The 135248-nt window shown below is 47.8% G+C and overlaps 5 protein-coding genes and 1 non-coding gene across 15 annotated transcripts; 5 read left to right on the top strand and 1 right to left on the bottom strand.

The window, feature by feature from the left end:
- Nucleotides 1-22774: 22774 nt before the first annotated feature.
- Nucleotides 22775-121663, top strand: FAM136A (family with sequence similarity 136 member A). Of its 2 annotated transcripts, XR_010068490.1 has the most exons (4): nucleotides 22775-22912; nucleotides 23655-23795; nucleotides 24667-25115; nucleotides 121650-121663. XR_010068490.1 is itself a non-coding variant. In XM_063311520.1 (3 exons), the coding sequence occupies exons 1-3, from the start codon at nucleotides 22826-22828 to the stop codon at nucleotides 24853-24855; spliced, it is 417 nt and encodes a 138-aa protein (XP_063167590.1). In that variant the 5' UTR covers nucleotides 22775-22825; the 3' UTR covers nucleotides 24856-25763. The 2 variants fall into 2 exon arrangements, 1 of the variants encoding a protein (XP_063167590.1); XM_063311520.1 differs by lacking the exon at nucleotides 121650-121663 and having other exon boundaries at nucleotides 24667-25763.
- Nucleotides 27825-32733, top strand: SNRPG (small nuclear ribonucleoprotein polypeptide G). Its single transcript, XM_063311521.1, has 4 exons — nucleotides 27825-27930; nucleotides 29691-29713; nucleotides 31770-31894; nucleotides 32572-32733. Exons 1-4 carry the CDS (start codon nucleotides 27899-27901, stop codon nucleotides 32620-32622), a joined length of 231 nt encoding a protein of 76 aa, XP_063167591.1. The 5' UTR covers nucleotides 27825-27898; the 3' UTR covers nucleotides 32623-32733.
- On the bottom strand, nucleotides 33591-49004 carry PCYOX1 (prenylcysteine oxidase 1). Its single transcript, XM_063310927.1, has 6 exons — nucleotides 48890-49004; nucleotides 48070-48276; nucleotides 41931-42105; nucleotides 40355-40566; nucleotides 38209-38364; nucleotides 33591-35626 (listed from the first exon to the last, which is right to left on the bottom strand). Exons 1-6 carry the CDS (start codon nucleotides 48987-48989, stop codon nucleotides 34995-34997), a joined length of 1482 nt encoding a protein of 493 aa, XP_063166997.1. The 5' UTR covers nucleotides 48990-49004; the 3' UTR covers nucleotides 33591-34994.
- Nucleotides 52456-52526, top strand: TRNAG-CCC (transfer RNA glycine (anticodon CCC)). The gene has a single exon. It is a non-coding gene; the product is annotated as a tRNA-Gly (tRNA).
- Nucleotides 52825-73258, top strand: TIA1 (TIA1 cytotoxic granule associated RNA binding protein). 7 transcript variants are annotated; one of them, XM_063311514.1, is made up of 13 exons: nucleotides 52835-53025; nucleotides 55997-56093; nucleotides 59344-59442; nucleotides 60205-60259; nucleotides 60433-60465; nucleotides 61658-61745; nucleotides 67301-67376; nucleotides 68928-69036; nucleotides 69418-69513; nucleotides 69599-69683; nucleotides 70920-71043; nucleotides 71325-71464; nucleotides 72066-73258. In XM_063311514.1, the coding sequence occupies exons 1-13, from the start codon at nucleotides 53000-53002 to the stop codon at nucleotides 72211-72213; spliced, it is 1176 nt and encodes a 391-aa protein (XP_063167584.1). In that variant the 5' UTR covers nucleotides 52835-52999; the 3' UTR covers nucleotides 72214-73258. The 7 variants fall into 7 exon arrangements, with proteins under 7 accessions (XP_063167589.1, XP_063167588.1, XP_063167584.1 ...); XM_063311513.1 differs by having other exon boundaries at nucleotides 52837-53025; nucleotides 71322-71464; XM_063311516.1 differs by lacking the exon at nucleotides 60433-60465.
- Nucleotides 75207-92645, top strand: C9H2orf42 (chromosome 9 C2orf42 homolog). Of its 3 annotated transcripts, none has more exons than XM_063311091.1 (9): nucleotides 75207-75292; nucleotides 79563-80397; nucleotides 80742-80852; nucleotides 82566-82667; nucleotides 83660-83764; nucleotides 89604-89711; nucleotides 91458-91558; nucleotides 91858-92020; nucleotides 92121-92645. In XM_063311091.1, the coding sequence occupies exons 2-9, from the start codon at nucleotides 79575-79577 to the stop codon at nucleotides 92327-92329; spliced, it is 1722 nt and encodes a 573-aa protein (XP_063167161.1). In that variant the 5' UTR covers nucleotides 75207-75292; nucleotides 79563-79574; the 3' UTR covers nucleotides 92330-92645. The 3 variants fall into 3 exon arrangements, with proteins under 3 accessions (XP_063167161.1, XP_063167159.1, XP_063167160.1); XM_063311089.1 differs by lacking the exon at nucleotides 75207-75292 and adding an exon at nucleotides 75691-76022; XM_063311090.1 differs by lacking the exon at nucleotides 75207-75292 and having other exon boundaries at nucleotides 78689-80397.
- Nucleotides 121664-135248: the final 13585 nt, after the last annotated feature.

Here is a 135248-nt window from a genome sequence, read left to right on the forward strand (position 1 = left end):
TCCCAAGTAAAAGTAATATGCAGGTTATCAACGCAGGGCACTATTCTCTGAAATGAAAGACTTCAGAGAAAGACATCCCATTTTCACATACTGTGACGATGTTAGGATCGTTTTTTTACTGGTCTTTTTGTTTCCTTCTCGCCTTTCTCTCTCCCCTTTTCTCTCTCTCTCTCTCTCTCTCTCCATAAATCGGCCTTTCTCAACCTTTTTACCTGGAAGAAGCCTTGAAATAATTCTCAAATCTCAGGGGAGCCCTGGATAAAAATTGTTATATCTGCAGCTGGCATTGCAAGGAGCATAAAGTTAAAAAATTATATACACCTGTACGCTCTCCCGTGAAAGCCCCAGCGACATCTTGCAGAGCCCCGTTTGAGAAAGGCTGCTCTGAATTACCTGCCGTGGGGCTCCAGCGGTGGATCCCCTGCACAGAGGGGACTAACGGTGTCCTCCACAGGACGTATTTACTGCAGGGAAGGGCTTCCTCTCGCAGCCAAGGGCCATCTGAGGGTGCCATTTCCATCCACCCTCCAGCACGGAAAAAGCAGGAGCCACGCTCCTTAAGTGTGGGGGCTCCAGTCCTGATTGGGCTCTTGAGTTTAGATCTAAATAGATTTTTTTTTCTGAAACTTCTTTCATGCAAACATTTGCTATGTCATCTCCCTTTCCAGGTTCCCCCTTGATGACCGCTCGCTACACGGAACTAGAAATAAACCTCTTTCCCTTTTGGCTCAATACGTAAGGAAGAGAGAGAGAAAACGTGAAGAATGACCCCCCCTTAACATGACTGGTCCCTTTATTTACGCTGGCGCTTCACACACCTCCTTTCCTCGCCAAAGGACTCCGCTGGATGCAGGCGGGGAGCGTCCTAGTCCGCTGCTCCCAGGAGATCTTCCACGGTCTTCCGGTAGGAGGCTCCTGGCAGGTGCCCCAGACGTGCCTCCCGTCGCCTCTCGCGCTGCTTCCTCCTGCAGAGCTCCCAAGGATGCTTCCAGCCACGCCTCCATGTCCAGGTAGGCGGTCCCGGGCCCTTCCTCCTGGAGGTGACTGATGGACGCCTGCAGCCCCTCACGCACGCCTTACCCGGATGCCCCAGCATGGTCCTTCCGAAGAGCCTTTGCGGAGTCCTTCAGCCACGCCCCCAGGCTCCTCCTGGGCTCTTTGAGGGATCCTCGTCTGAGCCTTCTCAGAGACCCTTGTAGCCACTCTTGCAGGTTCCTGGTGGCCGCTTCGGAGCCCCTCTTCCTGTGGCCGGCCAGAGATGTGCGAAGCCATCCGTTCCCTAGCCAGCTTTCGGAGCGAGTGAGTTCTGTAACACTCACTCTCCCCCTGCTCCTTCCCATGCTTATTGATGGCTTAACACAATCATCTTCGTCATCCAGGAGGCCTCTAATGGCTGCTTCCAGCTGTCTCCGAGTGCGGAGATGGGGAGCATCAGGTCCGCCCTTTTCACAGTTCCTCCTAGCTGTTTCAAGCCATTCTTTGACCTCTTCGCTGGAGGCTTCGGAACTCTCTTCTCCACGTTTTTTAAAGGGGGCTTTAAGCTCTTTTTGCAGAACTGGTCCGCGTTCTTCAGAAGCCTGTTTCCAGGAGGTATGGGCTCTTTGGATGAAAGCAGACGGGTGAGCCAGATTTACCATGTGGGGGACATTGTTGTTTCCCCACATTACTTCCACCAGTTAAACTGTCTCTTGAGGGTGCCACCCCCGGTCCCCCTCGCAACGGAAGCAGAGCTAAACCCTCCCGGATTCACCTGGGCTCTAAAGCCCTCCTGGATGCAGCTGGATGCAGCCACCAGTGGGGCATGGTGGTCTGGCCTGGGGCTGAGGAAAGAGGGAGCAGCTGCTTCCCATGCATGACCCTGTGTGAACCCCTTCACTAAGCAGGAGCCCCAACCCTGGACCTCTGAACGAGAGGTGACTGGCCGTGAACGCTCCCTGCAAGGCGACGCATGATCTCTGGCGCCCCTCTGGGGCCGACTCGGTTCTGCTCCGCTGCCTTCACCAAAGGCGATGTCTCTGGCAGCAAAATCTCTGAGGGAAGGAGGCCTGACTGGGATGCCTCCGGGAGACCAAGGGAGCAGGAGAGGCAAAAACAGGGAACCCCAAAACTCAGGACTGCTGCCTAGCAACGTCTCACCGGCTCAGCTCTTCCTTCAGCTGTGCGTTTTCCCTGCAGAGCTCCCGCTGCTGTCCCTCAAGCTGGTGATTCTGGCCATGGAGGGCCGCGTTCTCACGCTGCAGCTCTTCGTTCTCCGAGAGCAGAGCTGAGTTCATCGTCATTCTTTAAAAGAGGAAGACCAGCGTCTCTGGGGGCGAAAGTCTCTGAGGGAGTGTTCCCCGCGCTTCCAGGCTCAGCTGATGCTTGCTCGCTCACACGCTGTCAGCCCTCCCAGGTCGGCCAGTCAGGACACAGGACCGGAGGAACTGGTCCCACTTTGCAGGAAGGCTGCACAAACAGGACCTGGCGCGGCTGCAGGGACCAATCTCCCAGCTCCCCTGTTTATCGCTCGGGTCTTCCCTGAGTTTCTTCCTTGGACCGTCCCCCTCTCCCAGGCTCCCCTTCCTTTTATGTGATCGATCACAGACAGCAGCTCTTCCCTCTGCCCCCCGAGGTCGCCCTCGTCCACCACACACGCTCACAGCCGTGTTCCGCAGCCGGGGAATAGCCAGGGACACGCTCAGGTCGCTTCCGACCGAGCGTGAGGCACGGTGGGTTCTCTGGAATCCATGGCGGCCCAGTGAATGTAAAGGAGCAACAAGGGACATTTGCTCTTCCTCATGCGCACACACGCTCAGCCACACGCACCCAGTCCGTCTCAACCGCGTGGCCAGGCGCTAGCCAGAGGGATGGAAGCCACCAAGTCTGGATCCAGAGAGGACTCAACGAGGGGGCGGGCTTTGGGACCCCTTCTACCCCCCTAAGTCCTCGCCTTCCTGATCCCCAAGACGGGCAGCTGCTCTCCCTTGTCGGTTGACAGGCTGGTTGCTGCTGACGGGACATGGAGAGGGGCTTCCCTGTGCTCAGGCCCGACTCCCTCTGTCTGGCTCACAGGACAGTTTTTCCTCTGTTTCCGTAACGACTTGGTTCCTTCCCAGCCAGCTGCCCGGAAGGATCTTTCAGACAAGGTGCCTTCATCTCCCACCCCCCGTCCAGCCTCATCTTTAGCCGTGGCAGCCTCAATCCCGTCTGGCGTTCCAGGCGTCGAGGGAACCGGACAGGCTTGGAGAGCCGGAATTTTTTGACCAGGCACCTCTTATTTTCCCCAGCTTTCTTCCAGGCAATGGACTTAAACCCGGAACACTGCATGACGTATGTCCAGGGGAGGGAGCGAGAGAGAATTTAGTATGACATTCCGAAAGAGACAGTCAGGGTTGCTGTCCGAACGTTCCTCACCTCCTCAGTTCCTCTCGGAGCTTCTGCTCCTGTCTCTCTAGCTGCCAATTCTGGCCAAAACGGGACAAGTCATGTCGGAGCATTTCCTTCTCCCGGAGCAGAGCTGAGTTCATCATCGCCCTTCTGTTAAATATGAAGACCATAGCCCCTTAATTTTTTTACCTGGATCATCAAAACTTTTCTAAAATCAAAAAAAAATTAAAAATACTTTCCATTTTGAGTGTTATACGTGACAACCGAAATGCAAAGTGCGCTAAACTCCATAAAGTCACGTAGGCCCTATGCGTGCACTCTAATCAATGCGGTTTTGCCATTTCTATTCGCACAGCCAGGCATCGCTCATTCCACCCCTGTGACCCGTGCAGCGCCTCTCGGGCCCCCTCGCGCACCCCCTGGCCTCCCCTGCGCCCGCAGGCACCCCCTGGCTCCCTCCCCTGCCTGGCAGTAGCCCCTTTGCCCGCCTGGGACTGGCAACTTCCCTCCGGCTTCCCCGCTGACACGTGGCCTTGCCTAAGGACCCTGGGAGCAAGCAGTGCCATCCCGCTCTGTGACCGCCCTGCCGAGCAGCGGGCATTCCAGTCCCCGTTGCCGTGTAAGTCGAGGGCGGCCTGTCCGCTCACCTCAACTGCATTGCCCATTTCTGTGCCCATTCCTCTGGCCTGAACAACCCTTTAGGACAACTGTGTGGCTGACCGGTTGGATGGCTACGCTGCTTTTCTCTTGAAGAGCTGTGGCAACGTATAATTCAAAGTAGCAGAAAAACAGGAGGAAATAAAGAGTCTCCCTGCCCTAAAGGATCACTCAAACTAGCGGAATAGCCAGAATAAGCAACAGCGGGATGGGCAAACTGGAACCGAAAGGACAGAACCCGCGGCCCCGACCACAGATCGGCGTTCTTGTGCGTGTTACAAAGGCGGAGGGAGGAGCAGCCAGACGCAGCCACCGAAGGGGGACCCTCTGTCATCTGGGAGTTTGTTTGTTTTTTAATTGTATGGCATAGCAGTTCGGTGTCCATGCTGCTTTTTCTTGCTGGGAAATCCTTGTGAGGTCCAGCAGCCAGATGTGTAGACTATTTAGCCGTGACAAGTCACGTTGCCCGGGCTGCACCACGAGGGGCTAGTCTCCATTGCACCCAGGTGGGCTGAGAGAGCGCGACTGGCCCAAGGTCACCCAGCCGGCTTCCCTTCCTCAGGCGAGACTAGAACTCACGGCCTCCTGGTTTCTAGCCCGTTGCCTGAACCACCAGAACCTGAACCACTCGACCAAGCTGGCTGGAGATGGCTGGGGAGCAGCATCGTTTTGAGCTGTCTGAAGGGAGCCCCCCGCCTTTTTCCCAGGCGCTGTAACTAAACCTGGAATGTGGTATGACGCGGGTCCAGAGAGGCAGCTAAAGAGAGTTTGGTAGGAAATGCTGAAAGGGGAAGTCAGGGTGGCTGGCTGAACGTTCCTCACCTCCTCAGGTCCTCCTTCACCACCGGGTTTTCCCTACGGAGGAGAGAGTTCTCCCCGCGTAGTTCTTCCACCAGACCTCCACAACTGGAAGCAGCCATCTCTCTGCGAAAGATCAAGAGCAGGCTGAAATTAGGCCCTTTAGGTTTTTTCTTTTTACTTGAATCACCAAAACATTTTTTTAATTAAGAACACTTTGTATTTTGATCGCTGAACAAGGCAGTCGAAATGCAAAATGAATCACGCTCTGTAAAGCCACTTGGAAGAGATCCGTGCATTTCAGTGAAACCCCGTTGCCGTCTCTACTACAACGGCCAGCGATCTCTCCTGGCGGGAACCAAGCCTCTGGTGATTTAATCGGGCACTCCAGAAACGCTCGCCAGGACTGACCAGTTGGTCAGTCTCCCGGACTGCAGCTGTCGCTCCATCCTGCGCTTCGGGGACCGGATCAGCTGCTTCAGCGCCAGGGCCAGCGTCATTGCAGCGGTTAGAGGGGATTCCCTCCAGCATTCAGCAGGCCATAAGGCATTAGCACCAGCAAGGAGTCTTTAGCCCTAAACGCCTTCTTTCCTCCTTCTCTTACATACCACGACAGGCGCAAAGCCACCTCCCAGCAGTTCCCAGAAGCGTTCTGGACGCGCCGTGTGGGGACAGCGCTTGCTCTGCTCCGAAGGGCAGAGGTCACTCCCCCCAAGTGGCTTTCACAACAGTGGAGGCAGGACCTTGCCTGTGAGCGAGTGTGAAGTCACAGCTGCTCCCACAAACCTGCCCCCCCCATCAGGGGCTCCCTTGGAAACCAAAACTCAGCTGTTGCTATGCCCGGCTTTTCTCCCAAAGCTTCACCAGAACGGCACAATTTTCTCACCCCTCTTCCGATGTGAAGGGACAGAGGGAGGCGTCTGAGTCCGGCTGGGTGGAAACAGGCCCGGGCGGAGCAGGGGGCTGGGGTCCAGGACCAGTGGGGGTCTGCTGAGCGTCCTCCACTCATCATCTGGCTTCACAATGGGGATTGGCCCCCAGAGCCCTGTAGAGGTCCACCGTTTTGTCTGACCCCCTGATTCTGATGGAGAAAAACCCAAAAATGAAAGCAAAAGTTCAACAGGAACCTGGTGAGCTACAAAGCAGAGTGCCAGCCTCTGCCGCCTTTATTTACACAAACGTTTCCAGGGCCTACATCAGCATTTTCAGAAAACAAAATGAGGCGATTGCATCTCGGTGCTTCATCTGGAACTGAGATTTCCTGCTGCCTTCCCCCTACCCCCCCACAAGAAAAGACAGGGGACAGATGGTGTTGCAGAAGATGTTCTGAGCAGCGAAAGCAACAGTGGAGTTGGGTGTCTGCTGCTGTGAAGCTTACTTTTGAATGGGCAACAGACACCCCGTGGCCCCTTTCAGAGATCGTTCTTCACCAGATTCCTCAAAGCCTCCTAACGTACTGCCTTCGCTGGGAACGTTGGGGATCCCTTCAGAGACGTGTTTGCCTTGAAAACAGCCCATGTCGAAAACAGTCTTGACGGACAAACAGGGCAGAGGAGGGAGAGCAGGAACTGGACAGTGCCCCCCTTCCCCTCCCCAGAGGGGGAGACAATTACAACCACCTCAACCAACAACTAATACAAAGCCCCGAACTCTGCCAAACCCACCCACCCACCCGGCCCCTGGTTCACAGCGCATCCGCTGGACATCCAAGCGACACGCCTCAGGTCGCCCTTCGAACCTGGAACGAGGCTGGGCGGTTTGCACCTGCCAGAGACCTCGCTTCACTGACTGCCTCTCCCGAAGCGACGGCATTTCGATCCGGGAAACGTGGGCTGCAGACGAACTGGTATTGAATGGATTTTACTCACTCTCATTTGGGGTTTCTCTCCATGGGTCTGTTGAGGGCCGATTTGTTTGGCTGCCAAGCTTCCGGGAATTCCCTAGCATGTCTGGATTTGGCTTGGTCCAGGATGCCTTCCCAGCTGAAACTGTGGTTGACTCTATCCACGTGTGGTGCGACTGAGGTGCTTTCACCATGTCCCCGACTGCTCGCGGGTGCTGGTGGGTGCCCTGTGCTGGTCTTCTGCCCGCCTGTCCGGCACGGGGGCTGCAACAATCCCTGCACTGTTTGTGGCGGATGGCTCCTCTTTTTGCTTCTTTGGCCTCGGGGTCATTTGGGTCCTTTTGCTCTTCTGGGTCTTCCGGTTCTGGGTGGTTTACAAAATCCATAAAAAAGCAAAGCCATTAAAACAGTTATAACCCCTTTCTCCGTGTTTCCCCATTTCTGAGAAGTTCCCCAGTTTGTAAGCCACCAAAAGAGGGCTGGGCTCTGCTGATGGCTTCTCACTTGAGTGCACGCTCCAAGCTGCTCAAGGTGACCGGCTGGTCTCAGCGGCCCATGGACAGAGGAGGAGTTGGGCGATGCTTGCCAAGGGCTTAAGGACCTGCAGCCTGGGAGGCCGATGCATCTCCAAGGTAAATGTGACCAGCTGCTACTCAGGGGCTCCGATGAAGGAAGACAGCTCAGAGGAACTCCCTGCCCTTGCTCCTCAGGGCCCCGTTGCTGAGGGGAAGGCAACTCATGATCTCCACTGAAGTTCTGGCCTTCCATCGCAGCAGGGAAAGCCTAGAATGGTCCTTGCAGATCATTTAGTTCAACTCCCTGATCGGCGCGCAGATGAAGCGCACAGGAGAAGGCCGAGAACGCCAAGGTGCTGGGATTAGCTGGCTGCCATTACAAGGGACCCACGTAACCCAAGCCAGCCTCAATAAGGATGGGATTTGGAATTGCTGAACCCTCGGCCCCCGCTTGGCACAGCGAGGCGCAGAGTATCGGCCTTGGCCTCAATAAACCCGTAAAGGATCAACGGTTCTTGGCCACACAGTGCCTCAAGAGGGACCCGCTACTCCCAGCTGCAAATGCACTGGCCATTGTCATGTTACCCCTTCCTGTTGCACTTGGGTACCGCGTCCCTTATCCCCCCCCCATCTGTAAGGAGCCCAGTTGGAACAACATGGCCTCTGACTCAGACTCTCCCTGGTAGATGGAGCCGGTTGCACAGATTGTGGGTTGGGGTCTCATGGAACTGAGGTTGAGGGGAGGGGATGACGTCAGGGAACTCCCACCCTGTTTCAGCCCACAATTTTGTGGAGTGCACCACAGTGAGGCTGGGGCTGGGTCACCCTTCTTGGGGGGGGACAACTTCCCCAAAAGTTTGCACCAAGGGCCCTTTGAAGGACTTCTAGGAACTCTGTGGTGCCCTGCTTTGAACTGGCAGAGCAAAGTTGCCACAACTTAACCAAAGTGGTTTGGGGGCACTGTATGATCAGGATGCAGCGGCTGAGGGAGTAACGTCACCCTGGCCGTGATACTTCCCGGGGGGACGTGTTCAGACACATCAAGGCACAGCACATTGAAACCACCAGTCTTTGCAGGCCATTTCCCCACCTTGACTTTGTGCTGAATCCACTCCTTGTATCGGCCCAAAACACCATCGTAAAATTGGATGTCCCCCTTGCCAATCCCAGTCCTGCCTCTTCTGTCTGTTGTGATTCCCTGCCGAATCGTGCCGTCTGGCCATTGTGGCATGCGAAAGGATGACCTTTGCTGCTGTCCCTCTTCAGCACGTCACAAGCCAGCAGGAACAGGTGGGGTCACAGCACCAAGTAGTCACTTGGCATCACTGTGCAGTTCCACCACCTGGGGGCTCCACCATGGCTTTCCTAGGATGGCTGATCTGCTCCTCCTCCAGCTCCCCATTTGGACACCTCACAAATTAAAAACAAGGTGAAAATAAAGACACATATGGGAAGATGGCTCCCAATCTTAAGCATGCATCTGCAGATGTTTTTCAATTCCGCGAGAAGCAACTAATTCTAATGCTACAGTTGTATGCGCAGAGGAAGACACTAGGGCAGAGGGGAAGGAGGCAAATCTTACTCTGACTGTGAAACTAGTTATATCCTCTAGAGTGGGGTAACCGAAATGGAGTAGCTGCTCTCTTGCCAGCTCTCTTGACCCCACAAGGAAGGGTGGAGCAGGTTGAAACTGACAAATAAAGGGAAATTGACAAATAGGCAACAAACCCCGAGCTCAATAACTCTTGTTATTTTCAGGATATGGTAGTCCTTGACTTACGATCATTTGTTTAGCGACCGCTCAAGGTTACGATGGCACTGGAAAGAGCGACTTACAACCGGTCCTCGCACTTATGACCGCCGCACCATCCCTGCGGTCACATGATCAAAATTCAGGCGCTTGGCAACCGGCTCACCCTTACGACAGTTCCAGCATTCTGGGGTCACACGATCACCATTTGCAACCCTGCAGCTGGCTTCCGACAAGCAAAGTCCATGAGGGAAGCCAGATTCGCTTAACGACCACAGCAAAAAAGGCTGTAAAATTGGGTGTGACTCACTTCACAACTGCCTTGCTTAGCAACAGAAGTTCCTGTCCCAGTTGTGATTGTAAGTCGAGGACTACCTGTAGTGCAACAAGGAAAAACAGAGCAGCTGCATCTGAAGGTGAAGACTCCGCATTGACGCTATTTTGGTGTCGCAAAAACATGGAGTTGCAGAAAAAGTTGCCCCTTCCTCCCCCATAACTGACTGAAAGCCACAGGGACATGATGGATCTCAGGGAACGGTGGAAACGGGTGAGGAACAGCTGCATCGGAGGCTGGCTGATGACCAGGGAGGAGCGAGCGTCTGTTTCGCACACCTCCTGTCATCCATGCACAGGTTACCTGACTCCCCCACCTCTGAAGAAGGAGGGGGAAAGTGTCACCAACGGTACCTGCCTTGAAGCTGTGGTGGGACAGTGTTCAGGGGTCCACCGTTAACATTGCTACAGGAGGGGCAGGAAGCCAAGCCGAGCCAACCGGTGGCCGGCTCCCTTGGGCCCACCCTCCCTGCTCCTTCTGCCTTTTAAGCCAGCTCTGTGTAATGGTTGCCTATCCTAAAGCACACTCAGACTCACAAGCAATAGCTTGAATCAAATCTGGTTTATTTAAGAATAATGTGCAAATACAAAGAAAACTAAGAATGAGCAGAAGCCTGCCAAATACAAAGTAAAAACCCTTGGTGGGAATGTAAGCCCTCCCCCTGTACAACCGATTCAAGTTCCCCATCCCAGGTGCCCCTAACGAGTTCAGCTAATTAACAGGTAAAAAGACCTTGAACGCCAACGATAACCCAAACACATTCCATCCCCAAGAAAACAGACATACAGCCTGGTACAAGGTCTCCCAGCAGTTCCCTCCCAACTGGAACGCGTATCGGCACCATGGCATGCGAAATGTTACGATGTAAATCAAACATTGCAACGGTAAACATGGCATACCGCCCCCCCCAAAAGAAAGCAAAGCAACGCAAAATGAACAATGGTGAAAGGCAGCGTCAAGCCGCAGGCTTGAAAGGATAAGCGAGTTGAAAGCGGCGAACTAAATCAGGAGCATTGACGTGTCGAGCAGGCACCCACTCAGGGTGGGGGAAGTGTTTCCAGCGAACTAGGTACTGCAGGGAGTTGCGAAGCTTGCGGGAGTCGATGACCTCTTTGATTTCAAAATGTTGCTGGCCATCAGTCATGATCAGTGGAGGAGGAGGGGGTTGGGGATGCCAGTGAGTGGAGGAGCGAGCTGCAATGGAAAACGGTGCAAACGTCTTAAATTGTGAGGCAACTCAAGTTTGACAGTAACAGGATTGATAAGAGCCACAATGGGGAACAGCCCGATGAATTTAGGGGCAAGTTTCCTGGAAGGCTGAGGGGATTTGATGAACTTTGTGGAGAGGTAAACCAAATCCCCAACCTTAAAGGTGTGTTGGGGAGAACGGCGTTTGTCAGCGTGACATTTGTAGGCCTGGGCATCGTCCAGAGCTTGCCGAATGATCTGCCAGGAGTCAGCCAGCTGCGCAGCCCAATCATAAGCTGAGCAGGGGTTAGGTGGGGGTTGAGGCAACTCAGGAATGGGAACAAAGTCCTGGCCGAAAACAACCCGGAAGGGGGTCTGCCCGGTGCTCTGGTGGATGGCGTTGTTGTATGCAACTTCTGCAAAGGGCAGAAGTTCGACCCAATTGTCCTGATGGTAGTTGGTGTAGGAGTGAAGAAACTGCTCCAGGGTGGAGTTAAGAATCTCAGATCCGTCCGTCTCTGGATGCAACGCCATTGACAACGCCTGTTCTGTGCCAATGAGTTTTTAAAAAGCCTGCCAAAATTGGGAGGTAAATTGTGTCCCGCGGTCGGTCACCAAACGGGAGGGGCAGCCGTGGAGACGGTAGATGTGGCATAGAAAGAGGCGAGCCAGCTGCTGAGCAGACGGCAAGGAGGCGCATGGAATAAAATGGGCTTGTTTGGAGAAAAAGTCTTTGACCACCCAAATGACAGTTTTCTTTTGACTGGGTGGGAGGTCAACAATAAAGTCCATAGAGATCTCAGCCCAGGGACGAGATGGGTTAGCAACAGGTTGGAGAAGACCTTGTGGTTTTCCTACTTTTCGTTTGGACATGGCACAGACAGGGCAAGAGGCAACATAGTCTTTGACATCCCGCCGTAGCGAGGGCCACCAAAATTGGCGGCGCACCAAATGCAGGGTTTTGACGAACCCAAAATGGCCTGCCACTTTATCATCATGGGATCGTTGTAACACAGAAGCTCGAAAAGTTTCAGGCACATAAAGGAGATGGCCGACCCATGCGAGATCATCCTTAAAGGATACTTTGTCTCGATTAGCCAGCAACCAAGTGTCAGATTTCACTGCTTGCAGAAAGTTTGATTGTAATTGACAAGGGAGTGGCTGCTTGCAAGGCAGGGGTCGTGCGGTGCTCTGCGCAGGCGGAGCACGGGTTTGGCTTCGGGTGACAGCAGCCAGTCCCAATTGTGGTGAAGAGAGGACAGTACCAATTACTTGAGGGGTGTGGTCAAAATCTTGCGGCAAGTGGGACAAAGTGTCCACGAGAAAGTTTTTCTTGCCGGGTATGAACTTCAGTTGGAAGTCAAACCGACTGAAAAATTGAGCCCAGTGAATTTGTTTGGGGCTCAGGCGGCGGGGGGTGCGGACAGCGTCCAAATTTCTGTGGTCCGTCCAAACTTCGAACAGGTAGGCAGTGTCATGAGTAAGGATGGCGAGCAGGGGGCTCCCACCCAGACTGTCAAGCGCATGCGTAGCACTGAGGAACTGTTCAGCCATTCAAAGAGACACAGATCGGGACCGCCTTAACCTTTGGGGTTTATATGGCTGGGTTTTTCCCACGCTTCCTCAGTTTGTTAGGATTCTTGTTAAGTACTAGTAATAAATATTAGAGACCAAGTCATTGTCTCAGTGTGTTTCCTGGTAGTTAGGACATCAATCCTAACAAACTCCTACTCCCATCGAAAGAGGGAGGAACAAGCAATTAAGCAGATACGTTTAGAAATGTCTTCAGAAAACCAAGAAATGCGGCTCGCCATCCAGCAATTGGCAGCAGCCCTACAACAACACCAGCAACAAGTAGATCTCCAGATCAACACATTACAAGCTGCCATGCTACAGCAGTTACAACAACCAGCTCCGATTAACCCACAACCGGCACCACCAGCAGCAGCAGCAGCAGCCCCACCAGTAATGTTGAGATCCCAGGGCAGTCTACCAGAGAAATTTGGAGGGGAAGCAGGACAGCTGAGAATCTTTCTCACACAGTGTACTATGTTCTTTGACAGCAGACCCGCAGAGTTTCCCACAGACAGAACCAGAGTCACCTTCATCCTAGGCCTGCTGAAGGGACCAGCTGCCAAATGGGCTATTCCCATGGTGGAGAACAACGACCCGATTCTCAACAACTACCAGAACTTTTTGGCAGGGTTCCGAGCACACTTTGACGACCCCATCAGAGAGGCCACGGCCAGCCGGGAGATTCGGAGGCTCAAGCAAGGTAACAAGAGGGTGGGAATCTACATTGCTGATTTCAAGTTGTTAGCAGGAGATCTGGACTGGAATGAGAGTGCATTAAAAGACCAATTCAAACAGGGGCTGGATGAGGAGATTAAGAATGAATTGGTGCGCCAGGGAACACCAGCTATGTTAGAAGCCCTATATCAGCTATCGGTGGTCATAGATGCCAGGCTAGAGGAGCTTAGGCAGATGCAAGACCCTCCGAGCGTTTTCAGGATTTCCAGCTCCCTCTGTAGCAGCCTCTCACTCAGCACGAGAGGAGCCAATGCAGATTGGGGCAAGCAGGAGACTGATTTCCGAGACTGAGAGGCAGAGAAGGAGAGAGAGAGCCCTCTGTTTCTACTGCGGAGCCCAGGGGCACATGGTGAGAGCTTGCCCAGCGAGAGGCCAAGCAGCTCCAGTAAGACCCCCAGGGCAAGCAGCTGAAACAAGACCCATCCCCGCCTCTGTTTCCAATCAGGGAAACTCCGTTGGTCTCCCTCCCAAGAGCTCAGCAGGGAGACCGTAAATCAATTAAGGAGGGCTCATTCCGAAGATTCCAGGCAAGACTTTTACTACTTACCCGTAAAAGTCTATGTCAACCCAGAGCACCAGGTCAAGCTAGAGGCCCTCGTGGATTCTGGAGCGTCAACTAATTTTATTGATGCGCAGACCGTACAAGACTGCAACATCCCAACCAGAGAATTACCATGCCCCATAGAAGTGGAGACCATTGACGGCCAGCCCCTCAAGGCAGGGCCGATTAGAAGGCTCACAGAACCGGTGCAGCTGACAGTGGGAGACCACACTGAGTGGATCCAGCTTTATGTTACTGCAGCGCTAAATGTGCCGGTAATCCTAGGCACGCCTTGGCTGAGGATCCACAACCCGTTGATGAACTGGACTACAGGAGCAATCTCCTTCCCAGCTAAGGAATGCCAGCACCACAAGAGTCAAGCCACTCTACACTCTCCAGCAACCAACGCAGTCACAGTAGCAGGGGGGGTCCACTTGCCAGCCAAGTATGCAGATTTTGCAGTCGTTTTCAGCGAGCAAGAGGCCACAGCACTACCCCCCCATAGGGACTGTGATTGCACCATTGAGTTGTTACCAGGAGCCAAGATTCCAGCAAGGAAACAATATCCCATGTCCCCCAAGGAGTTAGCCACCTTAAAGGATTACTTGGACTCTAATCTCCAAAAGGGGTTCATCCGACCATCTACGTCCCCAGCGTCTGCTCCTACCTTCTTTGTACCAAAGAAGCCCGACCCGTTGGCACCTGCAACCCAGGAGACACCCATGAGAGTGGTCCACGACTTCAGTTTTTTAAATAAACAGAGAATCCTATCCTCTGCCCTTAATCTCGGAGCTGCTAGATCGCTTACAGAAGGCACGCATGTTTACCAGGTTGGATCTCAGGAGTGTGTACAATCTGATCCGGGTGAAAGAGGGGCACGAATACCTGACTGCCTTCGACACCAGGTTTGGAAAATTTGAGTACCTTGTTATGCCCTTTGGCTTGTCTAATGCAGGAGCCATATTTTCCAGATTTATGAATCACGTTTTTGCTGATTTACTAGACAAGTACATGGTCATTTATCTAGATGACATATTAATTTTCTCTGAGGATGCCACAACTCACGTAACCCATGTACGTAATGTTTTGCAAAGACTGAGAGAGAACAGGCTGTTCACCAAGCTAGAGAAGTGTGCCTTTGATTTAACTGAAGTACATTTCCTGGGCTATATAGTATCCACAGAAGGCATATCCATGGATCCTGCAATTGCAGTCCAGGCAATTCTCTCTTGGCCACCCCCCCCGAAATGTTAAAGATATACAAAAATGGTTAGGATTCTCCAATTTTTATCGGCTTTTCATAAAAAATTACAGTGAACGTACCAGACCATTTACACAGCTCTTGAAGAAAGGCTCAAAATTCGTATGGGGGGAGAGGGAGCAAGCAGCGTTCCAGGAATTGAAGCAGCTTTTTGCTTCCCAACCGCTCTTAAGGCACCCTGACCCCACGAAGCCATTCATAATGTATTCAGATGCTTCAGATGTTGCCATTGGGGCAGTGTTATTGCAATATACAAACAAGGCAGAGAATACATTGCTTCCTTGTGCCTTTTTTTCACGCCTGCTCTCACCAGCAGAGAGAAACTATGATGTTTTTAACAGAGAGTTGCTGGCAATTAAAGCAGCATTCCAAGAGTGGAGGCACTGGCTAGAAGGGGCGACCTTTCCTGTGAAAGTTTGCACCGATCACAAGAATTTACAGCTTCTATAGAACACCAGATCCCTCACCCCACGCCAGATCAGATGGAGCCAGTTTTTCTCCCGTTTCAATTTTGTTATTTCTTATGTGCCCAGGGCGCAAAACTGCTTGGCAGACGCCCTGTCTCGATCCTTTCAGGCAAAACCCCCCACTCACCAGGAAGTACAGGCTGCTATATTACAACCTCACAACTTTGATCAGCCGATGAGGGGGAGCCAAACAGATTAGCAGCAGGCAGCCAAGCAGAGGACCTATTTTCAAGAGCCAGAGCTCAGCAGCAACAGGACCCGTATGCCAGGGCCAGGATGGATGACCTCCAGAGGGCCCCGCAAGACACTGCCTCCCCATTCAATGTGGAGGCAGGAATCCTCTGGCATAGTGGGCGATTGTATATTCCCCCTTCATTGAGGGAAGAAGTACTGAGACTGTGTCATGACCACCAAATGGCAGGCCACGGAGGCGTTTTCAAAACTCTCCATAGAGCTCTGAGAGACTACTGGTGGCCTAAGATGGTTGCAGACATTAAGGGGTACGTTGCTTCTTGTCACACCTGCAGACGAGCCAAGCCTCTCCCAGGGAAGCCCACAGGACTCTTGCAGCCCCTACCCACCCCCAGTAGGCCTTGGGATACGATCTCCATGGATTTCATCACTGATTTACCCCCGGTCCAGGGCCTGACTTCCATACTGGTGGTGGTGGACCTTTTCACAAAGATGGCACATTTTATTCCTTGCAAGGGCCTCCCATCTGCACCAGCCACAGCGCAGTTGTTCATAGACCACGTTTTTAGGTATAGAGGCATGGTGAATCACTTAGTGAGTGACAGAGGCCCACAGTTCACTTCCAGGTTCTGGAGGGCCCTTTTCCAGTCATTAGGGGTCCAGATCCACCTGTCATCAGCGCATCATCCTGCCAGTAATGGGCAAGCCGAAAAAATTAACCAGTGGTTACAGCAGTATCTCAGGTGTTACACCACTTATCGGCAAGACAATTGGCCAGCCCTGTTGCCCATGGCAGAATTTACTTATAACAACTCTGTGCAGTCATCTACCCAGATGTCTCCGTTCCAAGCGCTCTACGGGGTTAACCCTCAGGTGTTGCCCACCTCCTCCCAGCAGGGAACTGTTCCAGCCGCAGCTGATTTTCTTAAAGAGCAACAAGCCGCTCAGGAGTTGTTAAAGGAGCAGCTGAACAGGGCAAAGAGTGCTTACAAAAGGGCGGCAGACGCTCACAGGCAGGAGGGGCCAGCGATTGCAGTAGGAGACAAAGTGTGGCTCTCTACCAAGTTTTTGAACTCTACCAGACCCTCCAAGAAATTGGACTCTAAGTTTGTCGGCCCTTTCACTGTGGTGCAGCAGATAAATCCAGTAGCTTATCGTTTACAGCTCCCACCATCCATGAAGGTCCATCCAGTGTTTCACAGAGCCTTGCTAGCCAAAGACCCTCCCCCAAGTAACTTGCGATCGCAACTACCCCCCCCCCACACCTCCAGTAATTGTGGAGGGAGAGGAAGAGTATGAAGTGGAAGAGATTCTGGACTCTAGGAGGAGGGGAAGGGGCATCCAATATTTCATACACTGGAAAAGGTACCCTGAGGAGGAGCGCACGTGGGAGAATGCCAGAGATGTACATGCTCCAGCACTGGTTCATCAATTCCATCAGCTTTTCCCTCACAAACCCAAGCCTCGCATTTTACCCGAGATTCCTCTTTCGCCTGAGCAGGCCGAAGAAGCCCAAGCTGAGGAGTTTGTGAGTGTGTATTTCCCCCCGCCCCCGCCTGAAGCCTCGACTCCAGTTACAGAGGAGCCGGGTGAACCACAGCCCTCAACCTCGGGCTTGCATTTCCCAGGGGGGAGGGGGGCTGACCCTGCTAACTCTCTAGATGTTTTTCAGCAGCAGCCACCTGGCTTGGAGGCGTTATCGGATTGGGAGGGCAGCACTGCTTCGTCCGTGGAGGAGTTGTCCTTTGAAGAATTGCCTTCTTTGCCCAGTTCCCATGGGACTTTGCAAGCAGACAACATATCTTATCAAGACTCTGGAGGGGAGGGGGCTGAAATGGAATATCAATCTGGAGGGGAGGGTGATGTCATGAGTAAGGATGGCGAGCAGGGGGCTCCCACCCAGACTGTCAAGCGCATGCGTAGCACTGAGGAACTGTTCAGCCATTCAAAGAGACACAGATCGGGACCGCCTTAACCTTTGGGGTTTATATGGCTGGGTTTTTCCCACGCTTCCTCAGTTTGTTAGGATTCTTGTTAAGTACTAGTAATAAATATTAGAGACCAAGTCATTGTCTCAGTGTGTTTCCTGGTAGTTAGGACAGGCAGCCCCCTCAAGGAAGTGGCGCCAAGTTTCTAAAGCAGCTTTAACAGCAAAAGCCTCCTTTTCCCAAACATGCCACCGGCGCTCAGTCTCAGAAAATTTCCTGGACAGATAAGCGCAGGGTTTCAGGATGTCGTCAGAGTCCTTCTGCAGCAATATAACCCCAGTAGAAAAGTCAGAGGCATCTACTTGGACAACAAAGGGGCGTTCAGGATCAGGGTCCCGCAGAATTGGTTCCACAGTAAAGAAAGTCTTTAGTTTCTCGAATGCAGCCTGGCATTCTGGAGTCCAATTCAACACTGCCCCGGGGTGTTTTACCTCACGTGTTTCCCCCAACCCTTTCGTGCAAAGTAGGTCGGTAAGGGGCAAGGCAATCTCAGCGAACCCCTGGATGAACTGGTGGTAATAGTTGCTGAACCCCAGAAAACTTTGTAGTTGGCATCGGGTGCAAGGGCATTCCCAATTTAAGATGGCCCTAATTTTCTCAGGGTCCATCTCAATCCCCTTGTCAGAGATCCGATAGCCCAAATAGTCTAGTTGGGTTTTGTGAAATTCACATTTGGACAGTTTGGCATACAGCTTGGCTGCCCTCAGTTTTTCTAACACCTGCCTAAGAAGGCGTTCATGCTCCTCCTCAGTTTCAGTGTAGATCAGTACATCGTCTAAATAGACCAAGATCCCCTTAAATAAGTGATCATGTAACACTTCATTAATGAATTGCATGAAAACTCCAGGCGCACCGGCTAAGCCGAACAGGAGGACCTTGTACTGGAAGGAGCCCAATGGGCAATTGAAAGCGGTTTTCCACTCGTCTCCAGCCCGTATGCATATGCGAAAGTAGGCTTCCCGGAGGTCGAGTTTAGAGAAAATTTTCCCTTTTGACAGATGGGCTAACATGTCTTTCATTAGAGGCAAAGGATATTTATTACATAGGGAGACTGAATTTAACCTCCAATAGTCCGTACAGAGTCTGAGGGTGCCGTCTTTCTTTTCCCGGAAGAGCACAGGCGCGCCCACTGGGGAATTGGTAGTTTCAATGAAGCCTTGTGCAAGGTTTTTGTCAATGAACTCACGCAATGCCTCTAGTTCCTTTTTGGTCATTGGGTAAATTTTCGGTTTAGGCAGCTGCATGTTGGGGAGCAACTCGATTGCAGAGTCAGTTTTACAATGGGGTGGTAGCTGGTCTGCCTCCATTTCCCCAAAAACATCTGCAAAGTCTCGGTAGCAGTCTGGAAGCCCTTCAAGCTGCGGTAAGGTAGGGCGTGGCGTTGCAATTACAGCCCTCGCTCCCCCCCCCTTAAAGGTCTCCCCACTGGAGGGGCTTGGTAAAACCCATCGCTAAAGGTAAGGGTTTGGTGCTGCCAGTTTATGTAGGGGTTTCACCAAGTTAGCCAAGGGATCCCTAGAATTACCATGGGATCGCCCACAGGAGCAATGATGAATTTTAAGGCCTCTTTGTGGCTGCCCATTTGCATTGCTACAGTCCCAGTGAAATGAGTTGCTGGACCCCCTCCCGCTGTTGACCCGTCTAGCTGGGTAAAGATTAGAGACTGCTGGAGAGGGAAACTGGGCAGGTCTAGGGCAGTCACTAGATCCGTGTGGATGAGGCATCTCGAACACCCAGAGTCAACCAGAGCCCAAACTTCTGTGGCTCGGGTGCGGGAGCCCAGCTTCACTTTCACTGCCAGGGTGGGGCAATCAGCACTCACCATAGTGTCCTCATGCCCATCTTCCTCCGCCTGCCCCAGGGTGCCGTTCAGGGCAGGTGGCTGGCATTTCCCGCCGGCTCTTTTGCATCTTCTTCAACTTCTGCATAGAGATACAGGGCTTCCTCCAGATCAGTGGCACCTTTGGCTGCGGTCGTTCGGCGTGACGGCTGGGGCGATTTAGCCGGGGCTTTCGTTCGCTCTCTGGGCTTGAGCTTCGGGCACTCAGCGGCTTGATGGCCTCCTTTCCCACAATGGAGGCACTGCCCTCACGCATAGCGGCGATCCCTCTCCTCATCTCCAGCTCGGTGGCTCGGTGGGGCAGCTGTTGCTCCGCTCCGGGGTCCCCATGATAGGGTTGTTGTCTTCTCGGTTCAACGGGTCTGCATGTAGGTGCGCTGGGCATGCTCAGCCTTTCCGGCCAGGCAGATCCACTCATACAGTGACTCCGGATCATCTCTGCCCAGCGCCCACCTGAGGACGTCTCAGTTGAGCCCTTCTTTGAATCTCTTGATGAGTGTTGATTGGGACCAGTTGGGAACCTTGCCCACCAAAGCTTTGAATTCAAGGGCGTAATCAGCTACCGACCTGGGTCCTTGGGTTAGTGCCTTGAGTGCCTCCTTAGCCCTGGCTTTGGCTAGGGGGTCTTCAAAGAACAGCTTCAAGGCGAACATGAAGTTGTCGAACGACCCGAGCTCAGGAGACCTAAGGGATGTGGCCTTTTGAATAGGCCATGGCCAGAATGGGATCTGTATCGTTTGCCAGCTCTGTTATCACTGCATTTTACTGTCATGCATGTTCACAGTGTCAATTATATAAATCATTTCTAATTTAAACTAATCATTATAAATGTTTTACAATGGAAGTTGGTCACGTGTGTAATTATTAGCACACTGACACAGAGATATGTTGTGGATTGCTCATGAAATGTGTTTGCAGGCGGAAGGTATCACATGTTCTCTTTGAGATGGGGCTGTGCTCCATCCATATCTTTGTTAGTAGGTTGGGATTTTGCTTGCGCAATAAATACCATATATACTTGTGAATGAGCCGAGAATTTTAGGTGCCAAAATACACCCCAAAATGAGTTTAGCTTACAGGTAGTCCTTGCTTAATGACCATTTGTTTAGCAATGGTTTGGACTTACCACAGCTCTAAAACCCAACTTGCAACCAATCCTCGCATTTATGACCGTTGCAGTGTCCCCACAGTCACATGATTGTGATTCAGGTGCTTGGCAACCAGTTCACATTTATGACCATTGCAGTCATGTGATCACCGTTTTGAACCTTTCCAGCCAGCTTCCAGCAAGCAAAATCAATGGGGAACTGTGTGATTCGCTTAACAACTGCTGCAAAAATGGTCATAAAATCGGGTTGGATTCGCTTAACAACTGCATTGCTTAGCAACCAAACTTTCAGTCCCAATTGTGATCATTAAGCAAGGACTACCTGTATCTGCAGATGGGCTTATCTGTGAGTATATACAGGAATAAAAAAGTATTAAAAAAGGATTTTTTAAAAATATTATTTAAAAAGTACCTGTATATCCCATATATATTCCCATATAAGCTCATCTACAGATAGCTGATCCTTGAAGTTTTAACCAAAATACCATGAAAAATGAATCAAACCCTTTGTTTTGCTTTATATAGCTAACTATGGAAAGGCAGCCAGTGTTTGCTGGGGTGAGGTTCTTAGGCTACTGTGTCAGCCTTGCGAGGTAGTCCAGACAGGAAGCATACCCCGAAGTATTAGCTCTAACTTTATCGTAAGGTTACTGTACATTAGCAAAATCTTGCAGGTCTGAAAGTACATCTCTCCCCCCTGACCTTTACTGCCCAAGAAACTAGGGAGGGTCCCTTCTGAGACATTTGCCATGTCCCTATTCCTTCTGTGGGCTCAGCTGCCTCTTATCTGACCATTTCCTTGGCTCTTCCCCCTGTCTTCCAAGGTCATTCCCCCAGACCATTGCAGGCTGCCACAAAATATTTTGCAGTTTTACCGCCCAAGCACAGCCAAAGCTCAGAAAATCCAGCTGCTTCTGCCTCCTGGTCGGAAACTGGCCTTGGCCCTTTCACATTGTCTGATGGAGACACTGCTTTGGGCAGAGAAAGAACGTGTCCCAGTCCCCCCACTCCAAGAGCAGCTTCTTGGGTAAAGGCAGCTCTTGACGTCAGCCACACCCCTGCTGGGCTCCGTTTGTGCTAACCGAGCTCAAACCATGTTAAGCTGTTAAACAATTAGTCTGTTGATTTCCTCAAGCAGACTACTAAAGTTCTCAGGGAGACCACTGAAGATCTCCAGTCCAGGTCTCTATCAGCCCAATGGCCAAGCCTATGATGGAGCCAGACCAGTGCCTTGCCTGACACTGTAAAGCAAAGAGCCTGGCCACAAACAAGAGGGGCTGCGCAGGGGTGAAACTGCACAGACAGATACGCAGCAGTGTGCACATTTTGCTAAGAAGGCGCCGTTTGTTATAGCCACAGTGTGTCTCGTTCATTTGTTTGAGACCTATTAGATTTAGAAGGCTGCCCTCCTCGATAAGCCTCTGGATGGCACACAACTGGCTAGATTAGCACACTGCATTAAGCCGTAATGCGATTTGTTAGCTTGTACCTTCATATGATCTACTGTGGCTTCTAAAACATAGTGTTTGGTTCAATGGTCATGCAACATGGCTAACTCAAGTCCTGAGCCAACTCATCTGGGGGCTAATTGCATCACAAAAGGGCCAGAGGAGCTGCTGTTCATGCCAAAGCCCAGTAGCAGTGGGCCACAGGTGGGGTCAAAACGTCAAGATGCCACCATGCAATCAAAGCCCTTCCTTTTATTACACTTATTGGTTGCACAGTTGTGGCAGCCACCTTTTTTCACACACACCCCCCCCCAGTGGCTGTGAAATGAGTGGTTACAGCCACTAACACAAGCAGGGCAATCAATAGGGAACAGGATAAAGAGAGAATCTGAAGTAACCTAGCAGGCATTGTCATGGAGAATCTGTGCGGTCGGTGGGAGTCAGAAACGACCTGGTGGCACATACTCGATCAGTCCATGGGCTTTGGGGCAGGCCAGGCCCGGCTCACGGAGCCAGGGGAGGCGTCCCACGGATCTCTCGAGACGACTTTCTGTCCATACAGTTCGTAGGAAAGGGGGGGAAGCGGTTTGCTACTGTCCCCTCCCGTTGTTAATAATTAAAAAGGAGCTGAATGAACTGAATGCATCACGCCGGGTTCGGTGTCCGGGCAAGGTTGGCTCCCGGTGACTTCACAGACAACTTGAAGGAGCTTTCTGGACATCTGCTAAAAAGCGCCTTCAACGACGCCTCCTTTCAGGATGAAGCTGCTTCCACATTCCCGACCAAGCACAAGCCAGGTCCGGGCCTGCTCAGCTGTGGGGGATCATCCGAGGGGCCTGGCCCTCTTCGGCCCGATTCGCTGCCAAAGGCCGCTCTCTTGCGCCAAATCCACCGAGCCCCGCGATTAGGGGCGCGCTGGGCGCAAGAAAGCCAAGGCCGGGCCTGCTGGGAGCCGCCTCGGTTACGGCGCCGCGGGGCTCTCCGGCCCAGCCCCCCAGGGGGGCAGCCGCCGCGGACGGAGGGAGCGGGGAGGGGCGTGGGCGGGCGGCAGCCGCCCCCCCACGCCCGCGCGCTCTGCAGTGCCGGGCGCCGGACGCGCGGGGCTGCTGTGGCGCCCTCGGAGGCGCCGGAGGCCACCCGGGAAGGGAGCGCCGCGCAGCCCCGCCCCGCCCCGCCCCACCGCCCGCCCGAGCCCTCCCGCCCCGCGCCCGGGTCAGGCATGGCCGAGGCGCAGCAGCTCCGCGTGCAGGAGGCCATCGACTGCATGGTGCAGGGGCTGGAGCGGGAGCACATCCGCAAGATGCAGGTTAGCCGGCGCGCGCGGAGGGCAGGCCTGGCGCGCGCGCGGGGCGGGAGCGCGCCGGGCCGCCCGAGCCCCGCGGGGCGCCTCTCGGACTTGGGGGGCGCCGGGCCGGGCTGGGGGTGCTCCGGCCGCGCCTCCCGCCCGCCAGGCTTCGGGCGCCGCACGCGGCTGGGTTCGCGCAGCGCGCCCCGGTCGGTCTTCTCCGCCTTCGCGCTGCTGCGGCTGGGCGGGTCGCGCGAAGGAGCCCGCGGGGTGGCGTTTTGCGCCAGGGCATCGCGCAGAGCCAGAAGACGGTGAATTCCGTGGCCGACCCTCGCCGGCTACCCTCGGTTGGGGAACAACGGAGTTCGCGCGGCGCCGGGACATTAAAGGTCATTGGTTCGGGCCTGCTTGGGCTGAATGAGCGCGTGCACCCAGCCCAATGTGATGTGTAAACCGTGGTTTACGGCCTGGTGCGCAGTGCCATTCCAGCCAATTGTGGTTGATTCTGTGACCCATAAACCATGGCTGGTATGCACCACAGCCCCAGGGACAGTGGCTCCTCTCCTGCCCTGATTCTGAGGGTTCTGAATGTTCTGGGAGGGGGTTGTTTCCAGCCTTCCTGGCACCAAGGGCATCTTTCAGTGCCATGCACAGGCAGAGACTGGCAGGCACCAAGAGCCATTTCCTAGCCAGTTGCACCAGGCCACCTGCTCCAAGGGCGTCCCCAGCTGGCTCCCTTCCTGACCGCCCCTTCTCCTTGCAGGGAATCATGTTTCGGTGCAGCGCAGCGTGCTGCGAGAATGACAGGGCATCCATGCAGCAGGTGCACCAGTGCATTGAGCGCTGCCATGCTCCCCTGGCCCAGGCCCAGGCGGTGGTCACCCAAGAGCTGGAAAGATTTCAGGTGAGGAGGGCAAAGAGGGGCATGTCGGTGGGACGCTGAACTTGAACCTTGCTAGAACTGCTGGGCTCCTGCGGCTCTTCTTCTGGGGGGGCACGAAGGGAGAGGGCGTAGGGAACTGTGGCCCCAGGGAGACACTCTTCCCACAGGGGGAGAGCACCTTGTCAGGATACGATCTTAAGCAATTGCATCCCAAGTAATTAAGTTCTAAGTTATATTTCCTTTAATACCTTGGAAAGGGATCTCTGGTCAATGTTTTAATAACGCTTAAGTCTCGCTGTTCAATCCGTGATCGTGGAGAGGAGAAATCCCGCGAGCACTCCCTTTCTGGCACTTGGGAGTCTCACCTGGTCACTTGTGCTGAAAATCAGTGCTCCGCTTCTCCACATTTGTGACGGGAGGCATGCAAAGTAGGCTTCCCTTGGAGTGTCCGCACGATACGGTAAAGAAATCGTAGTCCTGCTGATGTGGTGTAATGAAAGCCCTGTCTGCTTTTTGCACACATCACATATAAAAACAGGCAGAGATTTGATTGCACCTTCCCAGCTGCCATCTCGACTTTGATTGCCATCCTTTGTGGGCACCCCTGGCTTCAGCAGTTTAAAAAACTGAGCACCACCCCTCCTGAATTAAGGGGGGGTAAAAACCAGCCAAACCAGTTTTGCATCGTCCCACTCAGCATGGCCCTTGGGGCTGCACCCCAGAGGTTCCCCAACCCTGAATTCCAAGCAAGCCCACCCCTTTACGAATCTGGAATCAGCTGATCATTTCATGAGGGGGACTGCGCCGTAGCATCTCTTCTCCAGTTGCCGCCATGCGCTGTGGTTCTTGGCCATGCCCAGCCCTAACCACGTCTCCGGTCCCCCCCCCGCAGGACCGCCTCTCCCGCTGCACGATGCACTGTAACGACAAAGCAAAGGACGCCTTGGATTCAGGGAGCAAAGAGTCGCAGGTCAAGCTACAGCTGGAAAACTGTGTGATGAAGTGTGTGGATGACCACGTTCACCTCATCCCCAGCATGACCAAAAAGATGAAGGAGTCCTTGGCTGGCATCGCTCAGTAGAATCCCTTCCCCTGAGCACAGACCTGAGTCAAGCTAGGAAGGGTGTGATGAACTTGGGAACAATGTGGGAAAGGGTCGGGCGCCTTCTTGCGCTTATGACGGCCCCAGGGCACTCCCGGTCTTGAGGAAGAACCTGGAAGGAAGGCTGCCAGTTGTCAGAACGGAAAACTGGTGACTGGGTTTTTCCCTAGCTCATGGATACGTTCACAAGCCCAGGCAATTTCTCTGCCTTTTTTGGAACCATCCCCCTGACCCTTGTGGTGACAGTGGGGCAGAAGAATTGAGAAGGTGCTTTCAAGTTTGTTCGCCTGTTGTCTTAGCAGGGCAGATACGCCTAAGCCGGTTAAAATTATGCCTCTGGTGCTCCATAAAGGCACAAAATGACTATTTCCACGAACCTGCTCAAGGAGATGGTTGATTTGGGGCCTTTATCTTTCCCTGTTTGCTCTCTACCTTGTGATGTAATTTAGTGGCAGAAGATGCAGTATTTAAAACGTTTTGAATTCTCCAAAGCTGGCCAAAGTTCGTGCTTTCATCCAAATCAGGCAGGGATCTTTTTGTTCAGGCAGCTGCTCCAGGCAGCAGACACGGGTGTTGTGCCTTAATGCTGCCTCAGGAGGGGAGAAACGCACTTGTGTCTGTATCCAAGTCTGGGCAAAACCTAAGCAGAAGGGCTGTCACTGGCAGCTGGCATATTTTGCCACCCACTGGTGAGGAGGGATTCAAACATGAAGGGACCCATCTGAACCTGGAAAGTTGTGCTGCTTAAGTTTGCTGAGCGAGTCAGAAGTGAAGATTTTAAGGGGGTTTTAAAAATGCAACATCAAAATGTGAATTTTGCTACTGGAATATGTGACGTCTTTTTAGTCACTCCCAAACCAAATGTTTATTAAATTCTTAAATCAAAATCTTGTACCGTTTCTCAATCACTTTTAAATTATTTGTGTTAGGACTGTGTTCTGAGTTCATTTCAGTATGGAGAATTTCCTTATTGGCCCATTTTTACTGTTATTCCCAAGACGTTGGTCTGTTACGGTTTTTACTTTGAAAAGTGGGCTGAAAAGAATTGTTCCCTTTTTTCACTGCTGGCTGTGAGGGCAGAATAAATAAACCACTTACTATAGGAGTAGTGCATAGATAAGAGTAGTAGGGAAGGAAATGCCTGTGGGTGATCGACAAAAACCAATTTTGGATGGAGGAAACTGTCATGCTGCTTAAGGTCTTGTGAACTGGAATAGTTTCACAGATAGTGAAGTGGTAAGATTCCAAGGTAAAGCAAAGTAGAGTAGAGTGTGGAATACAGCTGCAATACCAAGACAGCAGCAGCATTTTCTGATTGACTTCTCTCAGCGAAGGCAACTTGCTGACGCAGTGATGCCGTGGCACGTTCCTTCAGGGCCAGCTGTGGCTCCGTCTGTTGCAACTTTGCATGTAGCTGTTTGCTGCTGGCTGTGTGGAGATGGTAGCTCAGCTGTGGTTGAATGGAAAAGATACTTGGCTGGATTTGGGGGAGACATTTAATTTTCTCCCCTGAGGCTTCAAAACACAAAGGACTGTGCTGATGGCTCCACTAAACTTCTGGTCATCCATGTTTCAGAAAGGAAAAGATACACTTAAATGCTTCACACACAAACACAAATTTCTTCATAGACTTCTTTAATAACAGGCCTGAGATACACTCTTCTGTGAAAGCACTGATTGTTTATTCTGGTAGCAGAGGCTAACCTAAAGAAGGGAGGGGTGTATGCCTGTTTATCTAGTTAGGCTAATTACAAAAGGGTTAGTACAGCAAATAATTAAATGCATATAGCAGCATAACCTGATTGGGTATGTTAATGAAGTAAGGATAGTGAGGGTGGCACTACGCAGACAAAAGCACTTTGCATTAGACAACTGCTGTGTTCTCTGAATAAGTTACAGGTAGTCCTTGTTTAGCGACCACAATTGGGACCAGCAACTTGGCCGTAAAGTGAGGTGGTCACTAAGTGAAGCCGCAACTGCTTAGTCTTGTTTTCCTTTGCTTTACAGACTTGCAAAGGTTGTAAATGTGAGGTTTGATCGCAGTGACTTTCTCATCACTGTCATAATTGCAAATGGTTGCTAAACTAGGCAGTCATTAAACAAGGACTACCTGTACTGAATAAGGTGCTGTCTCCCAGTGCTGTTCTTGTCTCTTAATACCCTAACCAACTTTCTTTTTGTCTATATCTGTTGTCGCCGAGAGTTTATTTTCCCTGAGAGAAATTTGGGGAGGGGGCAATTGACTTGCCTTAACTGATGCTATTTTCCTACTACAATACCTAACCTATTTTTAGCTTAGTTTAGCATGAGTGAAGCCAGCCAGTGCTTTTTCCTTATTTTTTATTATTTCTTAACGGGACACCAGCCCTGCTCCGCTTTCCCATTCAGTGTATCCTGAATTCTCTGCTGGAGACCAAAAGGTGGCATTTGCTTCTCAGGAATGACTGGTGGAGGTTATTCCTGACCCTTCCAGGAGGAGGAAGAATCAAAATGAGGCCTTCCAGGGAGACACTGATTTGTGAAAGCCTCTGTGGGGGCTGCCTCTGCTCGCCCTTCCCCAAAAGGAGTCCAACTGATTCCCATTCCAGGGAGGAGATAACCGGGTGAGCTCACAACGCTTTGGATTACAACTCCCATCATGCCTTGTTCCGGTCATGCTAGTGACGGAAGCCCAAAATGCCGGGGGGCGCGCCTTGCTGGCGCAAAAGGCCGCTGGCTCTCGCCGGGCTCCGCAGCAGCACGTGGCGCGAGAAGCGCGGGAGGCGCCGATCGCACGACTTTCAAAGATGGCGTTGCTAGGTCGTGGACGGGCGGGGCGCCCGGTGATTGGTTGCCAGGGCTGGGTGGCCCTTCCCTCCGGGAGCTCTCGAGCGGGCTCGAGGGTGGTTGGCTTGGGCGTCCCTTGCGCCTGCGCCTGCGCCGCCTCGTGATTGGGCAGAGAGGGGCGCGCCGCGGTGACGTCCCACCGGAGCAGAGACGGGCGGCAGGCGCTTCGCGAGGCGGCCGGGCTTGGGGAGGCAGGATGAGCAAAGCGCACCCGCCGGAGCTGAAGAAGTGAGTGGGCGCCGCGGAGGAGCGTCGGGGCGCTCCGCTCCGAGGCACTGCGGGGCGGGGGCGCGCGGCGAGGGAAGCGAGCGGGAGGCCGGGGCGGGCGGCGGGCGGCCTCGCGAAGGCCGCCTTTTTGCCCGTCAGGCACTGCGCGGCGTGTCGCCACGGAGCTCTGGAGGGAGAGGCGCCTTCCTCGGCCGTCGCGCCCAGCGCCTTCCCGGGTGCGCCCGTCGCTCTGGGCGCCCGGCGGGGAGGCTTGGCTCCCACTCCCCCCAGCCCCGCAAGCGTTTTGAGCCTCCCTTCCTGGGCAAAAGGAGGAAGAAGTGGGCACCCCCCTTCTTCGTAGTGCAGAAAGGATTTCCCCCCCACACACACACACACATGACTGACGGATCATTCAAATTTATAGAGCCGCCCATCTCACGTATGTGACTCTGGGCAGCTTGACTCGTTTTCGACTCCTGGCGACCACATCGGAAGCTTTCCTTCATGTCTGGACAGCTTACAAAGCATTAAAACAAACATGAAAATAACAAAAAATAACAATACAATTATAAACAAGGGGAAAAAAGTATAAAAAAAACTAATAAAAATAATCTCGAAGTGGTAAATTAGTGAGGTGGCTGCTCTGCCTCTAATATTAACTCTCTCTGCTATTCTGTCACTAGTAGTCCTGATTGGCGTTCTTGTAGAATGTTTTTAATTGTTAGTTTTTAATGTTTTTTTAAATCGTACACCTCCCAGAGTCACACTCTGCATAAATATGACATTAATTAATAAAAAGCATATAAAATACTAGCATAAAATACATAAAAATTCACAGCTGTGGCAACCCCATTCCTCAAAACAAATCAGTCTCCATGCCTGTTGGTGAAACGGCATCTTCAGGGCCTTGCAACTAAAAAGAGAACTACAGTTTTTTTCCTGCTCTTGGAAAGGGGCGAACTTCCCTGAGAGCAACATGCTGGTGTGTCTCCACATTGATCATTGTTGAACCATCTTATGCTCAAAGCGTTGGAATTTTCCATTCCTCAATCAAAAAAATGGTTAAGAAGTACACAAGGCCAGATTATGAAGAGAAATGATGGAAGCTTTGTAAGACTGCTTAAGACCGTGTTTCTTAAAGTGTGGTCCTAGGACCCCTGGGTGTCCCCCAAGACCCTCTTAGGAGTTTGCGAAATCAAAATTATTTGCTAGCCTATGTTAAAAAATAGTACAATAATAAAATCCCATCAAACAGTTGTGAGCAGTGGTAGCAGCAGTGAATGCATCGATTTTAATTTTTAATACAGTAAATATTGATAAATATAACCCATAGAAATGTAATTTTTAAAAGTGGGAAGGGGTTCTGAGAGAAAAAAGTTTAAGAAACAACTACTTAAGAAAATGGTGCACTGGGATGAAAACTAAATTTCTGTGAACATGCATCCTTCCCATTGCTAATGAACCTGTTGATTTCTTGCTCATTGCTGGGGTATTGTTTCATTGCAAACTTGTATATCCTGCCCCAAACATAGAGAGGCTTACAAGTACAGAATTAAAGCAGCATGGAAGTGAAAGAGAAGTCATAGCCTCAAACTAAATAGCAGTTCAAACAGCATCCCTAAAAACAGTCTTGCAGCAGTTGTCAGGCCAACAGATGCGTTACCTTTTTTAAAGGCTGTGAATCCACAAATTCCCTATATTGTGATCAAACCTGTTGAATTAATTTTGTTTTACTATGAACTTGACTTTGGTGAGGCTTATTTCCTGTTTTGAATTTTCAGGTTCATGGACAAGAAGCTATCATGTAAGTGAACTGATTGTTTTTAAGATTCTGTTTTGCAAGTGAAGAACTATACAATTTACTTATTAAATAAGTAAATGAGTATTGTACTTATTGTCTGTTTACCGTGTGCAGATAGTTCTCCTAGGATGTCCTGTGCTCACTTCCCCTTTTCTTTTTTCTTTGCATCTGTTTCAGTACTTTTCCAAATATTGGTATTTTAAACTCTAAATGAGGGACGCGGTGGCGCTGCGGGTTAAACCGCTGAGCTGTCGATCGGAAGGTCGGCGGTTCGAAACCGCGCGGCGGGGTGAGCTCCCGTTGCTCGTCCCAGCTTCTGCACACCAAGCAGTTCGAAAACATGCAAATGTGAGTAGATTAATTGGTACCGCTTCGGCGGGAAGGTAACAGCGTTCCGTGAGTCATGCTGGCCACATGACCCGGAAGTGTCCTATGGACAACGCCGGCTCCAAGGCTTTGAAACGGAGATGAGCACCGCCCCCTAGAGTCGGACACGACTGGACTTTACGTCAAGGGAAACCTTTACCTTTACCTTTACTAAACTCTAAATAAAGCCAACGTATATGAGATGCAGATGAGCATTACTTTTGATTTACATAATTCATTAATTGTTTAGTCTCCCTGTATCTGCTTAAGCACCCATTTTTTCAGTCTTCATATCATTAATAATTTATTGCCCACTTAACTTTACTGTTGGTCACAAAGCCAGACCACATTAAAAAAAATACAATATGTAATATAAAATACAATATCGCATTCATAATAAAAGGCCTTTATTGTGCTCAGTCTCCTTTGCTGTCAATAGTGCGTAAGTTCTACAGGCTACAAATACAAACCTTGTGAGAGTTATTTTGGGATCTGTTTCTGTCAGAAGCTGACATACAGTAGAAGTAAAGATGTTTAGAAATTCCTTTCATTCTCTCCTTCATGCACAGAATTGTAATGTTCTTCCTTCATCACTGATACATAAGCAGCAAAAACAGGAAAGCTGGGGTGAACCCAGTGATTGTAGTAGAAAGGAAATAATGGATACAGGTTTTGGGGGAAAAGAAACACGTGAATTTCATGTGGTACCTTAAATATTTCTTTCTCCAAATATTGTGTATATATTTAGCAGCTGGCTGTTCTTAGTCCTGAAGCTACTGATTTCTCATTCTATCCAGATGAGTAAATAGAGGTTTGGAGGTTCTTATTTCTCATTAGTTTTCTAATTCAGTAGAAGAATAATGATTACTAGTAACATTAGCTCTTGATTGGGGAAGTGGTAACTCATACTACTTTCCCAGTCTTCCTAGTGCACTGTAGGAAGAAATCCGTTCACCAACAGATTTTCTTACAGTGGTGATAGGTCATCCTACAGGAAGTATTTTCCCCCATCTGCAAACCCCACTACAAGTAGAGTAACAAGTAGGCAGCATACAAATTACTACAAGTACAGAACAAATTGCAGCGGTATGATATTGATGCTCCCCGGATTGGGAGAGGCTGTAACATAGCCTCTGTTCTTGGACTCGGGCTGCAGATTAATTGCATAGGTAGTTGCTGCTGCTTCCTATCTTGTCTATGGAAAAGTTACAATTACAATTCTTTGTCCTTTGTATTGACCGTGTTAATGCTTCTGGAGAGGTGTTCTTAGAATAAATGCTTCAATTCACCAAATAATGGAGGGAAATTTCCATTTAAAAAACAGAGTGGGAAGAAGTCGGTGCATATTTGCACAGTCTCACTTAATATGGCCCATCTTGTGAGGAATGTATCATCTTGCTGTTGAACTTCTCCTGCATGAAAGAGCAAATGCCATTCGACTACTAGTGATGTCTCACACTTGCCTTTAGCTTGTTCGAAGTATACATGTAGCAGTTAATAGTGAAGCAAATGCTGAGAGCCATCATGTCTACTGAGGCTTATTTGTTCACTGAATACAACTTTGTTTAAAAGAATTGTGATTTAATGAAAACTGTTGGAAGACTTAACTGCTAATTTCTTGCCTTAGTTCTAGCAGAGGCTGTCCTAGCAAAATATATTGAGGGCAATCTAACCTGCTGTCTATTCTTTGCAGTAAAACTAAATGGAGGTCGGCACGTTCAAGGCATATTAAGAGGTTTTGATCCATTCATGAATTTGGTGATAGATGAGTGTGTGGAAATGGCACCTGGTGGACAGCAGAACAACATAGGGATGGTGGTAAGTAAAAATGAATTGGGTTGTAAGAATTGTTCAAGCTGTTTTACCAGGGAAGTGAGTGCTAAGCTATTGCATTCTGTTGTGGCACAGCACAACATGGTACGTAATTTTTCGTATTCAAGAACTGTATAAATAGAGTTGTAATGTAAATTAACTTGTGTGATTCTAACAGTAAGGGAGGAATTGTCATTTGCATTTCTGATTTAGCCCACAACTTTCAAATTCTCCTTCAGGTACTTTTGGCACTAAGAACTCTGTAGTATCTTTGTCAACATCCTTAGATTTGGGGACACTAAAAACACCTAACAAGTGCTATACAGTGAAGCAAAAACACTTCTAGGAAGGACTAAGTAATCTGTCAAGGATCTCTGGATTGTAATTGTAGACAACTCTGTGCTAAAAACCCAAAATAAAAAGGTAGTAAATCACATCTGAAGGGCTTGAAAAGAAAATGACCAATCATGAGAACTCCCCATTTAAAAGCCTTTGTATGGTTGGGATCAGACTGACCTTAAGGACTAGTTACTCCCACGTGGGTATTTGTATCAGCTGCTTTTCAGCCAGAGCAGGATTTAAAAAGAAACAACCCTCTATGTCAGCTCTTTGGCCATCTTGAAACTCGCTTAAATATTTTTCTTCAAATTTGTCTTCAGGTAATTATTTGTTTTGACTTCTAGGTCATACGAGGAAACAGCATCATCATGTTAGAAGCCTTGGAACGAGTGTAAATGAAGTACTGGCTCTTACTACAGTGTGGACATTTTCTATTACTATTTTAGGTTGTATAGGAGCATTCCATGTTCACTTTTTTAAAAAATAAATGGTTAAAATTGGTATAACTTGCTTCACGGCCTTTGAAAAATTCAGGATTATGCAAAATTTGAAAAATGGACTTAAATTTTACCTACAGGAATGGAGCTGTGATACTATTAGTGTCCCACATATTTTGCCTAATAACCAAGTGAGCCAATCAGTTCTTAACAAGTTGAATGAAACATGAACTTGCTGGCAATGGTGACGAGTCAGCATTTGTGAGGTTATTGGTCCTTCTGATCCTAATAGCAGTAACTCAATACACGCCATAAAGGATATATGGAAAGTTATTTGTTAGGGTGTGACTACAAGCTCTTTCAAAGCCACGAATGAGTTTTGGCGCCCAAAACTTTTCTTAAAAGCATTTCAGTTACTCTCCTGCTTCCCCCTCCTTTTTTCTGTAATTGTCTGGTGAGATCTTCTTTCATTTTCAGGCGTTCCAAACAGTACCAGGCCCGACCTTGAGATGCAGTCTTCCTCTGAACATTTTCTAACAGCAGGGAATGGAATGCACGCCTCCTCCCCACTTTGTTCGCTAATGCTCAAAATACAAGCATTAATCTATACACGTGTCTAAGCTCTACGTCTCTCATACTACTTAACCCATATTCCGATGTGGCATCCAGATGCCATTAACTATGGCTTCTGGATTGCTTCAACCTGGCAGCATTCTTTATGGCATATTGGTCTAACTGCCCACAACGTAACCCTCTTTAGTTGTGTTGGTGAGACACCCTTCTAGGATTCCCAGCTGCAGATCCTTAATTGTGCATTTGCAGAAAGGCACAACAGCACCACCAGAACGTTTTTTCCCCCCACTTTAATAACAAAAAGTTAGAAAGTGCACCTGATCTGCTACCTGCAAATTGCTACAGTCTTATGCCTAACACACGGTCATGGATGGACAGAATGAACAAAGCCCTCGTGTATCAGTTCAAAGAATCAATACCTTTTGTATTCAAAATACTTTTCCTACTGCTTTTAGGTGGCTTAAATCTTTATTACTTAATTGCTTCTGGAATAGCATTATTTATCAATCAAATTTCATCACTGCGCATCTCCCTCAAGAGTTGTCCCCTGTAGCAAGTGTGCCTCAAGTAAGTAGAACCCTGTTGTAAATTGTGTTTTTCTAAACCCTAATACGTGGCTCTAAATACACATGCTCCCCTTGGATGTTGAAGTGATTACCTAAACAAAATGCACATAAAGTAATGTGAGACATAGTTCATGTTAGGCTGTATTACAGTCCAGTAATAATCTGTGGGCTTAAGGCATCAGTTTACTTTTTCAAGAGTAATAAAAGGAAAGCTGCCTGCTAGTATAATTTTCCTGGCTGCCTGATAAAGACACAGGGATAATTTTTATTAACGCTGCCCAAGTCTCCCTTTCACAGATACTTGTTTTTATTTTTCCCCTTCAAGCTATTTTCTTTTAATGCAGTTTTTGGTAGGTGCTACTCTACATGTGCTGAAAGAGCTTGTCAAAAGCCATTCTGAATGCCCTATATCTTCTCCCCTCCAAAAAAGGAGTGACTTACTCAGAGCTAGTGCCCCATAGTAAATGCAGCCAGAACAGCTGAACTGACTTTTTTTAAAATTTGATTTCTATAGCTGCCCATCTCAGCAAGTGACTTTTCCTCTTAGAAGTCCTACTCATTTGTGTAACTACACACAAAAAACTTTAAAAATATGAATTTGAAAGAGTATCACTTCAATTATTTGAACAGCCCAATTAAAAGAAGTTCAAATCAAGCATATTCATTTTTTTTCTGTACCATTCTCCAAACGAGTGACCTCCAGATTTGTAAAAATAACAACTTCCATACAAAACTAACAAGTTGTTGGAGTTACTGTCTGGGAGACCACCACATACATGAAGTCTGTTGGTAACTCTATTCGGTGGTTTTAAGAAACACTATGTAAAATACCTGAGTTGGCAGCCGGAAGGCTTTTCTTGTGCCCAAAAGAATTACTTAAATAAGTGATTTGCAAAAGAAATCCAGAAGATACAGTATTTTTAAAAGGCTCCTATTTCAAGCTTGAAACATCATTTTGAGTTGAAGATGGTTGTTTCAAGTTTCTTACCTCATCAGAAGTATTTTGACCCTTCCAGGAATGTTCTGAGCTTAAAACAGCCCTAGTTACTGCCAAATGGAGACATTTTAAGCTCAGAGCATTTCTGGCTTGAAATGGAGCATTTCAAATTTCAGACATTTTGCACACTTGTACTCAACATCCAAGATTTGTTGCCAGTTTCACGCACGCTCCACCCATCACCGGATGCCAATTCAAAGTTCTGTCTTGAGTCTCTCATGCAAATCCTCTTGATTGATCATATTCATCTTACTGTACCAGCGATGGTGGGCCAAGAGCGCCGCATTTTTGGCAGAGATTGCACTCATCTCCATGGCACTGGCTGCCCACTCTATAGCACTGGTGTAATACATCTGGTCATGGAGAATGAAAGGTGGGCACTTCTCGGGGGGGCTGTAGTGTGGGTAGGCCAGCCACTTCTGTACCTCCACCGAATCGTAGGAGGAGAAGAGCAGCTTCATCTGCTCTTTGGTGAGCAGCTGGCGAGAGAACACTTTCCAGACTGGAGGGCTCAGGTTGATCGGGGAAACTATGCCAACATTGTTGATGAACAGATGGGGGTCTTCCATGGTGAAAATGGCTGCCAAGTTGAACTGAGAAGGATCCTGGTAGCCAAAGAAAGAAGCATTAATGTGTCCATGGACAAACGTTGCCACTGTCTGGTGGTAGGGAGCAGAGAACTTGGGAATCGGGGGGTTGAAGTTGCGGAAAGTTATGTTGGCGATTTCCCGTTGCAAGGGAGTAGTGATGAGAAGGATGTCGTAGACATCTGATGTTACTCCAGATGTAGAATTGTAGGTAATCTCATACAGCTTCATTGGACCACCTTTAAAACAAAAACAAAGCTGCAGTTCTGATGTTACTATACTGTTTACTGCCTGAGATAGAGCACAGCCAGAGTTTTTTAGGGTATGTTTTCCGAACATGTCGCCCAGGAAGAGAGAACAGGCCAGGCGTTTTTGTGCTGGCAAATTAGTTTTTTCAGAGAGCAACAGAATGCCAGCATTGCACGATTTCCATAACCACTCTTTTTTCCCCCTACATCCACACACACACACCTCGTAATAACCTCCTCCTTGTTGTGGCCAACTTTAGTAGAACTGGCCACAGGGGTAATTTCACTCAGCTGTAGCTTCATTCCAAGGCAGTGATCCGATCAGGTATCCTGCTTCTCAAGTTTCATCGTATCCAAAATTGGCAGATATTTACAGCAGGAGAGAGGTTTTGCTGTTCAACCACCTAATCTGTGATCTGAAAATTCTTCTGAACGATCCAGGATGGTTTGAAAGGAAGGGGTGGAACCCCTCCAATGTGTTTGGGGGACTGCAATATACGCACTGAGGCTGCCCCGTCTCAGTCATCACAGAACTTCCTCTTCCCTGCAGTCTCTCCCAATCTAGGGCTGCTTATTCTGCTCTTTGGATCTGGGAAGGAACTTCCTGTGACCACTGTGTTCCTGGGATCCCTGTTGCTGCCCACTAGCTGTCACACTGAACTTATGCTTCATTAAAAACTGTTTAATTAAAAAAATGGGAAGCTCGCCTGCTGCAAAGCAGTACCATCTCTTTTCCCAGTTATGGACCCCAATAGCTATGGAGCAGTTGCAGTTTGGTGCCTGCCTGCAGAGGAGAAAGGTATATAAGGCTATTTGAGAACATGGAAGGAGAGGGCAGGAGTGGAAAACAGGGATGGCAGCTACAATTTGGGGAATTTGAGTATAGCTTATGTCTCCCACAGAAGCCATTTTGTGAGAGCACCTACAGTATGATCTCAAAATCACAAATGTGCCCATCAGTCCAAAAAGGTTAGGACAGAACCTCTGGACATATGAAGATCTGCAAATGTCCAGGCCTTCCCCAGATCTTCATAAGTCCAGAGGGCAGTGGACATTTGCATTTGCTAGAATGGAAGCCAAACACTCCTTTCCAGTTGATTTATGTTTAAGAAAACATAAACCACTCCCATGCAGATGTTTCTGCTCAAATTCAGAAGATCCAGGGCTGAAGGAAGAGTGATTAGTATACCCAAAGGCCACAGGAGCAAAACCCCTTCCCCTGAATTTCTTTTCAGCCTCATGGATTCTCCTGCAGATGGCTACGATAGATCTCTTGCATCCATCAAAATTAAAGGAAGCTGCTGAAGTTCTAAGTCAGTATTAGACTGGACTGAGTAGCAGATTCAACCTGTCCAGGACTGAGATGTGCTACCACCCCAAATCAGCTTTGCAGTTTGGGGTGCCTCCTGGAATCAGCCTTGAACTGGCTGCCCAAGTTTAGGCCATGGCCGGGGCGGGGTGGGCATTTGCAGACCTAAAGCGACAGCACTTGGCTGGTTAGCATCCTGTTTGGATTACTGCTGTCTCCTGTATACAGTCTGCCTTTGGGGAGGGTGCAGGGACTTAGAGGACACTGAACACCACAGCAGGACTACTGACTGAGGGAGCAAAAGGAGTAAGGGCCTCCTTGCTGCAGCTGTTTAAAAGCTGAGCCATTCCAGCCACAATCCTGACAATGATGAAAAAGCTTCACATAACTTGGGAGCAGATTGTTAAAAAGACCACCATCTCCTGCCTAACCCAGCCTGGGTTTAAGACCTTCCCAAGGGGTTTTCCTCAGTCCAGCTGCCATCAGAGGCACATCTGGCAAGAATGTGGGAGAAGGGATGACTGCCTAAACACCTAACGTTACTGCTTGAATTGTAATTACCAGAGATGCCACTATCATCCTGCCACTGAAAATTGTTACTGTATGTTACTACAGAATTTCAGCATGGTAATGCTGCAAACTTTGGAGGTTACAAAAATTGAGCTGATGGCCACATGGAGTTGAGTACTTCAGTTTGGGGCAGGAATGGGAGCGGTTTGCCTTCCACTCCTATTGCCTATCCTTGACATTTATTTAATTACAATCAACAACCAGCCAGTATTCCTTTCCTTAACCCATCCCAAACCTTGAAAAAATGGACAAAAACCTGCTCAGCCCTGACCCATCCAGTGACATCATGTACCTAGAAGGCCTCCTGTGGTTCTCCAGGAGGCCAGAAGACAGTCTTGTGGACCGCATGCCTTTACTGGTTGCCTGTTGCTGATCTACCTTGGCAGAAGGCAGTCCGTGCACGCTCTTAATGTTGCAGACCTTGACTCCCATCAGCTCCGGCATTTGTCACGAAAGGCAAGAAATTGGGCAAGTGGTAGTCCCAAACTTGTGGAGGGCAGCAGATTGCCTGCCTGCTTTTAAATCTTACACAAGCTTCAGACTTGACAGAATTGCCTTGTATTTTGCACCTGACATTTTGCAAACGTGAAATGAATATTAGCCGCCCAAAGTCATCATATGCAAGAAGGGCGGTAGAGGAATACGATTAAATAAATAAATGCATAAATAAATACAAAAAATTAGGCAACCTCACCTGCACGTCCATTTGGCCTTGTTTTTGCTTCTACAGAAATAACACGGCCAGAAATCAGCTGCGCTTTGGAAGCATCCAGAAGGCCTGTGCACACCAATTTATTGCCACCTTCCACCGACCAAAGTCCTGCATTTACTCCAGCCAAAGATACAGCCCCTGCAGAGAAACAAAGTCCAAAAAAAAATGGTCACACAAACCTAAACAAGGCTGCAACTGAGGCCAAAGTGATTCAGTAACAGGATCAGACATAAAACTAAGCCAAACATTAACAAACTGCATTATGGCCTTTGAAAATATGTGATCCCAGCCACTGTAGTCTGCACATTTGTGTTTATGACTTACTCTTCTGAACAAATCAAACTGCTACAGCTTACTGAGCAATGTTTAAAACCAACCATCATGTAATGTAGTATGTGAAGCAGCTACTATTCTCCGTTTTCAACTGGCTCTGTAGTTTGTTAACTTCCAAGGAAGGGTGCAGGGTCCAGTCCGTTTTGGGGAGAATTCACTTCCCCCATTCATTTCTGTGCACAGGGAATTCCAGAAACAGAAGTGTCTGAGAAGGTTTAATTCCCCAAAGGTATGTCTGAGGGTCTTGATACATATTAAGAACTTACAAGTGTCCCTTCAAGTAAACAAAACACACAGAAATCATCTGCTTCCTAAACGTATAGCATAACACATTCGTTAACAGTCCTGAGATTCTTTTTAAAAATTTATATATAAAACACATGTTGGGCCTTCCTCCCAGTTATAAACTTCAACAACATAGGAGCTTTGGACTCTTTCAGCTGGAAAAGTTCGGGAGCTGAATTCTCAATCCTATTGGCACCCACAAGGCAACAATGGGCCAGTAACATCACACACGTCATCCCAGAAATTACAAAATCTGTGTTATTTACAAGATGTCCCAGCTGATGTAACATGACGGTGGTATCTACCAAATCCCTGCCGCCTCAATACATTCCGAAACATTAGGTTCTGGGTGGCTGATGTACTTTGTGTTAGCAAGAAAAGAAAAAGCCAATACACCCAATGCTGGCAAAATGAAACAGTGAGCGTGCCGTGTTTCAAGGCTAAAATGATCCAATTTCAACAGGGCCGCCCTGAGGGACCAAGTGCACACAGTTCTCCTAATGGCCTTGTTTCAAAGAGTCCCCTACAAAGAGGGCAGGGTGAAGTTCACCTGCTGTTTCAACAGCCCAGAGCCCAACAGCCCATCTCACTTCTGGGGTAGAAAGCGTCTCAGCCCCCACCCTAGGAAAGAAACAGACACGATCTGTTTTAGCATCCCTTGCTGCCTGCTAGCCTGTCCCCTCTTTGGGGGACCTTCTAGGAGCTGAGTTTTACTGAAGGGGACGGGCAGTGCCCATGGAAGTCTACTGAACGTGAGGGCAAAAGTGACCCATGTCCTAGTTAGTGATGTCAGGGGCATCTATTTCCTGGAGAATAAAAGAAAGGCAAACTCAGAGGATTGAATAAGGGCTGGAGTGCGCAGCCACTGAGAAGAGGAAGGACCAACAAGGCTTGATCCTACTTCTAGTAGGAGTTACCATACTTTATTTAGTTCTATACATAACTACATATACTAAGTTATGTATACTACACTGTACCATATACAATTATCAAGGAGCCACAAAGAATTGGCTGGCCTGCTTACTTGTTTGTAAGTCTCAGATTGGCCATTCCAATTTCTTGTGTACTTTGGGCAAGCTGCACATCTCTGGACAACTTTGCTCCAGATTCAGAGGCACTGAAAGTGAACTCTGCAGTTAAGAGTTTATTTTAAAACTGTATTTCTCTCTTGCCTCTGTGACGTAACGCATGTTGTAGGTGCTGGATAGAAAGAGGCATATGGGCAGTATAATCTGCGGTAATTTTTTATTAAAAATACTGCAAAAGAGGCCAGTGAGGATCGGCTGGCAATCTGGTCATTCGCATGTCTCTAAACCACCAAGTCCTCAGGATAGGACAAAACTAAACAAAATTCCTCCATTCTCTACAGACTTCTCCTGTCCTCAAAACGTTTATAGGTAAAATCCTTGGCGCAAATTCTGCAGGAAGCACAAGGGGAAATTCTCACGCACCAGGTGTCCAGCGGTGCAACGCTAAGTTCGCCACTTAGGAACAAACAAGCACCAGTTACCTACAAAGCCGTTGACGCTGGCACTTTGCCCATAGTTGACTCGCATGACAGCGGTTACCATCTCATTGATGAACTTCTGAGAGAATCTGGCCTTTTGCAGGGACTCATCAATGGTCTGGTTCAGCAGGTGAAGGAAATTTGCCCCTCCGACGGCATGGAGCAAATTCTCAGGGCTGCTGAAGGCATAGTCGTGCGACTGGTACCGATAGATCCTGGACCCAAAAAAAGGGGGGAAACAGACTTAAGACAGGAGGATTTTGTAGCTGTGCAAAGTACATCAAGAAGTGGGGCAATATACACTTCTAACGATGAATGCTTGAACTATTTTGAGCTGATGTTCCTGCCTTGTTTTTGAGGAAAACGAAACTGGTGGTGCCATTTATCATCCTTGTCATAAATAGCAAATAGCATCCCCAAGCTGGTGCAGAAAGCTGGGCTTAAACTGCCATTATTCCCCAGTTGATGAAGACAGTTGAAATCCACCAGACTGGAGATTTTATATCATTTCATCCCAATGTACTGAAAAGCATAGGAAGATAAATGAGAAACACACATACAGTTCCTCACATTACCTTGTTAATCCTGCTGAGCATGTAGGATAGTTTTTTTTCTCCCTTGTTTCTGAAGGTAAACAGCAAGGAAATCCCCAGATGAAGCCTCTTATTATACATGTTTTAACGCATCATTTTTCAACCATGCGTGGGGTGGCTAGGGAATTCTGGGAGTTGAAATCCACGCATCTTAAAGTTGCTGAGGTTGAAAACCACTGCATTGATGGTCTTAGGAAGTGGTAATTGGCTTTTATATAATTGCTGGTTGCCAAACAAACTGGTTTCATTTGTTGGCCATCTCCTGTTTCATCTCCTGTTGGTCTTTCACTTAACTGCAGAGCTGATTTTGTACCATAAAATGAGTATTTTATTGAACGATCAGGGTGTTAGTTATTTTGGATTTTATCTATTTGCTCCTAGAACCTGCTAAGGGTGACCACAGGCTGTTTTGAGATCAAAAAGGTGAAGAAGCCCTTGAGTTGAGTTCAGCTGTTGGGGACTTCATAGCCCTGAAGCTACAAGGGGGTGGTCAAGGCCTTCTGTGGGATGTTCTTCCTACTGCCCGCACCAGCCTATTGTCTCGGCCTCCCATCCAAGTATGAACCAGGCTTGACTGTGCTTAATTTCCAGATCTGGAGACACTCAGTGAGACAAGCTTTAATCTATTAATTATTTTGTTTTAAAACTAAGCCACCCTGTGGTCCTCTTCACAATTAAGGTATGATAGAGGAACACAGCAATTTTAGAGCCAAGCAATTTCCTAGTCTCTTTCTTTCCATGGCAGGCCAAGGCCTTGCTTCAAAAAAATAGAAGGAGCAGGGGAAAAGCAAAATGCATTTCATTGGAATGTAATAAGCATTAAATTAAATCCTTATAAAGTGATTAACTACCCAGAGTCCCCTTTTTGGGGGGAGATGGGCGGTGATAGAAACTTGAACTATAAACAAACAAACAAACCTCACGCATCGTGCCCCATTGATAACCCCCAGTCCCCCTGCAGCCCTTTGCTTTGTGCCTCTCCTTACCTCATAAATTTTTCTAAGACTTCCTCCACCCACATGTAGATTCGCAGGGGGTTCAGCCCATAACGCCAGAAGAGTTTCAAAAGATTCCAGATGTACCAGCTGCTCTCCACATAGGCAAATTCCTCCCCACTGTAAATGCCCATGAGCCCATCTTGAACCTGGTGTTCAGAAAGCCCTGTGAATTTAAACGCAGAGCCCGCAGCTTGAGGAGGAGGAGAAAAAAACACGATGCCCCAAACTTCCGAGGTCCTCCCTGCAGCCCCTGGCCCTGAAGAGCAACACGCCCGGGTCACTGTTTGTCTTTAAATGGAGGGGGAAGGAAAGACCAAGATGAATTGTATGTTATTTCAAACCAATTATGTTAAGACAGGGAACAAAATTAAGGAGGACATGTTAAGATGGGGGAAATTAAAATTGTGACTGTTGGGGAGAATTTCTATGATAAAAATGAATGTCTTGCCTAGAATGATGTTTGTTTCAGACAATACCTGTTTTGACAACTGATGCACCATTTAAACTGTGGCAGAAGGATATAATTGGCTTTGTGTGGCAGAGGAAAAAACCACAATTTAAATATAAGGTGCTACAAGACGCAAAGGAAAGAGGAGGACTGGGTTTACCGGATTTGAAGTTGTATTTTGCAGCTTGTTGGTTTGTTTGGATGAAAGAACGGGTGTTGCTGAGAAACAAAAGACTTTTAGAGTTAGAAGAGCATGGCCGAGGGTCTGGATGGCATGGATATTTATGGTACAATGAAGTTAATGTGGATTTTAAAAACCACTTTATTAGACATGCCACACTGAAAATCTTCAGCAAAGGATCGTTACCTTGTCGTGGTGCTGGAGCTTGAGCACCTCAGTGATGCCATGAGCTAAACCGTGAAGGGCCACCCAAGACGGGAAGGTCATGACAGAGAGGTCAGACTAAATGAGATCCCTGGGGAAGACAATGGCAACCCACCCCAGTATTCTTGCCGTGAAAACTAAATGGATCAGTACAACCAAAGATATGTCAGTATACCATCGGAAGATGAGACCCCCAGGTCGGAAGACGGTCAAAATGCTACTGGGGAGGAACAGAGGATGAGTTCAACTAGCCCCAGACGTGATGACGCAGCTAGCTCAAAGCCGAAAGGACGGCTAGTGGCCGACGGTGCTGGTGGTGAGCGGTGAATCCGATGTTCTAAGGATCAACACACCACTGGAACCTGGAATGTAAGATCTACGAGCCAGGGCAAATTGGATGTGGTTATTGGTGAGATGTCAGGTTAAAGATAGACATTTTGGGCGTCAGTGAACTGAAATGGACTGGAATGGGCCACTTCACATCAAATGACCACCAGATCTACTACTGTGGACAAGAGGACCACAGAAGAAATGGAGTAGCCTTCATAATTAATAGCAAAGTGGCTAAAGCAGTGCTTGGATACAATCCAAAAAACGATAGAATGATCTCAATTCGAATTCAGGGCAAGCCATCTAACATCACAGTGATCCAAATATACGCCCCAACCACAGATGCTGAAGAAGCTGAAGTAGAGCAGTTCTATGAGGATCTGCAGCACCTACTGGACAACACGCCTAAAAGAGATGTTATTTTCATCACGGGAGACTGGAATGCTAAGGTGGGCAGTCAAATGACACTTGGAATTACAGGTAAGCATGGCCTGGGAGAACAAAACGAAGCAGGACATAGGCTGATAGAATTTTGCCAAGTCAACTCACTCTGCATAACAAACATTCTCTTCCAACAACCTAAGAGATGGCTTTATACATGGACTTCACCAGATGGACAACAACGAAATCAGATTGACTACATCCTTTGCAGCCAAAGGTGGCGGACATCTGTACAGTCGGTAAAAACAAGGCCTGGAGCTGACTGTAGTTCAGATCACGAACTTCTTCTTGCACAATTTAGGATCAGACTAAAGAGATTAGGGAAGACCCACAGATCAGCTAGATATGAGCTCACTAATATTCCTAAGGAATATGCAGTGGAGGTGAAGAATAGATTTAAGGGACTGGACTTAGTAGACAGGGTCCCAGAAGAACTATGGACAGAAGTTCGCAACATTGTTCAGGAGGTGGCAACAAAATACATCCCAAAGAAAGAGAAAACCAAGAAGGCAAAATGGCTGCCTGCTGAGACACTAAAAGTAGCCCAGGAAAGAAGGAAAGCAAAAGGCAACAGTGATAGGGGGAGATATGCCCAATTAAATGCAAAATTCCAGAGGTTAGCCAGAAGAGATAAGGAATTATTTTTAAACAAGCAATGCGTGGAAGTGGAAGACAATAGAATAGGAAGGACAAGAGACCTCTTCCAGAAAATTAGAAACATTGGAGGTAAATTCCAGGCCAAAATGGGTATGATCAAAAACAAAGATGGCAAGGACCTAACAGAAGAAGAAGAGATCAAGAAAAGGTGGCAAGAATATATGGAAGACCTGTATAGGAAGGATAACAATATCGGGGATAGCTTTGACGGTGTGGTCAGTGAGCTAGAGCCAGACATCCTGAAGAGTGAGGTTGAGTGGGCCTTAAGAAGCATTGCTAATAACAAGGCAGCAGGAGATGACGGCATCCCAGCTGAACTGTTCAAAATCTTGCAAGACGATGCTGTCAAGGTAATGCATGCTATATGACAGCAAATTTGGAAAACACAAGAATGGCCATCAGATTGGAAAAAATCAACTTATATCCCCATACCAAAAAAGGGAAACACTAAAGAATGTTCAAACTATTGAACAGTGGCACTCATTTCACATGCCAGTAAGGTAATGCTCAAGATCCTGCAAGGTAGGCTTCAGCAATTCATGGAGCGAGAATTGCCAGATGTACAAGCTGGGTTTAGAAAAGGCAGAGGAACTAGAGACCAAATTGCCAATATCCGCTGGATAATGGAAAAAGCCAGGGAGTTTCAGAAAAACATCTATTTCTGTTTTCTTGACTATTCTAAAGCCTTTGACTGTGTGGACCATAACAAATTGTGGCAAGTTCTTAGTGGTATGGGGATACCAAGTCATCTTGTCTGCCTCCTGAAGAATCTGTATAACGACCAAGTAGCAACAGTAAGAACAGACCACGGAACAACAGACTGGTTTAAGATTGGGAAAGGAGTACGGCAGGGCTGTATACTCTCACCCCTGCCTTTTGGAACATTCTTCCCCCAGAGTTGAGACAGCCCCTTTGCTCCTGGACTCCCGCATGCAATTGAAAACCTGGTTTTGCCATCTTGCCTGGGGCAGGAAGGAGAGCAGTCACTCTTGGGGATGGCTAGCTCCCTAGAAGGATCCTGTTTTACTTGCAGATTTATAGAGAACTTTTAGCCATCAGGCTTTTATATTTATTTTACTGTGTATCTATATTTATTGTAAAGTTTTATATTGTACTGCTTTAATTCTGTTTTATTGTAAACCGCCCAGAGTCCCTGCTCGGGGGGAGATGGGCGGTCATAAATCTGATAGATAGATAGATAGATAGATAGATAGATAGATAGATAGATAGATAGATAGATAGATAGATAGATAGATAGTCAGAAGTCACATCCTTCTGTAATGTTGAAAAAAAATTTCTCTTGTGTTTTCACATCTTTTTAGTTCTTTTTTCTTTTCTTCTTTTTGTAGTTTTTGTAGCTTTTATCTTTGTCTTAAAACTTAATAAAAATTCTTAAAAAGGAAAAAAAAAAGGAACTGGGTGAGTCGTTCTTCTGCCCCTTCTCTCCCATTCCAAGGGGGGCAGCTTCCTTCCCATTTCCTCCGGGCCCAAATAGGGAATTCCTCTTGGAGGGAATAAAAGGGTGTATTTGGGGCGCGTGGTGGCACACTGCTTCTGACTGGGCCTCTTCCTCCTTCACGCTCAGAGGAAGGGTGTGTTTGTTTCGCCCAATGTGTACGGGTGGCGCTGCGTGCAGCCTCCACGGCGGCCAGGTCATGGAGTGATACAGGCTCAGAACACCACAGCATCTGCACTAAGATGCAGAGGCTGGAGCATGACAGCTCCTGCGCCTGACACCTTTCCGCACGATCATCACAAAAACTGAACATTTCAAGATAATCTCCCTGGCCTCATCTACCAGTGATACATCATTTTATAAAAATTGTCTTTAAGATCATAACAATGTAAACTTCAACCCTTTTGACCACATATTTTCCCACCTGTATATTATAACCAAAATACTTAGCCCACTTTATCATACATTCTTTAATCTGTTCTTCTTTCATTTCAAATTTCAACAAAAGTTTATAAATTTTAGCAATATCACAATTACATTTAAATTCTCTCTTTCTTTGCTCCCTACCATAAGTCTTTTTATCCATTTAAAATCTTTCTGATAACTGTAAATGGGAAACAGGTGTTTTCGGGCATAGCCTGGATTTATATCTATGCCATATTTTCTTTTTTTTTTAATAGTAAATTTTATTAGGATTCAAGAAAAGAATAAAAACTACCAAAAAAAACTACAAAGAAAGAAAAAAAACTAAAAAAGTGCAGAAACACAAGATAATTTTTTAAAAAAAAAATTTGCAGAAAGATGTGGCTTCCAACTTTTAACAGCAAGGATATACAAAATTTCCATAATCTCTTACTCTATATTAAACCAAAACACATTATTTTTATAAGTCATTCTACTTTAACACATAATAAAAATCACTAAGTACAGTTACTCCTCCCTCTTGTATTAATTAACATAAAGAAATCATAGAAACCTCCTAAACATCTATCTCCCCTTCAAAAGATAAAACATGTTTAATTATTCCCTTCCTACCACTATTCTATATATTTCTGTCTACTATAATAAGAATCAAATTAAAAAGCACATAAGTTGTCTGCTATTATACTTAATAGTACAACAATTTTAATAAGCCCAATCTTAATAAACCCAAAAGACAAAGACAATTCAAAACAGTAATTCCATATCTTTAAAAGGGAGTAACATCAATCAAATCCTTAAAACAAACCACATAAACGTTCTTTAACCCTAATACAACAGTTTTAGTAATTTCAATCTTAATAAACTCAATAAACAAAGCCAATTCAAAACAGTAAATCCAAATCTTTAAAGGCGAATAGCATCAGTCAAATCCTTAAAGCAAACCAGATGAACATTCTTCGACCGTTATCCCACTTCAGAATAAACCAGAGCAGTTACATATCTTCACAATGTACACAGAGCTTTCCTCTTGAAAGAATCAAATAGCCCAACTGCCCTCCACAAAAATTCCAGGTCCTTTTCATGGCATTCCACCAGGAGATGGATTTTACTTATGGCTTGCAGATCACTCTCTCCCTTAGATTTCTCCAACTCCCTTATCCAATCTTCATCCAGCATCTCAATAAGAATCCCAATCTCAGTCTTAAAAAAAAAACTTCCTATCGCTCTTAAATTCCTCAGTTTCATCCACTACATCTCCAACCAGATGACACATTTTAGACCTCATATTTTCCACAATGTCCTGAATGTCTTGTATAAAAGTTTGATAAAAGCCAGAAGAAATCTGTTTAAAATCCTGGTGAAGATCAGAAAGAATCTGTTTGAAATTCCGCATGTCTCACGCAGTAGATTATGGCGCCCCCAGGAGCTTAACCAGAAAAGGGAAGATATGGAAGAGTTCCCAAGTGTGTTTACAGAAAGTGAGAGTCAGATAGCAGACAGTTCTCAAGGGAAAGCGAAAACAGAAAGCCGAAAGTTCAAATCAGCCCGCTCAAAATGTAGGAAAATGCTAATATCTTCAAATGTAGTATAAAAATAATAACAGGAAGACAATGGTTTACTCTCAATCCTCCTTTATATTTGGAAGGAAAACAAATTCCAAAACTTAAAAAAGATTTTTTAAAAAGTAATCCCACAAATAATGATAAGTCTGAGTGTCACTTCAAGGCTTGGAAAGTGGTGACGTCCCAGCCTGCCGGTTAGCTCTTACCAGTCAAACACGAAACACTGTTTGTGATCTTCTGGCTACAAGCACCCATCCGGAGGACAGATGGGGTCTTTCCAGGAGTTCTCCTTGATCCGGAGAATGTTTCTGGGTGTCAGAAAAATCTCCCTGAGCCCCCCAAAAATTGCCGCATTGTCGGTTCCGCCCGCTAAGCCCACAGCCACAGCTGCCCAGTCCGCCACATCCACACCAGAAGTCACTCACCCAGTTCCTTGACAAAATGCTTCATGTGCAGGTTAAGGGGGTGGATGATGGACCCTCCAGCCTCGTAATCCTTTCCTTCCAGCCTGACGGTGGCCAGACGGCCCCCCACCGCTCCTCTCTCGAAGACATGGATCTGAACGTCTTTACCAAACTTCTGGCGAAGGAAATAAGCTGCAGAGGTGCCCCCGATGCCAGCTCCAATCACACCTACAAGGGAGGAGGGCACCCTGCATTACTCCCTTCTCTCGGACTGGCAATCCCCAACCGGGCACCCTCCTAATGCACCACCCCCGTCGCTCTTAAAGTGGGGAGGGCTGCCATCCGAGCACATCTGTGTGTGGATGCATCCATTCGTGCTGGGGTAACACCCACCTTTATGGCTCAGCGGGTTGCACAGCCCCCCCTCCTTGTCCCCCCCACTCATTTGATGCCAGGCAGCAATGGCGGTGTCGGCCTGTTCCCTCCTCCCTCGCCAGGCCCAAGCTTAGGGGGCCCGTCCCAAGCCTCCCTTGCTCAACCTGGATATCAGCGGGCTCAAGGCCCCGGGAAAGGCCCCGGGGACGGCCTGCCAACGCAGCGGGCCGAGGGGAGACAAGGCGGGCCTCGCCCGGCCTGCCAGCCGGCCCTCAGCCGGCCGCCCCAGAGCGGGCCAACCCCGGCGCGTGCCGCGGGGCGAGCGGGAGTCCCACGGGAGAAGCGGAAAGGCCTCGGCCCGGCCCGGCCCGGAGAGGGGGCCGCTGCCCGCGCGGGCGCTTCGGGCGAGCCCAGGCCGGCGCCCCCGCCCCCGCCCCGGAAGCAGCCCCCCCGCGCGCCCCGGTACCGATGCGGGCGGGCGGGCGGCGCAGCTCCGAGGCGCCCCCGCAGCAGAGCAGCAGCCCCGGGAGCAGCAGCGGCAGCGGCAGCGGCAGCGACCGAGCCATGGCGGCGAGGAAGGCAGCGGGAGGCGCGGCCGGCCTGTCTCTGGCTCCGACCCCGGACGCGAACCCGCCCCGTCGCCGCTCCCTCCCGCGGGGAAGCGCCCGGCGCGCGCCCAGCCAGACCGCCCGCCCGGCCGCCCCGCGGGACGGGGGGATCCCTCGCCCGGACGCCCGCCCGCCCGGCGCCCCGCCGGTTCTCCCGGCCCGGCCTTGGGGGGACCAGAGCCGGGGAGGAAGCGCAACGCCGGGGCTCAGGCGCTCCTGGAAGGGTCGTCCCGGGCTGCGGCCAGGGAGGCAGGGGGTCCGCTGCCGCCGCCGCCTTGAACGAGCTCGGGAGGGGCTGGCAATTCCTCCCCATTTTGGGGCGGGGGGTGGGAATGGATCGCTCGGCTTGGGTGATTGATCCATCCTCGATGCAAACCAACCCCAACCCCGAAACCCTACTTGGAAATGTTTCTAAATTCTGTTTTTTCCCCCAGGAATACAAGGTGGAAAAAATGCCCGATACAACAGTGTTTCTCAACGTTGGCCACTTTAAGAGGGGTGGACTTCAACTCCTAGAATTCCCCAGCCAACAAAGCTCTCTGGAGAATTCTGGGAGTTGAAGTCCACCCCTCTTAAAGTGGCCAACGTTGAGAAACACTGTGATAGAGTATGTAGGAAAAGTAGTTTGAATTTTTTTCTTCTTGTTGCCTAGATGCTGAGTGCCTTTTCCTCTTTTCCCCTCCAAGCCTCTTTTGCTAGGCGGGGGTTCCAAACAGTAATCTCTTCCCACCCCTGCCATCTCCAGAGGGTGCCCCTTTCCCCTTTTGCTGCACCACCTGGCCAATGAGCCATCCCAGTTCTCCCGCCAAAGGTTAAAGTGAGTCCTCTGTACCTAACCCAAAATACACCCCCCCACATTCCAATCTCCAGGACTCCCTCTCTGCCACCTTATTAAATGCCAGCTTGTTGGCCTCCCTTGCTAGGTCAGCAGGAAAGCTGCCTGTCTGCCTCGAATGGAGTCAGGAATTGATATTTCTTCTGCAACACCATTCCCCAATTCCCCCATCTTCTGGTTCAACCCACACAATCCATCACAGATCTCAGAGCTCACCCCAGTCTTGCATGGCCTGCCTTTCTTCCACAGAACACACTGAAGGGCAGCCTAACAACCCATTGTCCCAGCAGCAAATTTGGAAGGCCCCATGGAAAACAGAAGGCTCTCCTTGGTAGGATGTCTATGGTAGATTGCCCCTGCTGATGGAGGTTCTATCTTGCAGACCTTTGCAAGGGAAAAGAAAGGCCTGCTGGATCCGTCCTGTCAGATGCCTGTAGAATAAAGGAGGGAGGCTTGGCTTGGCTTTGGCGTTCCCATTGCCCCCTGCATGCTCAGAAGAAGAAGAAGAGGGGCTGGTCAGTGAAATAGAGTTGCTCCATTTCTAGACTGGACGACCAGGAGGCAGAACCAATCACAGGTGAGCACACCTTCCAGGTGTGAGGTTTCAGCCGGCTTCTGACTCAGAAAATGAAATTCTTTCTGGGTCAGAAAGGGAACCAGAAACTTACCAGGCAGAAACCGGGAAAGCAAAACCCAGAAGTGACTCAGCAGCGCGGGAGAAGTTACAGACGCTGATTGGCCAGTCTTCGGAGGAGGATTTGAATCCTCCAATCAGCGCACAGGAGACATGCAGAAAAGCGCATGAAGGAGAAGGCAGCCCGATTGGCTGCAGAGGGAAACAGGTGCGCAAGGGATCAGCATAAAAGGCAGACGCACAAAGAGCAAGCTGCCGGAGACAACTGATCCTTCAAGCTCGCAGCCCCAGCAGAAGAGTCCCTACCTGTGTCAGAAACCTTGTCTGTAGCCAGAAGAGAATCAGAGCCTGCGTTTCCTATCATTGAGGACCTTCCCGCTGTGCAAGCTGCCATAGAGGAACTTCTTCCTGCGAATCTGGCAATCTCAGCCTCGCGTCCAGTTCCGGACCTCGCCACCACCATTCCGCGCATTCTAAGAGCGTTCCCAGCCTTGTTCCTACCTCTCAGACTAATCCAGGATCTCCAGTCCAGCCTAGTTGTACCCCAAGCTTCCAGCCTTGTCCAGGAACTCCAGTCCAGTCTTATCATGCTCTGGGTTCTCAGGCTTGCCCAGGATCTCCAGTCCAGTCCAGTCATGCTCCAAGCTCTCAGCCTAGTCCAGAATTTCCAGTCCAGTCCGGTTGTGCTCCTAGTTCTCCATCTTGTTTCGAATCTCTAGCCCAGACAATTCTGGTTTCAGGTTCCCAGCCTTGCCTTGAGTCTTCAGTTCAGTCCAGCCCAGCCTAGCCTCCAGAACTAAGCCTTGTCTAGAGGTTCCAGTTCGGTCCCACCTAGCCTTCATGTGCTAGTCCAGTTCGGTCGGTGCTCCAGATTGCGGACTCTCACCTTCAGTTCCAGTCTTGCCACACTTCCTAGAATCATCCAGTCCCACAGCTTCAGTCAGCGAATCCTGCCCTGCGGTTCTGCCACAGTGTGATCCTGCAACCTTGCCTGTTCTTCAGTTGTTGCCTGGGTGGTCTTGATCAGAAACAGTCTTACCTCATTTATCACATGGACTTATTGTTGTAAATAGTTGTCTTAATAAAGAGTAGTTTTGATGATAATCCTGTCTGGCCGCCTGATAGTCTGAACAGGACACCAGGTTCAGGGGCTGTGCAAGCTAAAAATAAATCCTGGATAAAAATTGGTCTAGTGGTTAAGGCACCAGGCTAGAAACCAGGAGACTGTGAGCATGAGGGCTGGGTGACCTCAGGCCTATCATTCTCTCTCAGCCCAACTTACCTCACAGGGTGGTGGTTGTAGGGAAAGGAGGAGGAGGAAGGAGTATGGGGTACGTTTGCCGCCTTGAGTTATTTATAAAAAAAAATAAAGGGATAGAAAATAAATAAATTATCCACTGAATGCATACTCTGGATATAAGCCTAGCACCATGCTCTGGCATGTCCATGAGGGTGAGAAAAAGGTGGGCGTCGTGCCACTTCATTCCAAGCCTCTGAACAAGAATCTGCTCTCTGCTAATCTCCAAGATGCCTCAGAACTTTTTTTTACATGCGCCTACCTTACAGGGTTGTTACAAGATTAAAACAGATTGTGGGGGGAACCTGAGGGTCACTAGAGGAAAGGTGGGTTATAATAAGTGTAATCCATGTTAATGAGGCCTGTGTAGAAAAAAGGCCCAGGAGGGGAGGTAGTCTGATAAAAATTAATAGGCACTCCGAAAAGGGGTTGTAATTTTTTAGGGCAATTGGGTTCATGTGTGCTTCGAAGTAATTCCTGTTGAATTTAACACACTCAATTCAAAAGTTTTCCCATCTATCGATTAATTGTCGCTTGTAAGGTTTGGAAGGACCCATTTGCAAATGGTATCCAAGTGCCCATCTCCAAACTACGTTTATGGATGGGCTGCTCTTTTGTCTCTGGTTCCTAAACGATTTTTTCGAAATATTCCTCAAGCGCGCCGCTGGTGTAGTGGTATCATGCAAGATTCCCATTCTTGCGACCCGGGTTCGATTCCCGGGCGGCGCAGCCCGTTTTTTCTCCTCACTCCGCACCTCCTTTTTTAGCGCGCATTACAAAATCCGCATACTTCCCCCAAACACTGACTTAATTCCATTATTTTCTTTTACAAGAAACAAACGAAGCCGTGCCGGGTTGCGAGCTGTACAAAGCACCACTGCGCACGCGCTCCAGAGAGGTCCCGCGAGAACCGCCGCCCGAAAGGGGGCCTCGAGGGGAGGTAGGATTGGGGGAGCCTCATGGGAGGCGGGGCTTCCTCTCGCGCGAGTGCGCTGGCGGGAGACGTGGCGCATGCGCGGAGGCGCCTTTCCGTCGGCCGGCCGGGCCTCTCCGCCCAGCAGCGCCATCTTGGGAGCACGGGCGGCGGGTTCGTTGTCCGTCGGGCCTACGTGTGGGCAGCCCCCCTGCCACGCGAGTCGGCCCGCAGGTCGCCCACGCCTGACCGGAGCGGCCGAGGCGCTGCCGCCGCCTCCCCCGCCGCCATGGAGGACGAGATGCCGAAGACGCTGTGAGTCGGCCGGGAGCCCCGCGCGCGCAGGGGGAGGGCCCGGCCACGTTGTTCCCGCTCCTTCCGGTCGCCAGGCCAGCGCGGGCTCCCAGGAGAGGCCTCGGCTCCCCGCCGCGCGTTGCGGCCTTCCTCAGCCGACCACCCGTCGCCCCGGGCCCGTCCGGGAGGCCCGTCGGGCTTGGGCCGCGGCCTCCCGGGCTGCGTCTGCCGCCCCGTGATGCTGCGGCGGCGCGCCGCTCCCCGCCGCGAAGGGCTGTTTTGGAGCGGGGTCCCTGCGCGGGGAGCTAAACGAGAGGAACCCCAGCCCACCTCGCAGGGTTGTTGTTGCTCGTATATATGTGGAAAAAGCTGGGGTAAAATAATAGTAATAGTAGTAGTAATAATAATGGCGGCGGCGCGCTTTTCTGCAGGGGCGACCTTCCTGGTCGTGCTTCGCCTACAGTTTTAAACCTCTGCACCGGGGAAAATTCTGAATTTAGAGCCCCGCTCGCAGGTTCCCCCCCCCCCGGTCGTTTCCAACTTTCCCCCCCTCTCCCTTCTCTTTCCTGGCCCGACCCTCCCTTGTAGCCGGTTCTGCCCGTGGAAAAGGGTCCCGGGCGACTGCTCGGTTGCCCTCCCTGACAAGGGAATGTCCTGCTTGTCTGCCCTCGTCCAACCCTTTTATTACGAATTCGGGACGTTCTAGATACGGATCTGTCTCGGATGAATCGCATTCACCCAGGCTGGGTTATACTGCGTTTTCTTCGTGGCTTTGCAGAACCTGCGGGGACCCCAGCCCACTTTTTTGTAAGGAGATGCGAGCCCCTAAAACAAAAAGCACCCCCCCCCTTTCTGCCTGCTGTCTCTTTCTTCGGGCTGCTGCTTATTTTGCCGAGTTGGGTACATCTTGCAGGCCGTTAACCCGCGGCTTCCTTCTGCATGAACCATAGTTGAGGGGATGTTCACCTGTCCTTCTCTGGGTGCTTCCCACCTTCTGAAGTAAGAAAGGTTACCCACCAAAAGGCTTCATCAAAGGCTCACCTAAACTTTTTTTTTTTTTAATTCTTCCAGGGCTGTTAAACTACCAAATGCCTTGGTTTTATTCTGTTGGTGATTCCTTGCTTAACTGTTTCCTAACTGAGGTTTTAAAGTATTTTTCTTTGCTTATACTGCCTTCTGTTCTGCTGTTTTTTTCTATGCTAATTCTGTGTATATTCATATTTTGTTTTTAAGATTATGAATTTTCAGCATTTTTTACAATATTTTGGTAAACATGGAAGCATATGGCATCCATTAATGTGAAAGTGCTCCTCATAGACTCTCCGACAGAAAATATGTTTCAATCCTGAACTCTCTCATGTTAAAGATATTGTACACAAATGATCTTATTGACCATTTACTTTCTTGTTGCTTATGCTTACTAGTTTTCTCAATTACTTTGGGCTACTTCATTTAAGCATCATTTGCAGAGTTGTTAATAATTTTGTATTAATTAGTCACAGTATCTGGAAATAATTAAATAGATAACACATTAATCAGGATTCAACAATTAATATTTCATTTATTGTCTGAAAATTTAAAATATCTCACACATTGTATGAGTTCTGGTCTCTCTTGGACAGCCTTTGCTAACCTAATACTCTCTAGCAGTATTGGACTTCTGCCCCACATCTGGAATAACTCTGGGTTCATGTAGATTGCTGTAGCTAGAAGATGAGGTGTTATACACAAATACTACTAGTCAAACTTATTAACAATTTAACATATTTTTTTGCTTCAGGAATAACTTACAAATTAAAGTTATAATGTACATTAGTTTAAAACAAACTACCAAATATAAACTATGGTGTTTAATCAATTACTGGACATAGAGCTTAGAACAACAACTAAAAAAATCGACCTGTCTTTGAAAGGACTTTCTAAGTTCTTCATAAAGCTTGAGACCTGTGAGCATAGCTTTTACATATTATTATCCCTTCTTCTTTTGGCATAGCCTCAGTGTTTCTTTTTACCAGGCAAAGGCTCATTTGAGAAGGAGGTATTACAATCCAGCCACAGGGCATTAAATCAACTGGGTATGGAATCATATCTGTAACCTGTGGAGCAGCTTTTAAAATAGTCAGTACATTGTGAACTGAGTAGCTTTTCAAATCTTATGTTGAATATATTTCAGCAGAGTTATCTGAAGGCCACAAAGCCTAAACAACAATAACCAATTCCCTGTCTTTGAACAGGAGATGCCAGTATTGTAGCAATGAAAGCTTGTAAGGGAAAGCTTGGAAAATATACTCTAAGTTGCAATTGTAGCCTGGTCCTGTAGGACCAAAGCTGTGCCCAGCAGTACCAGTGGATTGTTGATCTAGAAATGAGCAGCCTACATACTTGGAATAATTTCATATTTTTCAGTTCATATATAAGTACTAACTAAGGTGGAATCGTTTCTGAAGAGTATTAAAAGTAAGGCAAACATATTAATAAACTTGTGAGAAGTAATTGTGCAACTAAAATTTAAATTCACAGAGGCCATCAAGGACAATTTTTCCATTGTTCTCTTTTATTTGAAGAGTGCAACTTAGGGAAGTGACAAAGCTTTGATAAAGGAAGGAGTTAATGGTTACCAGTTGGCAACTATATACATACAGAGCAAAAGAAATTCAAATTTAAAAACTGAAACTAATATCTTAAAGATAAATACTCATAATGTAAGATACTTTGTGGGAAAATACTACTGAATTTCCTAATATGTGTATAATATAAGGATTTATTTGCACAGCCTTCGCTCTGCTGTTTTTAATTTTGCTGTCTTTGCTCAATACAGATTTTCAAATCAGAAGCCAGAGAGTTCTTTGGTTTCCTTCTCACTGTCTTCTAAACACCCCATTCCTATAAATAGATGTTTTATTTATTAGTAAGCTGTGGTTACTACCAGTTGCTCCCTCTACTTCCTTTTTGTTATGGAAGACTTACAAGCTTTAATGCGTTTGTTTTACAGGTATGTGGGGAATCTGTCAAGAGATGTTACTGAAGCCCTAATTCTCCAGCTGTTCAGTCAGATTGGACCATGCAAAAATTGCAAAATGATAATGGATGTAAGTTGATAATAGATAAGGGTTTTCCATATGCATAGAATTTGGTTATTGGTCAGTCTAAAAGTATAGAAAACACGCGCATGCGCGTCCGCGCACCCCCCCCAATGGAGCTGTTCCCTTCAGAATGAGCAACAGTTTGTAAATACAGAATATGCTTAAGAAATAGTAAGAAAAATAAATGTAACACATAAGATAAAATAAATATAGCTAAGCCTAGTTTACATTAAACCATTCGTTATACTACTTGATACCTTTATTCTTTCAAACCCCCCATTCCAACACATACATTGCTGTTTGCTTTTTAAATTTGTCTCTCTCTTTTTTCAGAATCTCATTAAGTGTTTTGGACTTCCACTTACTCTCGTTCATTTTTCACGGATAGATGGTTTTTAATGATTTTATCATTCTTTCTATATGACAAAACCACCTCCACACACTACTTTCATATGGCTCCTGTTTTGTATTTCATCCATATTCATTCAGCATCCATTCATTCTTGACCTTGTCTGTTCTTGTTAGGTGAGTGTTAGTTAAAATTACTTAACGCGTCTTAAGTAATCTATTCCTACTACATTCAACAATATTATGTTTCTCCTGTCATACCCAACTCTCACTTCCGTGTAATAAGCAGACAGAAACACATACTATACGTAGCTGTTTTCCTGCATTTGGACAAACCTTTTCACTCCAGATCACATTCATTATCTTTCTACCTACACTTGCACAATATAAATGCTTCTCTAGCCCTTTCCCCATCTTTAGCAAACATTCTACTCTTATACATAAACTTACCTATTTATGGTAGTTTTTATAATTTGCCGCTATTCTTTACGTTTTCCGTTTCAAATGCAATCGCTTTGGTTCTCAGAACATTAATTTTCGGATCCATACTCCTTACATTGTACATTCTAATACTTGCTGCAAACCATTCAGGTTCTCAGCCTGTAATATGGCATCATCTGCATAAAAAGGTAAGCACATTTATGCCTGTGATCAATGTACTTCTAATGTCACCATAAACATTCCTCATACATTTGTCTATATGTGCATTAAAAAGCCAAGGGGACTTCATGCCGTTTCCAAAACAGTATTATATTCCTGTTGAGACTGTTCTGCATTTTGCCTTGGTTTCTTTCACTACGTTCTTTGCAACTATATTTTTCTCTTTTTTTGCAGTAATATTCTCTTACGTGCGTTTTTGTTATTCGCAGCTGCTGCTATTCCTGCATTCCATTCAGTGGCCTTTTTTACACTTCCCATCAGCGTAGCTCCAAACACTTCTATGGCAATTTGTAATACAAGTTTCACTCTGTTCCAAGCAGCTTCCACATCCTCTTTCCTTACATTCATTTTCAATCAATTCTTCAGTATTACTTTATCTTCCAGTACCTTTTCACTGAGGCCTTGTAGTTTCTCTTCCTGCAGTTGTTCTACTTTCAGTGTCATTTCTTTCAAGTCCATTTTTCACCCAAGGCACGCTTGAGACTAGCGAAACATCACCTCGCATTCAGAAGATCTCATCGTGTCATTAGTCTTTCAGTCCTTCGTCATCAGCAAGCACATCAATCATACTTTCGGATTTATGTCCATTCCTTTGCAGTGTGTACCAGCAAATAAACAAATGCTTAAATGAGCGGGCCTTTTTCTAAGCAGGCACTGACTGCGCGCTCACCGTTCTCATTGACCCTCGGGTCTCTGAATAGCTTGGTTGCTTTTCCTGCGCGCGCTCATCGTTTCCCGCCCATCCGTCCGTGTCGCCTAGCAGAATACTTTTTCCCTTGGATGGCATTCATTCAGAATGTGGCACATTTCCCCTCCAAATTCATCCCGGGTTTGTCCGTTGTCTCTCTCCGCTGGAGTGTGAGGTGCAATACTGGCAAATCTCTGGATTCCTACTTTCATATGCACAAAGAGCAATCTAATTGACACTAATAATAGTTTCTGACGTTGCGGTCTTTTCCTTTATAATTAAATCCAGGCCTTTACTTCACCCTACATCTATTTTCCAACTCCATGAGATCAGAACTTTTTCATTCAGAGCTTTTACATCCTTCCCCTTCCACTCAGTTTCACAAACAGACAACCTACCTGTTTTTCTTTTTTTGTTTGTTAATTCATGCTCTTAAGTTGCAATCTTCCATTGCCATGGTCAATACCAGAATTCACATATTAGGATAGAAAATAAGTAGACCAAATAAATGGCTTCAGTTACTGTGCCACCTAGACCTGATGGTGATAAGGCTGGTGCTCGTCAGTAAACGTTAGCAAGTATGCCGCAAAAAGCCCCATTTTACCTCAAGCATGTTCACACATTTAGCAAATGAGCACTAGTATCTCTGATTTAGAGAGGCCCTCGCGAGCCAAGTTACTACATTCCACTAACCAGCCGGCACATGTAGGGTGCCGAATCACCTTCAGAACAGTAAAAAATAATTGATAGGTTTACTGCTTTTATATCATAAAGGTTATTTTAATATTAAAGATATTTAACATTTATTCATTTAATTTTTATCCCGCCTTTATTATTTTTATAAATAACCCAAGGCAGCAAACATACCGCATACTCCTTCCTCCTCCTATTTTCCCCACAACAGCAACCCTGTGAGGTGGGTTGGGCTGAGAGAGAGGGACTGGCCCAAGGTCACCCAGCTGGCTTTCATGCCTCAGGCGGGACTAGAACTCTCCTACCACGCCTGATTGGCTCTTGGGCTGAGAGAGAGGGACTGGCCCAAGGTCACCCAGCTGGCTGTCATGCCTAAGGCGGGACTAGAATTCACTGACTCCTGGTTTCTAGCCCAGCACCTTAACCACTAGACCAAACTGGCTCTCTAAATATTAGTTTAATATTCTAACTCTAAAAATTAATTTCAAAGGTTTGTGGGATCATTTGGAAATACTGTAGCCCTGTTGAAGGAAAGGATAAAATAAATGAGATTAACAAAGAACTTAGTAGAAAATGTAAAAGGAATGTGTGTTTGTTAAAAAATATCCATCAAATTTAATGATTCAGGTAGAGATGTATAGGATTGCACTTTTAGCTTACCTTGGCCCTTAAAAAATAATACATCTATAATTTAAGAGGTCTAAAACAGTTACTCTTGAATATTTTCCTTTGGGATTAAATTTTACTTTCTATGTTGATATTTTAGTGTGGTTAGACTGTACCTTTAATATCCTTCGTCCAAAACCAAAACCATCACAGAAGTTAAGAGGGACAGCCATGACCATCTTTTCTCCTCTGTTTAAGCAGACGGCTGGAAATGATCCGTACTGTTTTGTGGAATTCTATGAGCATCGTCACGCAGCCGCAGCTTTAGCGGCAATGAATGGACGGAAGATAATGGGTAAGGTAAGCTCTCAGGTCTAAAGGGGACATGGAGCAGAACTGTGGCTTTAAATAGATGGATGAAAACATATTTTAAAAAAGAAGAAAATCTAAAGGTAAACTTTTATACTGTTTGAACCTTGTATATTGTAGAATTGAACTATGAGTTCTTAAAGAACATTTTGAAATAAAGCTGCATGATGACTTTACAAATGAAAACTTGGAGAAAGGCTATAAAATCCTTTAATTGTGCTGCATTTGGAAGGACAGTAGCTTGGCAAAATAAAACATAAGGTTAAAAAAGAGACGACAATTTAAGAACTAACCAAAGTTTGTGCCATAATAAATGTGCTTCATTTGTGTGAAAGTCTTGTTTCTGATAAACCAAGTAAATGCTAAATACAGCAAAGTAATGTTTTAATTACTGCGAAACCTCAGTGTAATGGACACCTTTTAGCAGCTTTTGGATGCCGTGGATGAAATGTTTGCCTGGACTTTTCCCTGAAGTAGTGGATAAGTCTGTTGCCTCTGAAGTAGTCCAGATGAGTCAGTTAAATTTATGTTAATGTAATATTTGCAGTGACTTATGTCATTTGTATAATGGTGTAACACAGATGACATAAATTGCCATGAATGACATGATCGCAGTTCCCTGGACATCCCCCCCCCCCCGTTCATCTATTAAATCACAGTTTCACTATGTAATAAGTCAAATCACTGAAAAGATTGCAGATTAATCTTTGTTCTAACGTTCCTGCGTATAATTCTAGTAAATATTATTTCTAGGAGGTCAAAGTGAACTGGGCAACAACCCCCAGCAGCCAGAAGAAAGATACCAGCAGTAAGTCCCTTCCTATTCTGAGTCATTACTCTTTATTTGCACAAAAGTGTTTTTAATGTTAAGCAATAAGCATCATGCAAATATTTGCCCTATTATTTTGATCATTATCCTAAGATATTATTTAATGTGTTTGTGTTAATAAACTTAAGAACAAATCTAATCTTTGTCATCAGGTAGTACCGTTGTCAACACACTGCGTTCACAAGGTAATTGTATCTTCTTAAACATAAAATGAAATCTCTCAGGGGTATCTATTCACTAACCGCCTGAAGCTGTTGGGGGGGTGATTATGTTGTCGCAAGCTCTCTGCCGCCTCCTCCTCCTCCTCCTCCTCCTCCTCCTCTCTCAGATGGATCAGGATGTGGACTGTGCCGACCTGTAAGCCCCGTGGCCCCCTCAGGCTCCGGTCGTCCCCGCTGCTGCGAGGGGAAGGCTGCCGCCTGCGCTGCACCACCACACTTCTTGTGGCCGGTCAGGTGCTCCTCCAATTGGATCTTCCTTCCCTCCTGTTGCCCGGCAACCCAGGGGCTGCCTCTCTGCTTACCTGGCCTGAGAACTCTGAGACCTTTGGGGAGGATGTCAAGGGAGTCTCGCTAAGGTGGTGCTGTTGCAGCGCCAGGTGTGCCTCGAGACCCGTTAGAGGTGCGGCTAATTGAAGTGGGCTTTGTGTGACTATGAAGAACCTCCTTAGATAGGACGCCTGTGTTTCGCCAGTTCTTATGTAAATGGCTCTAACCTAAATTGTGAAGGGATTACTCTTTCCGTTCTGTTGCCTTCAGTCTTAGTTCACTTGCTCATGGATTTCACATACTTTGAATTCACATGGATTCACATGGTGTAAAGGCTGGGCAACCAAAACTGTTGGCTTTTCAGAAAACTGTCAAATACTTTAACATCAAACTGTTGCAATGCAAGGTATCTTTTTGACTGTTCTTCACAAAATATGACTAAGATTGAGCTATGTGTAACTTAGGTTCTCCATAACTGGTTTGTGTAAATCTTACTCTCTCTTGCTCACAGAACCAGTAGATGCAGTAGCTTTTTTAAATCATAAGTAAGATAATGCTAGTACTACCAAATAAAGCTACAATGTATTTTTGTTCTGGCTCCTAGCTAGATGAGCATAGTTCTCATGGTATTTTCTATTATGAATAATTACAGATAACATAAAACGATAAATGTTAGTTTTATGTAACTTTCTATGCTTGTGTACTGCCATGTCTGCTGATGGATATATAATAAACAATGTTGTGTTTTGTTATCCGATAGGTAAAAAAAATCTAGTTTTCATGTAGTTTCCACTTGTCTCGAAATCAGTACAAGATTTTTTAAATTACCATCACCTGTACTTCTATGAACACTCTGCAAACTTGTACATTTTTTTCTTTTCTTAATAAGACCACTTCCATGTCTTTGTTGGAGACCTCAGCCCAGAAATTACAACTGAAGATATAAAAGCAGCTTTTGCCCCATTTGGAAGAATATCGTAAGTAATGTCTTATGTCAGATACTGGGGGCAATCAAGTGGTCAATTGAAGGTAGTGAATAGAGTGTTGGCATATTAATTTATATTCTCTAAAGGGGAATATCTTTTTGTACTTACTCAGATTGTCATATAATCCAGTTAGTTTTATTAATGGTTTATATATCTAGTATTTTAGAAGATGTGTACGTTTTTCAAGACATACTATTTTAAAATCTTTGTTCAATTATAATTTAGTACGTGTTCTGGGATGGATTCTCATGATAAGTATGGTCTCTGAGTGTCTTCTGAGGCATTGTATAGTCTCATTGAAGCAGCTTTAAAATTGATAGGTTTCATAGAAGATATGGCCTGCAAGATTTTGGCTTTTTGTGAAATGGGTGCTCTATTAAATAAAATAAACTAGAAATTGGTCCTCAGCGTAGTGCATTTCCGTTGCCCTTGTAGTTTGGAAAGTGGATCAGAGAACCACTTGTTGTTTCTACAGAGAAACACTTATTTTATTTAAGATTTTACTGCTGCTGTTGGCAAGGATGTCCAGTTAAGCTAGAGTGACATGAGAACAGTGTATTAGTTGTTTAGTCAGTCTGATTTGAGTACACCCACCAATGGTTGAATAAAAATCATAGTAGCTTGAAAACCTGATTTCTGCATAGAGGTTAATGTAGAATGTTAAGAACTGATTCCTTAGTTTGGTAACTTGTGCAGACCTGCTGAGACACGAGGAAGATGAGTGTGTCTCTTGCTTATTCCTATGTAAGAGTGTCCTTCCATTTATTTGTTACTGTTGCAAACCTTGTATCATCCACACTCAAATTAACTATTTTGAGGACTGAGAAAGCCAAGGACAACTTGTCTTGTATGCTAATCTGATTGCCTGTGTCTGCGCGGCATAGTTGATCAGGGAAATGGTCAATCCCTCCGCGGTAGCAGCATGCAATCACATAGCTCCTGGTGAGGTTGGGAGAAATCACCTCCCCACTGCTACACAGTTGGCTCAGAATCTTTCATTTCTTGCAGCTTTTTTTAAAAAAGTTTTAAAATAAAAATTTAAAAATCCTGATGGCCCAGTGCAGGATTAGCAGTAGTACAGATGAAGGTAGGAGGCACATCCGCTCTTTTTGGCCCTGTTTCATCATATGTGGCCTGAGCAGTAATGAGCAAAGTGGAAAATGGGAGGAGATGGAGTTCCTCGAGCAGCTTGTCTCTGCTGGCAGCAGGGTGAGAGAATGCATTCTCTTGTCCCTGTTTGCATGGGACAGCATACTTGAAGAGACTGCTGAGCTCAAATAACTTAGAGGCTGTTTTGAGCAAAAACTAACACTCTCTAAGCCTGCTGCTGAGTTGAGTTGAGTTCCCAAGAAGTACAACCCCCCCCAGCCTAGTTAACGCAGGGTTCAGCCATCCATTTTGTATGGGTGGTGAAAAGAGGCTGTCTGTCCTTGCCCACAAAGCAGTGAGGAAGATCAATGAATGCTTCCCTTCCCAGGGCCTGTGTTCTAGCATTACGTGTTCGTGAAGGTCCCATCAAACAAAAGTAGGATCTGTGACCTCGCCTAGGCCAGCGAAAGGAAGAATGAGGCTGTTTTTCCCTGTCCATGGAAATGCCTTTCTCTTGCCGCTGTTAGGCTCTGTGACGGCCCCCTCTTGTCTTGGGCCTAACAAAGTAGAGAGCTGCAAGATGTTTTTGCTGCTGCGGGACTGCTTGGTCTTAAAGGTCCCCAACCACCTGCGGCTTTGGGAATGTTGGAAGTTTCCTGCTGGCGCCCTTAAAATAGCTGTTGTGGTGAACATGGCTACCTTTTCTTCAGAAAGCAGATGGGTGACATTCTTCCTTCCACCCCTCTAAGATTTGCAAGATGTTCCCCTTCCATCTTTGCCTCTCCGTCTCTCCGCCCCCTGCCCCAGCCAAGAATTGCTCCAAACAAGGCACTAAGCTGCAGCCATCTTAGAGGTAGTTCCTGAGGCTTGTGTTCCTTTTCTTTGCATCGTCACCCTAACCCTTTCTGTCTTCAGTGCTTATTTAGCCACGTGTATATGGATGCCTATCTTAAACTACTCTGGGCAACCAACAAACAATACATGAAAAGCCACATTAATGAAAAACAAATAAAAAACAATACAGAATCCAGTTAAGAATAACCATAGTACTCCTACAGTACAACAATATAGTAAATATTCTGAAAAAAAAGAGTGTTGTTATTTTTTAATTAAGTAGCAGTAATCCTGGAGCATGCCAAGGGGTACCATGCCAAAAATTAAAAGACTTGACTGCAGGCTCTGATTTGAGAAAAATTATTGCTTCTGGGGGGAAAAGGAAACTTGTATCATTTTCTAAAGAAACTTTTGGCCAGAGGTTATTTTTAGTAGTCTTTTTCCTAAAGAAGAACTTTTGCTCAAAATATTTTGGCTGCTAAGGTTCAGAGGCAAAACGTTTAAGGGTAGGCGTTCTTCTGAAATTTATAAGCTAAAAATCACTTCAGTTTTTGTTTAAGAACTTTTTAACATTTATTCTATAATGTGTTGAATACACAGTTTAAAATTTGTTATTTGTTTTATCAGCTGCAGCTGAAGTATTAGATTCATGACCCCTTTCAGTGATCTACCATTAATGCAAATGAAGAGACATGAGGGGCACGCGTGCTCCAATCCCACCCACGCCTCCCTGAACGTGGTACGGAAATAACCACAGATGACTGAGCTGCACCGGACTGCCATGCTCATGAACACTAGCCACGTTCAGTTGCATGTGGTTAGGGTTCCTCTTCAGATCTTCCACATTAACATGGGGAACCTATGGGGTGGAGGAGGGGAGTGCATTCCCCCCCCCCTTATGTTTGTAGGCCTTTAAAGAGTACTTTTGCTGAAGTCCCCATAGCCCTTAGTACCGAAAAGGATGGTCTGTTCTTGTTTCGGAAATAGTTGTAAATTTGATTTTGATTCTGCCTACAAGACAGAAAGAAGATGAATAAGTGAATCTACAGTTGCTGCCCTTAAGTTCCTCCTCATCAGGTGTCTGGCCTATTTCTGTTCTAGCATCTGCTGGACATGCATTTTATTCTCTTTTGAGACCTGAGATTTTCAGGGTGGCAATTGCCTTTTGCTGTAAGTGGTGCAAAATGTTTCTAGAGATTGCTTCACGCAGCATGCTAAGACAGAAACCAGTGTTCACAAACCACAGTGGCTGGATTTGCACAGCAGGCTAAAAAAAATACAAGGATATTTAGAACCTGATAATGGCTTGGTTCGTGGACTTGCCAGTTGAGGGCCTAAAACACTTTCCAGAACAAGTTAAGTTTAGCATTTAAGTTTCAATTTCCACAATTGTAGCAGCTCTGTTTTTAACTTGATAAAATTGCAATCTACTGACAAGAGTTAACTTAAAGTTCTGCTAATGCTGCGGTGTCAGTCTGCACTCAGGTTCTTGCAGGTGAAGGCCCGTCTGCTACCCAGCCCAGTGGGCTTCATTCTAAGTGATTCTGAACAACTGCGTTGAGAGTTGACTGGTTTATGCCTTAGAATGAGTGTGTCGGCTTAGAGGTAGGAAGGGCAGAATACACATTGGGAGCTGAAGAGTCTCCACACGGACCTTCTCAAAATCCACTCCTCGAAATCCACAGCCTCTCTTGCCCCACTAGCTTGTGGCCCAGGATTACCCTGGCAGCGTGCCGGTGCTAACCCTAACCAGGATAGTAGGGTGTGTATTGGTGTGCTTGTATTAGGTTAACAGCCCAAACGCTTGATCCTTCCCAAGCCACCGAAGGAGACGTGAAGAGAAAGAAGGAACATCAGAATATATTTAGGAATAAAACCTTCAAGCATAGCCAGCATGCAATCTTTCAAGTTTCCTTTATTTAATTCAGAAAGTAGAAGAAAATGTACTTCACCTGTTATTTTTAATAGCTGAATTATAATGCTACATATTTAGTATGCTGAAAACGTTAGAGTATTTTATTCTCATGAGGGGTGGCTTTCAATTTCTGGGTGAAAATAATTTCTGATAGTCTACTGGTTGTTCCAGAAAGAAGTATTAATTTGAATAATTTAGTATTTGTATGAAGGTTAATGTATAATTAGAACAAATCAGTAATTATATACTTCTGTGTAAATGCATTTATCCCATTAGGGTTTGACTGGCATGTCCATGTGTTCGTGGTTTGGGTTCTTATTTTTAAAAATGATAGTTAAGAGTTAAGTACAGAGAATCATCCATGTCATTATGAAATTAATTGTTCCCCACTCTGATTTAGATGACTAAAAGTTCTGAGGCAAAGATCCATTTCTTTGGTATTCTTCTGTTATTTTCTTTCTTATAGAGTAATATATTTAATGATCTTGACATCTAGTTGGCTGTTTCAGTGATTTTCCAATTCCTTAGCTCCTTCCCTGTATCTTAAGTGCCTTAAGGTAGATACTGAAAGTCTCTAGAAATTCTTTTGAGGACTATTTGGCATCACATGAAGCCTCTTCTAGTGTTATTGTATGGGACTGTGTCTTTCGGGTACCCTGCATGGCCTTCTCCCTGGCTTTATTCTGTGATTGTGTGTCTGTGCGTGTCAAGTGCCTAAATCATGGGGGTTGGGGAGGGTGAAGTTGGCCTGCGTGTCTAAGCATTCTCAGTAGTGCACCCTTAATGCATAAATTATCTGAGATGCCTTTGATTAATAAAAATGGCATTTCCACCATTGGGGTTTAGCTATTGTAGCTGGGTCTTTGTCTTTTTTAACTCAATCTCAAATAATAGGGCTCTGGTTATTTTGCAGAATGTCTCTGAAGAATGGACAGCATTGCCATGGCTAACTGCAAGCTACAGTTCACAGTGGACAAACGTTGTAGTTTTTCTATTTACTTTTATAAATTTTTACTTTATATACTTTGTAGTTTTCAATCAGTCCTGTATGATTGTTAATTACGAATGCAGTTTTTAAAAGATTATTTAATAGTGTATAGTTTAAAAAAAACATGTTAGTGTTTATTTTCTTCCATAATGCAACCATTTCTGAAAATGTCAATTTCTCAAAATTTACAGCTGCCCAAGTCCAAAAAGGGGGTAACGAATTGACCTGAGAAAATTAAAGAATTCAGTTAACAGGCGACGTATGCCTTTTAATTCCTATTTTTTCATTTTTTCTATTTTCTATTTCTAATAAGTAGGTAGAATGTGTTGGCCAATAGTAAGTTTATAAATTGCATGGTTCAAGAGAGCCTGTTGCTAATATGCTAGTCAGCTACATGCCCTCAGTTATTCCTTTGAATAGCTGCTTTGACCATGCGTAGTGTTTTTAACAGTATATAAGAGCATTGAACTGTGAACCAACGACTGTAAAATAGTTGTTTTTAAAGCTATTGATTTTGCATGTTTACAGAATTAAGTTTAATTTTTGCTATCATGTGATAAGACTTTAGTAAAGGGGAGAATTGCTTTGACTGTATATTGCTGGTGCATTTAAGAAGTTCATTTTATTAAAGGAGAAACATGAGAAATGAGCTGCGTGTGAGACATTTTTACTTGGATTCTGTTCAGTTGATGCTTAACTGGCTTTCTCTTTCCTTTTTAGGGATGCCCGAGTTGTTAAGGACATGGCAACAGGAAAATCAAAAGGATATGGCTTCGTTTCTTTCTTCAATAAATGGGTGAGTTACTGCATTTTGATCTGATGTTTTTACTCCAACGCACAACTAGTCAAATCTATCCAGCAACTACTACCAAAGGCATCACAGTGAGGCTGATTGTGATGAAATGCTAAAATAGTTAGATCTGGTTTATTTCAGAGGTTTTACGGTAGTAAACTGTACTGTGTTACTAATAATCCAGAACCTGAAAAGATGATTAACAACTCTAGATATAACTAAGTGATTTTTCAGCAGTACAGTTCCGGCATTGTAGCTTTCCAGTTGCTCCAATTTCACAAGACTATAACATTTTGTTGTGACCATCCTAATTCATTCACCACCACCACTCCCCCCTGAAGTATATGAAGAGCAGGCTTTCTTCTGGTCTCACTCTGGTACAAACCTGAACAAGATGTCAACTTAGCGTTTATGCCAGTTTGGGGATGGTGTTCTCAGTGAAGCTGCGAGGTTGAGAGACTGAAATGAACTCTGCATGTTGAGTGGTCTGCTTCACAGACAGATGATACCTAGGGCATGTGTAAGTAGAACCTTGCACCATTTGTTAAAGAAAATGTGGGCAGGGCACTCTTCAGGCAGAAGGGTGTTTGCTTAAATTGTTGTATTTGGCTCTTCTTAGGCAGTTTCAGTTCTTGAACTGAGCTATCCAAGGGAGAATAATGGATTGAAACTGGGGTGCAGTGAAATAAGGCAGGGAAGGGACTGAATATCATTTGCCCCATACCCGGTTTTATTTATTTATTTATGTGAAAGATACCCTCCCCCCCATCTGCTTACCACCATTCTGATTGATGGATTGTTAGCTATGTGGCTTGAGTAAAGCACTCCCTCAAAGCTGCTTTGTGAAGCAACGTGGCCCCTTCACTTTGCAGCACCTCCTCTGTTGCCCAAAATCAGCTTTGCCAAGTGCTACTGGAGAATGTAAGGAAGAGCCACTTCATTGGAGCAAATCAAAGTCATCTCATACCGGCCTAACATACATTACCCCACATTATTTGTTTAGGTTATAAATTATTGTGGAAAAACGGGATGGATGGATGGATGGATGGATGGATGGATGGATGGATGGATGGATTTCAGTCAGTCAGTCAGTCAGTCCAGGCACAAAACAATATGGCAACTGCAACACTTATCTTTGTTTGGTTTTGGAAGTAGTGAGCAATCTTATCTTCATCTTCTACAATTTAACACCAAATTGCCTGCAGTTCATAGAATTTCACTTCTGAATGCTTGTACATTCAGATTGTTTTTTAAATAGATACTGCTCTTTTCAGAAAAGAGGCATAATCTTAAATCAGTCTTCATCTGTTAACGAATTATTTTTGTGATAAAGTTCATAAAGTATCTGGGAAATGTTGCAGAGAATGGTTAGCCACAAATAAGCCCTTTGTAAATCAAAGTGATATAATTTGATTCCTCTTTGTAAATTTAAAGAAGAGGCTTTAATTCTTTAGATGTGATACTTCAATAAAAGTTTATGACAGGCAAAGATTGTACTATGATTTAGTATTATCTGAAGGGTTTTTTTAACATTTTTTTTCTGGACTTGGGTAGGATGCAGAAAATGCAATTCAGCAAATGGGGGGACAGTGGCTTGGTGGAAGACAAATCAGGACTAATTGGGCAACACGCAAACCTCCAGCTCCAAAGAGTACATATGAATGTGAGTATTTTGGCTTTCAAAATACACTAGGTATTTCTAGCTATAAGAAACAAGAATTTCTGAGTCCAGACGGGCTGTCCTGAGCTAAGGACAAGTATATCCAATTAATGGGCTATTTCTAGTGGGTGGTAGATTTGATTCTCTAAATAGAATTTCAGAATAGGCTTCAAATTACTATCAGGCTTAGATTGTAAACCAGATATTTCAGAGACTGAAATTTATGCCGCTTACAGATAATTGTAAATCCTTAGGAGGGAGTGTGATTATAAAATAGTCTTCTAAGTGTCATTTCTTGCATTTCATTACTATTCAGTATTTTTAGACATCCTTGCTTTATTGTGAATAAATCAGAGACTGGTAAAAGCTTTGTTTTTTATATAGCAAATGCCAAACAACTCTCCTATGATGATGTTGTAAATCAGTCCAGTCCAAGCAACTGCACTGTGTATTGTGGTGGTGTAACTTCAGGGCTGACAGGTAGGATATGTCATCAATTTAGAGGGACCTTGTGAAGGACAATTCAGGTGCACATTCTGAAGTCATTTCAATCTTCTTTTTGCAGAACAGCTGATGCGCCAGACATTTTCTCCATTTGGGCAGATAATGGAAATTCGAGTCTTCCCAGATAAAGGGTATTCCTTTGTGCGGTATGAAAATATTTCTCTTTACACGCCTGTTAGTGTTTTAAGAAGTTCCATGAATCCTTCTCCACACAATTACGTTAATGTGCTACTTCAATAAATGACAATACATAAATAAATGACCCACAGAGACACAGATGTATATTTTAGAGGTGTGCAAAATGCTTTGAATGCAAACTCTTTCTTTCAAATTTGAAAAACACGGAGACTCTGGCAAGTGCTACAAGCACATGGGCCAGTGTGAGGAAGTAGGCTGAAGGGAGCCTTCCCTTGCAGCACTGGGCCAGAGCGAGGCCCCTCAGATGGTTTCATCTGGGCAAATCACGTGGCTGCCTTGTTTCAGCAAAAGGAGTGATGTTACCTCTGCAACCTAAATCACTTTGTAAAAGCAAATCTCTCTTCACCCTGCCCTAGAAGCGACTAACTGTATTATTGTTACACAGAATCAAGTCACTTAGTCGCCCAGTGAAGCTTCGTCTAGCATCTGCTTATTCTAGATCAGTGATTCTCCACCTCAGCAATTTTGAGATTTGTGGGCATCAGCTCCCAGAATTCCCCAGCCAGCATGTTGGGGAGTTAGGGTTAGGATTAACCCTTTAACCTGCACATCTTAAAGCTGCTGGGGTTGAGAAACACTGTTGTAGATATACGTATAGAACTAGGAAGAGGAAAGGGGAGGTAAGAAAGTGAAGACTGAAAATGGAGGAAGAAAATGGGATTTAGAGGACAATTGGAAACAGTAGAAAGGAAAGAGAAGTACAGACATTTCCTTCTTTCAGATAAAACGGGGGTTTCCCAAATGTTCATGGTAATCTAAGAGCTCATTAAGTGAGACCAGATACTGTTACAATCTTGCAGTCGTTAAAATAAGGCCTTTATATTTTGTACTACTCAGTATTTTGCATTTGATCTGGACATTTTAGCTATTAAAATCATAGCATCGGAAGAGTAGGACAGTCTATTCCCGTGATGCTGCGTGGTCGACGGTTCGTCAGACTTACTGTGTGCGTGTGTTGTTTATGATGGCCACCCGATTTCTAGTGTAGGGCCAGGGCAGAGGATGTGGCTTTAGATTCCGTCTTTCAGCTGGTCCTCAAAAATTACTTTCCCTGCTGTGTCTCTTCCTTGTGGACAACTTATGCATATTCATATTATATGAAGGATTGTTGCGTCATCTTTAAATCTACTGGCTCGCTAATGAGAGTCTGTTTTGCTGATCTACTCCCCTTGCATGCCTTGCAGGTTCAATTCTCATGAAAGTGCTGCACATGCAATTGTTTCAGTCAACGGCACAACAATAGAAGGACATGTTGTGAAATGCTATTGGGGCAAAGAAACTCCAGATATGATAAATCCAGTTCAGCAGGTAGGAGTCCTTTGCTATTCCCCGTTCCCCAAAAATTCTGAAAACTACCACGTGGATATTTCTTCCAGAAAGATGGACCACAAATTCCTTTTCCTTGTTACTCATTTGTAGCCTGGTGACGGTAGTAGGAAGTTGGGTAGAAGTTGGCCATCGTTATCAGCTGTAGTGAAATACCCAACATGCACTAAAATGATTTTGCTGTGCTTTACTAGGCCTGGATTGCAAGGCAGCTTTGCCTGTGTTACATGCTAACCTTGGATAATAATTAACCTTCTCAGCAGAATCAAGTGGGATATCCACCACCTTACGGGCAGTGGGGCCAGTGGTATGGAAATGCCCAGCAGATTGGCCAGTACATGCCTAATGGTTGGCAAGTCCCTGCCTATGGAATGTATGGACAAGCATGGAACCAGGGATTTAAGTAAGTATTGGTTGAATACAGGTTTTCTGCCCGTGATGAAAATGGAAGCACACGTGTTACAGCGCTGTTTGTCCTTAACATGCTCAGAGAGTATCATTACATGCTTGTTTGAAAGACAGCATTGGTGTCTTCGCCAGTTAAATTATTCTTATATATTGGTAGGTTGCATACATAAAAGGGATAAAACACTAATTAAACCAGCATTAAAATAAGCATACTACAAAATTAGATTGTCCTTCCAAAATAGTAAAATGAATCTCAGTTCTACCTGGATTACCAGACAGCAGTAAGTTTTATTCACTGCAAAGGTTGATTCAATAAACAGCTCTTAGAAGCTAACAGCAATGGAACATTTTGATGAACTGAGTGTGCCGTGTAGAATTAAAGACATATCAGCCAGCAAACACACACACGGTTCATAGTTACTACTACTTTAGTCTGAAAGTGTGAAGGGACTACTTAAGGCGTTCAGGTTGATAGAACGTCGTGGTCCTGGGCTACCGGTGTTGGGGAAAATATACCAGAAGTGCTCAGCCTGATTGCTCGCTGTTGTCTTACCATAATGCAAGCTTTGTCTAACCTCATTTCCTCTTCCGTTCAGTCAGACACAGTCATCTGCAGCATGGATGGGTGCAAATTATGGTGTGCCACCCCCTCCACCGCCCCCACCACCACCACCCCAGGGGCAAAATGGAAGTGTTCTAACTAGTCAAACTGGATACCGGATGGCAGGTTTTGAAACACAGTGAGAGGCAGAGAAGGACTCTGGAATAGAACAACTGTGGCTTTGAGGCTGTACGGAGCATTGTAAAAATCCTTTGTTTACTTAAAAAAAATCTATCCAATCAAGTCAGTGCAAAAGTCAAACAGTATTTATTTTTAATCATGAAACTTTGTTGTTGTCCACACTTTTTTTTAAAAGACACAGGAAATACTAGATGCTGGATATCTGCCAACTTTTGCCTTCTTTTCCTCTTTTGAGATGTGTTTCTTAAGATCCATGTTTGAAACACAACTAATGCAGGGATTTCTGCCACTTTTAGTACAGTGGCAGGAGATTGCACAATATCAAACCTTTTTTTTTTCCACTGAAGTAGTATGCAGTCTAGTTTGCATTCCTAGTATGACTTAAATGTACATGAAAGAAGTTATACAAGAGAAAAAAGACACGCCAAAACTGTGTGAATTCTGGGGGTTTATTGAAATCTTCAGCTTGTGCACAATTCTGTTTTAAAGAGAGCCTGTTGTATAAAGTGTCCATCTCGCTTTTGTTATACTGGGATTTCAAATATAACTTATTCGTTTACATTATTTTGTATCTAAACATTTTTCGGAAAGTGGTTTTTGCCTTACTGTCACTATTAAATTATTAAGTAGGAGTGGCGGTGGGGGAGTCTGAATGCGTGCAGGCACCTGGTGCTCAGAGAATCCAGCTCTGTTGCTAGGCGCAAGGATGTGCCTGGGGAGGGTCCCTGTTCGTTGACTCAGAGACCTCTGTCTTCACTGATGAACTTCAGCCCAGTTCAGATCTTACTAAAATGTGACATGTTCTTAGGAGCCAGCTTTTTTAAATCTGTCCGTTTTTACATTTACATGTATCCTTTATCATGTAAACTATTTTAGCAAATTAATATTTTCACAAAAGTCGCTCAGCTTTTGTATGTCTCCTTTGAAAGAGTAAGAGACAGAAAGACCTATATGACTTATGACTACAATTTAAGCTTTGACTTTTGCATGTGAATATCTAATACACTGTTAGACTTTGAATAAACAGTCATGCTCTCATTTTTCAGAGATGTAGAGAATACATTGGTCTTAACTGTTAGCAACTTTTTACTCACGTGGAGTAAGTCTGACTTGATTTAGCATGTACAGATAGAGCTATTAAACTATATAGCGTGTGTATCAGGCCAGGAGTAAAAAGAATGCTCCAACTGAAGCCTGAAGGACCATTTCTGAATTGTTCAGAGGCCAAATAATAATAATAATAATAATAATGTTATCCTACCTCCCTGGCTAGCTTCCAGAAAACACAGAGAGAACACTGCCCTGGTGTAGTGTTCATGTATCCGGTTAACGTCTGGGCACGTGGGGGTGTTGGCCGCCTTCTCCATTGGTTGCAGTGAGCAGCCTATTGAGACATTGCTGGACGCGCAGTACGGCGGCCAGTCACCCTCTTCTCACAGAACACAAGGAGCCAGAACCAAAGTAGGGGGTTGGCTGTGAGGAAGACAAATCGTCCTGTAGACAGGTCCTGGCCCTAATGTATTTTTAAAATAAAGCATCTCGGAAAGATGCCATTAAATTCCATAGGTTAATTTCGCTCATGTCTCCGTGCTACCTTTGAAATTTGCATAAACGTATATTCTTTCTGCTTACTATCTCTGCCTGCACGATCCTTTTAAAAGAGGGTGCGGGTAGGTCTGAGGTGAGCGGGGTGCCATTTGGGGAATTTTCTTTATATATATTTTCAGTCAGAATTGCCAGGATGAGGTTGCTTAAGTACAGATTTCTTGCACGGAAGCCGGCGAAGTTCCCACAGCCAGCAAACCCAGAAGGCTTTCGACGTCAGTATTTGTTGCTGTCCCTGGAGTGGTTTTTTTTTTATACATATATATATATATATACCTATATTGGGAAGCCAGGAAAGCAATGAATTTGAGTTGACCATAACTCAAGCTTTAATGCATTTCAACCATATGTAAATATTTGAAAGGGTAAGGCAAAAAGGAGAAAATAAAAGATTTTCAGTATTTTTAAAAAACTCTATTTCTGCTTCAGTCTGAAAGTACCACGAAAACAGATTGTCCTGTGGGTTTCCTCAGAGGAGACCCTCCCGACGTCTGCTGTGTGAGCCACAGCCAGTTGTGTGTGCCGTTGGTGGATGCCCTCCAAGGGCCACTGTGGGGGGGCTCCTTGCTGCGGCCTGGCCTCTGGGCCCCAAAGAAAGGGGGTGGGACCCATTGCTTCTCACTGCTGCCCTTTCCCCTAGCTGCTCATTTAAGCATCAGCTTTCTTACTCTCAGATGGGTGAACAGATTAATAGCCTGGTCAGGCAACAAAAAGTGCTGCCTGGGGTGGGGTGGGGGGCTTGGATATTTTTTTTTTTAAGTAGCAACCCATTTTTTTTGTTACTGTATGAACTTTGGAAGCTTCATTTAAAGGAATGTGTTTTGATACCTGTGTACAGAAGTTGAAGAACTTCAGAAGCCGTGACTTTTGAAAGCCGTTAAGATGTTAATAAAAGATGTGAGCTCGCATTTACCTTTGTATATTTTAAGTGCTTATTTACTTCTAGCGGTTTCAACCTTGGTTTGGGGGAAGAGGTTGGCGGCAGAATGTTACCCAGGTGTGGTTCGAAACTGCCAGTTCAGCGCGAGGGGCTTTTCTTGGCCGCCTCCAAAGACTCGAGCAGGCCGGTAAACTTGCTGGAGCGATCCCTTTTCCTCGAGGACCCCCGTCCCTCGTCCAGATCCATCGAGGGGACTTTGGGAGAAGAAACGGGGAGGCGGCGGACCGGAGGAGCTGCCCCGCACGGTCCTCCCCGGGGCTGGAGAGCCTCGGCCTCCGCGGCTGCGCCCAGCTGCCCACCAGCGCCGAGTTCCCGTGGGCCAGATGCGACTGCCGGAACGCCACGTGCCTCTTCCGAGCGGACCCCGAACTCGGTCTCCCGTAGTGCTTCGCGCGACCCGTGCTCCAGCTCGGCCAATGAGAGCCTTCGTTACAGACGGCTTTCGCGAGCCGTTTGTAAGGAGCCATCACGGAGGCCGCTCGCCGCCTTTCCTCGCCGGCCGCCGGGTTGGGACGCGGGGCGGGGGGGCCCGCCAGGTAAAGGCGACGCGGCGGGGGCAGGGGCGGGGCGGGGGCAGGAAATGACGATGCGCAGGCCGGAGGCCCCAGGTTGCCAGGGCGACGGGGTGGGCCAGCGGCCGCACGTGACGTCAAAGGCGAGCGGGGCAGCGCGGGGGCGTCCGAGCACGTCTCAACCTGAGCAACTTCCGGGTGTGGGGACTCCACTTCCCAGAATTCTCAGTAGGGGCTATGTTGGCTAGGGGATTCTGGGAGTTGAAGTCCACCCATCTTAACGTAGCCAAGCTTGAGGAACGCCGAGCTCGGGGGAGATTCAACCCGGGACGCGCGCCTCGACCCTGCCCCAACAACGAAGCACGGAGCTCATCGTCCCTCCAAAGCGCCCTTCTCCGCCAGCACAACGGAGGCCTGTCGGTCTGAAGGGCTGTTTGGGGCTGAGCGAGGCCTCCTGGAGTTTCTGGTCAACACGCCTTCCCGCTGCCCAGGTCTGGATTTCCCAACCCTGGCCGCTTCCAGGCGTGGGGACTCCACCTCCCAGAATGCTCATCCTTGGCCGCGCCGGCTGCGGAATTGTGGGAGTTGAAGTCCGCCCAGCTGGAAATGGCTGTGGTTGGGACTCGGGCCTGGACAAGCGAGGAGCACCCCCCCACCCCCGGTCTCGGTTCAGCCCTTGAAATTTGCCTCTGGAATGGATCCCTCACTAGCAGAATTCCGTAATGAATGTATTGGAAGTTAGAGATTTCCAATGGTAGGCTTTTTTCTGCATTTCTCTCTATCTGAATATATGTCCTTTGATGGTTTTATTTCTTGGGGAAGTATTCATTTATTTCCTTCTTTACAACTAAGTGTATTATATATTTATATACATCATTTCTGTTTTCTGTTGTATTAATAAAAGGAAAGAGAAAGAATTGTCAAACGTAAGACTTGAGGTACATCGAATTATGCAGGCTTCTTTTCGACATCATTCTCCCCAGCTAGTTTTGCTGTCATATAGACAAAGTGAAAAGCAAGAGCACAAAAGCAAAATATCATTTAAAACAAAGTGATTTAAAGCATTAGCAGAAGCAAGCACAGACGTTTTGCTAATAATTACGCATTGCCAAAGAAACCGTATCTGTTGATTCCTGATGCAAAAGAAAGGAAAAAGCGGAGTGGAGTGGCCAGGCCAGAAAACCTCTTCAGAGGGGCGGCTCACAGCTTTGCGGCCCGGCTGCTTAACAGCCTCCTCTGTCCTCCTCCTCCAGCCACTCCTTGGCAACTGGCCCGTGGGGTGCGGCATGCAGATAATTGGGGGTTCCCGCAATGATATTCTCAAACGAACATTTAGTTGCCAAATTAGGTAAGGAAGTGTGTGGGCATCTTTTTTCTTTTCTCCCCTGAAACCGAAGACTTCCTTTGTCTATCTGGACATCGCTTTTCCCTTTCCTTCTGTTGCAATCAGTTGCACAGCCTTGGAAAGAGGGATTTGGGAATATGCAGGCATGAGTACGAAGCTCCTCTTTTGGAATGGTTTAAAGCAGCTGCCTCGGAAACACTCCCTGGCTGCCGCTTTGCTTGGCCAGAGGAGAAAGGCTGTTCCCACCTTACACATCTGGAGAGAGCTGGGTGTAGCTCCCGGAGTAGCCGCCTGAGCCTGGAAAAAGAGTGGCTGGTTTAACGATTTGAAAAGCAGCATCGCATATGTGGTCCTGTGTGTTCCAGAACTTCTTTTTCAAGACGGGAAGGGGGTACAGTGAATCCTTGATTTATCAGACTTTGGCTGCAATGGGCAACGTTTCCACCTGGGCCTCCCCCTCCGCAGCTAATGGGCAAGTCATTATGCAGATGAGGCTCTTGGGAACAGCAGGCACCCCCTCACCCCAATTAGACCTTAAGTTGAGGCTTTACTGCATTTAGGAGCAGCTAAAACCCAGCCAAACCAAACCAATGGCTCAGTGTTTTGTGCCTGTGGCTGATACATACACCCCCTTCTCGGTTCCCTGTTAAACCCCCAGCACCCTTTTAGACCTTGAGGTTAAGGCATTCTTCAGGGGTGTCCACAGAGGGTGTGAAGGTAAAACAAATCCTAATGTTGACCGTGGCTATGTGATCAAAGCCTATCACTTTTTTACGTGCATGCATGTTACACGTTCAAAGGATTGCACGGCCACGGCCACCATTGTGACTGCTGACCCTTTTTACCGTCCCCTCTGGCACCTATTTTTCCTTTTCAACCCCAGACTTTGTGCTGATTTTGCCTGTTCTACAAGGCTTTAAAGAGCAAAATGGATTCCTTTAGCTCAAGGTGTCAGGCGCCCATGTTGCTCTTTAAAGCTCCCTGAAGTCACTACAAAGGGCTGAAAGAATTAGTCCTGCCCACCCCAGTCACATGATGCCATCGCTGACCCCGCCTCCTAGGGTCCTCTTAAGAAAGACAGAGCTAGAGAGTTGCACACTTGCAGCTTCCTGCAACATGGGAATCAGCCCTCTCCTCCCCCCTGATAGCCTTAATTTGTATACTACTAAAGCTCTTGTGTCTGTTTGATACTTTGTCACCTTTAACTGGGTGAAATGGTGCATCGTAGGGCAACAGTTTCTGAACCAAGGTACCTCAAATGGGCCTACTTACAGAATGTGTCCAAAATCTGGGACCCATGATTCCCATGGAATAGAAATTTGGCAAATTTTATAAAACATTTTATAACATAAAAATGATCATAAAACATTTTATGACATAATACAAAATGTCATAAAACATTTCCTGTGGTCAACTCCCGATGTTTGACTGTGCTATACAGTTCAATATGAATGACATGGGCTATTTTCAAGGCAGATCCATCTCTGCATTCCTCCCTGAAGTTTTAAGAATTTTTCTAGTGCATTAGAAGCTCTGCCGTTGTTGAAGGCACTGAGGAATCTGGTAAGGAAATATCTCTGAATGATGACCCAATGGGTCATGGGTTGTCTAATCTTGCACAAAAACTGGCAAGAGTTTTTGATCCTTCCATTTAAAAAAGCATTTGCTCCAGCTTTTGGCCCAAGACTCCTCTATATTGTTGCTCTTAAGAAGAAGAGACTTCCTACTCTACTTCTTCCGATGGCAGGGAGTGGGTCACGCTGGTTTGAGAACTTGGGATTCCTCCAAAGTCAGGGAGAGTCGAGGGGCACTTTTTACTGGCCTCTTGCCCACACCGTGGCCTGCCTGAGGCTTCAGAGCAGCAGGGGCTTCATTGTGACACCACCATGCTGGTGGTCTGCATTCTCACCAGAATCCTGAGGAGGATTCACGACATTCCATCCTTTCCCATCACCTGCAGGTCCGGGACTGGCTCACATTGGCTGCCTACCAACACTGTGCTCAGTGTTGGTGCCCGTTGAGTGAACCACTAATCGTCACGGCAATGGTGGGTCATCAGATACTGGGGAAGGCAGGGATGGGATGGGATGGGATGGGTATGTTTCCGGCTTCCCATTGTTGCTTTAGGCATTAGGGGGTCTCCCTCTTCCTGCAGTTCAGATTAGCTTGGCCAGTTCCTCTGAAGAATAACTGTGAAGAAATTTCCTTCTCCCCATTTTAGGAGATGGCAAACTAAGGATGTGATCACCATTGTCCAACTAGAAAGTTTTTTTATTATTATTATTATTTTCCTAACCTCCCTGGTTTTGTTCTTCTTCCAATTACAAGGTGGATGGAAGCAGGCTGAGATGAGTCAGCTTGGACCAGTTTTGCTAATCCAGCTCTCCTGCTGAGAGAGGTCAGCTCTGCTCTGTATGCTAGAAAACTCAGCCTCGGCAGCAAAGGGGGATATGTTGAACTGGAGTCAAGGGGTTGGTTTGCATCTTGGAGGCAAACTTTCTGGTCTCCCATTTAGCACCCCAGAAAAGGTATGCCTCAGAAAAGGTATGCCATCTCAGGTGCTGAGTGTGGTGCTCCGACCTGGGTGATGGTTATGGATGGGAATGTCACTAGGACATTCTGTGCCAGCTACGGTAAACAGAAGTAGTGGAAAGGGTCTCTTACAAAATAAGGTCTGTCCTTTCACCATCTTTAGGACAGTTCCCCAGTTGATTGTGCTTTTTGTTTATTGGTTTATGGTCCTCCTTAGATGTCCCACCTCTGGCACCAGGGCTGCCCTCTGCATTTCTCCAGGCCACTTCTGGTGCTTTTCACAGACAAGAATCAGAGATGGTGAATATTCTTAGGAAAACAGTTTAACTCATTTTGAAACCAAGCAAGAGCTAACCAGCAAGGACTTGGCCCAGGGGTCCCTATTGACTCAGAGTTTCCCACTCCTCTCTGGCCCAGGTTCTCTGAAGGATGGAATCCGGCTCCCTGAGGAGCAAAGTCCCAGCTTTCTTATCAGACCTGGGGAAAGCAACCTTGAGAGGCATTAGGAAATGCCCCCGATGCGGCACCTACAACGGCACTCGTGGGCTGAGCTGCAAAAACAAGACCTGTGGCACCGTCTTCCGCTACGGCTCAAGGAAGCAGGCCGGCGTCGACGCGGTCAAAATCGTCACCGGCTCAGACCTCCAGGTCTACTCCGTGCGGCAGAGGGACAGGGGGCCCGAGTACCGGTGCTTTGTGGAGCTGGGCGTCTCGGAGACCACCATCCAGACCGTGGACGGGACCATCATCACCCAGCTCAGCTCTGGGCGCTGCTACCTCCCGGCCTGCTTGAAGGCGACCACCCAAGGGGTCGTGGAAAACCAGTGCCAGCACCTGAAGCTGGCTGCGAGCTGCCAGACAGAGGCCACCCCTCTGGCCCTGAAGAGCTCCGTCTTGAATGCCATGCAGGCCTCGCCCCAGACCAAGCAGACCCTCTGGGAGCTGGCCACTGAGCCCACCGGGCCCCTGGTCCAGAGGATTACCAAGGGCGTCATGGTGGTGAAGTGCAAGGCCAGCCCGAAGCATAGCTTGGGCTACCTCCATATCACCTTTGCTCACAGGGCTGGCCACAAGCAGCCGGCAGGGCACCACTTTTTCTGCCCTTGCCAGTCCTTGAAGCCCAGCAAGGGCACCTCTGCCCCAGAAGAGGGCGGCCAGAAATGTATCCACTTCTTTGCCTGCCTCTGCGCCTTCGCCAGTGACGAGGCCTTGGCCCAGGAGTTTGCAGATTTCCTCAGCGAGGATTCTGGCGGTGGGTCTGCGCAGGGGATGGGCAGCTGTCAGAGGAGGTGGCCTTGCTGGGGGGGAGGTGACCCTTTGCCCCCCCCCCCCAGGCCTCCCGAGCTTCAGCACTGTTCACGTGCAGCAGAATTGTCCAGGCAGGCCTGACTTTGGGAAAGGCAGCGGTGGCCACGGCGGAGTGTTGCCAGGAGCCAGGCTGACTCCTGATGGGTGGCTGGGTCTGAAGCGGCGGCACGTGCGGGGGGCCTCCGAAGCCGAGCAGGGGCACGCTCTGGTTATCGTGCTGCAGCCGGTTACCAGCGGGCTGGTTCCAAGAGACGCAGAGGCTTCTCAACAGCACCTTCTCCTCCACAGGTCTGAAGTCGACGGCGGGAGCCCCACTGGCTTGCCAGCCAGAATCCACCCTGCCCTCGGGGGACTCCGTGGCCTCCAAGGTGAAGCGGAAGAAGAAGGATGAAGGGTCAGGTGAGAACCTGCGACTCTGGCTTTGGGTTCCGTGTTGATATGCAAGAACAGAGGTTTTGCGACCCTGGCATGGGGGCTGGGGAATTCTGGCAGTTGAAGTCCACACAGCTTAACATTGTTAAGGCTGAGGTACACTGTGCTTGAAAATGGGGATGCAGATCAGTGGCCAAGAGTCCCTTTTTTTTATTTGTCCTCAATTTTTAATTCCGTCATACACCAATATAAAACATAAAATATGAAATTACAGTTATTCAAAGAATAAGTATTTAACATGAAGAATGACAGAATAGTGTCAAAGTTATGGGCATTGCTAACACAAAAATATAACACTAAGATCTCACTACAAGCACTGTTGATATTAAAACTATGAAGGCTGTGATGTAGATGATAAAACAGAGTAGCACCAGCCCATTGCTTTTGATGTGTATTCCCCATTGTGTGCCTGCTCACTCTTTCATAATCCTTTCCTTCTCCAAGCTCTCCCCTCTGCGAGGGGGGGAGAAAAAAATGGGTCAGGCACAGGAGAACGCATACTGACTATAATGGCGATCACGTGACTGAGGGACGCTGCGAAGGTCATAAATGCAGGCATTGGTCGCAAAGTTATTTTTGCAGCACCGTCGTAACTTCGAACGGTCACTGAATGAGGCAAGAGTGGTCTACCTGCACTAGCATTAAACTGTAGGCTTGGATGTTTGGTTTAGCCCATGAGCCAAGATGTGAAAGAGAGAAAAATCATGTACCAGACACAATTGGCAAGCATGGAAAAGGAAGAAGGAAAATCCCAGGTTGGAGCAGAGGCGATGCCGCAAAGTTCAGTCAAAACCTATGGGTCCGCCTTTAATAGCCCCCGCAATACCTTTTGTTTCCTCGTGACGGGAGGAGTCTGGCAGCCCCTTTTCTGACCAACCAGTTTTATTAAAAGGCATAATTTTTTTGTGAGTTGCAGCTTACTTCATCAGACGCACTCACGAATTTTCATGGTTCATGTAGATAGATTTTAATCTAGTCTTTTAATAAAACCAGTTAGTTGGGAAAGGGCTGCCAGGCTCCTGATTTTTTGCCATCGTAGACTGATCTGGCTCTGTGCCTCTGTTTGTTCCTTGACAGCCTCAGTCGCAAAGATCGATTTGCCTCTTCCTTTATGAATCGTGTCTAGATTTAAATCTGATAAAAGGAGGTTGACATGATCCAGTCTAGCTTGGGTCTGCAGTGAGCCACGGAGAAGCGATTATTGCTCTGACCCTCTTTTTCCACATGGATTGGTACCTGTGGGGTCTTTACAAGGTCTCTCTCTGGATGTGGAAGAGACTTGACCTTTGAACAAATCTGGGTTAGCAAAGCTCAAATTTAGACACGTGTTTGTTCTAGATTTTCAGGGCTCCTCTTGCTCAGTGTCCTCTCCTTGTCATTCTTGCCCAGTTTCTTGTTCTCAGGAATGAATGCGTCTTTGCCAGGTGAAATCGAGCCCGCGAAACGACCTCTCGACTTTCGGAGTCTGAGTTTCTTGCCACTGTGTCTGAGTTTCAGTGAGGGTCACCTTCATTCTCGGAAAGGCAGAACAACGGGATTGTCTCACCGTGCCATTTCTGCAGAAGGTGGTCTCCTGGAACACCCCCTGTGCCACAAAGACAGGGCTCCACAGTCAGGAAGACGCGGCAAGGAGTTAAGATGTGCCGCCCGCTCTAAACGGGTCACATTTTTGCCTTTTAGGCACGCAAGCCGGCAGCCCCCTCTCATCTCAAGACCTGGCAAACAACCCCTTGCAGAAAAGCGGACTGAAAAAGGCACCTGCTGCATCGCTGAAGAGGCAAAGTGAGTTCTTTCCCATCAAGACCGCAAAGCTGCAGAGCTCCCTTGGACGGAGAAGCCCGTCCCCCCACGCCCTTGTCCTCGAGCACGGGAGGGTGCTGGCTGCAAAATAAGATCTGGTCTAGGAAAAACAACTGGTTTATTTAGCTTTCAGTATCCTTTTCCACACCAACACTGACCAAAACTGGCCAGTGGGTAGTTTAAAAAGAACAGTTAAAATGTCCAGGGCAAACACCAGAAGCAAGAGGTGAGTGTGCTTCTAGCAGCCTACCTGCAAAATGTTTTCATTTTTTAGTAAAATGGACCCTGTGACCAGTGTTTCTGCATGTTGGGCGCTATGCGGAATGCAGTGGACCATATCTTCCCATCTAGGTTTGGGACCCTAGACCGTAAAAGAAGAGGGCAAGGGCTTGGTCAAACGCCCGTTGTTTTCCACGGTGGCTTTTAGTTACCTAAAAATGCAGTGGTCAAGATCTGGCCAAGTAAGTCTGACGAGTCCCAGTCAGGATGAATCTGATCATATCTTGCCCCTTGGCAGTCAGAAGACTTTTGAGAGGCAGTTTGGTGTGGTGGTGAAAGTGCTGGGCCAAGAGAGCCGACTTCGAGTCCTGCCTTAGGCACAAAAGCTGGCTGGGTGACTTTGGGCCAGTCCCTCTCTCTCAACCCCACCCACCACACAGGTGGTTATTGTGGGGAGTATAAGAGGCAGGAGCATTAGGAATGTAGACTGCCTTGAGCTGACCAAAAATAAAAAGCTGGGATAAAAATCTAATCAATCAATCAATGAAATTCAGCCCCCTGGAAACATTCTGGAAGAGCATTTCAAACTCAGGACACAGCTTTTGGGGTGGGCTTTCTGCCCTCCCATGTAAGTGGCTGTTTGTTTGCAACAGGATGCAATTTGAGGATCTGGAATGGGGAAGGGGCTACAGGCACTTAGATCAGGGTTTGCGTGCCGTTGTTGTATTCACGAAAAGGCCTTTCCTTTTGCTTAGCTGGCAGCCAGATGCTCGATGAGTCCCAGGTGGCCTTGTCCTTCCAAGAATGGCTGGCCAGCGTCACGGAGCGGATCCACCAAGCCATGCATTACCAGTTTGATGGTGAGTCTTTCCTGCCAGCCACGCCGGCCTCACCTTTCATCCTTGCAGCGTTGCTTATAAGAGGAGGACGGTCAGAGCAGGAGGAAAACACCCCAAGGTGGCTTCTTTCATGCATTTGGTGAACTTAGTCCATCTCCAGGAGCAGCCAGATGTTGCTGATATCAGCAGGGCACTGTCTTGGCCCCCAGCCGTCTCTTTGGACGCTGTCAGGGGGATCCCATTTGTGTTACTGCAACACACTCTACATGGGGCTGCCCTTGAAGACCTCCTGGAAGTTACCACTGGTCCAGAATGCAGCGGGGCATGCAGTGATGGGTGCCCGTCAGTTCACTCACATTACACCCCTGTTATGTCCGCTGCCCTGGCTCCCAGTTTCCTTCCGGCTGCAATTCAAGATGCTGGTTCTTACCTTTAAAGACCTACATGGCACAGGACCAGGTTATAGGCAGGACGGCCTTTCTCTAAGGATATCTGCCCCTCCTACCAGATCGGATAAGGTGAGCACACTCCCAGTCCCTATTTAAATGTTGCCATCTTACAGGATCTCGGAGGGGTACCTTTTCTGTGGCAGCCCCTGCCCTACAGAACACCCTTCCTCCTGAGGCCTGGCAGGCCCCCACCCTTTCAACTTTCCAAAAAGCACTCAACACCCAGCTTTTCCCCCAAGCACTGGGATAGGGTGAGAACATTTTGTAGGCGCGTGGGAAGGTTTAGCTGTGGTGCCAGGTCTTTTGGTTTTAATGTTTTGATTGTAGAGAGATGCTGTTTTATTTTTGTGTTCTGAGTGCCCAGAGTTTGGTTCAAGATGCGCAGCTGTATAAATGTTTTAAATAAATAAATAAAATAAATTTCCCAAGGTGCCCATATCTTAGTGGGAGAGCATGGGTGGGGAATCTTAGGGAAATCCCATGGTTCAGAGGCAGCTTCTGATAACTGAAAAGACACTTTGGGGTGTCCCTGCAGCTCAGAGCAGGGAGCCTCCCCATTTACGTCCCTTTTGCCAGCTCGTTCCAAACACACTGGCTACAGTCATATACTGTACCATAAACCTTTTAAAGAAAAAGGCGAGGAAGAATTCCACCATGTCCCAATGTTTTAAGTTTGCCATTTTGCCATTTGTTTCCTGTCCTGCATTGACAGTTTTTTTCCTCCTTCAAAACAGAAGGAACCTTTTCCTGGGCAGGGCTGGGGCAGGCAAGCTTACTATAGCTGCCCCTTGTTTCTGAGGATCAGAAAGAGGTGCCTGTCAGAGTGCTAGAAAGCGTTTGGCCTGAGAGATCAGAAAAATCACACACCAGGCATTTCTATAAAATAAATTTATTTACAGAAAACACAAAAACGTATTTTCAAGCTAAGGAGTAAGACACAAACCAATTTTCTTTGTCAAATCTGTATGTCTTGGTAGAGCAAGAGGTTTGGTTAAAATATCAGCAACCATGTCTTTTGATTCACAATATTTTAACATTATTTCCCCTTTAGCTATCATGTCTTTGATATATTGATATCTAATATCAATGTGTTTTGTCCTGTTTTTGCAGGCTTCAGATTTTGCCATTGCTATGCAAGCTTGATTATCCTCATAAACAGTTATAGCCTGGTTCACTTCCATGCCCATGTCTTTTAACAACTGTTAAAAGTTGTTAAGATTTGTTTAGTTTCGCTTTTGCTTCAAGATCAAGCCTTTGTTTTTCTGTTGATGCGAACAGCAGCAAATCATCAACATAAATGCACAGATACATACAGCCTTGTTTGTCTTTCTTCACATATACACATGGATCTGCTTTTCCTTTTTCAAAACCAAAATTCTGCAGAACCAATTTTTGGTTCCAGGATCTAGCAGCCTGTTTTAACCCATAGACTGACTTTTGCAGTTCACAGACCAGATTCTCCCCTTTTTCATAACCAGGGGGTTGCTGCATATATAATTTGTGGTCTAAATCACCATAGAGAAATGCAGTTTGAATGTCATAGTGATGAACTGACATTCTTCTGAGCGCAGCAATTTTTAACAGTAATCTAATTGATTCACCTTTAGTAACTGGTGCAAAAGTCTTGTCAAAGTCTAAATCTTTCCTTTGAGTGAACCCTTTTGCAACTAACCTTGCTTTATATTTTTGGATTTTGCCATTAGCATCCCTTTTCAGTTTGAAAACCCACCTACAACCTAGACAGCGTTCATTGGGAGGTAGATTTACCAGTTTCCATGTTTTATTTTCTTTCAAGAATGCTAATTCCTGTTGCATGGCAGAATGCCAATTTTGTGCAATCTCGGGTAGCAAAGCATTCACTTGTTCTAAGGACTCAGGTTCTGTATATATGTGAAAAGCCTTTACTGTTTCAGCCTGAAAATGTGATGGAGGAACACCTTTATTACTCCTCTAAGATCTGTGAGGTAATACAGGGCTTAAATTTTGACTCCTATCACTTTCCTGAGAAGCATCTGTCTCATCAGACAGATCTTCAGTTTGCTTTTCTGGTTTAATGTCCTCATCAGGCAAAAGATCACTATCAGCAAGTCCTTGCTGTTCTCTTGTGGTGGTCAGATCAACTGGAGAGCTAGAATTTAATCTCCCCCAGTTTTGTTCAGCAAAAGAAGCGCTTTTGCTAATTATTAATTTCTCTCCCACTATGAACCTGTAGCTCCTCTGGCTTTGTTCATAGCCAACAAAGATGGCTTTCTTTGTTGTGGGGCCTCCTTTCTTTCTCTGTTGTTTTGGAATATGAACCCAAGCAGTGCTACCAAACACTCTAAGATGGTTTACCTTTGGTTTTACACCATAAAACAAATGGAACGGAGTGTCCTGAATCACAGAGTTATACAATCTGTTTTGTACATAAGAGGCAGTAGATATTGCCTCTCCCCAATCCTTAAAAGATAAATGTGAATCTTTAAGCATGCATTCCATTGCGTTTTGCAAGGTTCTGCCCTTTCTTTCAGCAACACCATTACAGGGGTGTAAGGGTTAGGAAGAATTTGTTCTATCCCCTTTTCCACTAGGAACCTTTCGAATTTGTGAGAAAGGTACTCTCCTCCCCTATCACATTGGAGTGCAGATACAGGCCTAGGGAATTTTCCATTTGCCCATGTCACAAAACTTTTAAATTTCTCAAATGCCTCATCTTTATGTTTTAAGATGTAGATAAATGTGTATCTTGAGAAATCATCAATGATGGTCATTGCATACCTTGCTTGTCCAAGACTTGGAGCAAAAGGACCAATAATGTCAGAGTGTACAATTTCCAAAGGTCTAGTTGTAACTCTGTCACTGTGCTTACTCACAGGAGTTTTTAGCGTTTTGCATTCTTTGCAAACTACACAATCTAAGTATTTGTCACAGGGTTTTATCTTTAGGTCAGCACACAGCTGTGGCATTTGTGCTATATACTTGAAATTAGCATGACCAAATCTCCTGTGCATCAGGTGTACACATTGGTCATGATATGGAGTGTTGCCAACTGCAGTCTTGCAGCTTGGCTTCCTTGCATTTTGCACGATGTACAAGGAGTCTTTTAATATACCAGTAGCACGCAATTTCCCATTTTTACGTATCTCACAACCATTTTTCTTAAATGTTATGACATACCCTGTTGCAGCCAATTGTGCCACAGATAAAAGGTTTGATTGTAAATTTGGCACATACAACACACCTTTTACAGTTTCTCCCAAGCAGGATAAATACAAGTCACCTTGTCCCATAATTTTGGTCACAGGCCCATCAGCCAAAGATACACTTTGTCTTTCAGTTTTAGACAGTGATACAAAAGAACTTTTACAATTACATAAATGACAATTGGCCCCAGAATCTAACACCCATACATCAGAATTACCCTTCTCAGCAACCTGTGCAATTTGGCTCGTCTGAAGAGCCTTCTTCTGTGTTGCCCTTGTGTTCTTCTGCTCTGTCTTTCTACTCTTGGGTCTCATGGCACAGTCTTTCTGCAAATGTCCAGCTGAACCACAAGTGAAGCATCGCTGGCTGGCTAGCGTTGTGGCCGCAGCCTCCTTTCCCTTCTTTTCCCTTGTTTTCTGGTATTGCAGCTTTCCAGAAGAGATGGGGGGGGGATCTTTCCTCTCTCTTTTCCCATTCAGCGAGTAAGCGCTGTGTAACATACGATGGGGTGAGGTCTGCTTTAGGCATAGCCTCCAGGGTACAAATCAGCATGTCCCACGTTTCATTCAGTGAGGACAGGAGGATATAGGATTTTGTGAGAGGTGTAAATTCCATTCCTCTCTCCTGCAACTCAACAAACAGCTGCTGAATATGATGCAGGTGCTCAGGAAGGCTATCTCCTTCTGCAAGGTAGGCTCTGTACAGCTTTTTTGTCAGGGTAACTTTACTCCCTGCTGTTGCCTTTACATACAAGTCTCTCAAAGCGTCCCAAAGTTGCTTTGCAGACTGCATACCTCGCACGTGGACTAGCTGATTGTCCTCAACTCCCAGGATAATGATGGCTCTAGCCAGCTCATCCTGTCTCAGCCATTCAGCACTGGGATTTTGGGGGGGTTGCTCACCAATTGGCAGCCAAAGATTCTTTCTGCGAAGATACATCTCCATCTTCAGGGCCCAATTCAAGTAGTTGGTCTCTGATAGGTGCTCCAGAGGCATCGCTGAGGACTGGGAGGTAGCCATGGCTTCTTCCTTCTTTTGCAAGTCACCTCAGCTGGCTTTTTTGTCCTGCAGACCGGCAGTGGCTGGAAAAATCTCCAGGCGGCTCCAAAGAAAATCTTCACAGGTCTTTGCTACCTGCCTTTAAATGTGCATGAGGTGTGGAGCTGATCTCTCTGCTCTCTCTGGAATGGGCCCATAACCTGTCAGAGTGCTGGAAAGCATTTGGCCCGAGAGATCAGAAAAAACACACACCAGGCATTTCTATAAAAATAAATTTATTTACAGAAAACACAAAAACATATTTTCAAGCTGTGCATTCACACGCGCTCGGAGAGGACTGAGCTGAGAGGCTGCAAAAGCGAAACTAAACAAGTCCGGGCAGGTTCCTCCCCCAGGCAATGCAGCTTTTTAACACTCAAACTGAGGACAATTAAGTTTGACCTCTTCACCCTGCCGATACTTAAGAAAGCACTCAATTACCATGGTAACCTAGTGGCTTGGTCGTGCAAAAAAACAAAGAAATGCCAACAGTGCCCCCCACAATTGCTGGCATTCTGGCCGCCATCTAAACTGTGGCTCTTGGTGGGGAAGTCCTTTACACAGCCTTTCCCAAGCTGATGCCTCACAGGTGCTTTGGGACTACAGTGACCAGGCTGCCAGAGATTTGGGAAGTGGCAGTCCCAAAACATCTGGAAGGTTTTGTCAGCCCTTCCAGATAGTCCAGATTAGGAAACCAATCCCATGTAGACCAGTACTGTTTTTATTGTAAAGCTATAATAACAGAAACTTGCAAGTCTGAATGTGCTTCCCTCTCCCTCCCTTTATCTTTGGGTGAACTAGGGAGGGGCCGGTCTGAGCTGTTTTCTCACGTTACTTTCTTGGCCATGGCTCAGGCCCCTCTTATCTGACCGTTGCCTTGGTAGTGGCTCTTCCTCCTGTCCCTCAAGGCCATTTCCTCTGCCCTCCAGAGGTTTACAGGTCAATCTGTTTTGGCTGTTTATACTGTTTGTCAATAACAAGCTTTCGGCAGACAACCTTGGGCCTTCAAGTCATCCAAGAGGTTGTTTCATCCCAGACATATCCCCTCTTGGGTTTGACACAAAGTTCACACAAAGATAAAGGGAGGCTGCTGTTTCAAAGGTGCTGTGTCCTGAGTCCTGGTGACTTTCCAGGTCCAATTTCTAAGATGCACATAATCATCATCTGTTCTTTTTGCATGTTTCACTCAGGCAAACCAGAGCCCCTCGTCTTTCACATCCCACAGACCTTCTTCGAGGCTCTCCAGCAGAGGATCTGCATTGGGAGCATCAAGATGCGACTTCCCAATTCAACGACAGGTACTGATCTTCGGAGCATTTCTCCCCTCGGTGCCCCTCTTCATTGGCCCTGTCCCCACAGCTCAGCTAAAGTACCCTGCACCTTTCCTGGAGCTGGACAGAAACTAAACCAACATAAGTTCTCTATCTCCTCTTTGGCCCGTCTCTGTGGCTGCTGTTGTGCTTTGCTGCTGGCCAGCAATGTCCTGGTGCACTTGTGCCGAGGGTGTGAAGCCAAGCCATTGCTTGAACCCTCTGGCCTTGCTTCCTTTCCCCTAGCTGAGTGTCACCACTAGGCAGGCAGCCATCCCCCACTCAGAGCATGGCTGCGATCGGTGGATGCTCGTGGCAGTTGGTTAAAGCCACGGATCAGGGGCCAGGGCTGCTGCGAAATGAAGCAGCCTTTCTTGCTTGACTGGCACACAGAGCCACAGCTGGGCTGGCAGCTGATCTGCTACCTGACAGCTGATGGGGCACGCTCAGTAAAGCTATATTTTGTGGGCAGCCCCCCTGCCAGCAGCTCTCAGTACTTGATGTGATGCAGATGGTGGTGCTCATTTGAACCCGTGTTTTCCAGTGGTTGGTTTTAAGACCAGGTTTGATGCGCTGAACTCCATTACTGTGTGGTTTTCTCACCTGGCTGGCAGCTGTTTGGGGCTGACAGAAGAGGCTCCTTTGCACCTGCGTCTGCAGAGACGTCAAAACGCTCTTGCCAACATCAGATGACTTGCAGAGAGGAAGTTCCTGGGGTGTGTGTGATCGTGTGTGCGTGGGCAGCAGTTGCTGAAAGGGCCGCACATGGCAGGGCTTGGGGGCTGTCTTCCCAGGCCCCCCTCAGGGACAACAAGAGGATGAGGGCTGGTGTTCCCACGGTGGCCCAGCTGCCTTCGCTCCCCGGCTTCCTCTCACATGAACCAGCCAGGGGCGGGCAGAGTCTCTTCGTGGTCGCTGGCGCTTCCGACTGGAGTCCTCCTGGACTCACAGCTCTTGCTGGAACAGCAGATGGGAGCTGTGGGCAGGGGCACCTGGGCCCAGCCTCAGCCACAGTAACTGGCACCATGCAGTTAGACTGCTGCTGTGAGCTTCCCATGGGGCTGCCGTTGTAGACAGCCCAGAAATTGCAGTTGGTGCAAAATGGGGCATCCAGGAAGGTAGCAGGTGAGAACTGCTGCTGTCATATGTCGGTGATGCTCCAGCCATTATATTAATTTCCAGGAGGTTTCTGAGCACTGGTTTCAACTTGGCCAGGCTAGAAAGGGATGCTTAGGGTCCCTTCCCAATGAGATGTGGACCCAGAGGCAGCCCTTTGCAGTGGTGGCCCCTACCTGCTGGAACACCTTCCCACCAGATGTGCACCTGGCAACCACCTCTTTTATTTTTGGCAAAGCAGTGGTCCATTTTGCTTACAATGGCATTTGGTGGGTCCGTTCTGATTTGGATGAAACTTTATGACAGCGTTTCTCAACCTTGGCAACTTGAAGATGTGTGGACTTCAACTCCCAGAATTCTCCAGCCAGCATGGGAACAACATGGCTGGCTGGGGAATTCTGGGAATTGAAGTTCACACATCTTCAAGTTGCCAAGGCTGAGAAACACTGCTTTATGGTGACCAGACAGCTTTTCTATCTGCGTTGTTTTTTATGCCTTTGCACTGTTTTTATTTATTAGGTATTATGAATTATGAATTACGTTTTTAATCTTACTAGTGCAAACTGCCCAGAATCTTACATATCGTTATCTGTAAATAAATAAATTCTTTGTTTCCAGCCTTTGTCCGCAAAGATGCCTTACCATTGGGCACCTTTTCTAAATATACGTGGCACATTACCAACATCTTGCAGGTCAAGCAGATCTTTGACACGGTTGAGGTAAGGCCCACTTCCCCCTCTGTCCTCTGGCTTACAAGCAGCATTTCCAGGCAAGGAAGGAGGAACCTGGTGTGTTTGCTGCGAGATGAACAACAGAAGTGAGTCTCTCTGCTGAACTCCAGTTGGGTTGGACAAGGAAATTGAAAAAGCTCCCTTTTCTCCTCTGGGACTTGCTTCTTTTCCTCTGTTCATCCCCCAAAATGAAAGTTTCCTTCTTCGACAAGGTGATGATGGGTTTTGTGGGGCTGGTGCTGGGAAAAAGGGGTCTCTGCTCTCCTGCCTGTCACCTCTCCTTCCAGATGCCCCTGGAAATAACCCGCAGCTTTATCCAGAACCGGGACGGCACCTATGAGCCCTTCAGGTGTCCCAAAGTAGAGGTGGAGAGCATCGCAGAGAGCTATGGGCGCCTGGAGAAGCAGCCCGTTCTTCGGCCCCTGGAGCTGAAAACCTTCTTGAAAGTTGGTACGTTTGCAGCCCGCAAAGGGGGGGTGGGAAGAGCTCCTGTTTCCTTGTGTGATCGGTGAAGGGGCTCCTCTCACCTTCCGGGTTTCCCTCCTCCCAGGCAACACGTCCCCCGACCAAAAGGAGCCAACGCCGTTCATCATCGAGTGGATCCCAGACATCCTCCCCCAGTCCAGAATCGGCGAACTGAGGATCAAGTTTGAGTATGGCCACTACAGGAACGGTCATCCAGCGGACTACCAGGAGCAGCGGCCTTCCCTGGAGCAAGCCCTGGAGCTCATGCCGCTCACCACCATCACCTTCCCTTGACCGCCTGGCGTGTCCCTCTGCACAGCTTGGCTCGCCCAAGCCCGCTTCATAGCTAGCCGGCCCTTTCTGCTCCCTACCAGCCACTGGCCAGAAGAGCTGCAATTCGGTGTGACTTTGCTATAAACGACCCCCGTCTGTCCTCAAGAAAAACCATCTTCTTCAGTTGCAACGTGTGACCTTCCTTTCCACCCGGAACTGCTGTGTTCCCACCACCTGTTCCGGCAGCTCAAAGGGCCAGATTGCCGGATGCTGCTATCCCTTTGTTGGCGTATTTTACAGTATATTTTTAAAATAAATAAAATTAAAGCCATGCCAATGTTTTGAGACTAGTCATGCATATAAAGAAAGGGAATTCCTCCTCTAATTTGATCCCCGAATGTGCTCTTTAAAAAGAAACAGCAAGGGAGGAACTGGGTGTTCATAAACCTGCACTCTGTCGGCAACTGCTAGAAATTCAACAGGTGATGCTGCAAGTACATTTACTCTCTACATTGTTTGTCAGAACTCAGCATGCAGTATAATTGAAGAGAATAGCAGTAGATCACTCTTGGCTTTTCAATGCCTGCGATGGCTCAGATCTTCTCGCAGAGCGAATTGTGCCCACGGTCCCTCCACATTCAGTTCAAGCCTCCTCAAAGCCAGCTGCTGGCTTTGTCCTGCTGTTGTGAGGATGTTGGCCAGCAGGGAATCTCCTTTTCCCATTAACTTTTCTTGCCACACATCCTACATATCCTTACTCTGCCATCATTAAAATATGCTTTCTTGCAGATTCCTGCTGCTTCTATTTCCACACTAGTGACCTACAGGATCTTCATAGCTTCATGCAGCCCTCACTGATATTATATGAAGCCTGCCCACACAATGTATTTTGACACAACAATGGTTGGATGACTCTAGAAAACACTACAACCTGCTAGTGTGGAAATGATCTATGCTGTTCGTTAGGATCATTTCCAAAATCCCAGAAAAGTTATCAAGCAATGAGCTTGCAATCATGGAGGAACATGGCAATTATTAGAAGCCAGTGTGGATTTGTTAAAAGCAGATTATGTCAGACAAACCTTTTTTACATACAGTTGCAATCGAAATTATTCAGCCCCCACTGCAAATCAGGTTGATTGTCAGAATGTACAGACTTTCAGCTGTTTGCAATGAACGAATCAAACAAAAGCAATTGAAACAGCTCAACACAACGAATGCTTCAAGTGGTCTCCCCAAAGTCAACTGAAAATGCAACTTATCATGACTTCTCCGGTCTCAAAATTAGTCAACCTCCTGAACAGAATCCGTCACAACAGCACACACACAGTATGCAAAACAGGTGTCATCTCAAGCACACCTGATGCAACTAATCAAGGGCTCATTAGTTGCACCAGGTGTGTTTGAGCTGGAACACATGAAATAGCTGAAGTGGCCAGGGGTTTGTTGACTGTCCTGTTTGACTGCATGTTAGAAATACAGTATGGCTAAGTCAAAAGAATGGTCCAGAAAGGTAAGAGGAGAGATCATCGCCCTTCACAAACAGGGAACAGGATACAAAAGGATAGCGAAGGCCCTGAATGTTCCTAGAGACACCGGTGGAAGCACAGTTCGCAAGTTCACAGTTGAAGGAACAGTGGTGACGCTGCCTGGATGGGGCAGAAAAAGGAAGCTGTCAGTGGCTGCAGCCAGATTTCTGAGAAGGCAGGTGGAGAGAAACCCTTGAGTGACTGCACCTGCAGCAAGACTTGGCGGCAACAGCGGGCACAGTAAGGCGCGCACTAAACACAAGGTTCCCATGCCAGAACGCCAAGACATGCACCACCACTGACCCAAAAGCACAAGAAAAGTCAGCTCCAATATGCTCAAAATCATATCAATAAGCCACAGAATGTCCCATTTTTGTCTCAAGGAAATATGGTCAGCCTACCTTGGAGGCCTCTGGGTTGTTTTGGCAGCCAGGCTCAGCCATCTTGCCCCCTTGGCCGGCCATTCAGCCGGCCTCTCCTGCAGCTGCCTGACCTTTCACAGAAAGCCCAAACTAAACTAATCCAATGGTTCTGCAGCATGCTGTGTGAACAAGCCATGGGTGTAGGGCTGGAAAGCTACCAGGGCACAGAACATCGCTGTGCCTGCTGCCAGGCCCACCTCGAGTTCCCCCGAGCATTTCTCTGCTCGCTCTCCCCAGCCCTGCCGGTTCATGTGGGGAAGCACAGAGAATGTCCTTTCTCACCAGAAATGGGAGAGAACTTGTGAAACAAAAATGTCTGCCCTTTGGATGGGATGAAAATACCTGTGCAATGTATCTGTTCTGGGTTCAGGTTAATTATTTAAGGCAGCCTTTTGTTTAGCAACATCCCCTGATCTTCATTCGCAAGTTGTGAGGGCTGTTAATGACACTTGGGCAGAAATGAAAGGCATTTTGTAGTTTGGGAAGGAACTCATTCTTCTCTTGGCCCCCAAACGTGGACAGCTGGAGGCCAGAACATATTTATGTGCCCCCTCCTGTAAGGAGAATTGCCCTGGGAAGCCTTCCCAGATAAAGGCAAATTGCGCTTCTCTCTGCGTAATTTGGCACCGAAGAATTAATTTATATCCCAGAACTTCAAGCATTTCCCAGGGGAGAACCCCTGATTGCTTTCAGCAGCTTTGGAAATGGGGGCTGAAACATGCCCATGTGCACAACCCTCGGGGAAGACCCCGCGTTCTTGGTGCGTTGTGCCGAGTACAGATGGGGACAGCTGAGCCAGGATTCTTTGTTGTTCTTCCTACAGCAGCAGCAACGAGCATCTTCTGTGTAGCAAAGATCAGGTAGCCGTTTGGTGGCATCTCAGTGAAGAGGCTGGCTATGGAACATCGATCTCTCTGCGCACAGCTTCCCTTTGCCAGGCCACAGCATGTCAGGATCAGTCTCGCTTCGCAATAAGGCACGGACTCACTTAATAGGTATTAAGAATTTCCGGTTTATTGGAATGGTGGCTGACAGAAAGAAAAACGGGAACGGGGGTGCGGTGGTGAGGTGCCCTGTTTATACCCTCTTGCGGGGTCCCGTGCTCCTCCACCCTTCATTGTCCCCAATCCCTCTTGATGGGCTCCTTGATGGCTGTGTGGGCGTTTTCCCGGTGTCTTTCCTTGTCCTCTTGGTTCCGGTGTGTCCTCCAGGGCACCAGGTGCGGCTTATCGCTGCTTATCTGAAGTCCTTCTATTCAGCTGCATATGATTCCATGGGTGTGGGTGCTTTGGGTGCTTGGTTTAAGCACTGTTTTAATTATCTCCTTCCTCTCTCTCTTAATGATCATGATCCACGTTGTGAGGCTCTTTGTGCCTTGCAACGGGGTCATGACATGCTGCCCCCCGAAGATGTCTTTTAGGGTGCTGGTTTCTCTGGGTATGCCTCGTGGAAACGTCTGGTTAGTTGTCTTGCTCTGACATGTTGTGCCTGGACCCACTCTGGGTGGGGGAAATGTTTCCACTTGACGAGGTATTGCAGCTTGCCTCTTCGCTTTCTTGAGTCCAGTATTTCTTGTACTTCAAAATGTTGTCGGTTGTCTATCATGGTGGGTGGGGGTGGTGGTTCCTCCGTATGCCATTTGGATGTGTTTGTCGGTTTCAGTAGAGCGCAGTGAAATACCGGGTGGACCCGTCGCAAGTTGTGAGGCAGTTCCAGTTTGAATGTAACTGGATTGATTACCTCTGTGATTTTAAAGGGTCCGATGAATTTAGGTGCCAGCTTCTTTGAGGGTTGCGAGGTTTTTATGAACTTAGTGGAGAGGTAGACCCTATCTCCCACTTTGTAGTTCGGTGCCTCCGCCCTGTGGTTGTCCGCATATTTCTTGTACGTAGTTTGTGCGTCTGCTAGGGCCGTTTGGATGATTGGCCAGGTTGTCGCCAGCTGTGCTGCCCAGTCGTCTGGTGAGCAGGGTGGGGCCTCTGGTTGAGGTAGTTCTGGTATTGGTACAAAGTCCCTTCCGTAGACCACCTAAAATGGGGTGTGGCCAGTGCTTTGGTGTACTGCATTATTATAGGCTACCTCTGCAAAAGGTAGTAGGTCCACCCAGTTGTCCTGTTGGTAATTTATGAATGCCCTCAGGAACTGTTCAAGCGTTGAGTTTAGGATCTCTGTAGATCCGTCCGTGTGTGGATGCCACCCAGTGGACAGTGCTTGTTTAGTCCCGATTAGTTTTAAAAATTCCCTCCAAAACTTTGACGTAAACTGTGTGCCCCTATCGGTCACCAACCTGCAGGGGGCGCCATGGATCCTGTATATGTGTGTCAGGAACAGGCGTGCTAGTTGGGCGGAGGGGATGGTTGCGCACAGAATGAAGTGTGCCTGCTTTGAAAAATAGTCTTTTACTACCCAGATTGCTGTTTTCCTTTGACTGGGTGGGAGGTCCACAATAAAATCCATGGAGATTTCTTCCCATGGGTGGGAGGGGCTGGCTACTGGCTGCAGCAGCCCTTGGGGTTTCCCCCCTTTCCGTTTGGAGGTGGCACATGTGGGGCAGGTGGCAACGTAGTCTTTCACGTCTTTTCTCAGGTTTGGCCATCAAAATTGCCTCCTCGTTAGGTGAAGGGTTTTTACGAACCCAAAATGTCCCGCAGTTTTGTCATTGTGTAATCTGTTTAAAATTTCCCCCCGCAGTGATTCTGGCACGTACAAGACCTTCTCTTTCCAGGCGAGGCTGTCCTTGATAGATACATTGTGCCGGTTGTTTTGCAACCATGTATCTGTTTGTAGTGCTTGTGTGAGTCTTTGTTGCCAGTTGGGTGAAATTGAATGGCGGCTCCGATCGTTCCCTGTCGTTCGTGCTGGCGTGCGCTGATTCCTTGTCTGGCTGCGCGTGACAGCTGGGCAGCCCAGCTGTTTCTCGGTCCATACCGTCCCCACGATGTCTGAGGTTTGCGTGTCGCCCTGTGGCTGTCGGGAGAGGGCATCCGCCAGGAAGTTCTTCCTGCCCGGTATAAATTTCAGTGTGAAATTGAACCGGCTGAAGAACTGTGCCCAGCGCACCTGCTTCGGGCTGAGGCGTTTAGGCGTGCTGAGAGCCTCCAGGTTCTTGTGGTCTGTCCAGACCTCGAAGGGGCAGGTGGCCCCTTCCAGCAGGTGCCTCCATGTTTCCAGAGCTGCTTTTACTGCGAACGCCTCCTTTTCCCATACATGCCATCTCCGCTCTGTTTCGGAAAATTTGTGGGAAAGGTAGGCGCAGGGCTTTAGCTGGTTGTCAGAGTCCCTTTGGAGCAGGAGAGCTCCGATGGAAAAGTCGGAGGCGTCTACTTGCACTACGAAAGGCTTGGTGGGGTTGGGGTGTTGTAGCACTGGCTCAGCTGTAAAGAGGTTTTTTAGTCTCTCGAATGCCGTTTGACAGTCAGCTGTCCAGTTTAGTAGCGCCCCCGGGTTTCTTGATTTGTGCGTGTCCCCCAAGCCCTTAGTCTTAAGCAGGTCCGTTAGGGGTAATACAATCTCCGCCAGTCCCGGGATGAACCCCCTGTAAAAATTCGTGAATCCGAGGAAACTTTGAAGTTGTCTCCTCGTGCGTGGGCGCTCCCACGCCAGTATAGCTTGGACCTTGCTTGGGTCCATTTCTATTCCTTTAGCGGAAATCCTATACCCTAGGTAGTCAATTTGTTTCCTGTGAAACTCGCACTTGGAGAGTTTGGCAAACAGCTCTGCCTTGCGAAGTTTCCTGAGCACTTCTTTTAACAAGCGTTCGTGCTCACGTTCTGTTTCAGTGTAGATTAATACATCGTCGAGGTAAACCAAAACCCCCTTAAAAAGGTGGTCACGCAGGACCTCATTGATTAATTGCATGAATACCCCCGGTGCACCTGCCAGTCCGAATGGTAGCACCTTGTACTGAAACAACCCCAATGGGCAGTTGAAGGCAGTTTCGAGGGGTCCCCATCAAACTTTATGCCAAAGTCCTTGGCTGCCATTCTGGCCTGGCTCCAGGTCACATCTGGGCCTTGCAGCGTGCTGCGTGGGGGCTGGTGCGGGTCGGATCGGCTCCAGGCGTCTGGCGGTGTCGTTGTCGTCTCTCGCTGGGTCCCCTCGCCAGTAGGTTGTCTCATCGGCAGGGTGGGAGGGTGGGATGTCGTCCCTCTGGTGGCCTCTCAGAACCGGGCTCCTCCGTAGCCTCCACTGTCCGCTGGGTCGCCGCTCCGTCTCTCGTCCGGGTACGCCTCCAGTCGTCGGGTGGGCTCCTTGGACCGGGCTCCGTCATAGCCGCCACCGCCCGCTGGGTCGCCGCTCTGCCTCTCGTCTGTGTGCGCCTCCAGTCGTCGGGTGGGCTCCTTGGACCGGTCTCCGCCGTAGCCGCCACCTCCCGCGAGGTCGTCCCGCCGTCTCTCGTCTGGGTGCGCCTCCACGATGCTGCCGCCGCAGGGTTCCTGCGCCGCCGTCAGCTGTTGGAGCAGCAGCCGTATCACCTGCATCCCCTCCTCCAGCGCGTCCAGCCTTGCCACCGTCTGCAGACTCCCGCTGGTGCACTCGCCACTCCGCTCGCCCTCGCCTCTGGTTGTCATGGAGGAAGGACCTTCCCTCGGACCCTCCGTGGTGCCGGGCGATCCCTCGACTCTGTCCGCCCTGGATGTCAGTTCGGCTCGCGTCTCCTCCGGGGTGCCGGGCGAACCTGAAGAGGATCCCCTCGTCTCGCCCCCGGTGGCCCGCGGGCTCCGGGGCGCCGGGGTGGTTCCCTCTCACTCCTCTTCCCCTGAGCTGGATCCCATACTTACCTGGGCGTTGTGCCGCCCGGACCTCAGCCACATCCCACCTGAGGGGAGGGGAGCTTTGCCGCTGGGTGCCGAGTGGTTGTTCATACCTAGCAGGGTCCCTCACAAGCTAGTTGGATAGGTGCTAGGTAAAAAATTTTTGTGGGTTCCCGTTTTTATGTCAGGGTCAGTCTCGCTTCGCAATAAGGCACGGACTCACTTAATAGGTATTAAGGGTTTCCGGTTTATTGGAATGGTGGCTGACAGAACGAAAAACGGGAACGGGGGTGCGGTGGTGAGGCGCCCTGTTTATACCCTCTTGCAGGGTCCTGTGCTCCTCCACCCCTCATTGTCCCCAATCCCTCTTGATGGGCTCCTTGATGGCTGTGTGGGCGTTTTCCCGGTGTCCTTCCTTGTCCTCTTGGTTCCGGTGTGTCCTCCAGGGCACCAGGTGCGGCTTATCGCTGCTTATCTGAAGCCCTTCTTTTCAGCTGTATATGAGTCCATGGGTGTGGGTGCTTTGGGTGCTTGGTTTAAGCACTGTTTTAATTATCTCCTTCCCCTTTTCCTTAATGACCATGATCCACGTTGTGAGGCTCTTTGTGCCTTGCAACGGGGTCATGACACAGCACTAACAGCGATTTTGTTTCTTCCTTTTGCCAGAACAAAAATTGCCCATTTTTAAAATGCCCATTCAGACACTGACACTCCTGTGACAGGGCATCACAGCCAAGGTGGTGGCCACAACCACAGGCGTGAAACCCCGTGTCTTTTTAAGTGTGTCATGGCCCTGCCTTATTTTTACACCTGTCACATGTGTGATAAACATAAAAAGGGCAGGGTTTCAATCATGTGGCCATGGCTGCCATCTTGACTTTTTTATCTCCCGATGCCCCTATCTTGTGAAAAATTATTTGTTATATTTATGAGCAAGAAAAGCCATTCCTTTTTTTTGAAAAAGTATTTTAGAAGAATGCAACTGGTCTTTAGAAGGATTCTGAGTGCTAGAAACAAGACCCCTTTGCCTGCAACGAACTTGCAGAATTGGAACTGAAGTATAATCGTGGGGCGTTTCCAGTACAACAGGGTTTAGTGTTACTCAGAAATAGAACTAGCCAATGTGTCGGGCAGACAAATTCCCCTACATTTTTGTCTTCCTGTTCTCTGGAGAGATTTTGCTTTAAGACTTCATTGCAAAGGAGGAGAGAATTTGGGAGAACTCCTTGGTTCTGGATCTGAGGGCCGCCTGGCTGCAACATCCGCCACCCCACTGATTGCCCGGTTGAGCCGGCTGACCTGGCTGGGTGGGTGGGTGTCTCCTCCCTCCCTCAATGCTCCGTGTGCTCCCCTCCCAAAGCTGCATGCTCAGTGGAAGAGGACGCAGTTCCCAGACTGGGGTAGATTGTTCTTTGGTCAGGGTATATAACAGATTCACTTCCAAACAAGCCCTTACTGAGTTCCAGGTGGCCCAGGTGTGTGTGGGAAATGTCATCTCCTTTATGGTGAAGCCCTCTCAAGTGGCCTGCAGCCTGCCTGGCCTCTCATTCTCCCATCGAATCTCAAGGAAGGTCTTCCCAGGAGGTGTTTTCAGGGGGAGTGCTCCAATTGTTGGAGAATTTCTCTTCCCCTGGAGAAATCTGAAGAAATTATCCACTTAATTTCTCTGCCCATGAACTGGATGGAGAATTTTGAAAGGATGTCTGTGTCTGTAACAAGGTAGGCAAACCCAATGTGGATGGTTCCAAGACTACCAATGCAGTGAGATAAGTAGATTTCATTGCACATAAAATATTTGCCCCTTTTGACCCTTGAGTTACTTGCCAAAGTCTGCCTGGGCTTGGCACCGAACTCTTGATGGGTGAATCTCAACTCTTGATGGGTGAATCTCTACATTTGATGAGGACTTTATAGGTTAAACATAACTAAGGCTACCTGGCCCAACTCCCTGCTTACAATCACGATTCCTTGTCTTACACTTGTACATGCTATGCTGACCACTCATTGTTTGTGCCAATGAGTTTTTGAACACTCATTCAGGACCAATGTTGAGATGTGTCAGCACCTGCTCATTTGAGCATTCACACACACACAGTCAAGAGGCTGGATCTCTCTGAACTGTTTTAACGAAGCGTAATGAACGGTACAGAAGGCAAGCTGCAAATGAAGAATTCCCGCCAAAACCTAACTTAAAACTACATCCCCTTAGCTAGTCCCCTTTCCCACGAAGCGTGTCACTCCCCCTCCCATCCAGATGGTATTCCTACCGTAGCTCAACCCCGCGTCCTTGATGTGCTCCATAGCCATAATAAACCACTTCACACTCCAACTTCGCACCCCCTCCCATCTGGCAACCTTAGAGAATGACGTGATGGGAGATGCCCTGATAAGGGTTTCTGTGAAACCTTTGATCAGGGAAACTGACAAGATGTCCCCTCCCCCCCCCCAAAAAAAGACCAAAAGAGGGAGGGTGAAAAGAGGACTGGGATGGAAGACCCTTGAAGTTGGCAGTTGTAGCATTTTCTAAAATTCCAAAAATGCCACAAGGCTGGTTCTCTGCTTGTTGGAGTTCAGCGCCTCCTGCTGGCTGTTGGGAAGGATTATTTTTTTATTTTGCAAACATTTTGTTCCTGGAGGAAAAGAGGCTGTTTTAAAAACTGAAGGAGATGCCAAGTGTGCTGTGTCTATGCAACATTCCAGCTCATCCTTCAGAGGCTCATCAGGCCTACGAAGTGAGAAAAATATCCAGGAAGAACCGCTTATAAAACAGGCCCAAGGAAGCATTGCCTTCTCCCACTCTTCTGTCCCTTCGGGGATTCCACACGGGTTTCCTATCTTCTCCCTCCTGCATAATCCATTTCTCTTGCCCTGAGAAAGAAAAGGGGGGCCTTTTCGCACCCATTGCCCATCACTCCGGCAGCCCCCTCTTCCTCACACTTCTTTTGCAAAAGCAGCATGACAAATCTCCTTTAGACCCGCTTTTCTTCTGGGCCTTCAGCCACCCCCAGGCACTCGTGCTAGAACACGTGACTCGAGCATGCCAAAGCCATACAAAGGGCGGCACCCACGCCGCAGTCAAAGACCTCTGAAAATAGACCGTTTTTCTAGAAGCGTATCTGGCCACGCACTCGCGGACTCTGCTCTGGCTGCGGTTGGCCTTTCTTATCAACTTGCATATGGCTAGTCCTACTTCCGAAAAATTGCAGGCAAATCAAGGAGTGTGATGCAGTCACTGCACACGCCACCTCTGGCTTCCCTCCTTCCTCCTGGGTGATTGTCCCCTCCGGTCCATCCTGATATCCAGCCTGGGAGAGGTCGAAGGGAGCCCAGAGGGACGGCAGGCAACACAGGGAGGCAGAAGCCGCCGCTGAAATACCAAACTGCCCGTTCTTTACCAGCTAAACGTTTGCAATGTGGCTTGCTTGAAACCCTAACCTCTGTAACCCTCTGAAGGGAGTGGCATTAGCTGAAAACAGAATGTGATATACATTTAGGTAAGGTTTTTTCCCCCTGAAAGCTAAAAAAGAGGAGCAGACTTGTTGATCCTAATGGACTTTAAGGAAACTTGCTTCCAGAGGAATTTTTTCTTTGTTGTTGTTTATTCGTTTAGTCGCTTCCGACTCTTCGTGACTTCATGGACCAGCCCACGCCAGAGCTTCCTGTCGGTCGTCAACATCCCCAGCTCCATATTTTTTTGGAAAAAATCAAGGACAAATCTGAAAAGGGGACAAATCTGAAAGAGATTCATAAGGATTAAAACAAAAATTGTTTACATTTATAACTTCGCTTTACAAAGGAAAATTCAAGAGCAAAACCAAGAAAAACTTTATAAAAACACATATTTCAATAAAAATATCTAAAAAGCATAAAAAGCTGTGAAATTATAAGAAACAAGGATTAAAAAGGATTTCTGTAATCAAACTGTGCATTAAGTGGTAGGTACCATTTGTACAGAAAAATTAAATGACCAAAATAAAGGACAAAAGTGAGATTTTGAAAAACAAATAAATCTAAAGGACAGCTTTCTGAAATAAATAATGTCCAGGCTACATTGCAAATGGGAGAAATTCTATGAAGACTTTTCAAGTTAATTACACTAGAAAGGTTAAATTAAATCAAAGTGTATGATTTCTGCCTGTTTATTATTTCCTGCTGTCAAAGCTGGGGATGATGACACTGAATTGCCCCACAAGCGTGCCCCAATCTCCACGTCAAGCACCTTGGAGCCCCTCAGAGCCAGAAAACTAGATTCTCGCAGTCCATATTCATCCCATTCACTGAAAGAGAAAAAATGGCCTGGGTTACAGCAAGTTTGGCAACTGGATAATTTGCTTCCACCTCAATCACCTCAATCGACCAGACTGTCGCCAGACCGAGTCCTGCTGGTTGCAACTCACTTTTCCATTCCTGCCTTCCCTTCTCCAGGTTTGGCCAAAGTTCTTGACTGTTGGATTTTCCCATCCCTTTGGAGGTCGGCCAATGGGTCTTTTCACTTCTCTTGGATTCGGCAACTGCTGTTGTCCAACAGCCATCCGACATGCGCGCGACGTGTCCTGCCCAGCGTAGCTTCCGTTTTCGATCTTCGACGATGACGCCATTTATTCCACGTCGTGTTCTAATCTGGCTGCTTGGGACGTGGTCTCGGAGAGAGGCTTTCAGCATGGATCTTTCCATAGCCCTTACTACCCTTGAAAGCATTTCCTCTTCTGCCTTTGTTAGCGACCATGTTTCCCTTCCATATAGCACCGCCGATAAGACGGTCGAATTAAAAAGGTTAGCACACCGTTTTCCGTCCATCTTCTCATTCTGTAAGACTTCCCTAATGGAGTTGCATCTAGCCCATCCAGCTTTCTTTCTTCCAACCAGCTCTTCTCTTTGATCGTTGTTCATTTTGACTAGCCGTGCGAGGCAGACATAATGGTTTACTTTAGTGCCAATTTGTCTATCTATCTTAAGAGGGGGGCTCCACAGTGCTTTTGCTAATTAGCTCTGAATGCAGAGGGGAGGCGGTGGCCTGTTTTCCTGCACTGTAAAGAATGTGTAGATGTTCCAAACCTGCAACATTTTGCAAACTGCCGTCTTCTTTCTCAGGTCTGAGAAGTCCATTACAATCAACTGCTGCTTTAATTACTGGTCTACTTGCGTAGTAGTCTTTACTGCGGTCATTACCCAGCACAAGGGTACATCCAAAACAAATTTGACAATATTAGGGTAATTAGGAAAAGCCAAATAATTTTGGCTAAAAGTCAATATTACATCAAAACATGCTGAGAGGTTTGCTCAGGCTGCACATATACAAAAACAACAACAGAAAAAGGTTAAAATTAGTGATCTGGGTAATATGAATTTTAAAATAGCAATATAAAATGGAAATACTACACACACACATACTTATCTATCTATACATACATGCATATTTGTAAATAAAACAATGAAATTATCCAAAAGGGATTTAAAAATTATAAACTTCTCTTACAGACCCCTGTCAGACCTGGGAAGGATGTAGTGTAAAGGCTGACACGGCAAGTACACGCCAAGGCATAAAAGAAGTGAAAAGGTGGCCGGAGGTTAATGTTGAGCCCGAGCCGTTTCTGGCTGGCTGTACTCAGGCAGGTTCGACTGCTCTTAACGATCCTCTGCCTGATTCTGCATGCCGCCACGCAAAACCCGGCCACCCAGTGTGTTATTTCAGGGCTGATGTCAGAAAGTAGAAATTGCTTATACTCTTGATTATTATATCCTGTTTTGCTGGTCAGGAGTGGGGTAACTGAGGATTTCAAAATTCTGTATAAAACTGACAGTGCAGAAGAACATGTTCGGTAGTTTCCACCTGCCCTGAGTCGCAAGGACATACACGTAGCAAATATGGTGTCTTCTGTAACTTCCAGCCAGAAGGGCTGAAGGGAGAGCACTACATCGGGCTAAAGTGAAGGCCCTTCTCTGACCTGGGATGTTGAGCTGTGCAAGGTACAGCACATTGCTGGTGCCAGAGCATATCTCCAGTTATCTCCCACGGGAAGCTGAGTGGCAGTGCCAGCATCCGTCTGATGGTCAGTGTCGAACAGACATTGCTTAAGTGTGGCCCTCGCTTGCTCATAACCCAGAGACAGTGGATAAGTGGGGGAAAGTCCTCGGAGACAGAGCTTATTGTGATCCACTTGTGAAATCATCTGATAGCAAAATCCCTTCCTCTTTTAGTCCAGTGCACCTTCACGTCTTTCCCTTCTGTTCTTTCCTAAACAATTTTTATCTAATTCATTTTCAAACTATTTCTTGAAGATCGGTGGGTATTCTTTCAGCTTCAGTGCTGTGCTATTTATCTTGGTGAATGTTTCTTTCATGGTAGGCTTCATGCAAATTCTGTGTTGAATCCATGCTGAATTTCTGTGATCTATTTATGCACATCTGGGATGAGGCAAGGTAGAAATTTAAATAGATTAGTATAAGCCAAGGCATGGTTTATTTTGAGCAAGTGATGCATCAGTGGAACAATTTCAATATAAGACACGAACAGCCCTGCACACAAAGGATTTTTTTCCTGAAATCAGCTCTCCCTGTGCTTTTAATTTCATCTTCCTTAAGATGTAGGGAGTCTCCAGTGTGTCTCAAAATCAGCTGTCTGCAATTTTCTGAGATCTTGTCAACTCTCCAGCAAGTGGTGCTATAACCCACCATTTAGAACCAGCATCAGGAGAGGCTGCTTCAAAAGCCCTGTGGATACGTGTGTTGAAGCCAGGAAAAGATCGCCTCTGGGGTCCTTGGCAGCCAGGAATGAAGAAGAAATACCAAGAGTATGCTAACTTGGCTCTGTCCATTTTTCTGCTTTTTGAAAAAACAGGAAAAGACTCCTGGATGCTCTTCTAGGGGTCTATAAAGTAGAAGCTTAAAATGGCATGAAGGAAGCATTCCCGCTGCCAAAACAGTATCACCAGTTTGATGTTTGTTCTGTCAACGTAACCTGACAGGACAAATGCAAAAAAGGGCACCATGAATTTCTGTAATTTGGATTGTCTGCCTGGTTATGAGGGGTTTTTTTCCCATCCAGCCATCCTAGAGAAGATTCCCATCAAATAACATCCCACGAATTTTATCCTTTCCCAGCTGATTTTTCATAGACGAACATTTAATTTAAAAATTAAAAACAAAAAAAAGCTCCTGGGGCAAAACTATTTCCAAAAATCCTTCATCATGGGATATTCCATCCCATCTTGCTGGAATGTGAGAGGAAAATATTTCTAATAAAACTGACACAAGGAAACATCTGAGCATCTGGGTGAAAGAAGGATTAAAGGCAGGATTGTTGTTGATGTTTTCTATTCACCTTCTAACCAAGAGAAGATGTAGATGATGCTTCCCAAAAGAAAATTACAGATCTTCCAAAGAGGCATGAAGTCATAGTGATGGAAGACGTTAATTACCCCAACATCTGTTGAGAGACAAGCTCTGCCAAGGATGGTCCTTCCAGGAAATTATGGACTTGCTCTGTTCACCACTGTCCCCTTCAAAGAGTAGACACATAAGGGGATCTGCTTTCCTCTGGGTTGATCCTAACCAATTGAGATAACGTGGTCGAGGAAGGGGAAGTTGTGGGAATGTTGGGGGAAAGTTGCCATGTAATACTGGATAATTACAGGAAACTAAAGGTGAGTGTATTCAAATGAATATTTTAGACTTCAGGAAAGTACATTTTAATGAAGTTAAGTTAGAATAAAAGAGCCTTGTGTGGCACAGAGTGGCAGGCGGCAGCATTGCAGCCGAAACTCTCCCCACGACCCGAGTTCAATCCCAGCGGAAGCTGGATTCTCTCTGAGCAGCCGGCTCAGGTCGACTCGGCCTCCCATCCTTCCGAGGTCGGTAAAATGAGCACCCGGCTTGCTGGGGAAGGAGACGACTGGGGAAGGCAACGGCAAACCACCCCGCTCTACAGTCTGCCAAGGAAACGTCGCGAAAGCGGCGTCCCCCGAAAGGGTCAGACGTGACTCGGAGCTTGCCCAGGGGACCTTTCATCTTCATCACAAGTTAGAATAATGATAAATGAAATACCATGACAGGAAAAGCTAATGGGAAAAGGAACCCAAGAGTTCCTAAAACGCAATTCCAAAGAAATCAAAGAAAAAAAAAGTGGGGGGAGGGAGTCGCTCAAGAGGCCAGTATGGCTGCTTTGTGAAAATCCAATATAGGAAAGAAGTGGAAGAAGGAAACTGCTGACAGGATGGGAGCAGTAGAAATAATTTCCAGATCATGAGAAATAATATTTCTGTTTTATTCTGTACTGGTTAGATCCACCTCAAGTATCCAGTTCTGATGCAGCGAAGGGCAGTGCAGATGATCAGGGGCCATTGGAAACGAAGGTGTAGGAAGAGAAGCTGAGGGAACTGGTCCCATCTGCCCTTGAAAAAAAACAATTGAAGGATGATATAAGAGCAGTTTCCAACATCCTGAAAAGATACCATAATAAAAGAAGGCTGAGACTGTTTCTCTGTCCATGCAAAATGTAGGAATAATGCATTTAGTTACAGGAAGACAGAGTCCAATGAAAGGTTAAGAGTGGAACTTGCTAAGACCAGTTTGATCGTGGATGGACCCTGCATGCCAGGATGGTGGTGGATGGGTTCAAGAGAGGCCAAACAGCCATCTCTTTGGGGCACTTTGACTGGGATGGCCACACTGAGCAGGGGATGGACTTGGATGGCCAAAATGGTCCTTTCCACTCCAGGATTCTATGACTAAGAAAACCTCTACATGATCAGAAACAAAGGAAGGCTGAATTTTCTTAGCTTTATTGAGGATGTAGAAAAGGGGATTTCAGCAGGCAGAAATGGTCACCTAGAGCTGGCAAATGCTAAGATGGCTTGTTTCTTTCATGGCTGGAGACCTGGCCCTCCCATTTCCTCCTTTGTGTGGGGCCACCTTAAAAGCTGTGGAAGTTACAGCATAAAGCCTAAAGTGGTTTTTTTAATCATTCCTTGCAAGCTCCAAGGGAACAAGTCCATCATCCAAGCATTAAGTGGATCATTCTGACAGAGAAATCTTAGGGGTTATCCATCAACTGTGAGAGTCATCCAGTTAAACGTGGAGATGAACAAGATAATGCACTCTGGTAATTGCTTCAATGTAGGTAATGCAAAAACTTTACCTGAGCCTTCAGTGAGAGATCTGTGTGCCTTTTCCTCCAGACCAGCTTGGTTGCTTACCAAGTTCATCTCTCTCTCCCTCTCTCTCTCCCCAGGAGCGCTGCCTTTCTGCCCCGTTAATAAGCTTTGTTTAGACCCAGAGCTATAAATAAAAAATGTATGTAGAAGTGGAGGCTATAGGTTGATTAAATATATCACAATGGTAAATATATGTCACTTGATAATTTTTTTAAAGCCTGTCCCCCAGACTTGGTTGCAGAATTCCTTGGGAAAGCGTGAGAAACAGCTGAACTTCAGGGGTGGTTTGCATCAGTTAAAAATATTACTCAGGTTTTCCCTGAGCAGTGTGTGATGCAACACATTTTATGGTCAAAAGGAAGGAAATGAGTTAAATAAAAGCAAAACATTTCTTGCGATGGCTGTGATGTCACAACATAGTTCCCAGGAGAACTTCCTCCATCAATTATTGCTTCAATCCATCAAGGGAAGGGCAGCCCCCCGGCCGAGCGGCTCCATCGTCAAATGTTTTCAACTGGATCAGCTTTCCTGTAACTGCAATCTCTTTCTAGGTCCTTCTTTGGGCCTTGCGGATTTCAATTGTGCAAAAGAACTGAAATTGATGCAATCCACTCCATTTGTTAATCTGTCACAAGAAAAATTGTAAGCGTGCTTGGAGAAAGACAGGCACAGCCTTAAAATACCTTAAGAGGGAGGGGAAAATAAAATAAAAGGATGCATTAAGTAATTGGGACACTGCTTCAAGGACATTTCACAGGTTAATGTGTATGAATGTTTTTGAATTGGACCACAGGGAGAGATTTCATTCTTTGTTTACGGATATACCTTTAAGTTGTGCAAAACAGGGGAGATCAGCAAGAAGGATTAAAATTAGTCTTTGGATTAGCCAGACTATTGCAGCCTGGAGGAGCTCTGATCAGGTTCTAGCCAGCCTACCAGGCCTCTGCCAGAAGGCTGTAAGCCAGTGTTTCTCAACCTCGGCAACTGTAAGATGTCTGGACTTCTACTCCCAGACTTCCCCAGCCAGCATGCTGGGAGTGGAAGTCCAGACATCTTACAGTTGCCAAGGTTGAGAAACACTGCTCTAAACCATCTCCCCCCCTCCAGTTCTTCTTTCTCCCCCTCCCCAAAAGGAAGTCAGCAGTCCACAGCTGTCTTGGGGGGGGGACAGGAAGGGGAAGTGATGTCATTTGTGCAACGACGTCACAATGCATGTGACACCATCATGCTTTTACTGAATGCCTATGGTTCTTTCTGCCAGTTTTCCCGCCCCATCCCCCCTCCACATTCTCCATTCTTGTGTGATGGTTGCTCACATGGAGCTCCAAGTGTCATTCTCCAATGTGGAGATGCCTTTCTGGAGCATTCTGATGTCTGTTTTCATTTAAACTACCCTAAATCGTTTGGTGTCACCAGAAAATGTGGCCACTGTATATCCAGCTCCAGCTCACTTACCAGGAAGCGAAGAGGCCCCCTTTCCAATATCCATCCCCCCAATGCAAAGAAGACCCATCCATTGCAGCTCTTTACATTTGGTTGCAAACTGACCACCAGCCAGCCATGTGATTGGTTGGGCTGCCAAGATGCTTTGCAAACCATCCTTTACTCCTTTTTCAAAGGAAGGTCCTATAACAGAAATGGTGGGGACTATGATTAACTGCAGAACTGGGGAACATGGTTTGTCCTGAAGGCAGCAGGGGGCTGGCAAGATGTGCTGTCTTCTACCCCAGCAGTGGGCGAAGCTGCAGTTCATGATGAGGGGACTGTGGCAGGGGACTATGATCGTTACCTTGTCGTGGTGCTGGAGCTTGAGCACTTCAATGATGCCGTGAACTAAACCGTGAAGGGCCACCCAAGACAGAAAGGTCGTGACAGAGAGATCAGACTAAATGTGATCCCTGGGGAAGGTAATGGCAACCCACCCCAGTATTCTTGCCGTGAAAACTAAATGGATCAGTACAACCAGAGATATGTCGGTATACCATTGGAAGATGAGACCCCCAGGTCGGAAGATGGTCAAAATGCTACTGGGGAGGAACAGAGGATGAGTTCAACTAGCCCCAGATGTGATGATGCAGCTAGCTCAAAGCCGAAAGGACGGCTAGCGGCCGACGGTGCTGGTGGTGAACGGCGAATCCGATGTTCTAAGGATCAACACAGCATTGGAACCTGGAACGTAAGATCTATGAGCCAGGGCAAATTGGATGTGGTTATTGGTGAGATGTCAAGATTAAAGATAGACATTTTGGGCATCAGTGAACTGAAATGGACTGGAATGGGCCACTTCACAGCAAATGACCACCAGATCTACTACTGTGGACAAGAGGACCACAGAAGAAATGGAGTAGCCTTCATAATTAATCGTAAAGTGGCTAAAGCAGTGCTTGGATACAATCCAAAAAACGATAGAATGATCTCAATTCAAATTCAGGGCAAGCCATCTAACATCACAGTGATCCAAATATAAGCCCCAACCACAGATGCTGAAGAAGCTGAAGTAGAGCAGTTCTATGAGGATCTGCAGCACCTACTGGACAGCACGCCTAAAAAAGATGTTATTTTCATCACAGGGGACTGGAATGCTAAGGTGGGCAGTCAGATGACACCTGGAATTACAGGTAAGCATGGCCTGGGAGAACAAAACGAAGCAGGACATAGGCTGATAGAATTTTGCCAAGTCAACTCACTCTGCATAACAAACACTCTCTTCCAACAACCTAAGAGATGGCTTTATACATGGACTTCACCAGATGGACAACAACGAAATCAGATTGACTACATCCTTTGCAGCCAAAGGTGGCGGACATCTATACAGTCGGTAAAAACAAGACCTGGAGCTGACTGTAGTTCAGATCACGAACTTCTTATTGCACAATTTAGGATCAGACTAAAGAGATTAGGGAAGACCCACAGATCAGCTAGATATGAGCTCACTAATATTCCTAAGGAATATGCAGTGGAGGTGAAGAATAGATTTAAGGGACTGGACTTAGTAGATAGGGTCCTGGAAGAACTCTGGACAGAAGTTCGCAACTTTGTTCAGGAGGCGGCAACAAAATACATCCCAAAGAAAGAGAAAACCAAGAAGGCAAAATGGCTGTCTGCTGAGACACTAGAAGTAGCCCAGGAAAGAAGGAAAGCAAAAGGCAACAGTGATAGGGGGAGATATGCCCAATTAAATGCAAAATTCCAGAGGTTAGCCAGAAGAGATAAGGAATTATTTTTAAACAAGCAATGCATGGAAGTGGAAGAAGACAATAGAATAGGAAGGACAAGAGACCTCTTCCAGAAAATTAGAAACATTGGAGGTAAATTCCAGGCAAAAATGGGTATGATCAAAAACAAAGATGGCAAGGACCTAACAGAAGAAGAAGAGATCAAGAAAAGGTGGCAAGAATATACAGAAGACCTGTATAGGAAGGATAACAATATCGGGGATAGCTTTGATGGTGTGGTCAGTGAGTTAGAGCCAGACATCCTGAAGAGTGAGGTTGAATGGGCCTTAAGAAGCATTGCTAATAACAAGGCAGCAGGAGACGATGGCATCCCAGCTGAACTGTTCAAAATCTCGCAAGATGATGCTGTCAAGGTAATGCATGCTGTATGACAGCAAATTTGGAAAACATAAGAATGGCCATCAGATTGGAAAAAATCAACTTATATCCCCATACCAAAAAAGGGGAACACTAAAGAATGTTCAAACTATCAAACAGTGGCACTCATTTCACATGCCAGTAAGGTAATGCTCAAGATCCTGCAAGGTAGGCTTCAGCAATTCATGGAGCGAGAATTGCCAGATGTACAAGCTGGGTTTAGAAAAGGCAGAGGAACTAGGGACCAAATTGCCAATATCTGCTGGATAATGGAAAAAGCCAGGGAGTTTCAGAAAAACATCTATTTCTGTTTTATTGACTATTCTAAAGACTCTGTGTGGACCATAACAAATTGTGGCAAGTTCTTAGCGGTATGGGGATACCAAGTCATCTTGTCTGCCTCCTGAAGAATCTGTATGACGACCAAGTAGCAACAGTAAGAACAGACCACGGAACAACGGACTGGTTTAAGATTGGGAAAGGAGTACAGCAGGGCTGTATACTCTCACCCTACCTATTCAACTTGTACGCAGAACACATCATGCGACATGCTGGGCTTGAGGAATCCAAGGCGGGAGTTAAAATCACTGGAAGAAACATTAACAATCTCAGATATGCAGATGATACCATTTTGATGGCTGAAAGTGAAGAGGAACTGAGGAACTGAGGAACCTCATGATGAAGGTGAAAGAAGAAAGTGCAAAAGCTGGCTTGCAGCTAAACCTCAAAAAAACCAAGATTATGGCAACCAGCTTGATTGATAACTGGCAAATAGAGGGAGAAAATGTAGAAGCAGTGAAAGACTTTGTATTTCTAGGTGTGAAGATTACTGCAGATGCTGACTGCAGTCAAGAAATCAGAAGACGTTTAATCCTTGGGAGAAGAGCAATGACAAATCTCGATAAAATAGTTAAGAGCAGAGACATCACACTGACAAAGGTCTGCAGAGTTAAAGCAATGGTATTCCCAGTAGTAACCTATGGCTGCGAGAACTGGACCATGAGGAAGGCTGAGAGAAGGAAGATCGATGCTTTGGAACTGTGGTGTTGGAGGAAAATTCTGAGTGCGCCTTGGACTGCAAGAAGATCAAACCAGTCCATCCTCCAGGAAATCAAGCCAGACTGCTCACTTGAGGGAATGATATTAAAGGCAAAACTGAAATACTTTGGCCACATAATGAGAAGACGGGACACCCTGGAGAAGATGATGATGCTAGGGAAAGTGGAAGGCAAAGAAGAGGGGCCAACCAAGGGCAAGGTGGATGGATGATATTCTAGAGGTGACGGACTCGTCCCTGGGGGAGCTGGGGGTGTTGGCGACCGACAGGAAGCTCTGGCGTGGGCTGGTCCATGAAGTCACAAAGAGTCAGAAGCGACTGAGCGAATAAACAACAAGAAGCACCTCCTGGTTTGAATAGTCTCCTGCTTGCCGCTCTATAGACTTTCCCCTGCATCTTTTAAAATTTGCCAGTAGTATTAAATGCATCCTGATGAAGAGGGTCCTGTGATAGGGCATTGAGGCAGCTGACCACCTTGCCTTCATGGGGTTTTCTTCTGGGCAAGGCAGAAGTCCCCCACCCCACCCCACCAGCTCATCTCATGCTGCTTCAGCCACTGGCCTTGTCTCTCCCCTCCTCCTTGAAATACCTGATTAAAGAAATACATTCTGATTGAAAAGGAGACAGACGAATCATATCAAGCATTTATAGAACCCTGGGCAGGATCGATTGTTGGGAGTGAAAGCACCATTTTTTTCTGGGAGAAAGGATTTCAGCTTTGGAATCTGTGTTGGTCTGGTAGCCCTTTGAAATGCGGCAGGGCTAATTCTGAGCTGCAGGAGAGCCAAAGACAAGGGGCACTCTCTGCGATGCTTCTTTCATTGGACCTTCACATGGCAAGATCCAGCTCTCTCTGAGGTGGGGCTGAGCTGGCTTCAATAGGTACAGCAATCGAAGAACCCAAATGTTTTCTGTGGGCGTTTTTTACAGCTTTGCTTTCCAAGATCTGATCTGCTCAGTTTCTCTGGGAAAGGAAATCTGATAAATTCAGCCTTCCGATGTGCACACTGGCCTGAGAAGATAAGTTGGAAGGGGCGTGGTTCCATTTAAAACTCAAGCAAATTATATTACTAGATTATATTATTCATTGTTTCCTTGTAAGTTTGCAGAGAAGCTTCTTCCTTTTAAGCATTTGTTCAATACACAAATTCTGCACCCTGGAAACCACAACAGTTTGCATAGGAAAGAAAGATCACAGATTTGGGGCCTTTTTAGATTAGAGTGAAGGCAAGCAAAGATAGATGGGATAGAGCCATACATGGACTGAAATATCTGCTCTAAGAGAAGTTTTTCTCCCTTTCCTACAAAGTTAAAATCCAGGGCCCTAGAATCATACAGTTGGAAGGATCCACAAAGCATCTCTGACAGATGACCATCCAGCCTCTGTGAAGACCTCCCTAAGGGAAAACTCCACTTCTTGGGTCAGCCTGTTCCACTGACCGAGAGCTTGAACAATCAGGAAATGTTGGTCACAGCCACACCTGGGCACTGCATTTTAGGAAAGACTCTGACAAACGAGTTTCCAGAGGAGAGCAACCATATGTTGCTGGTTGCCTGGAAGGGGGCCTGAAAACACATGAGGATTCTTTGGAGATGTTGGGTATGCTCACCTTGGAGAAGACAAGATGGCAGGAAGCCATGAGTACTGTCTTCAGGGCTATGTTGAGAATGGGGCAGAACTGATTAGAGTTGTTCCAGAAGATAAGACAAGAAATAAGAGCCTTAAATGTCAAGGAAGTAGATTTCTTTTGGCCATCAGGAAGAATTTCCTCACTGCAAGAGGTGCCCATCAATGGAACAGTGGGCCTTAAGAAGGGGTGGACTCTCCTTCATTGGTGGTGTTTAAATAGAGGCGGGGGGGGGGAATCTGCCAGGGATCCTGTGGATTCCTGTCCTGGGAAGAAGGCTGATGATCTCCAAGGTCCCTTTCAACCCTTATATTGTATGATCCTGTTTACTTTGTGTGTGCGCCTAGCAAGACCATGAGGTTCATGTGTGAAGCCTTAAGACTTTGTTGGGTGCCCATCCCAGACAAAGCCTACCAGAAGGGAGAACCACGTTCTCTTAGTACCAAGCAAGCATCTATTTTTGGCAGGTCATTTGAATGTTGTAGTTTTTTGTTCAGCTTATTTAATGATATTAAATCATATTTTGCTTCTTTTTTTCATCCTGAGTATTTCAGTGGTGCCTCACATTTGGTTGTGTTATCCATTTTGCCCTGTTTGCTTTTTTCAGAAAGCCTGGGAGGGAGGGAGAGGGAGAGGGAGAGAAACCTCTTATATGACAACCCATGTGCAGAACAAACAAGCTGAACTGTGATCATCTGATTGGGACACACAGGCAGCATGGCTGAATGGCCCCAGGTTGGGAACAGCTAGATTAGGCGAGCTGATGAACTCAGATATTGTACAAGGACAGACTTAGTCTATCGGGGCAAAAAATCAGGAGGAGTCTGGTAGCAACTTTTTCAACTAACCAATTACAGTATATTCAAGGGCATCAGCTTAATCAAATGGTTGGAAAAAGTTAGTTGGAAAAGCTGCCATAAGATTCCTCCTGATGTCCAGAGATGGAGAATGTTTTTCAGTTAGGAAGAATCAGCTGATTTTTGAACCCATCTCAACCCTGAGATCACCCTGTGCTTGTGATCACAAAACTGTTGAGTCACCCATCTGGAATTCCCTTGAAACGTGATGCCTCGGTTGCCTGCATTGGCTTCCTCCAACTTCCTTTGAAGTCGGCTGATGGCTGGGGAAGACGGGTCCTCCAGAGCAGTGTTCCTCAACCTTGGCAACTTTAAGATGTGTGGGCTTCAATGCCCAGAATCCCCCAGAAAACCAGCTGGGTGACCTTGGGCCAGTTGTGCTCTCTCAGCCCAACTCACCTCACAGGGTTGCTGTTGTGGGGAAAAGAGGAGGTGGAAAGAGTATTAGCTATGTTCACCGCCTTGATTTATTTATAAAAATAATAAAAGTTATTTATAAAAATAATAAAAACAATAGAGGTGGGATAGAAAATAAATAAAAATTTTAAAAAATAAAATTAATAAATTCACTTGTGCTTATTTACTTCTTGTTCTTCTCCAGTGGCCCTCTGTCCAGGTCCCATTACCGGTTACAGTCACGGGACAGTAACTGCTCTGTGTTCTTGGCGTCAGCAAGACAGTATTTGCAGGAGAATACACTTCGCTTTTCTTTGGCTCCCTTGGCACCTGCCGTGGCCCCGTTACATGTTTTTCACATGGCCCCTGCTTGAGAACCCCTGCCTTAGACTAAGGAAGATGAGGACGGGCGCTTTCTTGGGGATCCAGCTGCTGCCAGGTGCCCCCAAGGCCAGTGAGCCTTGTGCCAGGAGAAGTCATCATCGGCAGGGCTCTTGCGCAGCCCTTTCCCTTCAAGGAGTTTCAAAACCCTTTACCAGAGGTGGGCCGAGACGGGAAAGGATGTGTTGAAAGGGCCAGAGCTGACTACCTGCAAGGCGGGGGTGTTGGTGCAGGCCAAGGATTCCTTCCTGCCCCACCCAGGGGAGCAGAAGGGCAGGCAGGGCTCCAGGGAGGCTTGGTGGTGGGCCTGGGCAAAGACCCCAAGGAGCAGAATAGCTTTCGAGGGGACGCTGGTTCCAGATCCTGAGAGCCTCAGAGGCGAGTGGACAGGAGAAGCTCCCTTCCCCAGTTGTGGGCGCGGGGGGGAGAAGGGAAAGGGGGGCAGGTGCCTGAGGGGTGCATGCAGCCATCTACGGAATACCTCTTCTTCAGTGGCATGATTTTCCCTGGGGGCTTTTAGAGCAAAAGCGGGATTGAACCTCTGCAAAGTTTAAGGTGCTGATGTGGCCGTTTAACCTGGCCTCCCCAAAAGGGAAAAACACACTCCAGATGCTTGGCCATGCCCACAGGGAGATGGCTTGATGCTGTCCTTTGGAGGTCAAAATAACAGAATAAAAAACGAAATGGGGCCAGACGGCTCCATTGCCCCGGGGGGGGGGGCGGTCGCCCGCGTCCCTGCAACTCTTGGGTGGAGACACCCTGAAACCAGGTTGCGGGAGGGGTGGGGGGGCCGGACCTGACCAATGATTCTCACCAGCTACAAAGCTAGCGTGGCAGGCAGAGAAGCAGGGGTGTCCGCTGGGTATGGTCAAAAAAGTCAAGATGCTGGCCCCCAAAGTGCAATCAAAGGTCCACCCATTTTTTGTGTGACACACATAAAAAACAAGCAGACCTTCAGTTGCACCGTTGCAGTTGCCATCTTGACTTTTTTGACCATTCCTGGCAGAGAAGTCCAGGCCAGCTCTTGGCGGCAGCCTCTCCGTCTTCCGCGGGGAGAACACGCATTGCAGGGCGGCGGCGGAGGGGAGGCGCCAGAGCAGCCCCCCCCCCCCCGTCCCAGGAGGGCCGGAACTGGGATTCCCAGCTGCAGAAAAGAGCTTCGCTTCCTGTTGCTCTCAGACAGGTACTTTTGGGAACACTTCAAGCTTGCTGTTTCTTAGACTCTTTTTAGCAAATTCCTCTAATTAAACTTGAAATTGGGCGGGGGGGGGGAGAAGTATTTTGAAGCAGATTCCTCCTAACTTATTTTGCCCAAAATGCAGTTTTTGCAAACGATCTCCTTCACGTATAATGCCTTTATGGACTCCTTTTCATGAATAACTTCATATAGACTTTTCCCCTAATATCCTTTGGTTATTGTCTGTAACCCACATTGCAAATTTTGGGGGCTTGAGCCTTCTGAACGGTTGCAAAGTTTCATTTTGCATGTTCATTGGAAGCGTCAGCTTGGACAAGTTGGCGTTCAAACGGCGGGACCCCCGTACCCCCCCCCCCCCCCCGTTTCCTGCCTGCCGCTTCCCCACCCTCGGGGACCCCTCTCCCCGCGGCCTCCTCCGCCCTTTCTGGAGGCCGGCCGGCGAGAGGCTTGGATCCCCGCCCGTCTTGCGCAAGACAGCCCCCGGCGCATCCCTGAGGCCGGGCACGTACGAGGGAGGCCCTGCCCGCTGGGGTTCGGCGGCCACGGAGGACGTCAGGCAGGCGTGGCTGCCGAGAGCCGCTCCGGAGAACCGAGGCCTGCCCGTCCAGGGAAGAGCGGTGGCCGCCCCTGGCTGTCCGAGGAGAGCGAGCGAGCGAGCGCGCCTGCCTGCCTGCCTGCCTGCCCGCGAAGGCGGAGGCTCCGCCCGGGGGACGTGCCCGCCTGCTGGGGCCAGCCGGCTGCTCTGCCAACCCCTTGGGAGTGAAACTCGGCACTGAAACTCGGCAGGGAAGCACGTGATGAGTCCGGCTGCAGGGCAGGGGCTGGAAAGACCCGTTTGAGCTGGAGCGTCTCCCCAGTTCTTCTGCCAGGAGTGACAAAGAAGCGCCGCCCTCTTGGAGACCCCCATGGAAAAGGGGGGGGGGAGAAAACTGCCCCTCTTTGCCCCCAGTGCCTAGGCAGCCGTGGGAGATGGTTGCTGGAAAACTGGTCTTTTTGACACTCGATGCAGAACCTTTCTGTGGCCAAAAGCTGATCACTTTAAAAAAATTATCTTGGGGGTATCCCAGATTTTTGGCTTTTTCTTTTTGTTTTTTCAGGGAATTGGCAGAGAGCTTTGAAAAAATAAAATGAGTGAACGGAACACACCTCTTTCACTAACTGGCCGGGTTTGCACAACATGCGAGACTGCTAAAATTAGACTGGGTGGCTGGTGGCTCAGCCCGTTGTTTCTGCGTGGTGTGCCAATCTGGTGTATCTGGGCACTGCATGCTTTGTGAACATGGGAACTGTCTTTTGTCGAGCCTAGTTTTGGGATAGCATGTTGTGTGAGCCCAGCCCATTATTTCTTTTACAAGCAAATAAACAAACAAACAGGGAAACTCACAATGCTGGTTAGGGTGATGGGAAGTTTATTTCCACCTTCCTTTGTGGTTGAGGGAAATGTGCAGAGCAAAGAAGACCTTCTATGGAGAAAGGCTACCTCCAGAAACTCTTGGCTCCTCCCTCCCTCCCTTTCGTGTCAACCCTCTACTCTGCAAGGAGAGCTGCCCCCCCTTCTCCAAACTCACCTCCAGAAATTTAGTGCCATTTTCTGAAATGGTTTCGGGGGGGGTGGGGGGAGGAATGAGGGAAGGTAATTTCCCAGCAACTCCACTGGCTGAAGTTTCAGACTGAGAAAAGAGGGTGAGTTCAGGACAGGAGGGGGGAGGACAGATGGGGCCCTGGGAATGAGGAAGAAGCCCAACCCAAGCCCTCCCCCCCCCTCTGCCCAGACGCAGACCTCCATGCGTGCAGTTTTATCAGTGAAGTTGAGAGTGAGTCAGGCAGCTGCAAGGATCAAAACACAAACACAGCACAACGCAAGACAGGCTGCAGCCACGCCCCCCCCCACCCACACACAAGAGGGTGCAGGCTGGGACAGTAGCCCAGTGTCATCCTTGCAGAAAAAGCAGTGCAGACTTGTTGCCTTGAGTCAAAAGGAGGGTCAGGAAGGGACGCCGGGGCAGGCCGGGACACCCGAGGGAGATAACCGGAATCTGCCGAAACAGGCGCGGACGGGGTCGGCGGGGATCAGGGTGGCGGGACGCTCCGTGCTCGGAGCTGGCTCACTGGGGCCCAAGCGTGTCAGCTGCCCTCCCTCCATAGCTGGGGCCGTGGTTCAAAAGACCAGAGCCAGCTGCCCTTCCGAGGCCAGGGACCAGCCGAGAAGCACCAGCTGCCGAGGGCCTCCCTTGTCACGCTCACGTCATCGTGCCCTTATGGGCCTCGTGGTTCTGGCAACACTGTGAAAACACTGGCTGGGGAATTCTGGGAACACACCTTTGAGACACTGCCCTGGAGTGTCCAGTCCAAGTACCAGCCAGGCCAGGGTTAGGGTTAATCTTGCTCAGTTGTTCAAGAACAGCCGCAGTGCTCCATTGCTCTGGAGAAAGCCTCTCCCATGGCATATCTGTGGGCCTCCAGGCCAAACTGTGCCCTCTAGAAGACGTAGAGAGACATCTCACTAAGGATGCCGTAGGCTTTGCCAAGCCAAGTCTCAACGCCGCCTCTTTCGAACCACCTGCAGTCCCCCGCTGCAGACCGGATGGGATCACTGGGCAAGGGCTAGCCTAGGAGAAGCAGAGGCGGCGGGTTCGAGAGGGAACAAAGCCGCATTCCCCTCTGCTGATGGAATTTCCCACTGCCAAGGGCTCAGGGGACCCCCCAAAGGCTGGGCACAACCGCAGAAGACACGGCTCTGGCAGCTCTCGGCTACGAGGCCCTCGCAGAGCTTCCACGTCTCCAGTCCCAGATCCAGGGGCAAATGGCAGATGGCCATCAGCTTCGTGCCCTGCGCCGGGGCTTCCCTGTGGCATTGCTTGGGCTCGGCGTGCAGGGCAGATGTTGGGGGATCCAGCCCTGGGGCTGCTCCCACCTAACCTGGGGGCAGCATCTGCCTTCCAGCACTGTGGCTTGGCTCACTTGGGCACGGCCAGCAGGGCCGCAACTGGGGGAGGCGAGCGGGGCATGTGCCCCGGGAGCCGTGTTGGGGGGGGGGCGCCAAAATGAGCGTGGAATCCATGTTTGCCCTGGGTGACACAGACCCCTGTTGCGGGCCTGGCGGCCAGCACCTTCTTTCCCAGCCTATTAAGGCAGCAAGTGCCCGTGCAACAGCGGCAGAGAGCCACAGAGCCCCTGCTTTAAAAGGGCGTGTTTTCCTCACCTTTGGCCCGTCCTTGCTGTGCTACGTGGCTGGCCTCGTTCCCTTGAGTTCCAGCCTCCGCCTTGTCGAAGGCTGGTGGGGAACGCACGGCACTCCCATCGCTCAGGAGAGTCTCGTCTTGCCTGATACTGGCAGCCAACGTCATGTCTGAAAATGGCAGCCAGAGACCAACTCTCTATACTGTGGTGTTCCTTAGGAAACAGCGTTGCTACTGACCAGAGCTGCATCAATGAGTTAGTCAGAACTCAGCCTTATTGCCAAGAGAGCTATGGGGGCATCAGTGACTCACCTTTACGTGTGAGGAGGTGGCTTCACCGCCTATTTCTGCCAAGGGATTACTCAATAGTAACATTAGTTGTAGCAGTCATAACAGTGGTAATCCTTGTGGTGTGAAGGATCACAATAACTGCACGGGACTGTGGAGGAAGACTTTGCAAAGGGCAGGCAACGCCTACGGAGGACAGCCGCTCTCGTATGGCTTTGATAAGCATGATTATCCCAGTAGGAGCTCAAGCTGCTTGGTGGAACCTCCTGTCTTCAGGTGACAGATGGTGGGGACCACAAACTGAAGACGGCTCTTCCTTCTGGAAAGTATCTGGCTGGCTGGATTCCCACCTAAGGGCCAAGGCCCTGCTTCCTCCCACTCTCTTGTCAGCTCACCAGGGCAGGAGAGCCATGTCATCAGTGGGCTGATCTGGTTGGCGGGATGTTGCTTGGGACTTACAAATAAATAAACGCAGGAAACCAAAACCTGCTTATGTATCATTATCCCTTCAAGAGGAAACACCTTAGTGAATCATGGCTGGCTCAGTGCCTCACAGGTCCTTCTCTCAAAAAAGAAAGGGAAATCAGCCGCACACCACGCAGTGAAAAATAGATGCAATCTTGCTCCTGATCACAACTGGCCAAACCAGCTGTCCCAGCCTCCCTCCCAGCTCTCATAAATATTGACACCTGCCTGACAGGTGAGAGAGAAGCAAGATCTGTACAAAAAGTCTGAAGCTGGGAATCCCAGCCCAAGGCAGGGCGTGCCGCCTTCCGTACCAGCTTCTCTCCCCACCGCGCAGCCCTGCAAATGTCCTTTGAGGTTAGCGACCAGGGCCCCCCAGAAGCTCCAGGAAGGGTTGTGTCTGTCTCTTCTCCTGCCAAGGAACAGGGCCAGATCATTTAAGGAGCTGACGGTGGGTCATCGCTAGCTCTGGAGGTTGCCGTTGCCTGATCCCCAAGCCTGCGATGTTTTAGGAAGGAAACCAAGGGCTTACTTACACATCATGTCCCCTTCCCACTCCATTATCCTGATCTTTGGCCACAGTCGGGGAGCTAACATTTAAGAGGCTGTGGCTTGTTCACAGTTTCTGCTCGCACCTTCTGAAGGTCCCAGCTACAAAGCCCGGCTGAAAAGCTGACCCCTATGACTGCAGCTATTCGTCTGCCTCACTCTGGCAGCCTCTTTGACACAGACTGCTGGAGCAGGGCACGGACTGTGCGTGTTGCAGTTCCTTTTTGTTGATCGTGTCCCAGAGACAGCAGAATAAGTCAGTCCTACCAGCCAAGGATCCTGACAAAGTGCAACCCCTGTGCCTGCTCAGTTCCAGAGGGAGGGTTGGAAGCCGGGCTTTTCTAAGGAAGGGTGTGCCCCCACCTGAAGGAGAACCCACCCAAATAACTGAAATGGTCAGACGGATCTTCCAGGCATTAACGTTATTCTGTGACCTAGACTGCAAGAGTTACTTTGGGTTTTCCCAGACAATCCTGTTTCCTGGGCCCCTGATTTCAAGGGACAACAGACTGTGGAGAAAAATGACATTGGGGTGGGATCAGGGGGAAGACCTGTTCCACCTCCGGGACTCTTGAGGCTGTTGGGGAGAGCAGCTCCTGCCCTGATGCTGGCTTTGCTGGATGTCTTCAGGCAGGGGGTGGACAGCCATTTGGGTGATGCTTTAATTTCTTGCTTTGGGAGACTTGAGGATGCTGGGCTTTGGAGCTGAGTTGTTGGAGCTGAGTCCAGTGAGAGAATGAGGGAGTGGGAGGAAGAGATGACCAGGAAGAGTCTTGTTGGCAGGACAAGAACCAATGCAGAGATGTCAGGGTGCCAACCAGCCATGCCACACATGCCATCGGCTAACCAGCATCAGGGTCTTTAAAAACCACATTTCGTCACCAGCCTGACGTTCCGGGCCTTGCTTGCTGACCCCAACCAGAGGGGGGGAATAGGCAGGGTTTGCGGTTGGGAGTGGGATCCCAAGAAGAAGTGAGTGGGCATGGAGGGACGGGGCCCCACGGGGGCTGCCAGCATAGACGAAGGGAGATGGGAGATGTCTCTGAGCAGGCCGGAAGTGACCGATGGGGAGTGGGGCTCTTCCGTGGACTTCAGCATCAACTCACAGGGCAGGTACTCACAGGTAAGATCACCTGGCTTCGCTTCCTGCCTGAGATGAAAATCTCACCCTCCTTGAGGCCATCCCAGCCATTTGATTTTGGAAGGTGACACATGGTTGCTGCACAAACAGGCATCACAAAGGTGTGAATCACTTCCGGAACACTTGCTGGAAGACTTCACAGCCCCCCAGGCCAAGAGCTGCTGACTCTTCCCCTCTTGAGCTGCCATGCAGCTATGGAGCAGGCTCAGGTGTTTCCTCTCCATCTCACCCAGTCTCCTCTCTCTTCGTAGTCTGGTGGGGTTATTCCTCTCCTGAAGGTGAGCTGAGGCTCAGAATGACTCCCCTGAAGCATCACTTAAGCAGATGAGGAAGGAACTAGAGCCTTAGCACTCAGCAGTCTTGTAGAGAAGGACACACACCCTAGTTAGGGGTCAGAGGGCTCCTTAGGGTTAGACCAAGATGGCCACCACTTGCAAGAGGGAGTGGATCTGTTCTAGTCAGCCCCACCAGGAAGACCAGACCAAGAAATCTCCAGAGAAAGGCTAAAACTATCTTCATTGAGATGGGCTGTAAGAACCGAATCTTGCAAGTCTTATTGTGCTGGACCTCCTCCTCCTCCTTATACCCAGGTGAACCAGGGAAATGTCTATCTGAGCTGCTTCCAAATGTTACTTCATTTCTCTGGACTTAAAATACGTTTTGGCAACAGATCCTGCATATCTCTGTCAAGGACCTCTTCCTTACTCTTTACAGTTCTCTGTTGTAACAGGAAGTGGGACAAGGATCGCCTTGCTGGAATTAAAGGAGGTTCAGACTGAACATTAGGGGAATTTCCTGGTGGCACAAGCTATTAAGCAGAGGAACGGTATGCAGAAGATGGTGGTGGGCTTCTCCTTACTGGAGGTTTCCAGATTTGGGGAAGGGGCTGGACACTTGGGGATAGTTCAGCGCTTTTGCACTTCCATCAGCATGATGAAAACAGCACCAGGGCACCGTGCCACAGGCTCTGCCCCTTTTAGGCATGTGTTTGAAGTGACACATGTAGGGTATGGATGTTTGCATCAGTCCGACCCCATTCTTAACCCTCCATGGACACCGCTGGTTTAGTGGATTTCTGCCCTGAGCATGACGCTGAATTAGATGACGTATGGGTCCTTCCGACCCATATAGTCTGTGATTCCATGCTTATAGGAAGAAACAGCACCTCTGAACGTGGGCTGAAGGTCCTTCTTCTCATTACTTAGCAATCACAGCTAGTTGGTACCTCTATGGAATTAAGTAACAGAGTTATCACATCTCCAGCCATCGGAAGTTCCTCCAGCTGCATGCTGTATAGTCACAGCTATACATCCTTGGGCCTTTGTGAATCCTGGAAGCAGATGGTTCATTGAACTCTCCATACTGCCCCACACATATGTGCACACTTTTTCTCCTATGTGGTCTTTTGTCCAGCAAGGTCCAAGAAGCAAGAATGTGGGTGGAAAGAAAACCTGTAACGGTGGAATAATTCTTAGGATTATTTTAATGGAATTATTTCACTGCCTTAATGATCCCTTTGAGCCTTTCTGGCAGGGAATCACCCTCTGGAGGGGGCAGGGTCCTGGGCCAATTCCCCCAAAGGAAACTCCTTCTGCTGTGGCTTTAAGGACCAAGACCACTGAGAGGAATCTGCTCATTTATTAGCACCCCAATCTGTTTGCTTGTCTAGAAGAGTTTATGAAACCTGCCTGGGGTCCTGAGGCCTTCTGGAAAATGAATATCATGCTGGAATGAGTTGTTTGACCATCCAACAACCTGGCTGTGGTTTAATTAAATTGCTGAATTAAAAAGAGCTAAGAAAAGACAAGGAGGGGAACGTGGCAAGTCACCAGGCGGCCCTGGATGAGGAAAGGGGGTTCCTGGGCTAAGCTACTGAACTGGCTTGGCACACAGGGCGTCGTTCCTACCACAGGTCAGTTGAGGGGGGACATTGTGTGCTTCTAACTCCTCCCCTCCCTGCATAGGCTGCCACCCCAATGTGTCCCTGGCTGGACCCCCTGACCATCAGGCGGGTTTCCAGCAACCTCTGGAGCTGCCAACCTGCAGGAAAGCTAAATCCAGGCTCCCCGCTTGATCCTGCCAGCCCTCCCTCCGCTGCCAGCACCTCTTATTCAGATGGTTTTCTGGGAAGGAAACTGGGAGTGAATGACCCTTAGATGCGCACCTGTCTCTCTGGGTGCACCTTGGCGCCCGTGTGCGGCTGCTCACAGCAGGGAGCGCTTCCAGCTGCCGTCTCACCCTAGGAAAAGGCAGAACGGCCTCCCCAACCTGGCCAGGCTGGCTGGCTGGGGGCGACAGGCATTGGGGTCTAACATGTGTGAAAGGGGCTGGGGTGGAGAAGGACAAGGCAAAGCATTACACAGGCTTAGCTTTAGCAGTAGCAGCAGGGGAGGAGTAGGGAAACTTACTATGTGTGTAAATTATTTATTGGTCTGTAAAAATAGATGAATGATTTTCCTAACAGTAAAATAATGAATGCTCCCCACTCCAACCACATGGAGCTAATTCAGAGGGTGGACTTTTTCCACTTAGCCCCAGAATTATTCTAGGGACTTTTGCCATGAATGAGCTTTTTAAAAGAAAGCGCTACAGTCCTAGAGGATCTCTCTCGGGGTCTCCTAGCCACGATGGCAAACAAGCCCCCATATTTAATGTAACTCTGAGGGTACGGCTCAACAAATGGGCCAAAGGGCCAGACCATCCAGCAGGGCTGGCACCATGACCACCCACAATTGCTCTGTGGCCCCAGTTTTGTACCAGGGCACATGAAAATACAGTATTATCCGAGCTGCAGAGGAGGCATCAAAGTCAAGGGCTGCATGCAAAAAAGGAGGGGGCTCCAATCACACAGGCGGGCCGCTATTTTGACTTTTTAACACCCCCACCCACAGATGCCCCTGTGAGTTGGTATTTATATCAAGTGTAGGGAGATCCACTGCCTGAGATTCCCAGCTATGCAGAGAGGGGTGAAGGAAAGAAGAATTCTGCAGAGAATGAGATTAAAGGGTGCCATGGGGGGCCCTTTGAACTGATGTTGACTGGACCCAGTCATGTCATCCCAGAAGGTTTGATTTTCTGGCACCAAAGCACTACGAGGATCCCCAAGGTCTGCTCAACCAAGCATAGGTCGTTTGGAGGTTCAGCTGCATAAGTCCCATCCTCAAGACCTGGTGTCCCTGGCCTTCTGAGAGAGTTTGGAGCAGGAGAACCAACCCTGCTCTTGAAGACCCTGTCGGAGCCATTGCCTCTGCGTGCCTGGGCCTGTCCTCCGAGCACTTCTCTGCAGAGATCCCATTCCCAGAGCAGAGCAGGCTCCTGGCATCCCCCCCAGTCTGGTCTGAAGCTGGGTGGACGACATCGGAGGTTCAGCCGAGGACAGTGCTCCAGCTGGGAGAGGCTGTCAACCCCTGGGTCAAGAAGCTGCAATGGTGGACTTCTCGGACAGCTGACCCCAGCGCTGCCCAACCCCAGCAGTGGAGCCAAGTTGCCTCAGGAGAGAGGGCATCATCATGAACAAGGATGGAACATTATGGAAGGCGTTTTGAGGGATGTTCATCTATGTAAATAATACTCAACCAGCCAGTAGAACAAGGTGGGGGGAGAACTGATAATGGAGTCCGGGCCTGTAGCTCTAAATCTGGGTTAGAATTATGCCTACAGTGACCATGTTTTCTTGGAAAAAATAAATGGCCAACCTGAAAAAGGGGCAAATCTGGAAGAGGTTCATAAGGATAAAATTTTTAAATTGTTTATGTTTATAACCGTGCTCTGCAAAGGAAAATTCAGGAGAAAAGTAAATTCACCCTAACCAAGAAAAACTACAAAAAATGCACATTCTAATAAAAACCTCTGAAATAGAACTCAATACGTACATTTATTTTAAAAAGACAATTTCCATAGTTTTCACATGAATGCGAAAGGCTGTGCATTAAGGGGTACTATGTGTACGGTAAAAGTGAAATGACCAAAAGAAAGGACAGAAGTGAATTTTCAAAAAATAAATACATCTAAAGGGCTTTCTGAAATGAAGGACTGTCCCTTCTAAGAAAGGGTGTCTGGCCATTGTAATTATGCCCAACCAACCAACCCTCTGAGCGCCTTACCCAGGAGCCCAGTTCACGGGACAGGCTGAGCCAATGGGTGGGGCACAACCCCCTTTCTGGTGGGCTGTGTGAATCCAGCGGCCACCCTGTTTGTTCTTTCCTTTTCTTTGTTTGCTCACATTCTGGTTGCATTTTGCATTTCATTTTGCTCATATTCATTGCAGGCAGTAAAAACTGGATCTGGGTGCATTTGTGAAGGAGGTGTTTTGTTTTCTGCTCACACCCACTGCAGACAGCGCACCCGGCCAGCGTGGGGCTCAGCCCCTCTCCAGTTCAGCTTCCTGGATCCCTGAGGCCCTCACACTCTGGTCAAGAAGAAATCTGACCCTGAAATGTCCAGGACTGGAGCCACGGCAGACGGCACCCTGTGGTGCGCGTGGCAGCGAGGGAGGCAGCGAGGTGGGGCTTCTCAGCCGGAATTTGCGGAAAATACGCTTTCTGCTGCTGCCTGGTGGGCACCAATTCTTTATTCTGAAACCCAGTTTCAAGCCAATTTAGCTCTGGAGGGAACATCAACTGATTTAATGAGCCATTTGCAGAAAAGCAAAGATAAGTAAATAAATTTTGCATGCACAGTTCCACCCAGCACACCCCATAAACGAGGCTGCCCTCCTTTCTGAAGAGGTTTTTTTGAATGATAAATTTCAGGATGGGATCCAGCCATATGCTGTAATCAGGGTTGTGTTTTTAAACAATCTTTGTGCTGTGTTTCTTCTTTCAGGATGTATTAAGTTTCGCAGTTGGTGTGGTATAAAACATCTTGCAGCAACTGGGACTCAGAGGACTGTGTCCTATTTCCTTACAGCACCTTCGGATGGGTCTCTGGGTTGGGTTGTGGCTTATCAAGCTGGGAAGAAAAGGCTCCGGTCGAGGGCAGAGGCAGTCTCCTGTGCCCTTGAGGCTTCCCCACTTCTTTTTGCCCCTCCAAATGACCGCAGTCTGAAAGCCCAGTGCAGGGGGAGGGGGAGGGACGGAACAAATGCTAGATTGTTCTCCTGGAGTCAAAGAATTGGAGGCTGCCATTTTGGCCATCAGGTCCACCCCTTGCTCAGTGCAGGAGTTGAAATGAAAGAGCAGCAGACCCAGGACCAACCCTTGTGGTACTCCACTTGAGGTTTTGAGGGTTTTGTTGTTGCTTTGTTTTGTTTCTTCTTCTTTTGGGCCTTTGAGTCAGTCTTGAATCCTGGCGACTACGTGGACAAGTCCCTGCCGTTTTCTGGGCAAGATTTGGAAGTGGTTTGCCCTTGTCTTCTTCTTCCTAGACTGAGAGGGATGGACTGGCCGGAGATCACCCAGCTGGCTTTGTGCTTAAGGTGGGACTGAAACTCTTGGTCTCTTGGTTTCCAGTCCAGCACATTCACCACTAGACCAAATTGGCTGCCAATACATGGTTTCTAGCCTGATGCCTTAACCACTACACCAATCTGGCTCCTTTTCTGGTGCCTTCAAGTCAGTCTTGACTCCTTGCAACTACATGGACAAGTCCATAAAATTTTCTTGGCAACTCCCAAGACTTTTTTGGAAGTGGCTTTCCCTTGCCTCCTTCTTCCTGGACTGAGAGAGAGGGACTTGCCCAAAGTCCCCCAGCTGGTGTCATGTTTTAGGTGGGACTGGAACTCAAAGTCTCCCAGTTGCTAGCCTGGTGCCTTTAACCACCACAACAAACAGCCTCTCACCCCACTTGATACCTGTCTCCAATTCAGTGAAGATTCATTGATGAGCACTCTCTAAATACTGTTTTGGAGCCCAATCTGCATTTACTTCATGATGGAACAGGCTTTCCAGCCCACATTTAACTAGCCTATTAATCAGCATGTCATGCTGATACTTTCTCAAATGTATTATGTCTATAATATCCCCACAACCTGTTAGGGAAGTTGCCTCTTCAAAAATCAGGTATATCCAATCTAGCAAGATTTGTTCTTGACCAATCCATGCTGACTTCTGCTAATCACCACAGTGATTTACAGGTGCTTCCAGTAGAATCTTTCCAGGTATCTATGGCAAACTGATTTGTTTCCTGGATCCTCCTTTTTTCTGAATTTCCAAGATGGGGACAACATTTGTTTTCCTCCTTTCATATGGCACTTCCCCCACTCTCAAGACTTTTTCAGAGATAATGCATGAAAATTCAGCTAGTTCTGTCAGTGACTAAGGCTAAGATGCACTCCCTGCAGCATTGCCAAATTCATTCTTTGGATTTCTGAGCAGGAATGGCTGTCTTTAACAGACCCCTCCTTCCTATAGCTTCTGTTCCTTTTTGGGCAAATAGTATCCTTTAATTGCTTTATTCCAATCACAGGAGCCATCCCACCAGGTCTCTGTTCAATTATACTTGCCTTTCTGTGCTCAAGGTCACCTTGTTTATTTCTCAAGCATATGCAGTCAATGAAGTCCAGGAACATTATGAGCCAATGCTCTTTCTAACATTTCTTTGAGCGCCCATTAAGGGCCCATTTCAGCAACACCACCACTTCCACAATGCACATCAGGGTTTTTTCATTTCCACACATGTGCACCCACTGGCCAGGACTCAGGTTAAAGCTCTCCGAATCTAGCCCACCATGTTTTGACCAAACACGTTTTACCAGTCCTTGTGAGGTACAAGACATCTCCTGCCAGCAGTCCATCTTCTAGATAATGTGGACCATCAGCTCAGAAATCTCTCCCATCGACCTATTTTCATAGCCGGTCACTGACCTGCCATCATCCTCATTCCCTTTCGGCTCCTGTTCTGCGTTTTGAAGAACGGAGGGAGACAGCAGTGAAGCCTCCAGGAGCTTGAGCTGCCAAGACTTTCCAAGTCCATAGGGATTACAGCTCATCCTGTTGCTTGCTGGCATTCAGTGGAGCTTCTTCTCTCCTGGGAAAGCCCACCTCTCAGTGGCATCGCTGCTCTTTGGCCTGAGGGCCTCCTGGTCAGCCCCAAACATGCCAGTTTCAAAAGAGCTTCAAAGGCAGGTCTGGCAAGGTCTGACTCTCCAGCCAGGCTGGAGTGAGACGACAGGACTGGAGTAATGTTGGTGGGGCTAATTCTAAGTTGCTCTGTTGATGTCTTCAATTTCCTTGGGCATTTATGTCAGCCTGGGACAACTGAGTGTCTCATAAGCTACCGCTAAAAGAAATTGCTCAGCTGCTCCATCATCTCAAGCAGAGGGTCAAAAGGATGCAATTCATAACCAGGAAAAGGAGGAGGAGGATTTTTGCTTTTTTAAGGTGACCAAGCAGCCCAGGTCTCCTGCCCCCAAAAGTTCCCAGGATCCACAGGAGAAAGCACAGCAGATGCTGGCAGAAATGAGTCACCTTTTCTCAGCCTGCCTTGGAGGCATCTGGTCTTGGATGGCAAAGGGGGGCAGGGAGGTGGCCCATTCCATGTGGGCTCCAAAAATATGGCACCTGTTATCTAAGCTGTTGCTTTTCAGTGTCACAGGCTCTTGTATCTACCCGGAAATAAATGGCTGTTTGATAATTAAGCATATTTACACAAGGGAGGGTCAATATCTTCCCAGAGCAGAGAACGTAAGATGTTGGTCGCCTGCTTGCTTCAGTTCCATCTGGGTATTATATTTAATAGCAAAATGCCTTGTTTCTTTTAAGCATTGTGCAAGGGTATCTGCAGGGAGGAGGTCAGAAAGTAAAGATGGCACCCCCAACCATGAGATCAAAGCCCTACTTCTTTTTAAAACCTGAGTGGAGCTTTGATTTCACAGTTGTGGCTGTCATCTTGACTTTTTTGAGCCCCACCTGGCAGACCTAGCGACCACATAGATAGATTTCCTCCATGACAATCTGTTACCAACTTGGTCCTTCTGGTCTTCCAATGGTTCCCCCATCGCCACTGAAACTGAGCCCCTCCACCTGGCTGCTGGTCGCCCTCTTCTTCTCTTTCCTTCCACCTTTCCCAGCATCAGAGCCTTCTCCAGATGGCTTGGTCTTTGCAGAATGTGTCTGATGTAGGATCATTGGGAGAGCCAGGTTGGTGTAGTTGTGAAGGCACTGAGCTAGAAACTGGGAGACTTGGGTGACCCTGGGCCAGTCACTCTCTCTCAGCCCTAGGAAGGAGGCAATGGCAAACCACTTCTGAAAAACCTGGCCAAGAAAACTGCAGGGACTTGTCCAGGCAGTCTTTGAGAATCAGACATGATTGAATGGATTAAAAAAAAAAAGGCTCGTTGGAGCCTGAGTCAGCTCTAGCACTGTGTTAAACATCTGAAAAATGATCCAGTTAATTTTTCCACATTTGGGGTGAATGAATCCATGGCTGGCCCTTCCTCTGAATGGAGAGATCTGCAACAGATCTCTCACTTGTCTTGGGCGATCCCCACAGATTTGGGCCGGGCCACCTTTATCAGGCCTGCAACTAGGGTCTGTGTCACCCGGGGCAAACATGGATTCTGCATTCATTTTGGCGCCCCCACAGCATGGCGCCCGGGGCACATGCCCCCCTTGCCCCCCGCTAGTTGCGGCCCTGATCTTTATGTTAGCAAATGGGGAGGGGCATTAAGTGTAGGCCCCAGGCATCCCTCTCCTGTAATGAGCTCCACTCTGAATGCAGCATAGAGGCGGCTGGCACGGATGGTGACTGAGATGGTGATGGTCATCACAAAGGCAGAGCATCTCCTGCCTCGAGGGCTGACGGGGAAGGGTGGCCACGTCTCTGCCTCCCCCCGCATAGCCTGAGGCTTCCTGTGGGTCTCTCAGGGCACAGCAGCAGACAGCTACCCACAAGCATCGCCTGGGTACCGTCTCCCTCTGTGACCTTCAGGAGAGGATGTGGCAGAGGGAGGGCAGGGCAGGCGGGTCCCACCAGCCGCCCCTTTTGTACCGGCAGGACTTTGATCCCGTGCTCTTGCCCGTCCTCCTGACCTTTCGGGCCCCTCCCTGCGCCCCACCCCCCTTTCCCAGGAATCTGCTGGCCGCTCTGGTTCCCTCCTCCTCCCTGCTGGGGGAGGAAATTGGTTTGCTGTATCGGGGCTGCAAACATCCAGACAACTGCTGGAGGGCCCCCAAAACATCAAATGCTCTCTTGCTGCACCTTGTTCAGGCCCTTCCTCTTTTCGGGCTGGGCTGGGGCGCTCCCTCGGGGCTCAGAGAGTGTTCTTTGCACCCTGGCAGGGCAGCCATGGGAGCAGTGGGGTCAGCAGCCACCCTGTGCCTTCCGGGGTGCTTTGGAACACAGCCGTGGGGGGCACGTTTGGCTTGTTTCAAGGCCCAAATGCCTGTGAGCAGGCTGTGCCAAGGGCTGTCGCTCCCCTCCAAGCCTCCCCCACCTCCATGCTGGCTTTTCAATTGGCCCCTCCCAGCACCAGCTGTTTGGACCGTTGTTCAGTCGACCAACGGATGCAGGTCTGCAGCTAGGGCGTTTTAGAATTGCAACTCCTTTGTGGCTCATCCTAATGGCTCTTTTTTCACATTTTGTAAACAACCTAGACATGCAGATACATTAATAAATAACCCAGAATCTTGCAGCCTTTGGGGGGCACGTTTGGAATTTGGAGAGCCTCTTGTGGGGATCCTCTCCAACTGGCTGCCATGGGAGGAGGTGGCCAGCCACAAAGCCCCTGCTTTGTCAGTGGGCCAGCGAGGCCAGGAGCAGGTTTCTTCCTGCGCCTTCCTCAAGTCTCCTCTACCTCTCTCCAGAGTTTCTCCACCAGGGTCCCGTGGCACCCTTGGGTTCCGCAAGAGGTCACTAGAGGTTCCCTGGGGGATCACTATTTAAAACATTATTTCAAATTTGGGCAACTTCACCTTAAAGAGGTAAGTTTCATTCTTTATTTTCAGTTTAAGAACACTGGTTAATGCATAAAGACAGGCCTACCCATGAAACGAAGATAATAATTTTGCAACTTCTGGCCTACATTTGAGCCTGAATGTGCAGGGGTTCCCCGAGGCCTGGAAAATATTTCAAGGGTTCCCCCAGGGTCAAAAGGTTGAGGAAGGCTGCCTCAGAGGCTGCCTAGAGGGTGGGGTCACCCTTACTTTTCCAGCCCAAGGGCCACCCTCCCAAGCCAAGGCCTTGAGGACCATCTGGACCTTGCTTTTTCCTCCAAGCACTCCGGGGGTTCTGTAGGGGCCAAACACCCTGTTGGAAACACAGCTGGTGCCTGTGATATGCTTTTGCTTTGCACTGACTGGCTTCCAATTCTTTTATTAGAAGAATCTCACAAACCTACAATCAAGGGTGGTAGGGAGCCAGGCAGGCACCCAAAAGGGATGCCTACAGATGTCCTTTCCAGGTCTCTTGACCCAAATGGAAACCAGTTATACACCCGGATCTCCCTTGCTGGTTTTAAAGTGATGTACCTTCCTTTCTGTGAGTTGCCACTACCTGTTAATTCCTGTTAATTATCCCAGGGTGGGCAAATGAGGGCCATGAGGCGTCATCACTCCTGAGCAAGACAACATCCCGTGCAGAGATTTGCCTTGCCAAGAGCGGTCGGCCAAGATGGGCAGTCAAGGCAGTGCCAGGATTCACAACTGGCGCTGCCAGTGGGAATCAGTCTGACTGCCAGCATGTTTGTGTGTGTGAGTGTGTATGTGCATGTGTGCTCCCAGCGGAAATCTGAGTACATGCCGAAAGGCACTCAGCGCACGACACGTATCCCAGCATTTTGGCAGACAGAACCAACTTTTGGCCCTGGTTTAAAATTAAACTCATTCTTGCTCCCTTTCTGTTGGAAGTGTCTTGCAGACAAAGGAAGCTTTTGAGGAAAGGAGTTGGAGTTGACCTTGGATTCCCACTTGCAGCCCAGTTTTGTTGGCAACGAGAGGAACTCCCTCAGGCCATGACTGTCTCAACTTGAAAATGCCCTCCTTGAACAGTAACTTGCTAGTTTTTTTTTATGCCTTTGGGGCTCTTCTTCTTGGCTTCTTCACCTCTGCCTTCTTCCATGCAGGAACATTCCTGATCTGGGTCTGTTCCTGCACATGGGAGGCTGGCTCTTTCCAGGCAAGAGCTGAGTTCCAGAAGGGCTTCCCACCTGGACCAGCAGAGAATGGACCACAGAGTCAACCTGCCTGCTCAGATATGCCCACTTCGTTGCAGCAAAGCTGAGCAAGAGCTTTAGGGCATGCTGACCACTAAGTCATGGATTAGGGCAAGCTTTTGGAGGCTCCGTGGGGTAAGAGCAGTCCAAGAAGGCTGAGGCCAAGCTAAATGGGCCTTTCGAGAGCCATCAAACTCTGCTGTTTTGACATTCAATGTCATGAGCACTGATGGCGAGCAGGAGGGGGCCCCTATCCAGGGGGGAAAACGCATGCGTAGTAGCAAGAATTTGAGCAGCCATTCAAAGAGACACAGATCAGACCCGCCTTGACTTTTGGGGTTTATCTGTCTGGGTTTTCCCACGCTTCTTCAGTTTGTTAGGATTTTCTGTCTACTGTAGCAGTAATAAAACACTAGAGACTTATTCCTTGTCTCAGCGTGGTTCCTGCTTGTTAGGACATTCAGTTCTGATAGAATTCATCCTCCTCCGAACCATGAATTTAGGTGATGGGGGCCAACAGAACTGGAGGCAGACTAGGAGGTGGAAAGGGAGTGGGACCACCTCAAGGTTTGGAGAAATCCCCTACTTTAATCTCCTGCGAAAGAATGTCATTTCTCCCAGGCACCCACAGAGCAATGAGAATCACCTGAAAAAGTATGGCAGAACTGCAGAGTTGGAAGGGGCTATTCAGCCAGCAAGCGCAATGCCTGGCTCAGTGCAGGAATCAAGATTAGATTGATAGTTTGTGCTATTAACTTATTATTTGCTCTGTTATATCCCGCCTTTCCTCCAGGAGCTCCAGGGGCATTTGCAGCACTCCTGCCCATTCTCCTCTGCAGCAGCTACCCTCTTGGACATCATTCTGGACTCCTCCGCCTGGGACAAGCACAAGTGCCATCCCAACACACGAGCCACGAAACTCGTCTCTTCTCAAAAGCACAAAATGCACAGAGCCACCAGCCCCGAAGTGCCTGGACCCAGGTTGAACCTCTGCCCCACCCCAGAGAAAGCACGGAGCCTTCCAGCTGGTGGTGCTTTTCCAAGCTGCCCTGTGGGAAATGGTAACCGGGGTGGTGGTGGTCTGGAAATGGATGGAAAGGACCAGGCATTTAGGATAGGCCTGGAGCACCGCTGGTTTCTTTTCTGGCTGACAACTTCCTTCATCAGTTTGACCCTCCAATTTGAGCACTTGGTGAAGCATCAACCAGGAGGAGGCCATGGGAAGGACTTGGCCACCTGCATTCTGGCAAGCAGGAAAATAA

Source organism: Candoia aspera, chromosome 9 (assembly GCF_035149785.1).
Source record: "Candoia aspera isolate rCanAsp1 chromosome 9, rCanAsp1.hap2, whole genome shotgun sequence".
Taxonomy (NCBI): domain Eukaryota; kingdom Metazoa; phylum Chordata; class Lepidosauria; order Squamata; family Boidae; genus Candoia; species Candoia aspera.

Excerpts from the sequence above, each read along its gene's own strand:
- PCYOX1 (XM_063310927.1), bottom strand. The coding sequence starts at position 48,989 with ATGGCTCGGTCGCTGCCGCTGCCGCTGCCGCTGCTGCTCCCGGGGCTG. Across the intron at positions 42,106-48,069 it reads GCATTTTGTCAAGGAACTGG|GGCTTTCTGAACACCAGGTT; the intron begins GTGAGTGACTTC and ends TTAAATTCACAG. Across the intron at positions 35,627-38,208 it reads AAGGCCAAATGGACGTGCAG|GTGGTCCAATGAAGCTGTAT; the intron begins GTGAGGTTGCCT and ends TTTGTTTTAAAG.
- SNRPG (XM_063311521.1), top strand. The coding sequence starts at position 27,899 with ATGAGCAAAGCGCACCCGCCGGAGCTGAAGAA. Across the intron at positions 29,714-31,769 it reads CATGGACAAGAAGCTATCAT|TAAAACTAAATGGAGGTCGG; the intron begins GTAAGTGAACTG and ends TATTCTTTGCAG. Across the intron at positions 31,895-32,571 it reads AGAACAACATAGGGATGGTG|GTCATACGAGGAAACAGCAT; the intron begins GTAAGTAAAAAT and ends TTTGACTTCTAG.
- FAM136A (XM_063311520.1), top strand. The coding sequence starts at position 22,826 with ATGGCCGAGGCGCAGCAGCTCCGCGTGCAGGAGGCCATCGACTGCATG. Across the intron at positions 22,913-23,654 it reads AGCACATCCGCAAGATGCAG|GGAATCATGTTTCGGTGCAG; the intron begins GTTAGCCGGCGC and ends TTCTCCTTGCAG. Across the intron at positions 23,796-24,666 it reads AAGAGCTGGAAAGATTTCAG|GACCGCCTCTCCCGCTGCAC; the intron begins GTGAGGAGGGCA and ends CCCCCCCCGCAG.
- TIA1 (XM_063311513.1), top strand. The coding sequence starts at position 53,000 with ATGGAGGACGAGATGCCGAAGACGCT. Across the intron at positions 56,094-59,343 it reads ATTGCAAAATGATAATGGAT|ACGGCTGGAAATGATCCGTA; the intron begins GTAAGTTGATAA and ends CTGTTTAAGCAG. Across the intron at positions 71,044-71,321 it reads TGATAAATCCAGTTCAGCAG|CAGAATCAAGTGGGATATCC; the intron begins GTAGGAGTCCTT and ends TAACCTTCTCAG.
- C9H2orf42 (XM_063311091.1), top strand. The coding sequence starts at position 79,575 with ATGGAATCCGGCTCCCTGAGGAGCAAAGTCCCAGCTTTCTTATCAGAC. Across the intron at positions 80,853-82,565 it reads GAAGAAGGATGAAGGGTCAG|GCACGCAAGCCGGCAGCCCC; the intron begins GTGAGAACCTGC and ends TTTGCCTTTTAG. Across the intron at positions 82,668-83,659 it reads TGCATCGCTGAAGAGGCAAA|CTGGCAGCCAGATGCTCGAT; the intron begins GTGAGTTCTTTC and ends CCTTTTGCTTAG.